At 48.1% G+C, this 144179-nt stretch overlaps 2 protein-coding genes across 4 annotated transcripts in view; both read right to left on the reverse strand.

Annotated features, from left to right (window-relative positions):
- Positions 1–6174: 6174 nt before the first annotated feature.
- On the reverse strand, positions 6175–65476 carry TMEM51 (transmembrane protein 51). The gene is made up of 4 exons (XM_019976753.2): positions 65260–65476; positions 15938–16001; positions 10442–10964; positions 6175–7323 (listed from the first exon to the last, which is right to left on the reverse strand). The coding sequence occupies exons 3-4, from the start codon at positions 10777–10779 to the stop codon at positions 6915–6917; spliced, it is 747 nt and encodes a 248-aa protein (XP_019832312.2). The 5' UTR covers positions 10780–10964; positions 15938–16001; positions 65260–65476; the 3' UTR covers positions 6175–6914.
- Positions 65477–108357: 42881 nt separating this feature from the next.
- Positions 108358–144179, reverse strand: part of KAZN (kazrin, periplakin interacting protein) — a 1348869-nt gene continuing 1313047 nt past the window's right edge. For all 3 annotated transcript variants that reach the window (XM_070768463.1, XM_070768464.1, XM_070768465.1), the window contains 7 exons: positions 136447–136652; positions 135953–136071; positions 125528–125759; positions 124010–124111; positions 123362–123528; positions 113690–113804; positions 108358–111864 (listed from right to left, as the gene is read on the reverse strand). In XM_070768463.1, coding sequence (XP_070624564.1) covers positions 111700–111864; positions 113690–113804; positions 123362–123528; positions 124010–124111; positions 125528–125759; positions 135953–136071; positions 136447–136652 — 1106 coding nt within the window. In that variant the 3' untranslated portion in view covers positions 108358–111699. The remainder of the gene's footprint in view (positions 111865–113689; positions 113805–123361; positions 123529–124009; positions 124112–125527; positions 125760–135952; positions 136072–136446; positions 136653–144179) is intronic.

Genomic DNA, 144179 nt, shown 5'->3' on the forward strand with positions numbered 1-144179 from the left:
CACAGCTCATCAAGGATGTTTTCCCCTTCTACCCATTATAATCCAGGGAAATATGGTTGGGAACTCAAACAGGAAGAGGGTGGCTAAAACCCTTAGAGCTGTGCTCACGTTCTTAGTACCAGCCACTCAGTTCTGAATACACTGACAACTCGCCATTAGAATGAAAACAAAGTGGACTGACTTGTTCACTCTGTGCAATAGGAGTTGCCATCATCTACCTTGAAGACCAAGTCTTGCAAGGCTGACCCCAGGACTTCCTCAACTGGCCTTACCTATGCATCCCTGCAGCTGTTTCCCTGGAGATGGCTTTCTGGGAGGATTCCTTACAAACTATTGGTGGCACCTGGTGAATTGTCCCCAGACCTGTTTTCAGAAATGATTATGAGGACTGCCTGCTAATGCAGGGGACAAGAGTTCAATCCCTGGTCTAGGAGGACTCCACATGCTGTGGGGCAACTAAGCCCATCCGCCACAACTACTGAGCCCATGGGCCACAACTACTAAAGCCTGAGAGCCCTAGAGCCCACGCTCTGCAATAAGAGAAGCCACTGCAACTAGAGAGTAGCCATGACTCACTACACTAGAGAAAGCCTGCCCGCAGTCACAGAGGCCCAGCGCAGCCTATTATTTATTTATTTAATTAAATAAATTAAAATCTAAAAAAAGAGAAATGATTGTGAGGCTCCTGCTTGGAGCAGTGCTTGGATCTTCAAGTTCTGCATCAGGGGACAGTGATCTAGTCACAGCCACCACGTGGCCCCCACTGTCTGTGCAGCTGCAGCTTCGGCACTTTACCTGTGTGTTTCTCCAGCACTCATCTCAAAATGAGTCACCTCCATTTTGCTGGTGTAGAGATCAAAGCTCAGAAGGATCCAATTATTTGCCCAAGATCATCCTTCTAGTGGTAAAGAACCCACTTGCCAGTGCAGGAGACTTAAGAGATGTGGGTTTGATCCTTAGGTTGGGAAGATCCCCTGGAGGAGGACATGGTAACCCACTCCAGTATTCTTGCCTGGATAATCCCTTGGAGTGAGGAGCCTGGTGGGCTTCAGTCCCTAGGGTTGCACAGAGTCCGACATGATTAAAGCAACTTAGCACGCACGCATCCTTCTAGGAAGCAGCAATGCTTGGATTAAAACAAAATCCTCCCTGATTGAAAGCCCATCTCTCACCCTCTGAGCTTGCAGACAGAACAGAGGCTGTCCTTTCATACATCTACACTTAAATACTCAGCTTGATTTGTCCTAGAAGCTAAATGGGCCTTGTCAGGGCCCTTAAGGCAACGAATGAGACCATTAATCCTCAGAAGGGCTCTTTGAGTACTGTCCTTTGTGGCTTGTGGTTTGATTGATCCATCCATTTCCAGGGATAAAGCTGTGTTGCATTTTCAATTTTGCTCTGCACTTGCAGGGTTATTTTGGCTTTGCCATCTCACATGTGTCCATCCAGAACCAAGGCTTTGTTGTTGTTGTTCAATCGCTAAGTCATGTCTGACTGTGACCCCATGAACTGTAGCCTTCTAGGCACCTCTGTCCATGGGATTTCCCAGGCAAGGATCCTGGAGTGGGTTTCCATTTCCTCCTCCAGGGAATTTTTCCCTACCTTGGGTTTGAACCTGTGTCTCCTGCATTGGCAGGCAGATTCTTTACCACTGAGCCACCTAGGAAGCCCAGGAACCAAGGTATCCCAGGACATTTGGCAGCAAGCAACAGAATCCCACTCCAACTCATTTCAGCAAAAATAGTACTTACTGAAATCAGCCTGGGGCATCCTATAGACCCAAAGGGCAGCGAATGAGGTCAGACAAAGGAGAACCCAGGACAGGGGAGGCCAGCCAGCTGATCTCTCTTTCTATGGACCATTTTCACATCTCTTCTTGCAGACCAGCTTTCTCTGTGCACCTGGCTGCCTGGTGGTTTTCAAGTTTATTATATCCAGAGCAAGTAGCCAGTCCAAAGTGACCATGATCATTGTCACCCAAGGCCAGGGGACCCACTTTGGGAAACACTGTCCAGGCGAGAACCTTTCCCATAGAGAGCAGGGCTTCATGCTGTATCCCTGGAGCCCAGAATGGTACCTGGCTCGTAAGGTATTTGTGGAGCTCGATATGTATTTGTGGGTGCACCCAGCTGACTTAGCTGTGCACACATACACACCAGGCAGTGTTCTGGGCTGCAGTTACAGTCATGTTCCAACATGATCTTCTGCATCTGTCATCTGCTTGTGGCTCCCCTTCATCAGCACTGTCACCAGTCTGAGAAAAGTGAAAATCAGAACCGAGACCAAGTGGAGTGTCCACTGTGAGACCAGCACTGCCTACGATGCAAAGGCAGTGCCCGCCTTCAAGGACTTGGGCTAAATTTAGGATTAGAGCTTAAAAGGGGGAATTTACTGGCATGACACAGCATCTTTTGTGGAACCCAGGAGCAGACGTACAGCAGGGCTAACCAAGGACCAGGACCAAGGACCAGAAAGTCATCCAGAAACAGTTTCTGAAGTCTCATCTTCACCTCTGCCTCTTTAAGCACTCAGCTTCCCTCTCTGCTGAGCAACTTGCCCTGCTTCACTCACTTATCAAGGCTATGGTTTTTCCAGTGGTCATGTATGGATGTGAGAGTTGGACTATAAAGAAAGCTGAGCACTGAAGAATTGATGCTTTTGAACTGTGGTGTTGGAAAAGAAGACTCTTGAGAGTCTCTTGGACTGCAAGGAGATCCATCCAGTCCATCCTAAAGGAGATCAGTCCTGGGTGTTCATTGGAAGGACTGATGCTGAAGCTGAAACTCCAGATCTTTGGCTACCTGATGCAAAGAGATGACTCATTTGAAAAGATCCTGATGCTGGGAAAGATTGAGGGCAGGAGGAGAAGGGGACGACAGAGGATGAGATGGTTGGATGGCATCAATGACTCAATGGACTTTGGGTTTGGGTGGGCTCCAGGAGTTGGTGATGGACAGGGAGGCCTGGCGTATTTTGGTTCATGGGGTCACAAAAAGTCGGACATGACTAAGCGACTGAACTGACTGAATCCCTGAGACCACTTGGCCCAGCCATCTCCATTCCGGGACTTGGGAGAGATGAGCCTAGCCTAGCCTAGCTTCTGATTGGTCCTAGGTCAGGTGAACACATACCTACCAGCTGTGACTTGAGAGGGTGGAGGTCACAGGACACTGACATGGCTGCTGAGATTCTTTCTTTTGGGTGGGGTGGGAGTGGTAATGGGGAATTTTCTTTGCTCTTTCATAGCCCTGGGACCAGTTAGGGTCCAAGAACAGGTGGGTGGCTTCTTGACTTTCCCCCCTGCCCTGCTTCTCTGCCTTTCTTCTTCTTTTATAAAAGATTATTTATTTGGCTGCACTGGCTCTTAGTTGCAATATGTGGGATTTTTTTTTTTCTTTTAAGTTGCAGCATATGGGATCTATTAATAGATTCCTGACCAGGAGTCAAATCTGAGTCCCCTGCATTGGGAGCGTGGTGTCTTAGTCATTGGACCACCAGGGAAGTCCCTGCCTTTCTTATGTTTTCCTTAAGAACAAAAACAACAATGGAGAGAACAGGGTCTTTCTTCTGGTCTTCACCTTTATAGCTCTCTTTTTAATAGTCAAAAGATAGAAAGCTCTGATAAGTCTGAACAAACAGGATGAGTGTGCCTTGGGGAATTCTGAGGTGAAAGTGACATCCTGCTTTGGTTTTAATTTAATATTGCAGATAACTCATTGCCACATTCCCAGCTAACATTCTCTCTGCCTTGCTTTTAGACAGAGGTGCATCCACGCTCTGTAGTTTACCTACTAAGTATCTACAATCTATTCTCTGAGCAACATAAAATAATTTTCTACTTGATCATTTCCAAACATACAAAAACAAAAATTTCTGTGTGTGTGTGTGTGTGCGCGCGCACCGCACACTCAGTCATCTCCGACTCTTTTTCAACCTCATGGACTGTAGCCCATCAGGTTCCTCTATCCATGAAATTTGACAGGCAAGAATACTGGAGCAGGTTGCCATCTCCTTCTCCAAGGGACTCTTCCCAACCCAGGGACCGAAGTCACATCTCTTGTTTCTCCTGCTTTGGCAGGCAGATTCTTTACCACTGTGTGCCACCTAGGAAGCCCCCAATTTCTACAGCACTCATGCCTTATAGGATGAGCCCAGAAGCAAAGCAAGGGCTGGTTTCTAATGAGTTGAAGATTGAGTCCCTTGTTGGTTTCCTAAAGTCACTATAATGAATTCCCATGAGCGTTGTGGTCTAAAACAACAAACTTACTCTCTTAACGGTTCTAGGGGCCGAAAGCCCCAAGTCAGCATCAGCTGGGCTGAAATCAAGGTGTTTCAGAAGGACTGAACTCCTGTGAGTGCTCTAGGGAAGAGTGATTTCATGTCTCTTCCAGCTCTGGTGGCTGTGGGTGTCCCTTGACTTGTAGGTGCATCACTCCAGTCTCTACCTCCGTGGTCAATGTTTCCTCCTCTTCTGTGTATATAATCTCCTCCTGTCTCTCCAGGCATACTTCTGGATGGACCCACTTGGATAATCCAGGATAAGCTCAAGTCAAAAATCCTTAATTTCATTGCATCTGCAAAACTTTACCTTGTAAGGTAATGTTCTTGGGTCCTAGGGATTAGAGCCTGAGATCTTTGGGGCCACAGAGCAACCTACTGCAAGCCCCAAATGTCTTTCTCTCCTGAGGAGGGTCTAGGCTGGGTAGACCCCCTGACAGATGTCTACCAGAGACCAGATCAAGAGCCCTTGTAGAAGGTCACTTACTTTTTTATTTTGCTTGTGCTAGATCTTCATCGTGGCATGTGGGTTTCTCTTATAGACCACAGGCTCTAGAATGCAGGCTGCATAGTGGTGATATGTGGGCTCAGTTGCCCGGTGGCATGTGGGATCTTAGTTCCCCAACTAGGCAATCGAACCTGTGTCCCCTCCATTGGGAGGCGGATTCTTAATCACTGGACCACCAGGGAAGTCCCTAGAAGGTAATTTCTCAGCTCATTTGGAACCTTGCTCCTCCCCTTTCTTTTTTCCTCCTGTTTGTCCTCCAATCAAGGAGAAGCATTAGGAGTAGATGAAGAGCAAGTCCAGCCCAGAGTTACATGGAGAGGCCCTGGGTGGCTCAGGGGTGGGCTGGGACCAGACCAGGCCTCCAGGTATCCCAGGTCACCAAGCAGACCCTTGTAGCTTCCTGTTTATAAATTTACATGAGGAAATGAAAGGTTGGGATTTCGGCACTGTGGCCAATTCTGTTATAAGAAGGTGCTTGACCTTCTAATGGCTGCTCCTTCCCTCCCACAGGAGCTTTTAGGAAAACATTCAGGGCCTGAGAATTTGCTCTCCCAGCCACACAGACCCCTAGCAGCCAGCTCCAGGCTCACCAACACCAGGAAGGGAACTTTGTGTTTTATTTTGGTTTTTATTTTTGGCCATGCCACATGGCATGTGGAACTTCCCCACCCAGGAACTGAACCCATGCCTCTGACATTGGAAGCATGGAGTCTTAACCATTGGACTTAACCACGTCCCAGAAAGGGAACTTTGGACTTGCTGTCTAAATATCCAGAATTTTCTGTTGGGCATGTCGGTTGACAGGGACACTCTCAGCACTTGGGACACACAAGTCCTCATTTAAAGTCTGAAAGAGCCCTTTCCACTGAGTGGCACAGTAGACTGTGGAAGAACTAAGGCCCTGGGGCCTAGGTTCAAATCCCAGCTCTGCCACTTATTAGTGGTGTGACATGGGGCCCCTTAATTAACCCGATTCTCCATGAACTAACCCACAGTAGGAATACCTGGCTTGTGTGGGTGTGTGCTCTGTTGTGTTCAGCCCCATGGATTGTAGCCTGCCAGACTCCTCTTTCCATGAAAGTTTCCAGTCAAGAATATTGGAATAGGTTGCCATTTCCTACTCCAGGGGATCTTCTCGACCCAGAGACTGAAGAATCTCTTGCGTCTCCTGCAGTGGCAGGCAGATTCTTTACCACCAGCACCACCTGGGAAGCCCAATACCTGGCCTGGGCACAGCTGAACAGGGATAAATATGTGAAGTGCTTAGCATAGCACCTGGCGGATACTAAGTGTTCAGGATATATTAGCTAGCATTGTTCTCATTGGTGAGATTTCTCCCTAAGCAAGTCAGTGTTGGAAGAGCTGTTAAGGTAATCTAGCACCAAATGTACGACATATAAAATATTTTATTACAAAAAGCTCATTTTAGAAGGAACAGAACATCTCAGATGGCTTTCTTTCTTTTTTTTTTTTTTTTTTTGCCAATACATAGGAGAGACTAGGAAAAGTCTACCAATGAGACTAGGATCTTATGCATCCTCAGGTCTTGAGGCCTCAAAACAACCGATGGCATCAGGGTTCTGAGAACCCCACCTGGGTCTCACCCCCATGTAATCATCCAGCCTCTTGTTCAGCTTAATTCATGATATGGGTGTGTCCTTTCTGTAGAGCCGGTCATCTTTCCTACGCACAGTGCAGGACTCCAGGGAGAAAGTGAAGACATAACTTATTTTCTTTGGGAAACAAAACAGTCCTAGTGGAAGCAAAACAAAGCCATGATCTAAGCCAGTTGCTACGTATCCTTTCCTTATCAGAAGGAGGAGTATTGTCCCCAGCAATTCAATGTCAAGGAAGGACAAAGGGGAAGATGCCGGCACTGCTTCCCTGGATGGGGTCACAGCTTCTTAAGATCCGGGGCAGCAGCTCTTTCCAATGTACCTGTGACCGGAGGTCCTGGGGACCCCAGAGTCACTCCCCAGTCCTAGAACACCCTCAGCTCCTGGCCCCATCCAAATAGCTAAGTACACACCTGGCCCCTCCGCTTCTCAACTGTGGCTGAAGTGGCTTCATTCGGGGTCTGTTGGTGCAGAGGACGAGAAACAGGAGGGAATCCGCCCAGAAGGGGCCATCAGTCGGGGGGCCGGGCATCAGGGGCCTTCTCCTGGACCTCATCGTACTGTGGGGGGGGTGTCAAAGGCTCGATGGAGGGAGGAGGCACGTTTTTGTCTGGCAGGTTGATCCTAAAGTCTTTGAGGTGAAGCTTTTCGGATTTTATCCTTCTCACTTTCAGCGGCTTCAGGCGTTTGGACAACTTGGAGTTCTGCCTGTCGGGGGGGTTCCCTGGGCTGGTCTCCACGTCGGCCCTGGTTGTGGTGGGGCTCGTCTCATCCAGCCCCGTCAAGGACTCATAGGAGGGGAGAGAGATGCTCATCCGGGGGTTCTGGTCCGCGTCCCTCCCTTCCGCGTAGTTTGTGTTCATCACTTCCTCGTAGCTGGGGACGTAGTACCGTGAGGAGGCCTCCTCCTCCTCCTCCTGGCTGCAAGATAGCAACACAGACATGGGATGGTTAGCATGTGCTCGAGTCACTTACGATCACAAAGAGACAGATCCCAGACCACATGTTGCCACTGGGACCCCGGATACCAGCCTTGTTAATAACAGGTGTATCCAAGGAGGAATAAGAGCTATCACTTCACCTATTGGCTACAAGCCAGACACTGTTCTAAGTACATATAAACTAATGTCATCTTCCTAAAGACACTATGAGTTAGGTTCTATTGGGTTGGCCAGAAAGTTTGTTTGGGCTTTTCCACTGGATAATATGGAAAACCCAAATGAACTTTTTGGCCAGCCCAATATTGGTATACCCATTTTATGGATGGGAAATTACAGAATAATTTGAGATACATGTAAATTTTATATTCCAGATATTCTTTCTCTACCCAGGAACAACCATTTTGCTTCAAATTGGCACCTGTTTCATGTATGTTTATGTTGTCTATGGTCAAAGGACGCCCATCTGGGCATCAGAATAGCCCACCTGGCATGCTGTTACATTTGGGCTAAAAAGCAGGGGAGGTTAACACTTTTCATTTTATGGATGGGAAAACAGATACATTGAGGTCAAGGGACTTGGTCATACCTTTAATGATGGGTGACTAGTTTTCCTTCTTTGCTCTTTTTTGTATTTCCCAAGTTTTCTAGAATATGCCTGATTATCTTTTACTTTCAGAAAATTTGTTTAATTTTTCCAAAATAAAAACATCTCCCATTCCACTAGAAAGATAAGACATTCTTACTGAAAATTCAAACACTACAGAAAAATTTAATAAAGAATATAAAAATACTTAGATTGCCAGGAGAAATATCAACAACCTCAGATATGCAGATGATACCTAAAGGCAGAAAGTGAAGAGGGACTAATGAGCCTCTTGATGAGAGTGAAAAAGGATAGTGAAAAAGCTGGCTTAAAACTCAACATTCAAAAAACGAAGATCATAGTATCTGGTCCTGTCACTTCATGGCAAATAGATGGAGAAAAAGTGGAAACAGTGACAGGTTTTATTTTCTTGGACTCCAAAATCACTGTGGATGATGATTGCAGCCACAAAATTAAGATACTTGCTCCTTGAAAGAAAAGCTATGACAAACCTAGACAGCATATTAAGAAGCAGAGACATCACTTTGCCAACAAAGGTCCATATAGTCAAAGCTATGATCTTTCCATTAGTCATGTATGGATGTGAGAGTTGGACCATAAAGAAGGCTGAGCACTGAAGAATTGATGCTTCTGAGTTGTGGTATTGAAGAAGACTCTTGAGAATCCCTTGGACTGCAAAGAAATCAAACCAGTCAATCCTATAGGAAATCAGTCCTGAATATTCATTGGAAGGACTGATGTTGAAGCTGAAGCTTCAATACTTTGGCCACCTGATGGGAAGAGCCAACTCATTGGAAAAGACCCTGATGCTGGGAAAGAATGAAGGCAGGAGAAGGGGGTAACAGAAGACGAGATGGTTGGTGGCATTACTGACTCAATGGACTTGAGTTTAAGCAAGTTCTGGGAGATAGTGAAGGACAGGGAAGCCTGGTGTGCTTCAGTTCACGGGATCGCAAAGAGTTGGATACGATTTAGCGGCTGAACAATAACAACATTCTGCTATACACCTTTCCAGATCCTTCTCTAGTCCCATAGCCACAATGTCTGATGTGATGAAGACCTTAACATGCTGTGTTATAAACCTCCTTTTCTCAGAGATACAGATTCACATTAACAAATATAGTTTGGCAGTGGCTGCAGAGAATTCTAGTGAATGGGCATGTTATAATTTAGCTCGACTGATGGATATTTAGTAGTCACATCTGTCTATGCTATTTTCAGCAATGCTCTGGTAAATCTATGAGTACAGACCCCTTTGCACTTGTGTGACTGTGTCCCAAAGATAAGCTCTTAGGAAGGTAACTGATAGGCGCACACATCTTTAAAACGCCGGTTACAGTGAATTCCCCTTCAGTAAGGCTATGTCAACCAGCCCCTCATTAGCAACCCACTTCCTGACAAATCTTTAACCCGGAGTACAGTCTATGTTGGCCAGCAGATAGGCAAAGAATTACAATGCCTTTTGTTGGTTGTTTGTATTTCCTGACTAATGAGACTGAACAACTATCATTTGAATGTCTGTGAAATGCTTGTTCGTGTTCTTGGTCCATTTTCCAACCGTGTGTTCTTTAACATTCATTTGTAAGGCATCTTAAAAAATTTTTTTTTTATTGTGATAAAAATCACATAATATAAAGCATACTATTTTAACCGTATTTTAACTGTGTATTTCAGTGGCACTAGTCCATTCACAGTGTTGTGCATGTCTCACCATCATCCATTTCCCAAATTTTTCACCTCTCTAAACTGAAACTCTCCCCATTAAACACTAAGTCTCCATTCCCCATCCCTACCCCTACCCGCTACCTCCCCAACCTCTGGGCCCTGGCATCTATCAATGTACTTTCTAACTCTATGAATGTGAGGTACTACTCTAGGTGCCTTGTATAAGTGGAATCAAACAGTATTTGCATCTGTTGTATATTGGAATGCATTTTTAAGGTTAACTTAATATCTGTCCTACAAACAGACTGTGCCTTCTTCCCCCCACCCCACCCCATGCTATACAGTAGGTTCTCATCAGTTATCTATTTTATACAAGTAGTGCTCTTTTTATACTTGGGGTATCAACTTTTATCTTATGCCCCCAATTCAGCACTTGCTTTTTAAATGTGTCTGTAGCATTTTTTTTTTGTCAAATAGAACCTTGCTTCCCAACCTTTCAACTCAAAGCATAAACATCCAGGACACTGGGGGTAAATGGACTAGCTTCCAGGGGACAGGCTCTGGCCACCCCAGCTGCCATGCAGATCCCCTGGAGGGTGTGTCAGAATCTTGACACAACTGTAATCATTCATTCAAACCATATTATTTGGGAAACTCTGGGATCAAAAGATAAAGTCATTTGTAAAACGATAAACTGTTTCACAGAAGCGGTCATGGGAGACAGCCCCTTAGATTAAAATGTTCTCACCATTGTTGAGTCCTGAGCCTGTGGGTATGCATGTGGGTGTGCGTGTCCATCCCCAGTCCGGGTCCGGTCGGCCATCCTCACCTGTCCTCCTCATGGGCGTGCGGTTCGACCCCTGGGTGCTGGATGTGTGCCAGCTCCTCGCCCTGCCGCTGCTTCCTCTTGTCCCGGATGCTCAGGCAGATTGAGAGCAGGAGTAGCATCACGCCGGCCCCAACCAGCACGTAGGCCACAGAGAAGGTCTTGCTCTTAAGGATGCCACTTCCTACCTCCGTCTTGTTCCCCTGAGCAGCCGGCTTTTCTGCGTTGCTGAACCCAGGGACCAGGTTCCACATGGCCATGATGATCCCAAGGACCAGCATCCCCAGGCCGATGGCAGTCAGCGCATAGTGCGAGCCGTTGGCTTTGGACTGGGCCATCATGCCAGCAGGAGCGGGGCAAGGTCCAGGTTCAAAGAGAGAAAATAAATAAATAAAAAGCAGCAGCTGCAACAAAACGTCCTGAACGAAAGCCCTAGGGCCACACTAAAAAAACGGCGGCTGGACTCTCGAGGGATGGTTGCAAGCCAACACAAGGCATCCTGTGTAGACGGCTGCGTCTGGGAGGTCTGCGAGGAAAGCAGAGAGGAGAGAGCAAAGTCATTTCTGATTCAAGGCGCTCTGCTGAATGCGGTGGCTGTGCTCCTGACTAGGGACGGGGTCGGGGCGGGGTTGAGGGGTAGGGGGAGGCAGGACTGAGTCATGGCCAGGGCTGGGCTTGCCTCTGATGCATTCCAGACGTCTTACGTGCCCTGCTCCTTCTGTGATCTGCCTCCCCAACCTGAAAAGGAGAAGCCAGACCTTTCCCTGCGGGAAGCCAGAAAGGTCAGAGCTGCTGGTCATCCAGATATTTTGTGGGATTTAGTGAAGTGCAGTACAATCTCAGCCTCTCACCAGCTACGGCGAGAGTGAACCATGGCTTCCTGAGCCATGTCAATATTGCCTGGCTGACCGGCATCAGTCATGATGTGACCCAGTGGAAGTAGCTTCCCATTGTCTGCAGCACAAAATCCAGGCTCCTTGGAATCCTGCTCATGGCGGGCTCAACCTGACCCTGCCTCTCCCACTCATCTTGCACTTCACTCTCCCTCGCAAACTCCCTCCAGGGTTTCTGCCCTTCTTTGATCAGCCCTGCTCAGCTGCCCTTCTGTGTCTCCCACAAGCCCCCAGGATCTTCTGTGGCAAATCTCTTTCTTTCTGTGACCACTTCTTTTCCACTTTGCTCCTGGAACATAGCAGCACCCTCCCTCCCCCAATGCCTGCTGAATCAAATGAATGAAATAGCCAGATGAAGCTGTCCTGCAAGGCATGCTTCTTTTCAGCCACATGGAGTTTTACCTTTTTTTTTTTCCCTTCTCTCTTAAAGGGTGCTTTTCCGTTTATTTTTGGCTGGCACGGCATGTGTGGCATGCGGGATCTTAGTTCCCCAACCAAGGAATGGAATCTGTGCCCCCTGTATGTGGAGCAGGGAGTCTTAACCACTGCACTGCCAGGGAAGTTCTGAGTTTTGCTTTTCTTAAAGGGGCAGAAACCTGCACATCCATCATCTTAGCTGTTGTGCCCAGCTGGATGAAAAACCCTGTCTTGTGAAGCAGCTCCGAGACCTTGTGCTCATGGGATCAATCAGCTGGGAGTCTGTAACAATTTGCTGGCAGGGAGAGGGAGCCTGATAAGCCAGTGACTTGAAGGTTTGAGATTGGAACACTTTCAGGGGGCTGGAGGACCAGCGAGTAAGGCTCCTGGCTAATTACTCCTCAATACATTATCCCTGCCACAGCAATCTTTGCAGAACAGTAAAACTTTACAGCTGTTTAGATGGGCAAGGCCCTATTTGCCATTCCACATTCTTTCCGCTCCTTGCAAAAAGATGGCTAACCAGGCCATGTGAAATCTGATGCTGCCGAGATATTTTCTCATCAAGTACTGGGCTCCATCTGAAACTGGCCACTTTGTTCAAAAATACTCTAAAAATAATTGGGATAACATCTTCTACTGGCTTGAAGTCCATTCCTTCTTTTTTTTTCTCCCACTCAACAAATATTTCACATGTACCTGCTAAGCAGTGTTCAGTACTAGAGAAATACTGATGAACAAATTAAGGATTAGCGGGGAGGTTTCAGGCCAGCAGGAGAACAGTCCACAGGGAATAACAATAAAGTAGGGAGAGAGAGAGAGAAAAAATAAGGCATAATCTGTTTTTAGGACATATATTAAGTTAAATATAACTTAATGCCTTCTTAAGAAGGCATTCCAATTACATTGGGTGCTAAGTTGTTTCAGTCATGTCCGAATCTTTGGGACCCCATGGACTATAGCCCACCAAGCTCCTCTGTCCATGGGATTCTCCAGGCAAGAATACTAGAGTGCGTTGCCATGCCCTCCTCCAGGGGATCAAACCCACATCTCTTACATCTCTGCGTTGGCAGGCAGATTCTTTACCACTAGCGCCACCTGACTCCACTTATATAAGGTACCTACAATAGTCAAATTTATAGAGTCAGAAAGTACATTGGTAGATGCCAGGGGCCAAGGGGTGGAGGTGGAGAAGGGGAATGGGGACTTAAGTGTTTAATGGGGACAGGGTTTCAGTTTTGGAAGATGAAAAATTTGGGAGATGGATGATGGTGCTGATGGTGAGAGTTGCACAACAATGTGAATGTACTTAGTGCCACTGAACTGCATAGTTAAATATGGTTACAATAGTATGCGTTATGTGATTTTTATCACAATAAAAATATTAAAAAGGGCTTCCCTGGTGGCTCAGTGGTCAAGAATCCGCCTGCCAATGCCAGAGACCTTGGTTCAAGCCCTGATCCAGGAAGATCCCACATGTCACGGAGCAACTAAACCCGTGGGCCACAAGTCCTGAGCCTGTGCTCTAGAGCCCAGGAGCCACAACTACTGAGCCCATGTGCCCTACAGCCTGGCTCTGCAACAAGAGAAGCTACTGCAGTGAGAAGCCTGCCACATTAACTAGAGTAGCCCCCTCTCACTGCAACTGAAGTCCCCGCGGCAACGAAGACCCACAAAATAAAACCAATGAAGACCCACAGCCAAAAATAAAGTAATAAAATTTTTAAAAATTAAAAAAATAATGAGAAGAAAGTACAGGAACTGTGGCACTAGGCAGCCGGGAGTCCTAACTCAGGCTGGAGGGCATATGGAGAATCTTGTGAGAGAGAAGCCCCACTTCACATATGAGGGTCTGCCTCCTGAATGTGCTATACTATATGGGTGGGTACAAGTGTGTACATACATGCACACACATGCCCGTGTGCTGGTGTATGACCATGCTCGTGTGTGCATGCAGAACACTGAACAAGAATCCTGTCGGAGACACTTGCAGTGAGGCCAGCTGCTAATCGCCTACTGTATACACAAGGCGGTGTGCTTCTCACATCACTCATGGCCAGCGAAGGGAAGGATGAGGGGTTTCGCAGCCCTAGCAATGCCTCGGTTCTGCCAAATGGATTGGAGACAAAGGTCAGAACTAGGGGGCTCAGTGGTAGAGAGATGCAGCCTGAGCCTTGTGCTGGAAGCAGGAGAGAAGAAGAAACTATTCACTGAGCACCTGCTCAGGGCTGGACAGCCAGGCCTCTTACCGGGGAGGCTGACAACCTGTTTATTAACTCAGTGATGTGGCCACATTACCCTAACTGGCTCCTCGCTCTCATTCATTCTCAATTCAAGTTTTGCTTTGTGCTGTCACATGAGTAAAACAGGCCCCTGATGAGGGACATGGGCAGAGATGAAAACGTCAGAACGAACACATTCTTGGCCTGTTGTCAATGACTGAAAACCGGCAGTAATACTCAGTGTGGGTGAGGGTGTTGGGATGGGCGATTTCATACAGTTTTTCTGGGTGGCAAGTTTTGGCATTTAGGGATCAAAAGTTTCAAAAATGTTTATACCCTCAAGCTCTGTCATTCCAACTTCTAAGAATTATGTACAGGGCAAGGATATTCATCCTAACTTGATAGCAGTGGGAAACTAGAAACTACTTCAACAGCCACTAGTCTGGATCTGGTTAAATAAAATACGCACTTACTGAATTATGGTCTCAAAGCAGCTGATGATAGATTTTAAAATCAAATAAGAGTATGTTCAGTGTGATCCTAATTTTTATAAAGCTCTGTACATGGGCATGTATTATTCATATGAATATATAGGGGAAAAGGCTGAATGATTTTACTTATGTTAAAATAAAGAGGCAATATATTTCATATATGTAAACATATATGTAAAATCCCAGATGAGAGACACATTCCAAACTTGTGCCAAAGATTGTTTCTGGGGATGAAGGGGGCTTAGGAAGTGTAACTTTTACTCTATTTCTGTATTTTTTAGAGACAAAAGACCTACATACTCTATTTCTGTAGTCTGAATTTTTTACAGTTAGAATGTATTGTCTTAAGGCAACACAGCTTGGTGGTTAAGTGTGAGCTGTGGAACCAGGCTGCCTGGGCTCTCTGCACCTTCCCAGCTGAGTGACCTTGGACAAATGACTTAACCTCCCTGTGCCTCAGTTTCTACAACTGTTAAGATGCAGATAAAAGCTCTCTAGGACTCAACCTCATAGGAAAGGTATGATAAGTCAACAAGTAAATGTACATAAAGTACCCAGAACAGTATGTGACCAGCACACAGTGAGATCCTACAGGAAGGTTTGTTATTTAGTATTATTTAAAGCCTGCATTCTCCATGGGGTGAGCTCACCCACAAGGGGGGAAAATTGGCTCTTGGGGATGGTGTAAAATAATCTTAATTGTTACAAAGTTTGTGGCCCTCCATGGTACATAGATACTCAGCCTATCTGGTATTAAAGTTTTATGGAGTGGCGGGGTGGGGGAGCACTAGAAAAAGAACATCTAAAAAGAAAGAAGGATAGTGGGGAATAAAGGCTTGGGAGAGACACCACTGAATGTGTTACATTAAATTTCAAAACACTCAAATGATACAAGCCACAACGTTTATAGTTATTTTCTCTGGGTGTTGGGATCAGAATGGTTTTTATTTTCGTTTTCTCCTTGGGAGGGTAATAACTAGAAAACACAGAAATGTGTTGTTTTTCAAATAAGAAAACAAAATGAAGGCATTTGTTTTTTGGGTTTGCGGCAGGGTTTTGTGTCCAACGGTAGCTTCAGACCCTTTGCTGGTTCCTCCCACCCTCTGGAAACCAAGACCTCGAAGGTTCACCGTGGGGCGTGGAGACCCAGCTCCCCAACGTGCAGCTGGTGGCTATTTATCTTGTTTCTGGCTTGTTGACCCACGTTATATTTAGCATGTTGTTCTTTCCCTTTCAAAAATAATGGAAAGAAGCTAATTTTGTGCTTAGAGGATTTGGGTCACATAGTTTCCAAGATGTCCTTAAAACAGAGCAGCCTTGGTGAGCAGCCTGAGGTCCCAGCTGGCCCAGACTCACCTTGGGACCCAGGAATTGGGTCCATCACAACTCAGGTTCGAGGCAGCCCTAAGAGATGAACGAATGATCCTGTATTTAGGTTTTCAAGAAAGCTGTGAACCAGTTAAGAGAGGCACCTACCTGTGGTTAGCTGGGGAGGCAGTTGACAACTCTTCATGCTAAAAATCTTGTGTTAAGGACCCACCTGTAAAAAACCAGAAAAGCAGCTTTCTAAGTACGCTGTGACCATGTCAAGTTGAGGTACTCATGCGGGAGGCACGTGTTTTCTTCGCTTTTGGGGGAGAAGGCACATGCAAGAAAAGTTATATCAAAAGAAGCCAAGACTCTAACAAGACTAGGGCTGCAAAAGGATGATGACATGGCAGTCACACTGATGAAATCTTTCCATGGGTTTCTCCAACCTATACAAGTGCTCTGGAGAGTAAAAGGAGAAACACTCCCCAGGTCACTTTATGGGGAATGTGCAATCTTGACCCCAAAAGCAACAAGGCAGGAAAGGAAAATGACAGGTGAAGCTGATCTGCCAGTGCAGAAACAAAAATCCTAAACAAAATATCAGCAAATGGAATCCAACCACATTTTTCAAAAACGTTTATCCCAATAATGCATAGTTGATTCAACATTAGAAAATCAAATAATGTCATGTCCCAGGAGAAAAGATAAACCCTGACAGTAGCTGACTATGCAGTTATGGTCCACTGGAGTATGATGCAGCAGAGAAAAGGAATAAACCGCAGCTCCATGCACCAGCACAGACCATTCTGACAACATGTGAGGCTGAACAGGAAAGCATATTGCAGAACACACATAGCATGATTCTATTTATATGTAGTTCAAAACCAGGCAATGTATTGCTTTATCTCTGTAATTATTAGGAAGAAAGGCAAAATTATGAATTAAAATTGAGGACAACAGGTATCTCCCTGGAGGAGTGAGAAATGGTGTCGAGGAGGAATAGTGAAGGGTACCTGGGTGTTCATTAAATTATTCATTAAACATATATATATATACCTATATATACTCTTTTGATTGGCTGGAATATTTTACAGTAGGAGATTCTGAGAGTTGATACCTTTCCATTGTTCTTAGCATAAAATTCGAACTCCTTTGCTGTGGCCTTCAAATCCCACCAGATTGGACTGGGCTCTTGCCTCTTATCTCTTGACTCACCAACCCTCAGGGGGCTTCCTGTCTGTTTCTAGTCGCATTAAGCACATCCTGCTGCAGGGCCTTTGCACTTACTGCTCCCAATGCCTGAAACTCTTCTGTCCTTTTTTTTTCTGGATTTGAGCATGATGTATTTATTTTTCTAGTCTTCCTTTTATAAACTTCCTCCCCCACCCTTTTTTAAAATCTCTTAAAAAATTTTTTTATTGCAAGATATTTGTTTTATAATATTGTGCTGCTTTCTGCCATACATCAACATGAATCAGCCACAGGTATACATATGTCTCCTCCCTCTTGAACCTCCCTCCCATCTACCTGTCTTTTTTGTTTATCCATTTCCTTACCGCTTCTGTCTTTTAGCTTAAATGCCACCTCCTCAGCGAGGATTTCTTTGATCACACTACACTATCCTCTCCCTTACCCAGCTACTCTCAAGCCCCATGTTTTGGTACTTATGACATTCCTTCCTATGGATGGATGATGTTACCTCAGTCTACAACAGCCTTGCTTTGCTTTCCTATTGTCTCCCCACTGGAGTGTAAACGCCTTGACAGAAAAGTCCCATTCGCCTTGTTCATTTCTGTATACCCAGCACTCAGCACCTTGTGTCAAGACTGTAGCACAGTCTTGCTATTAACAGACTTAGTTATTAACTCTTAGTTAACAGGTGCTTAATAACTATTGTAGAATGAATGAACGACTATCTAGCAAGTTAAAAAGTTTAACTGATATCCTGTATCCATTAGGGAAAATGCCTAGTCCAAGGTTGGCATCGAGGGGGACAGGATTAGATAGAGCTAATTTTCAGGATATCCAAGTCTTATGTCCTTATGCAAATGATTTCCCAACAACACGGGAAAGTCACCCAGGCTAAATGCGACTTCCATTCTGACCCAAGACATTGACTCTGTCAGTATTTCCTGGTGGGGTTTGAGGTTTCACCTGGCCCCTGGTCTTCCTAGCAGGTAGGTGAGCACCCTGAGCTTTGCTCCTCCAACCTGGGCATCTGCTGTCTTTATTCCCACACACATCCTTGGCTAACCAGCTACAGCCAGGTCAAGGGATTTCTCTGGAGAGTTGAGGGGAAGAGAGGGCTGAGCCCCACCACGGCTCTAACATCTGAGTGCTCACCTGGCTGAGACCCAAGTTGTGGAGGGGGGTGGATACTTATCACCAGTTCACACTTAGGATCTCTTTCTATACAGACGCGGGCTTCCCTGGTGGCTCAGCTGGTAAAGAATCTGCCTGCAATGTGGGAGACCTGAGTTTGATCCCTAGTTTGGGAAGATCCCCTGGAGAAGGAAAATGCTACCCACTCCAGTATTCTGGCCTGGAGAATTCCATGGACTGTATAGTTCATGGGGTCGCAAAAAGCCGGACAGGACTGAGCGACTTTCACTTTCACTTTTCAGTATATAGACAGAGACTGTATGTGGTGGTGCTGTAGCTGCTAAGTCGTGTCTGACTCTTGTGAACACGTGGACCTGCCAGACTCCTGCATCCATGGGATTTTCCCAGGCAAGAATACTGGAGTGGGTTGCCATTTTCCTTCTCCAGGGAATCTTCCTGACCTAGGGATTGAACCTGGGTCTCCTGATTGCAAGAGGTCTGCTGCATTCTTTACCAGCTGAGCCACCAGGGAAGCCCTAGAGACAGTATAGAGATAACAATTTAAATAAAATCGAACAACAGAAGACAGCACTGCTCTGGCTGAAACAGCACAGTGTCCCAAGTGTTGATGGGCAAGCCTTCCCTTGCCCCTCTCCCGCTGAATCCCAGCAATTCTCTGGAACACAGTTTAGAAACCTAGGCTGTGCTCTGGACCCTCATGTGGCCTCTGAGCTCTGTTCTCTGGCCCTGGAAGGCACAGTTCCAGAAGTGTCCAGCCCACCCGGGGGAGGAGATCTCAGCAGTCAGAGGTGTCTGGCAGCATAACCAGCCCCCATGACAAAGAGGCTCCTTGACCATTCTCCCTGCGCCCCAACCTCTCTCTGCCAAGCTGCATAATTGGGAAAGGGATCCCCGGCTCCATTCGCAGGGACCAGGCTGTGCTACATTTCCGTCACAAAGGAGGAATTCAGTGAGGCCCTTTCTGCCAAGTTTCAGCTCACAATCACTTTTGTCACCGAGCTCCAGTCCCCTGCCGTGGGGAGGGGGTGCGGGCTGGAAGAAAGGCTCTGAGCAACCTCTGCCGCAGCCCCGTCCCTCCTGGGAGTTTCAGGCCATCTCCCCTGAGGTCAGAGAGTGTCAGGTTCCTGTTCTTTTAGGACAGGTTCTTGTAGACTGTGCACTCGGGAAAAAATGAAGAGCACTGTGCAAATGAGTCATAAAGTCAGAGGAGCGGGGAGGGCTGCCTGAACCAGAGAGCTGATAGGATAATGAAAAAGAAAGGGTACTGAGTGAATTGAGAGACAGAGTAAGGATAATAATAGGAACAGTTCAAGAAGGAGACAAGTACCCTTTCTAAAGGTATCCAAGCCTCAGAGGTGCCCTTCAAAGAGGATTAGCCCCAGGACCTCTGAGTCTCAGAGAGGTTAAGCATTTTGCCCTGGGCCACACAGCTGAAAGCTGCAGAGTCAAGATGCACAATCAAATCTGACTCTGAAGGCCACTTCTTTCCCCTTATATAACATCAGTTCCCACAAGGCCTAGTCCCTGTGGGCCACTCCCAGCGAGGGGGGAGGGGGCGCACATAGGCCGGAAATGGGCGATGTACGGATGACCGCTGGAGATGCTTCATCACCAAAGCATCAGGGGTAACAAGTGTGCATTTCTTTTAAACTGGCTTTTTAAAGAATCTAGCCCCAACAACTCATGGGTCCCTACTGTGCGCCTGGGGCTTTGGAGGATGCACAGATGGGTGAGACTACTTTCACAGTCCAGCAGAAAGACGGGTTACTCTTCTTCTTAGAAGGGAAGTCAGCACCAGGTGAGAGATGTTGAATGTCATGTGTTGAATGCCGACTCTGTGCTAGGCCCTCTGTTGAGATCTTTCCGTGCCCAATCATTTAATAGTTATTAGTTCCATTTACGGAGAAGGCAATGGCACCCCACTCCAGTACTCTTGCCTGGAAAATCCCATGGACGGAGGAGCCTGGAAGGCTGCAGTCCATGGGGTCGCCGAGGGTCAGACATGACTGACTTCACTTTCACTTTTCACTTTCATGCATTGGAGAAGGAAATGGCAACTCACTCCAGTGTTCTTGCCTGGAGAATCCCAGGGACGGGGCATCCTGGTGGGCTGCTATCTATGGGGTCGCACAGAGTCGGACACTACTGAAGTGACTCAGCAGCAGCAGCAGTTCCATTTAGGACAGTGAAGTTCAGAGAGGGAACATAACTGGTCAGACGCCACACAGCTAGTACAAGGCAGGAGTAGGTTATGTCTGATTCTAAAGCCCATGCTTTTCATCACTACCCAGCACTGCTAAAACAGGGCGTATCCAAAGAGCCTATAGAAAGAGCAACCAATTCACTTTGAAGGGGGCTGGAAGGAGGAGGATAAAGCAGCAGCTCTGCAGGGCCTGGAGGCATCTGTAAACTTCACTGGGGCAAAGTCTGGGGACAGGAGGAGATAAAGTGTCCTGTGGGAAGGGCTGAGTCTGGAAAACTGCACAGAGATGGGGGAGGAGATGGGCTTTCCTGGTGGCTCAGATGGTAAAGAATCCACCTGCAATGCAGGAGACCGGAGTTCAATCCCTGGGTCAGGAAGATCCCCTAGGGAAGAGAATGGCTACTCACTCCCATATTCTTGCCTGGAGAATCCCATGGAGGAGGAGCTTGGCAGGCTACAGTTCATGGGGTCACAAAGAGTTGGTCATGAATGAGCAACAAAGCATACATATATATGGGAGCAGATATATATAAAGGGGAGCAGACACCTCCCAGGATGCACCACTTCTTGAAGAGAAAAGAGGCAGCTTCCCCTCCCCCACATAAGACATCAGTAATTTTTATAAGGTCTGATGTCCTCAGTCTCGTTGCTAATCCACCAAGTGTTGCTGAAATTAAGGAAGGAAATTAAGGAAGACTAACTTACTCTGAAGACTCCGGGAGCCATAAACAGAAGGAGCAAGTTAACAAACCGGGTATCTTTTCTTCAGGACCTTGACTCAGTGTCAAGAAACTAAGTTTTTGTCTAAGTTTCTCAAGAAACTTAGAGAAACTAAGCAGGCAGCTGGAATGTGACCCTACTTACAGGGCTGGCACCAGGACCTGATATCCAGGGCTCCCGCCACACTCAATATTTCTCGGGAAATGTGACATCTCTGTGTGTTTCCCTGCCAGGATGGAGTCTGAGAGCTCTTGTCACCATCAAAGTGAGCCTGACTCTTTCTCCAGGCTCTGGGAATGCGCCAACAATGGCCTCCTGCTCTGGCAAGCAGGGCTGAACACAGGCACTGACCACCCTACCTGGCCTCCCCGACTTCAGCCCCAGCCCACCATCAGCAACTATGAAATACCTGCTGCTGCTTCCTGGACACTGACTGCATGCCAGGCTCACACTAAGCGTTCTGCACAAGTGAGCTCATTTATCCTGCCCCACGACTAGACGAGGTGGTCCCCACCTTTGTCCACATCATCACTGAATACACTGAGGCACAGAGAGGTTGAGGAACTTGTCCCAGGCCTCACAGCTTAGAGGTGGTGGCCCTGAGCCCAGCTGTTTGTTCAGGTCTTCCTCATCTGTGGGGTGATGGAAAAGCAGCCTTTCAGCCAAGCCCGATGAGCTCCTCTCAAGGCAGGGCAGCAGCTATTATTAAGGGCTGGGTCTATGGTCCCACCACTGAGGCTATCCTCTGGGCATGAGGAGCAAATGAAGTGAGACATCACAGCTGACCTTCTGGGGACCAGAAGTGCAGGCATCTGACGTGCAGCTCCGAGTCTGGGAAGGCGGGAGGACTAGGGGGATAGACGAGAGCCTGGAGCACATCTCACCTCACTGTCCCCCACCCCCAGCTGCCAGACAGGCTCGTGTGAACCTGGGCACAGTCTGGACACACTGTTTGTCCTTGAGTAGCAGGCTGTTTTGGACACCGGCTTGAGTCCTTTGGTTCTTCCTTCTCAAGAGTCATTTTGCAGCACATAGTAGAGGAGGGCAGAGGTGACAACTTCTAAAATCAGGGACTATGGACGGCGACTGCAAGGGTCAACTCCACCCTCCACATGGTGGGATTCCCAGAGTGGGTTCCGGGCCAAAGATGCATTTGCATCTCAGCTCTGCTACTGAACCATTACCTAGAAAGGTGAATTCTCACCCCTCTCCTCCTGTTGCCTCATCTGTAAGAGGGGACGGGTGGCTCAGAAGTAAGGTATCCCCTTGTAATGCAGGAACCTGCAATGCAGTATATGCAGTTTCGATCCCTGGGTCAGGAAGATCCCCTGAAGAAAGAATGGCAGCCCACTGCAGTATTCTTGCCTGGAAAATCCTATGGACAGAGGAGCCTGACGGGCCACAGTCCATGGGGTTGCAAGAGTCGGACACGACTTAGCGACCGAACTACCAACACCACCACCCCGCTGGGATCTACCTCCCTGGGCTGTTACAGTGGGAAAGACAAGGACTGGGATTCTCCCCCGAGCCTCCAGAAGCAACTAGCCCCTCTGACTTTAGCCCATGAACCTGACTGCAAGAGAATAAATCTGCGTTGTTTTCCATCCCCAAGTTTGAGGTGGTAGTTCCTTATAGCAGCCACAGGAAATGAATACAAGCAGCATTCGTGTTCTGTGGCACCTGCCAACACTCAGGCTGTTTACTTACCTAACAGTTGGTTTAATCAGGTACAGTTCCTTACTCTTGACCAAACCAATCACTTGGTGAATTTTGCACCCATTCCTTCTGGGACTGGGCTGGAGGGAGGCTGGGCATCCTGGCACTCTTTGACCTGGTTTACAGGTTAACCCACGATTCTGCTCGTGAGCCAAGTCAGCACCTGTTCTAACTTTGCTTGGACAGAAAGTGTGATAAAAGGCAAACACTCTCAGGCTTGTATCAGCAGGCTCTCCTGGTGGCTCAAAGCTAAAGTTCCTAAACTGTGAGGCCAAAGCAAGGCAGATGTTTATTTTATGTAGTCTTTCTATGAGGGGGTTTTAACAACCAGAGGTGTGTGGAGGAGACAGACCTCTGAGGGCCGATGAATCCTGTAGATCCAAACCCTCCCTGTTCCCAGGCCTTTATCAGACTGGCTCTGATTCTGGAGATTAGGACACAGTTTGAGAAAGTTTATCCTGCCCATATCTGGACATTTTCTTTTTTAGCTACAGCAATGTTGCCTCCATAGAAGTGGTTCCCAAACCTTCTGCCAAGAGCCCTTTGGGAACACAGTTGAGCCGCCCAACCCCCTCCCTACTCCCTCCTCTCCACTTTCCACCAGTGATTCCCACTGGAAGCATTTTAGCCAGAGCTGCCATCTCCAGCTCCCTCTCTCTACCTGCTTCTGATTTTTTAGGAAATCACCTGACATATTCAATTCTTTCTCCAGCAGTTACATTTTGGAATTGTAGCAACACCCTTAAATATTTCCTAAGCACTTACCAAGTGCCCAGTAGCTCAGCTGGTAAGAATCTGCCTGCAATGAAGACGACCCTGGTTCAATTCCTGGGTCGGGAAGATCCCCTGGAGAAGGGATAGGCTGCTGCTGCTGCTGCTAAGTCACTTCAGTCGTGTCCGACTCTGTGCGACCCCATAGACGGCAGCCCACCAGGCTCCCCCATCCCTGGGATTCTCTAGGCAAGAACACTGGAGTGGGTTGCCATTTCCTTCTCCAATGCATGAAAATGAAAAGTGAAAGTGAAGTCGCTCAGTTGTGTCCGACTCTTTGCGACCCCACGGACTGCAGCCTATCAGGCTCCTCTGTCCATGGGATTTTCCAAGCAAGAGTACTGGAGTGGGCTACCACCCCACTATTCTTGGGCTTCCCTTGTGGCTCAGACAGTAAAGAATTCACTCGCAATGTGAGAGACCTGGGTTCAATCCCTGGGTTTGGAAGTTCCCCTGGAGGCGGGCACGGCAACCCAGTGCAGTACTGAAAGGTTGTTGCTGACCCAGGAAAAGATGCCGGGATTCTTGGCCTCCAGAAGAGAAGAATGTAATCCGGGGCCAGTGACGAGGCTTGATCGCTCAGAGGTTTTGTGCAATAAAGTTTTATTAAAATATAAAAGGGATAGAGAAAGCTTCTGACATAGACATCAGAAGGGGGCAGAAAGAGTACCCCCTTGCTAGTGTTAGCAATGGAGTTATATACCTTTTAATTAGTTATTACAGTGAATCAAAAGAATGTCTCAAGTTTGTGAAAATTTTACCAGACCTACTCCAGCAATTTAAATTTTAGGATAACAAGATTAGAATTTAACAATAGAAAGATCCTCCAGACCCACTCCCGTAATATACATTCTAAGATATCAGAATTAGAAGGTTTTCAGGAAGGAGAAACTGTCCTCCAGCCAGATACATTGTTGTTGTATCATCCCTAGTACAGAGTTTAAACTGAGTTGTGTAATTGACTAAGACTAAGGAATGCAGCACTGAGTCGATGGACGTGAGTCTCAGTGAACTCCGGGAGTTGGTGATGGACAGGGAGGCCTGGCATGCTTCGATTCATGGGGTCACAAAGAGTCGGACACGACTGAGCGACTGATCTGATCTGAAGGAATGCAGAGGAAAAAAATGTTTGTCCTTTTCTCCTCCTTAAGAATTTCAGACCCCCAATCTCCATTTCGAGAGCCCCAGACCCCTTTCTCCTCCTTGGGGACCCTGAACTTCTTATCAATCTGCCTAGGAATCGACTCCTCAGTATTCTTGCCTGGAAAATCCCATGGACAGAGGAGCCTGGCAGGCTACAGTTCATGGGGTCGCAGAGTCAGATAGGACTGAGCGACCAGCATGCACACACACACCAAGCGCCAGGCACTGTGCCGGCTGCTCTCCGTGCATTTATTACTACTATGATTAATTCCATGTTGGGCTTCCCTGGTGGCTCAGTGGTAAAGAATCAACCTGCAATGCAGGAGACGCAGTTTCGATCCCTGGGTTGGGAAGATCCCCTGGAGAAGGAAGTGGCAACCCACTCCAGCCTTCTTGCCTGAGAAATCCCATGGACAGAGGAGCCTGGCGGGCTATAGTCCATGGAGTCGCAAAAGAGTCAGACATGTCTTAGTGACTCAACAGCAACAACAAATTAATTTCGTGTAATATTTTACTTATAAAATTTAGAATATTTTACATTAATATTGATAATTTATCATTGCTATTTAATATAACTACATTTTAATTTATTATTTACTATCTTGCTTTTTCCCCCCAAACTCTAATGAGAAAGTATCTAGAATAATCTCCATTTCACAGATGAAGAAACTGAAGTTCAGAGAAGTTAAGGTACCTACTCTAAGACACACAGCGAATGGCACAGTAATGATTCAGACTGGTTATGTCTGACTCCAGAGCTAGCATGCCCCACTACCCATCGTCTCTCAGTCCCCACACTCCAACAGAGAGCCCCGTCCCTATACCCCATCCACCGGAAGCCCTGCCTAGGCCGACCTCAGCCTCTGCGGTCAGGAAGTAGAATTTCTTGTTTTCCTTCCTCTCATTTCCCCTCCATAAGAACTAACTTCCCCCATGTGAGTCACTCAGTCCCCTGGAACCCTGATACTCATCTGGACAGACTGTAAATAATTGACACCGATGTTTAATCATAAAACTGGAATAGAGGTTAAAACAGGGCAGCCTGCAGGAGAGGGGAAGGACAAAAACAGCCTGGGGAAGGGGGCTTGCTTTGAGGGCCTTGACACCTCTTCCACGATGGGAGACAAAACAAGAACTACCCCTGGCCTAGAGCTTAGTACCTTCACGACATAGCTCATTCATGCTTTCCAATGTCTTCTCCCTGTGAGGGCTGGGCTGCTTCCCTGACTCTGCAGAGAGGTCAAGGCATAATCAGTGCAAGGGTCGGAGTGAGAGCCGTCTCTTTCTAGAGGTGATCAGAACAGACAGAATTAACCTCACGGGGTTGAGGAGTGACTGTCTCATTCACGTTAAGTGTACTATGCTGGGTACACAGTAAGTGTCAAGACATGGTGCAGAGAGGGAGGGATGACATTTGGATTTCCCCAGCCTGCTACTAGCCCACACTCACCGCCACCCACTCCCCCAGGCTTTTTATTTCTTTCTGGCTGTGCTAGGCCTTCATGGCTGAGCAGGCTTTCTCTAGTTGCTGTGAGCGGGGGCTACTCTTTGTTGCCGTGTGCAGGCTTCTCACTGGAGTGGCTTCTCTCATTGTGGAGCATGGGCTCTAGGGTACACGGGCTTCAGTAGGTGTGGCGTGTGCGCTCAGTAGTTGAGGCTTCAGGGCTCTAGAGCACAGGCTTCATAGTTGTGGCACACGGGCTTCGTTGCTTGGCGGCATGTGGGATCCTCCTGGATCAGGGATCGAACCTGTGTCTCCTGCATTTGGCAGGTGGATTCTTTACCACTGAGCCACCAGGAAAGCCCCTGCCCCACCCCAGGTTTTAAAGTCTCCTAGGAACTGAAAAGATCATCCCAGGAACTGAAAAAGACTCATCTGCTTCTTCTGCAGTCAACAGGTGATCCTGCAGAGGCTCAGTCATCTACTGTAGAGGGCTCCTCATCTACAGAGAAGCCCCAGTGAAACTGCTGAGATGCAAAACGATTTCTTGGGGGCCTCAGAGTGTGCAGCTCAGCTGTCTTTCCTCTCTGCCCTCTGATCTGTAAGTGCCAATCAGGACCCAGCTCAGGGTGGGAAAAGGGGCCGGGCTTTTCAGGGATGCGCCAGACTCAGATGGCTGAGGTGAGATGTCACCCGTAGGGCATAGCTCACCTCTAAGCATAGGTCACCTCCTGAGAGCAGGTGACAACTCACCAGCCTGATACTCAGTAGGACGGTTTTGTTTTGCCTGCTCATGGCTCCCAATATCCACTCTTCCCTTCCTCCACTGTTAAGAAAACTCCCGATGGTCAGTTTCCCATGGTTTCCCAGAGTAAAGACAGCATTATCCGGCCTCTTGGCAGCTAGCTGTGCCATATGACCAAGGTCTGGCCAGTGGGTTATAACATCAGTGCCATGGCTCCTGCTGCTGGAATCGGAGCCCGTTTCTCTGTCCAGACAGGCAGCAGCATCTTGGAGATGAGGCCCCGAGCCAGTGTCAGCTGCTACTGAGGACCGGGGGAGGCATGCTCTGTGGGCACCTGTAATGGCTGTGACTGAGGAACCCCTGGGGCTTCCCCAGTGGCTCAGGTGGTAAAAGAATCTTTATGCAATGAGGCAGACCTGGGTTGGGAAGATTCCCCTGGAGAAGGGAATGGCTACCTACTCTAGTATCATTGCCTAGAGAATTCTATGGGCAGGGGAACCTGGCGGGCTACAGACCATGGGGTCTCAAAGAGTTGGGCATGACTGAGACACTAACACATTCTATGGGGCTTCTCAGAGGCCTTTCCAGAGATTAAATCAGTGATGAAAAATATACCTGCATTTCAGATATGCTCATGAGATCATGGACGCCCAAGGATGGGGTGAGGAGGCTGCAGTAACACCCAGCAGGGGGCTCCCAGAGCAAGGTGAGATGCTGGGGACCAGTGACTGTTCATCACCTGACTGTCAACATAGTCTGAAAAGCTGATAAACACCTATGTGCTAACCCACCACACCCCAACCCTGAGAAGGGCTATTCATCTCCTGTTGCTGCTATAATAAATTACCATAAATATAGTGGCTTAAAAGCAACACAAATTCATTCTCTTACAGTTCTGGAGGTCAGAAGTCTAAAATCAAGGTGTCAGCAGGGTTTTTATTGCTTCTGGAGGGTTCAGGAGAGAATCTGTCCCTTGCCTGCTCAGCTTCTAGAGGCCGCCAGCATTCCTTGGCTCCTGGTCCCTCCTCCCATCTTCCAACCGTTGTCACATCTCCTTCTCACTCTGGCCGTCCTGCTTCCCACTCACAAGGATTCTTGTGACTACATCATGACCATCTGGATAAGGTGAATTCGCAGAGGCCCTATAACCATATAAGGCAACACATTCACAGGCTCTGGAATTAGGAAGTGGACATCTTTAGGATCACTGTTCACTCATATTTTCATTATTCAGCATACCATAAGGGTACCTAGGCACTCTCCTATACAATTTCAGGGGTTCACTGGCCTTTCACCAATGCTCTGCCAGAAAAAGCATCCTCAGTCAGGTATCAGGAGCACCTGGATATAGACAAGGTGTGTCATTACAAATGGGGGGAGGTTTTACACGTTTTACAAGAAGGCCTTTTGATTCAGAAGCTTGCATCTTTCCATCATGATAAGAACAGCTAACATGCATTGAACGTTTACTCTGACCCTGGATTATCTCATTTAATCTTCCTAAACACGCTGCCATCAACCCTGCATTACAGATGCCCAGAGAGGTTACGTGATTTGCCCAAAGCCTCACGTTAATAAGTAGCAGAGCAAGGCTGTGAATCAGACAGTCTGAGTCCAGAGTCCCCCTAAAATCCTTCCTCTCACCTGCTCTCAAGCCATGCTCTAAAGAGTGAGTTTTTAAACGTCTACATGCTGCTTCCATGAATATAGCAGTCCTTTGTCCAACATCAGAATCAGAGATTTGCTGATGATGGACAGTTGGGACGGGCGTGTCCAGGACGACTCAGTGACAGACGCAAGTCAGTGTCTTAAGTAACCTGCCTAGAAGCTAAGGGTCCAGGCTGACTGCTGACCCTGCACCCCTCCCCACCTTGCTCAGCCCCTGGGACTCAGGGCTCATGGGCAGCTTAAAGCCATGTCTCACGTGCAAGGATTCTGTCCCTCTCTGACCTGCCACAGCACCGTGTTAGGGGTTGTGACCCAACATCCACGCTCAGTCTCTTTCCTGGGTCCGGGGAACTGAACTGGACACTGTCACATATCATCTTTGTAACCCAAATCACCAGCATGCTCCATGGCTGCTCTCTCATTCCTCACTGTAAGAGGAGGGAAGAGGGCCGAGCGTGGTGACCAGTCAGAGAGTCTGGCTCTGGGGTTTCAGGGATTGCCCTGGTGGTCCAGTGGTTAAGACTCTGAGTTCCCAATGCAGGGGGCCCAGGTTTGATCCCTGGTCAGGGAACTAGATCCCACATGCTGCAATTAAGACTGAAAATTAATCCCAGGTGCCTCAACTAAGAGGCACCAAATTAAAAACAAAACAAAACTGGGTTTCAGAGATTCTGGCTCTGACCAGATCCAAACCTGGATCATCCACCCAGCAGCCTCACAGTGGGTGTCACAGTCTCCAGCACATCTGTGGGTGTTCCAGTCATGTCCCCTTTCCCCTTAGGCCAGGGGCTATGACATGTTGTCTCTGCCTCACAAGGGGCCTGGACACCACAGGGGTTTATTAAGTATCTGCCAGGTCTAGCCCTTTGACCACCCTGTAGGGCGTTTAGATCTGAGGATCAGCTAAGGAATCGTGACGCCATGCATTCTGGCACAAAACGTTATCCCTGAAGCAAAGGTAGGCAGAGCAGGTGAGGGTGATCAAGACTGCTGTCTGAGATGCACGGGCACACACTGCTGTATTTAAAATGGATAACCGACAAGGACCTTCTTACAGCACAGGGAATGCTGTTCAGTGCTATGTGGCAGCCTGGATGGGAGGGGAGTTTGGAGGAGAACAGATACACATAGATGTATGGCTGAGTCCCTTTGTTGTTCATCTGAAACTATCACAACATTGTTCATTGGCTACATCCCAATAGAAAATAAAGTGTTTTTTTTTAAAACAAAACAAAATAAAAGATTGCTCCCCAAGTTGGGAGATACTTCTAGGCTGAACAAAAACAATGGCCATGCAGTCACAGAGACATTAATTTGCCGACAAAGGTCCGTCTAGTCAAAGTTAAGGTTTTTCCAGTAGTCATGCATGGATGTGAGAGTTGGACTATAAAGAAAGCTGAGCACTGAAGAATTGATGCTTTTGAACTGTGGTGCTGGAGAAGACTCTTGAGAGTCCCTTGAACTGCAAGCAGATCAAACCAGTCAATCCTAAAGGAAATCAGTATTGAATGTTCATTGGAAGGACTGGTGCTGAAGCCAAAGCTCCAATACTTTGGCCACCAGATGTGAAGAACTGGCACATGGAAAAGACCCTGATGCTGGGAAAGACTGAAGGAAGGAGGAGAACGGGACGGCAGAGGATGAGATGGTTGGATAGTATTACTGACTTGATGGACATGAGTTTGAGCAACTTCCGGGAGCTGGTGATGGACAGGGAAGCCTGGTGTGCTGTAGTCCATGGGGTCGCAAAGAGTCGGATATGACTGAGTGACTGAACTGATGCAGTCACAAGAGTAACCACCACCACCAATAATTATAATGATGATAAAATAGCTGAGTGGCTCTGAAAGCTGGGCAGGGATGGAGGGATGGTGCTGCCCGGTGAGGGTGGGCCCTGAGGGGCAGGAGCAAGGCCTGTGGTCCCCCTCCAGCCACTGATTCTGCAAACACTAACTGCACACCCACAGCCCACCCGGCAGTAGTCCAGGTGCGTGGGGACACGGCAACAGGCATACCAGAGAAACCAGCCAGTGACAGGCATCGCACAGGGATGCCCTGTCTTTATAAAACTCCAGTATCAATTAGGAAAATCCCAAACAGGTAACATGAGTGGTGCCTATTATTCCAGAAGTCTCTACAGGGACCCTTCGAATAGTGATCCAGAGCCTGTTGCATTGGTCACTCCCAAAGAGGGTCATTGGAGGTCCAGAGGAAGGACCACACTGGACTGGGGGAACCAGGCTGCCCAGTAACACCTGCTGCTGCTGCTGCTAAGTCACTTTAGTCGTATCCAACTCTGTGTGACCCGGTAGACAGCAGCCCACCAGGCTCCCCCATCCCTGGGATTCTCCAGGCAATAACACTGGAATGGGTTGCCATTTCCTAGAGGGGTGCACAATGCTGAGTGTCCAACCCCCTTCTCCTGGCTCTAAGAATAGGTGTGACCAGGTCTGGCCAATCAGATCTTCCTATTTGCCAATGGGTGGGGCCTCAACCCAGATAGAACCAATAAGACTCAGATCTCCGCTGTTCAGGAACTACTGGTTGGGGGAGTCCTGTCCTCTCCTGAGGGGCCCTCCCCTGTCGGGTATGCTGGAAGGACAAGGTGTAGCTTCCTTGTTGGTGGCCATCTGGTCCTCCTAGGGGAGAGGCTGCTCAAGGAGGGGCCCAGCATGGAGGAAAGGAGACCTGTGACGCAGAGTGAGCAAGACTTGAACCCATGAATCCCTTCCTTATCTAGGACCGAGTACCACCCACTCCTCTTCTTCCTCCTTTTCAGTTTCCACTGCCCTTCCAGGGTGAGCCCTCATACCTCCCTACCAATGTTTCTGCTACATGAACCAATGCATACCCTTTTCACCTGATAAAAAAAATTTTTTTTAAATAAATACTGACTAAAAAATAAAATTAGCGAGTGGCCCCCAACCTTTCCGTTTTCCCAGGCAAGCTGGTGCTGACAGAGCCACCCACCCCTTGGCATCCCCCACCCACATCCCCCCAGACAGCAGTGTCAGGCCACAAGTGCGAGTTCTGGAGCTTGCAGGGAGAGACAAGGCCTGATTCCAGGGTTACTGGGTCTGTTTCCTTGGCTGGAATGTTTTGATGATGCTTGTCAGAGTCAGTCTCTAAGAGAGGCCTGTGACTGTGGGTGTGACCAAGGAAGGACACCATCACAGGGGTGAAAAGTTGACAAATCTGTCCCTGGGACACAGCCGTAGAACATGCTACCGGGTAGATACTGTCATAAATCACTGGGCTGGGAATGCCTCTAGGTAGTCAGCAGGAAATAGAGGGCAGGAAAACCAAGCCTGCCTTGAAAATGTCACTGCCAAGGTTATAAGGTCCATCTTGCAAACAGATAAACACACGGGAGAAAAGGAAGGAGGAAGGGAATGCACTGCGAGGCCATGTGGGGACAGGGAACAGGCCGCCATGCCCGAGGGGACACCATTTGTGCCCTGTGTGCCAGGCACACAGCACTGTGCTGGGCACTGAGATAGCCATCAGCAGCAAGAGGAGGCAAAAGAGAAGAAAAACTAGGAGAGCTGACACCCTGGGGAGGGAGACAGGAAGGAACAAAGAGGCATTAATAATCCAAAGGGAGAGAAGTGAGCAAAAATGACTGTGCACACCGTGAAAGCACAGGAAGAGAGAGACGAGAGAGGAGAGGCAGCAGAAATGTAGATCGGGTCCCCAGTGAAACAAGTGGCGGGGAGACTGCTGGGGGCTGAGGCAGGATGGGGAGCTGGGAGGTGGGCCGGGGGGAAGTTCTTTGGAAGGAAAGTTAGATCTGGTGCTGGGCCCCATGTTCCCACGAGGCAGCTGCTGCCTCTCTGGTCAAACAGCCAGGCCTCTGCTGTCCTGGCAACTGTCGCAGGGGCCGGCCCAGGGCGTGGTTTGTGTGCACAGACACGGTGACTGAGAGCCCTAGAGTGGGGTCGCCGGGACCCATGCCTGCCACCCTCCATTCATCACGCTGGTTGCCTGTGCACAAAGGGGACAGAAAGCAAGCTGGGTCCTGGGGTGGGGGTGGCCATGTTCCAGGAGGGCCCATCACCTCCCGCTTGGCCCAGGCCGACCTCACACCTCACCTGACAACTGGCCACAGAGGCTTCCTGCACAGTCTCCCTGCCGCCCAGCCTGCCCTCTCTCCATTGCTCTCAGGGGCTGGTTCCCAAAGGCAAATATGATCATATCACTGGCTGTCAAGAGCCTTCCATGGACCCCCATGGCCCTGCTCACAGCTCCCTGGCACCTGTCTGCTGCTCCCCTGCGGCCTGGGTGGTTTCCAGGCACAGTTTCACTGCATACCCGTCTCCCCGCCCCCCGCCCGACTCCATGACCCGATCTCTGCAGATGATGTTACTGGGCTGGGAGAGGCTCTGTGACCTCTGCGGTCTCCCCCACTGGCAAACCCACCATCTTCCCCATCAGCGTTGGAAACCCTGTTCATCCAGGACTAGGGCTCTCCCTCATCCCGGCCTGAGTTCCACCCTCTCCTCTGCTTCCTCCTTTTCGGCTTCCACTGCTGCCACTCCAGAGGCAGCTCTCACACTGGCCTGTGCCCACCTGGCTTCCTGTCCCAACCCCGCTTCCAATCAAATTCCTGGAATTGGCTGCTGCCATTTTGAGCTCCAGGAAACAGCCTTTTTTATTCTGTTTCTCGCCTGCTCAGAAGCTTCAGGGGCTCCCCAGTGCCAAAGAGTCTAAGCCAAACCCCTTAGCTTGGAGTTCAGGCTCCTCTCCACCTGAGGGATCTGGGAAAACCGGTATGGAGGATGCCCAGGGAGTCTTCTTAATGCGGCCCCTCCTCACTAAGGTTCCCATCTCTCTCACTAGCCAGTTGCTGTTCAGTTGCTCAGTCATGTCCAACTCTGTGACCCCATGGACCGCAGCACACCAGACGCCTCTGTCCTCCACTATCTCCCGGAGTTTACTCTAATTCATGCCCACTGAGTCGGTGATGCCATCCAACCATCTCATCCTCTGCTGCCCCTTCTCCTTTTGCCTTCCATCTTTCCCAGCATCAGTCTTTTCCAATGAGTCAGCTCTTCCCATCAGGTGGCCAAAGTACTGGAGCATCAGCTTCAGCAACAGTCCTTCCAATGAATATTCAGGTTAATTTCATTTAGGATTGACTGCTTTGACCTCCTTACTGTCCAAAAGACTCTCAAGAGTCTTCTCTAGCACCACACTTTGAAAGCATCAATTCTTCAGTGCTCAGCCTTCTTTATGGTTGAACTCTCACATCCAGGCTTTCCTCACAACTCAGTTGGTAAAGAATCTGCCTGCAATGCGGGAGATCTGGGTTCCATCCCTGGGTTGGGAAGATCCTCTGGAGAATGGAAAGGCTACCCACTCCAGTATTCGGGCCTGGAGAATTTCATGGACTATATAGTTAATGGGGTTGCAAAGAGATGGACACGACTGAGCGACTTTCACTTCACTTCTCACAGCCACATATGACTACTGGAAAGACCGCAGCTTTGACTATATGGATCTGTGTCAGCAAAGTGATGTCTCTGCTTTTTAATACACTGTCTAGGCGTGTCATCACTTTTCTTGCAAGGAGTCAGCCAGGCAGGGGCTCACGTCCTTTGGGGAGGGGGGCGGGAGAGGGCTGGGTGATGGAGACCACAGTGGATTCCAGGCGCGGGTGCCCCCTCTGCTGCCAGAGCTGGCCTCCGAGGTCCTCGCTTGGAGCCCTGCATGGGCGGGGATCATGCTTTCCACTTAGGGGCTCCTTGCAGCCTCGTAAAGGACAGGAGCTTGGTTATGGGAGGATGACCCCTGGGGGGAACACGCCATACCTGAGACTGCATTAAAACCGACCTCCCCAAAGTTGTGAGGCTCCTCAGTGGGTGTTGGAAAATGACAGCAAGCCCTGCCCTCAATTCAGCCAGTAAAGGGATTAAACCAGTACTTCCTAGACCTTGGGAGTTCACAGACCAGTAAAATCCCTCCTGCTCTTTCAAGAAGACTGCCATTGGTTTGCAACCTTTCTTTTCCACCTTTTAAGGGCACCGAAACCAAACAAATCTGAACAGAAAAACTCCTCTCCTTTGCTATGGCCATCCTTTAAAAGCAGAGAGGGACTTTCCTGGTGATCCAGCAGTAAAGAATCCACGCTCCTGATACTGGAGGCATGGGTATGAACCCTGGCTGGGGAGCTAATACCTTGCATGCCACATGGCACAGTCAAAAAAAAAAAAGGTAGGAGATAATTTTGGAGTATAGGACACACTCAAAAATAAATCTGATTTCAGGGAAATTTAATACACTGTTGTTCAGTCACTAAGTTTGTGTCCAACTCTTTGTAACCCCATGGACTGTGGCATGCCAGGCTCCTCTATCCTTCACTGTCTCCCAGAACTTGCTCAAATTCATGTCCATTGAGTTGGTGATGCCATCCAACCATTTCATCCCCTGCTGCCCCCTTCTCTTTTTGTCTTCAGTCTTTCCCAGCATTAGGGTCTTTTCCAACGAGTTGGCTCTTTGAATCAGGAGGCCAAAGCCATTGAAGCTTCAGCTTCAGCATCAGTTCTTCCAATAAATATTCAGGGTTGATTTCCTTTAGGACTGCCTAGTTCGATCTCTTTGTCAGAACTTCTCACTGTGGCCCATCCATCTTGGGTGGCCCTGCACCGCATGGCTCATAGCTTCACTGAGTTATGCAAGCCCCTTTGCCATGACAAGGCTGTGATCCATGAAGGGGACACTGTCCTTAGCTTTCCAAGTTTGCTAAACTACATCCCCTTTGTCAGCCACTGTAACCAACCTCACATACGGACATTTCCAAGAAAAAACATCAGGAACATAAGCTATCACTGTACATTACAGTGGAAGCCTGAAATTAAAGTCCCAGTAAATGAAGCAGAGACTGATAAGAGGATTTTTCTATTTACAAAAAGTCCTGGGCCTCAGTTTTCCCATCTGTGAAATAAGAAGTTGGGTGGGACTAGATTATTTCAGCGTGTCATTCTGTGCTGAAATCCTGGACTTTATGAGTTAGTCCCAGTTAAAGAGGTTGCCTGCATTACAACGTGCAGTTTTCAGAGTGCTCTTTGGAGAAAAGAAAGAGTATCACAGTTTATAAAGGTATAGCCGCTAAGTCACTTCAGTCGTGTCCGACTCTGTGCGACCCCACAGACAGCAGCCCACCAGTCTCTGCTGTCCCTGGGATTCTCCAGGCAAGAACACTGGAGTGGGTTGCCATTTCCTTCTCCAATGCATGAAAGTGAAAAGTGAAAGTAAAGTTGCTCAGTCATGTCTGACTCTTAGCGACCCCATGGACTGAAGCCTACCAGGCTCCTCCTTCCATGGGATTTTCCAGGCAAGAGTACTGGAGTGGGTTGCCATTGCCTTCTCCTATAGAGGTATAAGGCTTTAGGAATTCCAGCTGAGCTATTTCAAATCCTAAAAGATGATGCTGTGAAAGTGCTGCACTCAATATGCCAGCAAATCTGGAAAACTCAGCAGTGGGCACAGGACTGGAAAAGGTCAGTTTTCATCCCAATCCCAAAGAAAGGCAATGCCAAAGAACGCTCAAACTACTGCACAATTGCACTCATCTCACACGCTAGCAAAGTAATGCTCAAAATTCTCCAAGCCAGGCTTCAACAATACGTGAACTGTGAACTTCCAGATGTCCAATCTGGTTTTAGAAAAGACAGAGGAACCAGAGATCAAATTGCCAACATCCGTTGGACCATAGAAAAGGCAAGAGAATTCCAGAAAAATATCTGTTTCTGCTTTATTGACTATGCCAAAGCCTTTGACTGTGTGGGTCACAACAAACTATGGAAAATTCTTCAAGAGATAGGAATCCCAGACCACATGACCTGCCTCCCGAGAAATCTGTATGGAGGTCAAGAAGCAACAGTTAGAATTGGACATGGGACAACAGACTGGTTCCAAATCAGGAAAGGAGTACATCAAGGCTGTATACTGTCACCCTGCTTATTTAACTTATATGCAGAGCACATCATGAGAAATGCTGGACTGGATGAAGCACAAGCTGGAATCAAGATTGCTGGGAGAAATATCAATAACCTCAGATATGCAAATGACACCACCCTTACGGCAGAAAGTAAAGAGGAACTAAAGAGCCTCTTGATGAAAGTGAAAGAGGAGAGTGAAAAAGTTGGCTTAAAACTCAACATTCAGAAAACTAAGATCATGGCATCTGGTCCCATCACTTCATGGCAAATAGATGGGGAAGCAGTGGAAACAGTGACAGACTTTATTTTGGAGGGCTCCAAAATCACTGCAGATGGTGACTGCAGCCATGAAATTAAAAGACGCTTGCTCCTTAGAGGAAAAGCCATGACCAACTTAGCAGATTAAAAAGCAGAGACATTACTTTGCCAACAAAGATCCGTGTAGTCAAAGCTATGGTTTTTCCAGTAGTCATGTATGGATGTGAGAGTTGGATTATAAAGAAAGCTGAGCACCAAAGAATTGATGCTTTTGAACTGTGGTGTTGGAGAAAACTGTTGAGAGTCCCTTGGGCAGCAAGGAGATCCAACCAGTCCATCCTAAAGGAAATCAGTCCTGAATATTCATTGGAAGGACTGATGCTGAAGCTGAAACTCCAATACTTTGGCCACCTGATTGAAGAACTGACTCACTGGAAAAAACCCTGATACTGGGAAAGATTGAAGGCGGGAGAAGGGAACGACAGAGGATGAGATGGTTGGATGGCATCACTGACTTAATGGACATGAGTTTGAGTAAACTGGGAGTTGGTGATGGACAGGGAGGCCTGGCGTGCTGCAGTCCACGGGGTTGCAGAGAGTTGGACACGATTGAGCGACTGAACTGACTGACTGACTAAGGCTTTCGTTCACTTCCCCACCCCTCCCCTGGCTGGTGTGACCTTCGGTGTGTGAGAACAGAATAGATTTAGCAAAACAAACAGACGCCATCCTCCGTGCCCATCTCAGCGCCCTTGGGTTCTAAGCATTTCCCCAGCATCCCTTCTGGGGTGAGACCATTTACAGGAACTCTGGGTACTGTGTATGCACAGAATACTGCCTGGGCAGTTGTGCAGCAAACTGGTACCAGTGGTTCTCTTTGGGGTGCGGGGCTGGGGTGAGAGAAGGGGGCTGTGCACGTCTGATTTTGTATGCCTTTACATTAGGGTTTCCCCCTCAGCACCATCGACATGTTGGATCCAATAATTCTTTGCCGGGGTGCTGTCCTGTGCATCGTAGGCTATTTAGCAGCATCTCTGGTCTCCACCCACTAGATAGCAGGAGCATCTTTTTAAAAAAATATTTATCTTTATTTATTTACTTGGCTGCACCAGGTCTTACTTGTGGCACGAGGGATCTTTAGTTGCAGCGTGCAGGCTTTTAAGTTGCGGCACGTGGTACGGGATCTAGTTCCTTGACCATGGATCGAACCCGACCCCCTGCTTTGGGAGCCTTAACTGCTGGACTGCCAAGGAAGTCCTGCAAAAAGCACCTGATCCCAGCTGGGACATTGCCAAATGTTCCTTGATTAGGGGTGGGGGGAGGGTGGCAGAACACCCTTGGCTGAGAACCACTGCTCTAGACTACTGATGTAAAATATTTAAAAATGAAGCACAGATGAATAATATTTATTAAGATTATTAAGGAAAAAAAGATTATTAAGGATATCTATACTCAACACTGAATATAGAATGAATATCTGTATTCATTCAAGTGTTGTCAGTCTACTTGTCCAAAGTACTCAAATAAACCTACTTCCTGCCTCTTCTGATGCAGCCTGAGTGACTGTATCACCTCCTGCCGGGTCTCCCTGCCACCCTGACTGCAGCAAGTCTTCTCCACACAGCAGCCAAAATGAGCTTCTGGAAGTGTCCTTCAGCCATGTCACTCTCCTGCCCGCCTTCCTACTGTCTTCGGGAATGAAATCCAAGCTCCCCACTGGCCTTCCGGGTGCTCTGCCACCTGGATCCTGGCTCCCTCTGTCTTGCGGTCCTGGCCACAGTGTGGTCCATGGACCGGCAGTCTTGGAGGCCCTGTAGTTGGTTAGCGAAGCTGAACCTCAGGTCCGTCTGGGCCCGCTGGAGCAGCACCTGCATGTCTACAGGTGGTGCAAGGTGCATCTCAAGTCTGTGAAGAGCTGCTCCAGGCTGCCCCTCGCCCCCACCCCATGTTCCAACCACCCTGCCCCTCAACCCTGGCTTCTTCTCATCTGTCACTTAAACATCGCTATCACCCCAAGGTGTTCAAAGTCGAATGTGTGCAAGTCGTCGCCCTACGTGATCCTGCCTCTTAGCTTCCTGCTGGTGTGGGAAATAGCTATGATGGCAACCTGAATTCACCTTGTTTGTTTAGGTTATGTTTTGCCTGACTTTTCCCTCCACCTGAACCATATCCCACACCCTAGAATAAGCTCCACGAGGCCAGACACAGGGCAGAGAGCACCAGGCACATAGAAGATGCTCTGTAAATATTTTTGGAATTAGTAATAGCCACAAGTATTGTGCCCCTACTATGTGGCATTAACTTTTCTTCACATGGGTTATCTGGTTTATTTCTCCTGAAACTGATGAGGTGAAATAGGTATTATTTATGATAATCCCCACCTTGCAGATGAGGAAGCAGACGTACATGACACATGGTCTCATGGGTGGTAACAGGCAGCGTAGGGGTTCCACCTGGGGAATCTGACCCTGTGACTATACCTGCTACCACTGCACAATCCTGCCCTCTTATTCATAAATCAAACCACGTTTTACATGCACGAGAGGCGCTTGACATGGAGAAGAGTTTCCTTGAGTGCTTCTATAGAGAATTCTGCTTTTGGGGAATCCTAATCCCTTCATGTGCTTTTTGGGTAAATGACATCTTTGTATTCAGAATCCATGTAAGCAAGTTCTGTCTATCCATATGTTCCCAAAGACTGCTGCTATAAAACATTTTACTTCTAGACATGAGTCCAGAAACAAGCCCAACACAGAAGACCCAGTGGCCACACAAGCTAAGGAGTGGTGGCTATTTCTGTGCCCGCTGTCGTCTGGCACTCCTTTGCCCCTCACCACCACCTGGTAAGTAACTGATGTTCATCCCTGGAGATTAGTGTTTTTCTCAGGCCCTTTGCGGTGGCCTCTCCCTCACTCTAAGAAGCACCAACCAAGTTCCTTCTCACTTGGGGCTGGACCAGGCACCCCAGCATCACTGGGGGATGCTTATGACTTTGTTCATAAGTCAAGGCCATGTACCCCCAGCTCGCATGGTAAGCACAATCACTTGAATATCCTAAGGACAGTGCCAGGCTGCCTCTAGGAGTTATCTTCCTTAATTTAGTCCTCAGGACAAGCTTTTACACAGGTATCATGGGGTCTCACTTTTGCTAAGAATCTGAAGTTCAGAGAGGTGAAGTAATTAGCCCAAGGTCACACAGCCAGTTGGTGAGATATCCAGAACTTGAACAGTTCAACCCAGAGTGGCGCTGGCAAATCGATAATCCCTTTGGCTCATGCTTGTTGAGTCTGTACGGTGTGCCAGGCACTGTGCTAAGACCTTGACAGCCTGATCTCACAGCAGCCCCAGGACGTGGGTGCCACAACTGTACCCATTTAATAGATGAGGAAACTGAGGCTCTGAGAGGCAGACTGGCTCCTCCTCAGGCCAGGAAGAGCACAGGGGTTAGAATTCAGAAGTGACACACCACGCTGTGTGGCCCCTCTGCTCTCAGCTTAGTGAGGTCACACATTTTTTAATATAAACCAGTCCTCTCGGAGTCTCGCGCAGGCATCAGGATGTTCCGGTTTGATGGTCTGCCTTTTATTTTGTTTTCAACCCAAAGGAAACAGAACAGCTTAAGAAACCCACACTGTGGTTCCCAGATGCAGGCAAAAAAAAAAAAAAATCCACAAAGTCAATGAACAAAAGGGTTGTCTGTTCACCTTGAGCTCAGTCCTGTCCAGCACCTGCTACCACCCAATCCTCCAATCTGAGAACCAGCGTCAGTGAGGCGAGAAGCCTGTCACCATCCATTTAGACGTGACGGTGACTGTCAGCCCTGAATCTCTTCCAGTGGAGTAAACATGATGGTTAGGACCCTGGGACAAGGCTGGGAACAAGGCTTTGAGTATTTAAAATGAGAGAATCCACAAGAGGGTTCAACCACAGAACCTCAGATTCCCTGCACGTGGCTCAAAAGGCTTTTGACTCCTCCTGTTGTCACAGGCCGCCCTGGAGAGATGTGCGTGCTCTCATAGGGGCGGTAAATAAAGCTGACAGGCTGACCATGTGCAGGGTGCCATTCTGGGTGACACACACAACTGACTCATTCCATCCTCACAGCAGCCTTTTAAGGCCAGGATTAGCACTCCCATTCTAGAGACGAGGAAACCGAGGCGGTTAAGCAGCCTGCCCAGCATTCCACAGCTGCTCGAGCCACGATGTGAACCCCCTTTCAGAACCAGTACACACAGCCTTCCTGAAGGAGGACACATCTCTTGTTTAACCAGTGATGGATTCTCATTCCAGGATGGGGGAGTGGGGATGCTTCTGCACTGATCCCCACAAGTCTGATGGCAGACTGACTTGAGCTCTCTAAGCCTCAGTTTTGGCTTTGTAAAATGGGCATATGAATAGCACCTATAACCACAGGTTATTATAAGCATTAAGTTAGGTAATAATAGTTGTAACAGTCAACATTTACTGTGCTGCCCTGCCCAAGGCACCATGAAGCACTGCCATCTTCTTCATTTCACAGATGAGGAGCAGAGAAGAGTTAAGTCACTTGCACAAAGACATAGGTAACTGTGGAGATGTGGGACCTAAGCCCACATCTGAGCTGAGGCACCTAAGAAACATCCTAAGAGCATCCTCTTACAAAATTCAACGAGTACACGAACAGTATAACACAACAGCTCCTCAACACACAGCCAAAGTCATGATTTTTCCCGCAGGCAGGGAGACAGAACCCAGAGAGGGCCTGTCTAGTTCTGCCTGCTGTCCAGCACCAGGCAGACGTCTGCAGCCCTGTGCAGGAGTCCTGCCCTCTTGCCCCCACATGGCAGACCCTGTGATGCCTGGCACACAGCCAGGATCAGTCCGGCGACTGAGGGTGCTTTGTGCATGGCTTAGAGCAGGTCTTGCCAACTATCAGGAGTCTGTCCCAGGACCAGACTTTGACCCAAGTTAGGTTTATGCTTACAAACAGACCAACAGTAAAATGCTCAACATCTTCTAAGACTCAACTGTCCTGGCCGGAAGAGACTTCAGCAATGAGAGTCCAGGGTGCCCACCCAGGGCTGAGGCTGTCTGTGGCAGGTACCCCAGACCCCACCCAAGACTGCTGACTCTGAGTTGCCAGAGCCGGGGTGGAGGCATCTGCTCATTTACTTGATTACTTAAAGTGTAACTTGCATCTCGTAGATGGCATAGGTCTTAGTGTACAGTTTGATAAGTTTTAACAACATCTGTCCATGTAACTACCACTGGGATCAAGACACAAGCCATTCCCAGAAAGTTCCCTGTGTGCGCTTTCCTCCAGTCAACCCCTGGCCCAGGTAATCACTGATTTGCATTCTGTCACTACAGGTTAGTTCTGCCTGCACGAGAAATGTACATAAATGAACCAAGAGAGTGTGTGCTCTGTCTGCTGCTTTTGTTCATCCACAGTGTTGTCCCTGTCTGTAGTTCATTTGGTTCCTTTGTTTGGCTCAGAAGTCCATCGTGCGGTTGCTGTTGTTTAGTTGCTAAGTCGTGTCCAGCTTTTTTACGACCCCATGGACTGTAGCCGGCCAGGCTCCTCTGTCCATAGGATTTCCCAGGCAAGAGTACTGGCAAGGGTTGCCATTTCCTTCTCCAGGGGATCTTTCTGACCCAGGGATTGAACCCGGGGCTCCTGCATTGCAGGCAGATTCTTTACTGTCTGAGCCACCAGGGAAGCTCAAAGTCATAAAAGGGGAATAATGAAAAGTGTGTCTGTCTACTGGAGCTGCCAGAGGAAGTCATGAGCTCAAGTGTATAGGGCTTTTACCACCATCAGTTGGTACTGATGCAGCACTAGGACTTCATCTTGCTTCTGTCTTAGGTTCAGGGATGCAGTGGGCGGCTGCTGACAGCTGAGAACTACTCCCCAGCGCACAGAACGTGGGCACAGAACACAAGGCTGTCTTGTGCACCTGGCTGTTCCTTCCAAGTATTTTCTCCCTCCACTGGATCTCAGCTTGAATCCACCTTGTCCACAATGCTCCTAATAATCCATGTGCTTAGCTCTCTAGAGCTAAACAGTGAGGTCTCCTGAGAGTCAGGGGTTCTGCAACCCAGGGAGGGAGGGGAGCAAGCTACTTAACTGAGTCTCAGTTTACTCATCTGTGAAGTGGGCATCATCATAGAACAAGCCTTAGTGTATTGTCGTGGGACTTAAGTATCCACTCAGTTCAGTTCAGTTGCTCAGTCGTGTCCAATTCTTTGTGAACCCATAGACTGCAGCACACCAGGCTTCCCTGCCCACAACAGGAACAACTCCCAGAGCTTCCTCAAGCTCATGTCCATCAAGGGGGTGATGCCATCCAACCATCTCATCCTCTGTTGTCCCCTTCTCCTCCTGCCTTCAATCCTTCCCGGCATCAGGGTCTTTTCCAATGAGTCAGTTCCTCATATCTGGTGGCCAAAGTATCAGAGCCTCAGCTTCAGCATCAGTCCTTTCAATGAATATTCAGGACTGATTTCCTTTAGGACTGACTGGTTTGATCTCCTTCGAGAGTCTTCTCCAACAAAAGTTGGAGAAGTTCAAAAGTATCCACTACCTTCTGCCATTTTCCAGGCAACTTCACAATTCCATCTTTCCAAAGCTTTCTTTTTGAACAAAGAACTGTTCCAGGTGCCTTTTACAGTCTTCCAAGGAATTAAAATTTTTTTCCAGTAAGAGAATTTTGTAAAGACCACAATAAATGGAAATCCGAAAGTGCAATGTCTGGTGAATTTCAGTGTGATGAATCAGAACTTCCCAGTCAAGCTGTAAGTGTTCGCCTGGTTATCAAAGAAACATGTGGTTTTGCGTTATCCTGGTGGAGGATTATATGTTTTCTGTTGACTAATTCCAGATGCTTTTCATTAAGTTCTGCTTTCAGTTGGTCTAATTGGAAGCAGTACTTGTTTGAATTAAACATTTGGTTTCCTGGAAGGAGCTCATAATAGAGGACTCCCAGTCCCACCTATATACAAGATCATCTCCTCTGGAAGAAGACCGACCTTTGGTGTGGATGGGGGTTCATATCACTTACCCCTCGATCTCTTCCTTTCCACATTATTGTACAGTATCCACTTTTCATTGCCTGTCAAAATTCGTCTGAAAATGGAACATCTTTGGTACATTATTAATAAGTAGAGAACTGCATGTGGAAATATGGTCAAAAAGGGTTTTTTCATTTAACTTACGTGGAACTCAAACATCAAATTGATTAATATAACTAAGCTTGGTGCAAATGATTTTCAAGGCTTGCTTTGGACATTTTGAGTATTTCAGCTATTTCCTATGTGGTGTAACATTGATTGTTCTCAGTTAATGTCTCAATTTGATTGCCATCAACTTCATCTGGTCTATCCAACCATGGAACATCATCTAGTGAGAAATCGCCAACATGAAACTTCACAAACCACTTTTGACGTGTTCAATCCGTCACAGCAACTTCTCCATACATTGCACAAAAACTTTCTTTGCTTTTCAGTTTTGTTTTGACCTTTTCTGAAATAATAAAGCAAAGTATGCCAAAAATGTTGCTACCCCTGCCCATTTTCAATATTAAAACAACTAAGCAAACAGTCACCAGTTTTGATAAGTTTTTTTTTAATGCACGCTGACATGAGAGTGGTCACAATGCAATGTAACAATCGTTTCGAATGAGGTCAAAGACAACTAAACGCTGCTAGAGCCATGTTCCAGAAAAAAAGCAAACGAACCTTCTGGCCAACTCAGTAAGTACTCAATAAATGTTACCACAAACGCTGTCGTCTGGTGATAGTCCTCAGTAGCCTGTGGCACCTTCCATCCTGCCAGAGGCTAGAAGCTGCATGAAGACAGGGCCCTTGTCACACAAAACTACCCAGAATTGGTGTCCACAGCCTCAGGATGTTCTCCGGCTGCCCTGAACCAGGAGGAGGCCACTCACTGCTCCTCAGGACCCCTCCCGGGGGGCTGAGTCCCCAGCAGTGAAGGGAGTTTCTTCTGGATGTTGAGGGTGTGCCATGGCTCTAGGTGGCAGCCCCAGTGGGGGAGGAGGGAATTCATGAGGCCCAGACGGGATGAAGGGAACCAGGAAGGACCCTGTGTGCACCCCATGCGAGCCCCTTATTCCAGGAGAGGATGCTGGGGTCCCGGGGAATGAGGGTTGCCAGAAAACAACTATTTTAGTACTCTATGTGGGACCTGGGGAGGGAGCTGGGGACACCTCCTCCCAACCCATCAAGGCCAGTACTATCATCCCCATGGGACGGAGATCCCCGAAAGGAGGGCCCCTGGAGAGACTCCCCCCAAGGTACTGGACAGCCAGGGGCTGAGCCAGGATTTGAACCTGTGTCTCAAAGGCTGTAACACAGCAAGCATTCTTAGGTTTACCTCGTTGTTGTTTAGTCGCTAAGTCGTGTCCAGCTCTTTTTGCAACCCCATGGACTGTAGCCCGCTAGGCTCCTCTGCCCGTGGGATTTCCCTGGCAAGAATACTGGATTGAGTTGCCATTTCCTTCTCCAGGGGATCTTCCCCACCCAGGGATCAAACTCACATTTTCTGTATTGGGAAGCGGATTCTTTACCACTGAGCCACCCAGGAAGCCTCCTTTGACTCCTGCTGCTGCTGCTAAGTCACTTCAGTCATGTCCGACTCTGTGCGACCCCATAGACGGCAGCCCACCAGGCTCCCCCGTCCCTGGGATTCTCCAGGCAAGAATGCTGGAGTGGGTTTCCATTTCCTTCTCCAATGCATGAAAATGAAAAGTGAAAGTGAAGTCGCTCAGTTGTGTCCGACCCTCAGTGACCCCATGGACTGAGGAGCCTGGAAGGCTGCAGTCCATGGGATTTTCCGGGCAAGAGTACTGAAGTGGGGTGCCATCGCCTTCTCCGCCTTTGACTCCTAACAGGGTGCAAATCATAAACAAACCTTCTTCCAAATCCAAAATAGAATGATCCCCTTATAGAAGGTCCCAGAGAGACCACTGTCATATCCATCACCAAATAACCACACTCACAGGCCCTCCCTCCAGTCTCTAACCAACAACCTGGGCAATCCAGCTATTTCCACAGAAAAACTCCTTTTGCCAACCTGAGTCCTCCTGTGTCATTTGACGTCCACAGCACTTCACCATCATCTTGAAAACGTTGGCCTCAGACTGGTATTTGAACCCATGTGGCCCGGACTTGAATCCAGCCAAAACCCATGATCTTTCAACTAAGATCACACACCTGGTTTCAGGATCCAATGAAGCTCAATTCTTGATGTCTCCTTGCAGAAAGTATTCAGTGAGAGACAAAATGATAGGCAAGAAGTGGATTTATTTGGAGAGAAACACACTTCACAGACAAGAGTGTAGGCCGGCCCAGAGAGTGAGTGCAGCCTTGAAATGTGGTGTGGTCAGCTTTTATGTGCTGGGTAATTTCACAGGCTAATGAGTGGAAGGATTATTCCAACTGTTTGGGGGAAGGAGTGAAGATTTCCAGGAATTGGGCCACCACCCACTTTTTAGTCTTTGATGGTCTTAGAACTGTAATGGTGCCTCTGGGTGTGTGATTTAGTTGCTGATGTGTTATTATTGTTGTTCAGTCACTAAGTCGTGTTCCACTCTTGGTGACACCATGACTGTAACATGCCAGGATTCCCGGTCCTTCACCATCTCCTGGAGTTTGCTCAAACTCGTGTCTATTGAGTCTATGATGTCATCCAATCATCTCATCCTCTGTCATTCCCTTCACCTCCTGCCTTCAATCTTTTCCAGCATCAGGGTCTTTTCCAATAAGTTGGTCCTTTGCATTAGATAGCCAAAGTATTGGAGCTTCAGCATCAGTCCTTCCAATGAATATCTAGGGTTGATTTCTTTAGGATTGACCAATTTGATCTCCCTGCAGTACAAAGGACTCTCAAGAGTCTTCTCCAGCAGCACAGTTCCAAAGTATCAATTCTGAGGCACTCAGCCTTCTTTATGGTCCAAATTTCATATCTATACATGACTACTGGAAAAACCATAGCTTTGACTATACGGACCTTTGTAGGCAAAGTGATGTCTCTGCTTTTTAATATGCTGTCTAGATTTATCATAGCTTTTCTTCCAAGGAGCAAATGTCTTCTAATTTCATGGCAGCAGTCACCATCAGCAGTAATTTTGGAGCTCAAGAAAATAAAGTCTGTCATTGTTTCCATTGTTTTCCCATCTATTTGCCATGAAGTGATGGGACCAGATGCCATGATCTTAGCTTTCTGAATGTTGAGCTTTAAACCAGCTTTCTCACTCTCCTCTTTCACCTTCATCAACAGGCTCTTTAGTTCCTCTTCGCTTTCTGCCATTAGAGTGGTATCATCTGCATATCTGAGATTATTGATATTTCTCCTGGCAATCTTGATTCCAGGTTGTGATTCACCCAGCATTTCTTATGATGTACTCTGCATATAAGTTAAATAAGCAGGGTGACAATACATAACCTTGACTTATTCCTTTCTCAATTTTTGAACCAGTCCATTTTTCCATGTCCAGTTCTAACAGTTGCTTCTTGACCTGCATACAATTTCTCAGGAGGCAGGTCAGATGGTCCGGTATTCCCACCTCTTTAAGAATTTTCCACAGTTTGTTGTGACCCGCACAAAGGCTTTAGCGTAGTCAAAGAAGCAGAAGTTTTTTCTGGAATTCTTTTGCTTTTCTTATGATCTAACAGATGTTGGCAGTTTGATCTCTGGTTCTTATGCCTTTCTAAATCCAGCTTGAACATCTGGAAGTTCTTAATTCACATACTGTTGAAGCCTAGCTTGGAGGATTTTGAGCATTACTTTGCTAGCATGTGAAAAGAGTGCAATTGCACAGTAGTTTGAACATTCTTTGTTTGGGATTGGTATAAGACTGGCCTTTTCCAGTCCTTCAGCAGTGGCTACTGCTGAGTTTTCCAAATTTGCTGGCATGCTAAGTGCAGCACTTTAACAGCACCATCTTTAGGATTTGAAATAGCTCAGCTGAAAATTCCATCACCTCCACCACCTTTGTTCACAGTAATGCGCCCTAAGGCCTACTTGACTTCACACTCCAGAATGTCTTGGTCTAGGTGAGTGACCACAATATCATGGTTATCTGGGTCATGAAGATTTTTTTGTACAGTTCTTCTGTGTATTCTTGCCACGTCTTCTTAATCTCTTCTGCTTCTGTTAGGTTCTTATTGTTTCTGCCCTTTATTGTGCCATCTTTGCATGAAATGTTCCCTCAGTATCTCTAATTTTCTTGAAGAGATGTCTAGTCTTTCCCATTCTGTTGTTTTCCTCTATTTCTCTGCATTGTTCACTTAAGAAGGCTTTCTTATTTCTCCCTGCTATTCTCTGGAACTCCGCATTTGGTTGGGTATAACCTTCCCTTTTTCCTTTGCTTTTTGCTTCTCTTCTTTCTCAGCTATTTGTAAGGCCTCCTCAGACAGCAGTGTTGCCTTTTCGCATTTCTTTTTCTTGGGGATGGTTTCGGTCACCATCTCCTGTGTAATGTTATGAACCTCTCATAGTTCTTCAAGCACTCCATCAGATCTAATCCCTTGAATCTATCTGTTGCTTCCACTGTATAATCTTAAGAGATTTGATTTAGGTCATACCTGAATGGCCAAGTGGTTTTCCCTGGGCTGTGCTTAGTCACTCAGTTGTGTCCGACTCTTTGCGACCCCATGGACTATAGTCTGCCAGGCTCCTCTGTCTATGGGGATTCTCTAGGCAAGAATACTGGAGTGGGTTGCCATGCCCCCTTCCAGGGATCTTCCTGACCCCGGGACTGAACCCAGGTTTCCCACACTGCAGGTGAATTCTTTACCATCTGAGCCACCAGGGAAGCCCAAGAATACTGGAGTGGGTGGCCTATCCCTTCTCCAGGGGATCTTCCTGACCCAGGAACTGAACTGGGCCTGCACTGCACGTGGATTCTTAACCAGCTGAGCTACCAGGGAAGCCCATTTTCTATACTTAAAGTCTGAATTTTGCAATAAGGTTTTCATGATCTGAGCTACAGTCAGCTCCTGGTCTTGCTTTTCCTGACTACATAGTGCTTCTCCATCTTTGGTTGCAGAGAATAGACTAAATCTGATTTTGATATTGACCATCTAGTGATGTCCACATGTAGACTTGTCTCTCGTGTTGTTGGAAGAGGGTGTTTGCTATGACCAGTGCATTCTCTGGCTGAACTCTGTTAGCCTTCACTTTGCTTCATTTTGGTCTCCAAGGTCAAATTTGCCTGTTACTCCAGGTATCTCTTGACTTCCTACTTTTGCATTCTAGTCCCCTGTGATGAAAAGGACATCTTTATTTGGTGTTAGTTCTAGAAGTCTTGTAGGTCTTCATGTTGCTGCTAAGTCACTTCAGTCGTGTCTGACTCTGTGCGACCTCATAGACGGCAGTCTACTAGGCTCCTCTGTCCCTGGGATTCTCCAGGCAAGAATACTGGAGCGGGTTGCATTTCCTTCTCCAGTGCATGAAAGTGAAAAGTGAAAGTGAAGTTGCTTAGTCATGTCCAACTCTTAGCGACCCCATGGACTGCAGCCAACCAGACTCCTCTGTCCATGGGATTTTCCAGGCAAGAGTACTGGAGTGGGGTGCCATTGCCTTCTCCGTGTAGGTCTTCATAGAACTGTTCGATTTCAGCTTCTTGTGGCACAGACTTGGATTACTATGATGTTGAATGGTTTGCCTTGGAAACAAATTGAGACTGCACCCAAGTATTGCATTTTTTACTCTTTTGTTGACTATGAAGGCTACTCCATTCCTTCTAAGAGATTCTTGCTCACAATAGTAGATATAATGGTCATCTGGATTAAATTTGCCCATTCCTGTCCATTTCAGTTCACTGATTCTTAAAACGTCAATGTTCACTTAGCCATCTCCTGTTTGACCACATCCAATTTACCTTGATTCAATTCTTTTTTTTTTTTTGCAACCCCCATGGACTGCAGCCTACCAGGCTCTTCCGTCCATGGGATTTTCCAGGCAAGACTACTGGGTGCCATTGCCTTCTCCTTGATTCCATTCTTTACAGCACTGGACTTTACTTTTACCACCAGACACATCCTCAACTGGGCATCGTTTCTGCTTTGGCTCAGCCTCTTCATTCCTTCTGGAATTTCTCAGCTCTTCCCCAGTAGCACATTGGACACCTACCAACCTGGGGGGCTCATCTTCCAGTGTCATATCTTTTCGCCTTTTCATGGAGAGAAACACACTTCACAGACAAGAGTGAGGGCTGTCCCAGAGAGTGAATGCAGCCGCAAAATGTGGTGAAGTTAGCTTCTATGGGCTGGGTAATTTCACAAGCTAATGAATGGGAGGATTATTCCAACTGTTTTGGGGAAGGGGGCAGAGATTTCCAGGAATTGGGCCACTGTTCACTTTTTGGTCTTTGATGGTTGGTCTTAGAACTGTCATGGCGCCTCTGGGTATGTCATTTAGCTTGCTGATGTGTTACGGTGAGCGTATCCTGAGGAGTTGACTTGTCTGCCATTATGGACCCATTCAATTCTAATCCGTTTATGCTGCATCCTCGGCCTATGTCATTCTTTCAAAGGTTGTACCCTGACTGCTTCCCTCCTGTTTCAGTCCTTCCCCACAGACTTCACCTCCAGACTTCCTAATTACAGTGTGAAAGGCCACCATTCTCCCAGTGACTTGGGCTGGAAATTTCAGTGTCCTTGAGCCTTCTCTCCCCTCCTCACCCCATTTCCAACCCACACACATACCCAGGTCTCAAACTGGCTACCTGGGGGGTTGGAAGGGGCTATACCTGCCCCACCGATATGTCTTATTTGGCCCGTGAAGTTTTATTTATTTTATATATTATAGAGTAGCTGTCAATATTGAGAACATGGTGATCTCATAAAACTTGAAAACCTGGCAACCCTGGGCCTGATTCGCACATGTAACAGGCAGCTGGTGCTGAGTTGCAACTGTCTCCTATGCAAGAGGCCTGCCTTGTGCTTTGCCACAATCCCCACCACTCCCTGCCGCCTTATCTCTGGCCTGACACTCTCAAGGCCCGCTGTTATATCCTTTCAGACAAGTGTATTTGTTGCCCACTTCCACATTCCGTTGGTCCCCAAACTTGTTTCTGTTTTCTTCTCAAAGCCTCTGTTTGCAGTGATTCTTCCTTCCCTACCCACCTCCCCCTCCTATTTCTCAGGGCTGGTTGATTACTAAAACCCTGCTTCTCTAAGGCTTTCTCAGCCTATAAGTGCAGCCACACAGCCCTCCAGCCATTGTGTAGGTCAAAACATCAAAGGAGTCCCTCATAGCCTACAGGACAAAGTCCAAACTCCTGGGAGGGTGTGGACTGCCCCATGCTTTCTCAACCTTACTCCCGGTGTTCCTGAATGAACGAGCCTTGGGTGCAGGGCTCTGTACCAGGCACCAGTGGTACCAGCATGGATTAAAAACCTGCTCTCTAGCAGGAGCAAGATCGGTGCAACGTCAGGGACACATCCAAGGGAGACAGTCCTGATGTCGGCCTTCAGGTCACATGGGTCTGTCTCCCAGCCTCTGCACGCTGAGACTCTGGGCCTTGGCTTCCTCCCCTCCCTCCAGCTAACCAGGAAGGCCATGCCTCTTTCCCACATCCAGCTGATTCCCCTCCCCTACAGCCAGCAGGAAGCAGCTCTCCTCTGAGCCATTGATGGCAGGCACTGGTCTCAGCCAAATGCAACTGGCCACTCACACATGTCTTGAGGAAGTCATTTTTACCCCTACTTTCTGTCTTTTTTTGTTCAGTTGAGTTCAGTTCAGTCACTCAGTAAAGGGGAAACATGGTGCTTCAGGCAAGGTGATGTAGGAAGATCTCTCAGAAACAGGGACATTTCAGCTGAGACTGTTATGGCGGCAACCCAGCACGATGGGGAGTCCTGGGGAGCCCTGAATGACTTGGTGGATCTTAAGTCGCCCACCCCACACATTAGGTCCTGACCTACTAAGTCTCTTAAGCTGGTGAGATGTGGGGTTGTTTGCACAGTAGCTGGCATACTCTGACCTCAGTTTCCCCATGTTGTAGAACTATTACGAGGATCAAGGAGTTAGGGGTTAGTACATGCAAAATGCTTACAAGAGTGTCTGGCGCAATTGCTACAAACATTTAAACTAATATTAGAAATACCTTGTAAGGTCAGACCTTCTGGCCAGTCAGCCTGCCAACCCAAAATGGGGGTGATGTAAAACTTGGTTACCCTCCCTACCATCCCCCACCCCACAACTCCATCAAGGATATTGACCCCATGAAGGATATTTCCCCAAACATTTGGGACTTTCATGACCCGCTGGATATGGCTCTGCCTCCCAGGAATTGCCCTAAACTCATTTTGAATTATTTTTCAGCCTGAAACTCTGTTAGGAAGCAAGTAGTCTTGCTCCTGTCCGTGAGAATTTCCCAGTGGACAACTTTATTCCAGTTCTGAGTAACTGGGCAAGAGCATACCAGTGTTCTAAAGCCTCAGACATTAACTTCCCCACATGCGATGAGTTAGCAGTAACACCCAGGGCTGAAGAACTCCACTAATTTCATCCCCGGTGGCTCAGCCAGGCACACTTCCCTGTTCAACCTATGGCTCCATCAGCTTCCAATCACAAAGTTAATCACCAATGATCCATAAATTCAGAACTTGTATCCCCCATTATCTTCTGTTTATCTGTAAAAGGTTGTTTCTCTTATACCACTGGCCATGCTTCTCCCCACTCCCCTATTTTGGTACATAGACCCCTTTAAAAAATCTTATGGAAGCTACTGACCTTCCGCAAAAAATGCAGAGATGGAAGATCTGACAGGAAATCTCAGGTGGTTAGTGGGTCCTTAACCCTCTTCTGAGGATCATGATATGAGTTATTAAAAGTCTAACATTATCCAACAATTTCAAAATGATCCAGACAACTATAATGTTTTATTGTTTGATTTCCAGGAGAATATCCAAAAACTGCCTTTATAAGCATCATTATATGCATAGAAAATTTCTGGAACCATATACAAGAAATTATGAACCATGGTTCTTTTTGGGAAAAGGGATCAGGGGTCTGGGATGAGAGGGAGATTTACATTTTTTCATTGGCTATGGTTCTATACTGTTCAATTTTTTTTATCATGTATAAAAATATTTTCTAATTAATTGCTAATTAAAAAGTTAGTAAAAAGTTATTTAAGTTAGGAACTATATACATAAGCCATCGTTACTTCCTCTTTTGTGACACAGGGAAGGGGGAAGTGGTCAGCAGGGAAAAGTCAACTTACTTCCTGGCAGAGCTGAATCCATATCAGTTGGGGGAAAATGCAAAATATCAGTCAAGGAGAAATGGCAAATTGTTTCTACTGGGTATTCAACCAGGTCCTTGATGTTCCACGTTGCAGAGGAGGGTACTATTAATATTTCATTAGGTGTCAGCAGATTTGATGTCTGCTGAGGCCCCACTTCCTGGCTTGTGGATGGCAGCCTTCTCACTGTGTCCTCATATGGCCTTTCCAGGAGATCTCTCTCTTTCTCTTCATGTAAGGGCACTAATCCCAGGAAGACAGTCTCACTCATGGCCTAATCAAAACCTAATCATCTCCCATAAGCCCTGTTTTCTAATACCATCACATTGGGGGTTAAGGCTTCAACATGTGAATTTTGGGGGAACACAGACATTCAGCCTTGAATAGACAGCCTTCATACTGACAGATGAGTGAGCTGCTGTGGTTCCCGCCTAACTCCTATCTCAGCTTCCTAAGCCTCCCGCACAATTGCACTCATCTCACACACTAGCAAAGTAATGCTCAAAATTCTCCAACCCAGGCTTAAACAGTATGTGAACTATGAACTTCCAGATGTTCAAGCTGGTTTTAGAAAAGGCAGAGGAACCAGAGATCAAATTGCCAACATCTGCTGGATCATCGAAAAAGCGAGAAAGTTCCAGAAAAACATCTATTTCTGCTTTATTGACTACACCAAAGCCTTTGACTGTGTGGATCACAACAAACCGTGGAAAATTCTGAAAGAGATGGGAATACCAGACCACCTTACCTGCCTCTTGAGAAATCTGTATGCAGGTCAAGAAGCAACAAGTAGAACTGGACATGGAACAACAGACTGGTTCCAAATTGGGAAAGGAGTACGTTAAGGCTGTATATTGTCACCCTGCTTATTTAACTTATATGCAGAGTACATCATGCAAAATGCCAGGCTGGATGAAGCACAAGCTGGAATCAAGATTCCGGGAGAAATATTAATAACCTCAGATATGCAGATGATACCACACTTATGGCAGAAAGCGAAGAAGAACTAAAGAGGCTATTGATAAAAGTGAAAGAGGAGAGTGAAAAAGCTGGCTTAAAACTCAACATTAAAAAAACTAAGATCATAGCATCTGGTCCTATCACTTCATGGCAAGTAGATGGGGAAAGAATGGAAACAGTGAGAGACTTTAGTCATGTATGGATGTGAGAATTGGATTATAAAGAAAGCTGAGTGCCAAAGAATTGATGCTTTGAACTGTGGTGTTGGAGAAGACTCTTGAGAGTCCCTTGGATCGCAAGGAAATCAAACCAGTAAATCCTAAAGGAAATCAGTCCTGAATATTCACTGGAAGGATTAATGCTGAAGCTGAAACTTCAATACTTTGGCCACCTGATGTGGAGAACTGACTCACTGAAAAAGACCCTGATGCTGGGAAAGATTGAAGGCAGGAGGAGATGGTTGGATGGCATTACCAACTTGATGGACATGAGTTTGAGCAAGCTCTGGGAGTTAGTGACGGACAGGGAAGCCTGGCATGCTGCAGTCCATGGGGTCACAAAGAGTTGGACACAACTGAGTGGCTGAACCGAACTGAACTGAAGCCTAGGAAAGGAGACCCAGACGTTCAAAGTTAAAAACAGGAAAAGAATCACCTGGAATAATGGCTAATATTTGCAAATCCTCCTTGTGGCTCAGCTGGTAAAGAACCTGCCTACAATGTGGGAGACCTAGGTTGGATCCCTGGGTTGGGAAGATCCCCTGGAGAAGGGAAAGGCTACCCACTCCAGTATTCTGGCCTGGAGAATTCCACGGACTGTATAGTCCATTGGGTCACAAAGAGTCAGACATGACTGAGCGACTTTCACTTTCACTTTCTATGGCTCACAAAGTACTTTACCTAGGAGTGACCCTCAGGGGATCTGCAAAAACCCTATAAGACCTGTAAAAGTAAAATATTTTCTCTTGTCATAAAACACTGCTTGTTTATTAAACAAAAATGAATAAATCTAGATTAGCACAAAGAAAATTAAAATCATCCATTGAGTAATGGATGTTATTCTGTTAATTACTGATACTATCTATGATGGTGCTGGACTTTGAGTTATTTGCAAATAGACTTATTTCTTTTACAAAAATGAGATCTTAATGCAATATGCTTTTGTGACCTTGAAAATTTTTTTGATATATAATGAACAATTTTTGCACATCCTCAGTATTCATCTAAACTGTAATTTTTTGTGGCTGAGGACTATTCCAGGACATGGCAGACCCCTAATTTATTTAACCAATTCTCTACTGCCAGACATACAGTTGGTTTCTAATTTTATTGTTATTATTAAAAAAAAAAATAACTGTTGAAACTAACTTCTTATACAATCATGTTTCCTCTAGATAAATTCCTGGTATTGAAACTGCTATGTATCTTCAAGCTTTGATATGTGTTTTCAGAATGTCCTCCAATTTATATTCCCTCATCAGCTCCTGAAAGCACCGCCTCCCCATATTAGCATTCCCTTTTTAGTTTAAAATTTTTTAATTTTAAAAACATGTAAAAATTTCACATGTGAAAGATGGCATTGTGTTAGTTAGCAATTTTCTTTCTTTTTCAAAAAAAATTTTGGCTGTGCTGGGTTTTCGCTGCAGTGAGTGGGCGTCTCTAGTTGTGGCGCACAGGCTTAGTTGCCCTGTGGCATATGAGATTTTAGTTCCCCAACCAGGGATGGAACCTGCATACCCTGTATTGGAAGGTAGATTCTTAATCACTGGGCCACCAGGGAAGTCCCAGCCTTTTCTTAATATGATGAGGTTGAATGTGTTTTTTTCTTTTTCCTCCTATGTGCTTATGGGCAATGGCAATTCTTCTTTATTCCGTTTCTTGACTAGGGCATTTAGCCTTTCCTTATGTTGGATGTGCTCAGCTACTCAGTCGTGTCCAACTCTTTGAGGCCTATTGGCTGGTGGCCCATCAGGCTCCTATGTCCATGGAATTTTCCAGGCAAGACTACTAGAGTGGGTTGCCATTTGCTACTCCTGGGGATCTTTCTGACCCAGGGATCGAACCTGCATCTCCTGCATTTCAGGTGGATGCTTTACCACTGAGCCACCGGGGAAGCCCTGAGTCTCTTCTTTCTGAGTAGAAAAGATCCTGTCTGTGTCCAGAAAACAGCCTCTTGTCTGGTTGTGTTGCAAATATTGCTGTAGTTTAATATTTACTGTATCAAAGTTTTTTAATTTTAGGAGCCAAATCTATAAATCACTTTCTAGAATTCCTTTTATAATTTGAACTTTCACTACAATGCTTTAAAAGCCTTTTCCTAAAAGGGGCCTGAGTAACTTTATAGTGGAGAAATCTTGTATGCATCACTTTGACCAAATGATCATGGTTAACATTTCCCAGAAGTCATGCTGATACCATGGAAATCCTGACATGATGTCATGAGAACACTTCACCTCTGCAGGAATCTTTCTGCAAACCTCAAACCCCAGTCTAATCACAAAAAAATATCAGACAAATCCAAAGTGAGAGACATCCTACAAAGCACTGATCAGCACTCCTCAAAGCTTTTAAGGTCATGAAATTTAAGGAAAGACTGAGAAATGGTCACAGATCAGTACAGATGAAGGGGATGTGAGAACTGAGTACAAGGTGGTATCATGGATAAGATCCCGATGCAGAAATATGACAGTGGGGACACTGGTGAGATCCAAATAAAGTCTGTCATTTAGTCAGTAGCAACGTGAATTTCTTAGTCTTGAAATGTGCACTTGGGTTATGTACAATGCCCCCCACCTGCTAGATTTTCTTTTAGCTTTGACTGGGACAGAGAGCAGTCCAGGCAAAAAAGCCACCGAAGTCTGGTCTATGGGCGGCTGTGGAGGAGAAAAGCGAGTTAGGCAGTGGTTCCTGGTTCCTTCTGACCAAAGCACTGAGGCTGTGGAATCTTCAGAGCTTGGACAGTGAAGGGGCCTAGCCCAGACTTGATCTTGCAGACAGTAAAGTGAAAGTGAAAGTGTTAGTCGCTCAGTCTCTTCTCACTCTCTATGACCCTATGGACAGTAGCCCACCAGGCTCCTCTGTCCATGGAATTCTCCAGGCAAAAATACTGGAGTGGGTAGCCATTTCCTCCTCCAGAGGATTTTCCCAACCCAGGGATCGAAACCAGGTCTCCTGCATTGCAGATGGATTCTTTACCATCTGAGCCAACAGGGAAGACCAGACAGTAGCAAAGTGGCAAAGATTTTAGTTCCCTGCCTGGTGTGATTATTGGTTTATTTCATTTGTCTGTTTCCTAACTTACTGACCCCTCTCCCCTACCCCTCCAATAAAGTGTAAGCTCCAGGAGAGCAGGGAGTGAGTCTCACTTATGGAACACTTCACCCCAAAACCCTGAACACGTGGCTGGTAGAGAAAACTCAGTGAATACTGGTTGAATGAAAGAAATCAAGTAAATGGTTTTCCCCACCCCTCCCCATTCACTAGATGTGAATTTAGTGCCAGCACATGTGAATTATGCCATAACTGTTTTATGCCACGAGCCTTTGCACAGGCTGTGCCTCCACCAGGCACAGTCACTGACCTTCTGTTCCCCCTCTAGGCTTCGGCTTAGACTTGGTCTTTTCTGAAAATCGTTCCTTGACTCTCCCAGTGGGTTAAACTGCCTCCTTTAAGCTCTTGGGTTTCCTCATCACTGGATAGCTGTATTGTCATGGTGACTCCTGGAAGACTGGCCTACCTATGGGGGCAGAGCTGGCCTCTTTGGTTTTCCACCAGCTCTGTGATCAAGACACAGCACTCAGTTCAGTTCAGTTCAGTCGCTCAGTCGTGTCCGACTCTTTGCGACCCCATGGACTGCAGCATGCCAGGCCTCCCTGTCCATCACCAACTCCTGGAATTTACTCAAACTCACGTCCATTGAGTTAATGATGTCATCCAACCATCTCATCCTCTGTCGTCTCCTTCTCCTCCCACTTTTAACCTTTCCCTGCATCAGGGTCTTTTCAAATGAGTCAGTTCTTCACGTCAGGTAGCCAAAGTATTGGGGTTTCAGTTTCAGCATCAGTCCTTCCAATGAATATTCAGGACTGATTTCCTGTCGGATGGACTGGTTGGATCTCCTTGCAGTCCCAGGCACTCTCAAGAGTCTTCTCCAACACCACAGTTCTAAAGCATCAATTCTTCGGTGCTCAGGCTTTCTTTATAGTCCAACTCTCACATCCATACATGACTACTGGAAAAACCATAGCTTTGAGAAGACACAGTACTAACAGTACATTTATTTACATGACAGGCTGTGGCAGCCAAAGACAACTTCCTCCCCACCCTCCACAGTATAATTTGCATCTGTCAGTGTTTGAAAACAATCACCCAAGGACAACTCCCACACATATCTCTACCCAGCACACTGCAGCTAATGAAGCTGAATATTTGGAGTTGAGGTGTGTTTTGTTTTTTTATCATATTCCCCCCATTCCCAAGTTTCAAGAAACCATGCCCACACCCTAACCAACACAAGCCCGGCTGTGCGGGGGGAAAACGTGGACCAAGAGTAAGGTAAGTAAACTCTGTCTCTTCCAGACCAGCTGTGAAAAAGAAAAAGTGGCAAAGACACAAAATCCACCAAGCATTAGAGCCACGTGGTTCTAGGTCTTGAATAGAAGAAAGAGTAGAACCTTCTGGAGACATCCAGAACAATACATCACATAAGTTGTTTAGTTGCTAAGTTGTATCCTCTTTTGTGACCCCATGGACAATAGCCCACCAGGTACCTCTGTTCATGGGATTTCCCAGGCAAGAATACTGGAGTGGGGTAATGGTGAACTCCTCCAAAAGGACTTATGCCAGCATGCCATGCCTCCCAGGACTGCCACAGTCAGTGTCCCTGACCCCAGGGCACCCCACGACCACCCCTGTTGACCCACGCCTTTAAAAAGAATCTGCTGCTAAGTCGCTTCAGTCGTGTCCGACTCTGTGCGACCCCATAGACGGCAGCCCACCAGGCTCCCCCATCCCTGGGATTCTCTAGGCAAGAATACTGGAGTGGGTTGCCATTTCCTTCTCCAATGCATGAAAGTGAAAAGTGAAAGTGAAGTCGCTCAGTCGTGTCGGACTCTGTGCGACCCCATGGACTGCAGCCTACCAGGCTCCTCCATCCATGCGACTTTCCAGGCAAGAGTACTGGAGTGGGGTGCCAAAGGACCTCACTCACTCAGTGAATTCTCATCCTGGTTCTGCCAAGATTTGCTGGGTGACCTTGGGCCCACTGCCTATAGGATGTTCCCATTAGGGAAGCTCTGGGGACATCAAAAAAAGAAATGCCAAAAGGCTTAATGAATCCTTGTTGTTTAGTCACTAAGTTGTGTCTGACTCTGCAATCCCACAGACTGCAGCACGCCAAGCTTCCCTGTCTTCACTATCTCCCAGAGGTTACCCAAATTCATGTCTGGTAATGCTATCTAACCAACCCTGTGATGTGTTTTAAATGCTGGCATTGAACAGGTGCCTGTTTTGTGCACTGTGACAATTTAAGCTAGACCGTTGGCCTGACAGTTACAGGCTTTATGATAAACATGAGTTCCTAGTGAACATACCAGTGTGGCTCAGAGGAGACTCAGGCTGCAGGGCCAACCTGTGTCTTCAGCCAGGAGCTCTGACTTCACTGACTTTCGCACCTCATCTGGAGACCCTTGTCAAGTGAGCCTGAGAGCCCACCTGCCCCGCAAAGGCCACTCTGTTTTCTGGCCTCAGTTTCTTCTTCTAAGAATCGAGGCAGCTTGAACAGCAGCAATTTTCTTTATTTAAAGTTGCAGAATCTCTTTAAAGAGATTTTTGCACCGTGACATGTGGAATATTTGTAAGCACGGTTTCTTTCCAGCTGGCCCTCCATAAACCCCTGAGTTGCTTCTGGGACCCGTCTAAGGAATCCCAAGTTTTCCAGGATCACAGAATAAAAACTGGTGAGCCAGAGCAGTGCTGCCCAAGGCTCTTACCCCGCTGCCTAGCTGCCTACGAATAACTGAGATGAAAGTTTCACTGAAGAATACTTCTCAGGGCAGGAGATGCATTGCTTACTAGTTTACTTTCTTCTATTTCACTTCAAAAGAGACAGTGGAAAACCGTTTCACTGATTTTCAAACCCACGGATAAGTCGCTGCCCATAGTCTGTAAGCATAGCCTAAGGAACTTCTGAGATAGTATTGATGATCTCCAGTATTGAGGTCCAGAGAAGGCGATGGCACCCCACTCCAGTACTCTTGCCTGGAAAATCCCATGGACGGAGGAGCCTGATGGGCTACAGTCCATGGGGTGGCGAAGAGTCGGACACGACTGGGCGACTTCACTTTCACTTTTCACTTTCATGCATTGGAGAAGGAAATGGCAACCCACTCCAGTGTTCTTGCCTGGAGAATCCCAGGGACGGGGGAGCCTGGTGGGCTGCCGTCTATGGGGTCGCACAGAGTCGGACACGACTGAAGCGACTTAGCAGCAGCAGTATTGAGATCACTTCTAGTATTGGCATTAGTAAAGCTCTTAGACTTCCCTGGTGGCTAAGTGGTAAAGTGTCAGTGCAGGAGATGTGGGTTCGATCCCTGGATTGGTAAAATTCTGAGGAGTAGGAAATGGCAACCCATTCCAGTATTCTTGCCTGGAAAATTCCATGAACAGAGGACCTTGGTGGGCTACAGTCTGTGGGGTCACAAAGAATCAGATATGACTGAACAACTGAGCATGTACGCAGGCGCAGTAAAGCTGTACTCCTATTAGAGGATGAGAGATGCCAGGAAATCCTGTCCGCAGGGTGGAGTGCCGGACCTTATCACCTGAGTTGGTGGTAACGCATTTTCTGCACATCTTTGCCACTGAAATACCTACTCTCCAAGACGCAGGGCCTGGAGACAAGCAAACCAAATACTGACTTTTCTAGGGACCCGCACTTGCCACCCTGGTGCCTAGTCCTGGGAAAATCTGGGGAAGGGGTGATGACAACAGGGTGGGAGCTAGGTTGAAACCAACACAGCAAAGGATTGGAAGAAACAAAGCTCTCTCCCTCCCTCCTATAATCTGTGGATCACATCCACCCTACTCCACCCTGATAACTGATGTCCTCCATTTTTAAGAGGCTTGCTGACAATCAATGTTTGCTTTAGATCTGGTAAACATGACCCTTTCCCCAACACCCACGGTGATGCAGAGAAATGGCCCCTGGAAGTCCTACAGTGGTGAGTAATTTGCATGGGGTTACAAAATTTGGGCTCAGTGGTAAAGAATATGCCTGCAATGCAGGCAATGCAGGAGACATGGGTTCGATCCCTGGGTTGGGAAGATCCCCTAGAGGAAGGCATAGCAACCTACTCCGGTATTCTTGCCTAGAGAATCCCATGGACAGAAGACTCTGGCAGGCTACAGTCCTTAGTGTAGCAAAGAGTTGGCCACAACTCAGCAACTGAGCATGCATGTGTGCATAGGATTCAGGGTACTGGAGTGTTCTGTCAGAGCCAACTCAAAATTCTGGCCTCCTAAGTACCTTCCAGCCATCAGATAGTAGGACCACATGAGACTGGCAGGTTAGAACCAGTGTGAAAAAGTTGTCACAAGGAAAGTACACATTAGAATTATGAGTTGAAAAACTAGAGTATGAAATAGCAGAGCAAGCAAGCTAAAAAAAAGTCTGAATAAGACACCACGGTATGGACAGTGGGTGTCAGCACCTCGTGATATATTCCTTCCAAGTTTTCTACAATAAGCATGTACTTCCTTTGTAATCTGGGGGCAAAAATAACTTTAAGAGCCTGTCTCTCCAGGGGCACATGATAAAGTATGGTTCAGGGAGCAGCAAGTTTAATCACTAGCTTAGTCCCTGGTGTGAATGTCAGTTTGAAGAGATAGGTCCTGAAAATGTCAAGATACATGTATTCCTTGTTTTGGGGGGGCCTTAGCATTTACTCCTTCTGGACACGTGACTGTGGTCTCCCCCTAAATTCCTGGCAGTGTGGAATATACAGAGAGAGGGGTTCTTGGAGGGGGTGTGTGCTCTGATTTCTTTTTTTTTCCTTCAAGAACCATCCTTAAAATCATTCAAGACAAAATCAGGAAACTTGAGTTCTTGCCCTAGCTCTGATCTCAGGCCTGTCTCTTCCTTTCCTTGGGCCTCAATTTCCCCATTTGTAAGTTCCCTTTTGGCTCTAATATTCTAAGAGCTAAAGGAAGCAGCACTCAGATTTAAGGGTTGCTAAGCCTGATGAATCTAGGGCAAGAGAGAATAAGGGAACTTTCGGCTGCTCAGCCTGAGTAAACAACTGACACAGGGCTTGGGGCCGAGAGGAGGGAGGAGTTGAGAATCAGCCCAAGGCTCTCAGCAAACCCCCCACCCCCAGAGCATGGCCTCTGGTCAGTGTCTTAGGGCTGTCTCCAAAGGGTAGGGCAGTCTGGCCTGGAGCAGGCAAAGCCAAACAAGTGACCCGTTTATTTGTGGAGCCGGAGCTCCCAGCAAGGGCGGCCGGCGCACCAAAGGCTCAATCCAGAAGGGAGGAAAAAGCATCGCAAGGCTAAACAGGGCCACCTGTCCAAACTGGGGAGGAGCGAGACAGATGTTGAGACATCCTCCTCCCTGGACTAACCCAGGGCCTGGAACAAGCCTTTGACCTGACTGTGGCCAATCTCCTGGGTGACAGGTTCCACTGCTGACTCCCTGTGTGCCCTTGGGTGAGTTCCTTCCCCTCTCCTCAAATGAGAGGACACACCCAGGTCCTCCTGTGGCGGGTGAAAGACCGTGCATGGTCCACTTCCGAGTAAAGGAGACTTAGTATCAGAAGAAGGATACTCTTATAGCTGTCAACTAGAAAAATAACTCTAAGATTCAGAGCAGACAACAAAAGTGAAAGCAAAAGCCAGCGGCCAGAAGCGGACCCTTCACCTCGTCCCCAGTCAGAAGGCATCTGAAGTTCCGGAACTTCCCCAGCACTTAGGGAGAAGTCTTCTCAGTGCCTCAAATGAAAAGCCCAGAGTCAAAGGTCCTGGAGCTCCAATCTTCTCCAGCCCCAGGGCTCGGAGGGCTTTACTACCAGCCCCACAGAAGGAGGGAAGAACGTTTACCAGAACCATGACTCAGGAGTCCCCCAAAGGGGCAGGCTGTCCAGTGTAAATGCCAACAGCAGATGGCCTGCTGGCTCGGCTTTCAGCATTGCCATTCCTTGCACAGACACAGAAACTCCTGGGCCCCATGACTTCTAGAGATGGAGAGCTGGAAAGCCACAACTGGACCAGCCTGGACCCTGCCAAGATCCCACCACCTCACTCTGGCAGGAGACAGGCTGGTAGTCTGAGCCTCACCCTACATCCACAAATCTCACCCTTGAGCAGTGATCACATGTTAAGAGCACATGTTAATCTCTGCCTCCTGTATGGGGCTCCAGGTCATTCCCTCTGCCCCCCACCAACCTGCAGGCCAGCCTCCTTCCTCTCTCCTATCAACCTTCTCCAAACTCCCACCTAACTCCTACGCAACTAGGTTTATCTTCCGAACGCATCAACAGGACCGAATCGCTCTTCTGCTTAAAGAACTTGAACGGAATTTGCATCTTTCTTTGTCTTTCTTGTCCAGTGATGTATGCTGAGTACCCAGGACACTGCTTGGCACACACAGGCATGCAGTCGACATCTGTGGTTCCAAGATGTCTACTGAATAAAGTCCCACCTGTGATGACCTGGCCCTGCCTCTCCAGTCCAGTTCATCCCAGATCCTCCACTCCCTTTGCTTCCCCCCATCTTCCCATAAACCTGCCATGACCTGAGCACCTCCTAGTATATCCCGTGCATCTTCATACCTTCATGCCTTTGCCGGTGCTGTTCCATCTGCCCAGACACCCTTCCTATCCCGTCCCTCCAGGAGACTCCACTTCACTATTTAATATCCCAACATTCTTTTCTTAGCAGCATCTCCTGGCATGCCTCGCCACAGTACTTGCCATGTGCTAGGCATGAATGTCCCACACCCTAGGTTTTCATTCCCATTATACAGGTAAAGAAACTGAGGCTCACAGAGGCTGTGACAGCCCACTGTGGGTCACACAGCCAGGAAATGGTGGGGTCTGACTATATTGCCACCTCTTTAATGCACTTGCCATTTACTATTCACTAGACTGGGAGCTCTCTGAGGCCCCTTGGCCTTGTACCCTCGGGGCAGGCCTGGGCCTTTGTCATGCTCAAGAGGCCCTAACCATTGAAACACTCAGTTCAGGACACCTAAGGAACAGATCACAGTCAGCCCCCTCCCCTTCTTCTGTCTTCCGTGTTTTCTCCCGGTCTGGGCGGTACTTCTGGCAAGTTGGGAAGAGACACATTTGGAGGGAAAGGGGCTCCCTGCCAATTGCATTTGGCCCCATCGATCTAGGTCAAGATCCCCGTGTGACGTCTGCAAAGTGCGAAGGCCTTTCACAGTCCCAGAGCCGACTAGGAAAGCCATTCTCAAGTGATCCCTTCAAAACGAAAGCCAGAAGCCAGCAATCTCAGACGCCAATCCCTCTCCTGCGGCCCAACAGGCTGGCTCCGATCCCGCCCACCGCGCTCTGGCCACGCCTCGGGTCCGCGCTTCTGGACCACCGGCAAAGACAGGAGGGACCCGACCCGGGACCACACAGGCTTCTCTGGGCGCAGCACAGGTGCCCGGGGCCGCTACCCACCTGGAAAGTCCCGGGCGGGACCGGGGAAACCGCAGGGACGTGCAGGTTTCCTGCACCCTCGTCCTTCGGCTAGGAAAGCTTTCTATATGAAAGTGACTATCCTTGTTAATCAGACCCGGCGTTCGGGTCTTCATTTGTAGATGAAGAAACCTGGTTACACCTACTCTGCTCACACCCCATTCGTCACCCTTTGCCTCTAGTACCTAAAACACACACTCACGAACCTAAATCCTTTAAAAGTCTCCATTTCCAAAAAGGATTAAGGGATGGGGGAAAGGGCCTCGTTCGGGCAGCGCCAGAGTAGTTTCCTGGGACCTAGTAAGAACTTCCGCCCTAAGAACCGGGGGAAGATGCCTCTTTGGCTACGGGTTCGGAACTGACAGGCGGATGGCACCTGTCCCCCCCACCCCCAACAGGGAGCCCGGAGGCCGGCTCTCTCCTCTCAGCCGAAGCCAGCTGGCCCCAGCGCGATGCTCGGGAGCTGGGTGTTCCAGAGAATGAGAGTACGGAGTTCCTCTGCCGCAGACCCTGGGCAGGAAGCTCTAAGACGATCCTACAGACAGACCCGGACAGCCGTCGACTGCCTCCGGGGCCCCGTGGGGAACAGTCCCTCCGCCGGGCGCGGCGGGGCGGAAGGCGCAGACTCACCGGGGAGGCGGCGGTTCCAGCTTGGTCTCCGTCGGGCGGCCGGGGGCTGGGGGCTCCAGGACCCCGGCCCCCTCCCCTAGGCTGCCTCCTTAGGGTGCCGCGATCCCGGGGCTGGGGGATCAGGGGAGGCTCGGTCGAAGGAGCACGGTGGCGGAGAGCGAGCCGCCAGCTCGGACTGGGATGGGGACGCAGGAAGCGCGGCCCCTTGAGCGCCGGCGTGCGGGAGGGAGGGACCGAGAGAGGCGGAGGGCGGTGCCCGCCCCGAGTGGCCTCCGGCTCCGGGAGGCACCGCCCACCAGTCGACCCTCCCCCTCGGCCCTCGGGGCCACCTGGAGCCCCAGGGCACCGAGCCCCAGCTGCGAAGAGAAGACACCCACTCCCCGGAACTGCTGGCGGAGTGCGGGCCGGGGGCGTTGGATCGCAAGAAGTTGGCTAACCCGGGATGGGGGGGAGAGAGCAGCCTGCCCCTGCCCCCCGGGGCAGCTTTCGGGTGGCGCCGGGTGGGAAGGGCGTGTCGGCCGGGAGTCCGGGTTTTAAGTGTTAAGGAGACCAGAGAGTCCCTACCAGACCCAGTGAGAGTGCAGAGGTTCAGCTCCGCCGGGCCGCCCGCCGCGCCTTTCCAGGTGGGGCGCTCACCCGGCGAGCCGGTGCGCCGGCCTCCCCGCCTCCTCTCCTCCTCCGCCCCGTCCTGGGGAGGCTGCCCTTCCCTCTTCACCCTCAGGCAGGGTCTGGGCGCTGGGCCCCTCCCGCACCTCCCAGGGCTGGTCCCTGCAAGGTGACTGATGGGCGGAGGTAGTAAAGGAGGAAGCGAGTTTTTGAAAAGCGAGTCATCTCGGGCCCTCGACCTGCTCCCATCCCCTACCCCGGGTCCCCTGAGCGCCCTCCGGGTCGCACTCTTGAGCCTTGGTCGGGGTGGAGCCCATTCCAGGAGCCTGCGCCCGTGCCCGGGATGGGGACGCCCTGGCTCGTGCCTTCCCAGCTGGCGTCTTGTCTCCAGCTTTGCTGAGAACTTGCGCATGGAAGCTCTGGTTGGTGTCCTGCCGACCAGGTGGCAGGCGGGTGGACCTCCTCTGCTTAGATCTTCAGAGCTGCTGCCCGAGGCCTGGTTCTGGGCAGGGTGAACCACAGCTCGGAGGGCACCTCTGCCCCCTACCTGGAGGTGCGCCCTAGACCTGCGCTTCTGGGACCCAGCCCGATTCTAAACACGCAGGTAGCCATCCTCCTCCTCCTTCAATCTTAGACTGTTTTGCTTTGAAGTTCAAATCCTGAGAAAAGCTGATAGGCCAGGTGTCAGAGAATCTAGCTGAGGACAGAAGGCGCCTCCTACTGGGAATCTGCCCTGTCCAGGATGGAAAACAGATACCCTGGTGGAAATTGCAATCAGGTTCACTTTCAAACTGCCAGCTTCATAGGTACACATGATTCTCATGTGTGTATACCTACAGAGTGGTTACACGTGGGTATTTTTTTCCCATTGCTGCTTCTTCACATGCATGTGTGTGTGTGTTAGTCCTTTAGTCGTGTCCGACTCTTTGCAACCCCAGGGACCGTAGCCCACCAGGCTCCTCTGTCCATGGAATTCTCCAGGCAAGAATGCTGGAGTGGGTTGCAGTTCCCTTCTCCAGGTCTTAACATGGATGATAATAGTTCGATAGGACCTTAGTGTCTACGAAGAGGTCAGTCTGGGGCTGTCTTGTGATTTTAAGGAGGGAAAGGCATTTAGGGAAACAGTAATTAGTCTCCCTAAGTATATCAATAACTGGTATTCTTCATTTCCTTACTGTGGACCAAGAACCCAGTTACCACCCACTTCCCTTGCACCATCTTATTTAATCCTTAAAACAACCCTGCAGATGCTTACTTTATAGAACAGAAAGCTGAAGCTTAAGGGGATGAGGTCATCTGCCCAAAGTCACACTTTAGGCAAATGAGGAGTATCGGGAGCTTGACCCAAATTCGTCCCCTCCAGAACCTCTTCTCTCCCTACTATAGAAAAATCCCCCATCATGCTCTGGGCCCTAAGACAAGTTCCCCTGCGTCTCCAATCTGTCACTCAGGAAGAAGACACCATTGTCACACTCTGCATAGTGATGTAATTCTTTACAAGTCAGTCTCCTCTTCCGAGGACAGGGACTGCTGTGCTCCCAACAGTCTTTGCTTGACTCCCTGCAGGTGCTTAATAAATATTTACTGGATGAGTGAAAACTCCAAATAATATTATTTTAGCAAATGGGGAGAACATATGTGGAGAAGGGACCTGTACAACAGGCTCCCAGTTGAAAGCTGTGTGTATCCATTGCAGAGTTTAGACAATGAATTTGGGAACCTTCCAGGCTCCAAAGAAGTGATGGGAAACAGTCACATAGTCCTCAGATAAGACCAGGGATCTGGTTTTCATTTCACTCTGCAAGGCTAACTTTGGAGAGGCCTGGGCTCAGGGTGATCATTTCAGACAGCTGCTTTAGCTCCTACCCAGAGGCAAATGGCCTCAGTACTTTTCCATGCCAGGATCAGACTCTGGGTCCACCCTGCTCTACTGCACACCCAACTGGGCAGGTCTTATTTATCTGAGAATATCATCTTCAGAGTGTTCCTTTTAGTCAGGCTCAGCCTGGTTAATCTAGGGAGAGGCTGGAGAAACTCTCAAAGCTGAACCACAGGCAAAAGCCAGAAGCTGGCAAAGGAAGCGTATTTCTCCTTGCCACCCTCCCCTCCAGGCATTTTCCCTCTAGGTGGTGAGTGTCTCTGAATCTTCCCAGGTTCTCTGTATCCCACTGAGGAGCCTGACAATGGAACCACCACCGTATCCCCCTGTCAGCTGACAAGGGCCTGAGAAATGTCTTTGGGGAAAGAGCCAGAAAAATAAATCTCAAAAGGTGGAGTTTCTGTTACTGTTACCATAATAGGCAGAGGGGACGATGACAGCAGTTACACCATCTACTGAGCCCTATGTTTTAAGTGCTCTACAAGCACTGTGTTATTCAATCGCTACAACAGCCTTAGAAGGAGAATTCTATTACTCCTGTTTTTTCAGGTGAGGCTAAGACTCAGAGAAGTTATGTACCTGGATCCATTAGCAAGTAGTTGAGCCAAGAATTGAACCAAGGTATGTATTTGCTCTTAACCACTATGCTAAGAACCCTGTGTGGCAGGCAGAGTAATGACTGCCCAAAGATGTTATAGCCTGATCTCCAGAACTGTGAATATGTTACCTTACATGGCAAAAGAGACCTCGCATATGTGATTGAGTTAAGGATCCTGAGATGGGGAGACTGTCCTGAATTATCCTGGTGGACCTCATGCAATCACAAGGGTTATTTGTTTATTTATGGCTGCACTGGGTCATCACTGTAGCTCTTGGGCTTTCTCTAGTTGCAGTGAGCGGGGGCTTCTCCTTGCGGGGGCTTCTCTTGTTATAGAGCAAGGGCTCTAGGGCACATGGGCTTTAGTAGTTGTGGCACACTGGCTTAGTTGACCTGCAGCATGTGGAAGCTTCCCCAGTCAGGGACTGAACCATGTCCCCTACATTGGTGGGTGGATTCTTAACCACTGGACCACCAGGGAAGTCCACAAGGGTTCTTATAAGGGAGGCAAGAGGGTCAGAGAAGATGTGATGCTGAAAGCATACTACTACTACTACTAAGTTGCTTCAGTCATGTCCGACTCTGTGCGACCCCATAGATGGCAGCCCACCAGGCTCCCCCATCCCTGGGATTTTCCAGGGAAGAATACTGGAGTGGGTTGCCATTTCCTTCTCTAATGCATGAAAGTGAAAAGTGAAAGTGAAGTCGCTCAGTTGTGTCAGACTCTTAGCGACCCCATGGACTGCAGCCTACCAGGCTCCTCCATCCATGGGATTTTCCAGGCAAGAGTACTGGAGTGGGGTGCCATTGCCTTCTCTGGCTGAAAGCATAAGTCAGAGTAATGCAATGCTCCCCTCATGCTGGAGGGGACCATGAGCTAAGGCATGTGGGAAGTCTCTAGAAGCTGAGAAGGGTCAGGAATGGATTCTCCCCTAGACCTCCAAGCAGAAGCACAGCTCTGCTGACACCTAAATTTTAGCCTAGTGAGACCAATTTTGGACTTCTGACCTCTAGAACTGCCAGATAATAACCTCATGTTCAGAGATCAAATCGCCAACATCTGTTGGATCATAGAAAAAGCAAGAAATTTCCAGAAAAACATCTGCTTCATTGACTATGCTAAAGCCTTTGACTGTGTGGATCACAACAAACTATGGAAAATTCTTAAAGAGATGGGAATACCAGACCACCTTACCTGCCTCCTGAGAAATCTGTATGCAGGTCAAGAAGCAACAGTGAGAAACGGACATGGAACAATGGACTGGTTCCAGATTGGGAAAGAAGTACATCAGGGCTGTATATTGTCACCTGGCTTATTTAACTTATATGCAGAGTACATCATGCGAAATGCTGGGCTGGATGAAGCACAAGCTGGAATCAAGATTGCCGGGAGAAATATCAATCACCTCATATATGCAGATGACACCACCCTTATGGTAGAAAGCAAAGAGAAGCTGAAGAGCCTCTTGATGAAAGTGAAAGAGGAGAGTGAAAAAGCTGGCTTAAAACTCAACATTCAAAAAACGAAGATCATGGCATCTGGTCCCATCACTTCATGGCAAGTAAATGGGGAAACAATGGAAACAGTGACAGACTTTATTTTCTTGGGCTCCAAAATCACTGCAGTTGGTGACTGCAGCCATGAAATTAAAAGACACTTGCTCCTTGGAAGAAAAGCTATGACCAACCTAGACAGCATATTAAAAAGCAGAGACATTACTTTGCCAACAAAGGTCTGCCTAGTCAAAGGTGTGGTTTTTCCAGTAATCATGTATGGATGTAAGAATGGGACCATAAAGAAAGCTGAGTGCCGAAGCATTGATGCTTTTGAACTGTGGTATTGGAGAAGACTCTTGAGAGTCTCTTGGACTGCAAGAAGATCAAACCAGTCAATCATAAAGGAAATCAGTCCTGAATATTCATTGGAAGGACTGATGCTGAAGCTGAAATTCCAATACTTTGGCCACCTGATGTGAAGAGCTGACTCATTGGAAAAGACCCTGATGCTGGGAAAGATTTAGGACAGGAGGAGAAGGGGACAACAGAGGATGAGATGGTTAGATGACATCACCGACTCAATGGACATGAGTTTGAGCACTGGGAGTTGGTGATAGACAGGGAAGCCTGGCATGCTGCAGTCCACGGGGTCACAAAGAATTGGACATGACTAAGTGACTGAACTGAACTGAACCTCATGTTGTCCTATGCCATAACATTTATGGTAATCTATTACAGTAGCAGTAGGAATCTAATAATCCTAATAATCTAATAATAAACTCATCCAGGTAGGTAGATGCTTATTTCAAACATCTCTTCAACTAACTATTCACTGTAAAGCTCTTCTCATACGAGGCACTGTGATACAACCTGTATCATGAATTTAGAAAGAAGGCAGGATTACATCAAACCTCTCTGGTTTCTGAATCCTCTATCACTTATGACCTTGGGCAAATGTCTCATTCTCTCTGAGCCTCAGTTTCTTCATCTATAAACAGAGTGATGCCAATAATACCTACTTTTCAAAACCAATATGAGGATCAGGTGAACCAAAATGTGGAAAAATGCCTTATGAATGGTCCAGTGGTGTCTGAACATGAGTCATTTGGAGCATTAGCCTGTCCAGCTCTGAAAGTCTGGATTCTAGGAGGGTTGCATACTGTTCTGAGCATTCCTGGCATTCGTTTTGACTTGCCCTGCCTGAATGAACAAGTAACTAATTTAAAGTATTAGACTATCTCTAATTGGTGACTAGATCTCAGTCTATTATAAAGTAAGCTGAAAAATCCACCTAGAGGAAGCAATCATCTTGTGGAAAACTCACACATGTGCTTATGAAGGTGTGTTCAAAGATTTTCATTCATGGTTATTTATAATGATGAAAAATTGTTATCAACCTAAATGCCACCAAAAGGAGATATGCTAAATTAGTTACAGCCCAGGCTCATACTGGAATACTATGCAGTCATGAAGAGAGAAGGAGCTAGAGTTACCTCACGGAGATGAATATCTAAGATGTATCATTAACTGAGAAAAGCAAGAGACCAAGCATTTTGATGCCACACAAATGGCTTTTGAAAGAGATGGAGAGGGCTTCCCTGGTGGTCCAGTGGTTAAGAATCTGCCTTGCAATGCAAGGGACACCGGTTCAATCGCTGGTCCAGGAAGATTCCATATGCCACGGGGCAATTAAGCCCATGCACCACAATTACTGAGCCCTTGCTCTAGAGCCCAAAGTGTGCAGCTACTGAGCCTATGTACTGCAGGTGCTGAAGCTCTTATGCCTAGAGCCTGTGCTCTGCAACAAGAGAAGCCACTGCAATAAGAAGCCCACACACTGCAATGAAGAGGAGCCCCTGCTTGCTCCCACTTGCTGCAACTAGAGAAAGCCCACATGTAGCAACAAAGGCCCATCACAGTAAAAAATAAGATAAGATAGATAAATAAATAAACCTTTTTTAAAAATAAGAGAGATGGAGACACATATATTTGATTGAGCGTAAAAAGTGTTCAGGAGGGATCAACCCAAAGCAAAACATAATCATCCTTAGAAATTTAGGAGAGGGGTGTGTGTGTGTGTGTGTGCTGGGGAGGTAATTATTATTTTTTCAGTAACAACATATTTAATAATAAAACTTAGAAAAATAGAGGGTCCAGGAACCACCTGTATGGTTCACCAAGAACACACCCTCCTTAGCCTGCCCCTGTGTCTTCTCTTTCTTGCCATGGTCTTTCCCCACCTGCCATTCTTCCCTTGCCCAGCTCTAAGCATGTGACCCCCTCTCCTCACCTTTACTCATTTATAAACTCTGAGAATCTGAGCAATGTGTTCACCTTGGGACTCTTACCAAGGTCAGCAGTAAATCACATAGCGGTGCTTGTAATCTGGCCTTCACCTGGAGTGGCTCACACCCACCAGGAAAGGATGTGTCTTGTGTGCATATATCATCCATGATATACCAGCCCAACCTCTCTGAAGGCTGAATCAGGTCTGTGTAGTGAGGAACTGTGCTCATATAGTACAAAGTGAAATTGGATCCTTGGACCATTTGTTAAAATAAAACCGTTTCATCACATTTCCTGAAATTTTTTCATTCAAGAAATACACATGTCCCTGAGTTACCAGTTTAATGGGGTCTGTGTAGACAGGTCAGATGGCCCAGAATGGAGCTGTTGAAGATATGGCTTGGAGTGCAGGTTCTTGGGACCCCTGAGTGCAGAGAACCAGCAATTCTTTCTCCTCTTCAACCCATATTCTTCTGTGCCCCAACCCTGCAGAAAAGCTTTCTCCAGATCTTATAACCAGTCAGTTCATCCAGCTACTTCCTAACTGGGGTCCTGTTCCCAAGCTCTCCCCTTGGATCCTTTCTCCCTGTTGAAGGGTCAGCAGTGCGAAACACAGATAGGGGCAGTGGTTCCCCTCTGCAGTTGGCATTAAGTCCAGGCTCCTCGACAAGGACTCACAGGGACTTCATAATCGTGCGGGCCCTTCTGATGTGCTCAGGCTTGTTACTCACGCTGCCTCAGGCTCCCTGCTCCGTCACTGTCTCTTCCGGTGGGTCCCTTTCCCATCAATGATGAAACCTTTCCCAGAAGCTCCCAGCAAACTTCCTTGATCACTCCCTTCCTGGAGCTGGGTCACATGCATGCGTGCACGTGTGGTAAGTCACTTCAGTTGTGTCCAACTCTTTGTGGCCCTATGGACTGTAGCCCACCGGGCTCTTCTGTTCATGGGATTCTCCAGGCAAGTATACTGGAGTGAGTTGCTATGCCCTCCTCCAGGGGATCTTGCCAACCCGGGGATCAAACCCTTGTCTCTTAAGTCTCCTGCCTTGGTAGGCAGGTTCTTTACCACTAGTACCACCTGGGAAGCCCAGATGAGTCACATGTCTGCTCCTAAATCCATCACAGTGAGGACCCTCCAGACTGGAGTAGATGTTCAGAATGTACCTGGAGTCAGTTGGGGCTGGTGGAGACACCTGAACCAAATGAAGGCTCTGCCAACAGGAGGGAGTCAGTGGTGGTTGGTAGCCCTCAGCAGGCACTATAGCGGCCACCGTCGGTACAGGAAGACCTCTGTGTTGGGCTGGTACTTGCCAAAGCAGAAAAACCCTCTGCAGAGAGAGTGGGGGAGAGAGTCCGGAATTCCTGCCAGCCTTCTAGTTCTTAAGGCTGAGCAGTATTCCTGTTTTACCAAGCTTCCTTTTTGCTTAAATTAGTCTGATGAGTTTCCGTTTCACAACAAAAGGAGCCTAAGAGAATCCTTTTGAAGCTTTTGCAAGCAGCCTGAAAGAGGGCTAGAGACCAAGCACAAATGTCCTAATCCTATTCCTGTTAACTAACTGCTTTGAAACCATGAGCAGCAAACACAAGGGCCCTGTGGGACTTGGATTTCAAGGAAAAACATTCACTTCTAGGATAAGTAAGTAACAATAGCAGCCACAGAGCACTGACTATATGCCAGGCACTATTCTACCCAATTTACAAGTACTGTCTCATTTCAGTTCAGTTCAGTTCAGTTGTTCAGTCGTGTCTGACTCTTTGCAACCCCATGGACTGCAGCATGCCAGGCTTCCCTGTCCATCACCAACTCCCAGAGCTTGCTCAAACTCATGTCCATCAAGTCAGTGATGCCATCCAACCATCTCATCCTCTGTTGTACCCTTCTCCTCCCGCCTTCAATCTTTCCCAGCATCAGGGTCTTTTCCAATGAGTCAGCTCTTTGCATCAGGTGCCAAAGTATTGGAATTTCAGCTTCAACATCAGTTATTCCAATGAATATTCAGGACTGATTTCCTTTACGATTGACTCTCAAGAGTCTTTTCCAACACCATAGTTCAAAAGCATTAATTCTTCGGCACTCAGCTTTCTTTATGATCCAATTCTCACATCCATACATGACTACTGGAAAAACCATAGCTTTGACTAGACGGACCTTTGTTGGCAAAGTAATGTTTCTGCTTTTTAATATGCTGTCTAGGTTGGTCATAGCTTTTCTTCCAAGGAACAAGTGTCTTTTAACTTCATGGCTGCAGTCACCAACTGCAGTGATTTTGGAGCCCAAGAAAATAAAGTCTGTCATTGTTTCCATTGTTTCCCCATCTATTTGCCATGAAGTGATGGGACCAGATGCCATGATCTTCGTTTTATGAATGTTGAGTTTTAAGCCAGCTTTTTCACTCTCCTCTTTCACTTTCATCAAGGGGCTCTTCAGTTTCTCTTTGCTTTCTGCCGTAAGGGTGGTGTCATCTGCATATATGAGGTGATTGACATTTCTCCTGGCAATCTTGATTCCAGCTTGTGCTTCATCCAGCCCAGCATTTCGCATGAGGTACTCTGCATATAAGTTAATAGGGTGACAATATACAGCCTTGAAGTATTCCTTTCCCAGTTTGGAACTGCCTCGTTTAATCATGCTCATAACTACATAAGGAAGATACTATAGTTCCCCTATTTCACAGATGAGGAAACTGAGATGCAGAGAAGTTAAATGACCTGATCAAGCTCACTCAGCTGGTAAGTGGTGGGGTCTGCCTATGACCCCAACATAACTGGAGCCCATGCTCTCACCTACTTCTCTACCCTGGCTCTCATGTAAGTGGTGTTTATGATACCCTGAGGGACTCCTTGATTCAGGTTTAGAAGATGAAAGATGAACCTGGGGACAGAGATGCAGCTTCCCTAGAGGAGAGGGGCCCCCAGGAGGAGCACAGCCAAGTCTCCCACACCTGCCAGGGTTCTGGTGGCCCATTCATCTCACCCAGGCTGCTGCAGTGGGCTAATACTTAGTGACATTGGTTTCTCTCCCTTTTGCTCGTTCCAGATCTTGGTGCCTTTTACTTTGGTAAAAGCTTAGTTCAGCAGAAACACTTGTGAATTTCGAGAATCAGGAGTTTGAGTTGCAAGAATGTGGACTTTGAGTTTCTAAAACGGAAGTCCTGGAGGCCCCTGGGAATAATATTTATGTTTTTAACAAAAGGTTTGGATACTGAGACCCCAGAGCCATTTCCCCCAACCCAGATAAGATCAAGGGTCTGTGGGCTGGGGGCTCAGGTAGCGGGACAGAGCTCTATCTGGGTCTCCAGAGAAGTGAGCAGTGGCTGAAACAGTGACCCTGTGCTGTCTGGATGAGAGAGTGTGGGTTGGGGGCGAGCCTGGGAGAATGTCTCCGCTTACCCTATATGGCAAAGGAGCAGTGGGATGGTCACATGGAGTGATTGGCAGAGGGGCCAAGACAGCCTTGCAGGGGGTTGCCAGGCCCTGCCAATGCCTCTAGTGTGCCCAAGAGGGCAGAAGAAGCAGAGAGAAGAGAGAGAAGCTGGGCCCAGACAGGGCTTCCTGGAGGCCTAGGAGGGGACAACTGTCTTCTGTGAGACAGAAACAAGGCCAGTTCAGCAGGTGCCAGAGAAGATGAGATCGCCGCTGCCCGCTGCCCAGGCCTGGTCCTTCATGAGAGCTGCTGTTCCTCAAAGGGCTGTATGGTTGAGCTCTGCCCTCTTGTATATTTCTATGTGAAGGAGGGTAACAAGGGTCTTCAGGAGACATAGAGGAGGCAGAGCATGGAGCAGAGAAATAATACTCCTGCCCTTTCTGTATTCTCTTTTTTATTTATTTATTTTTGACTGCGCTGGGTATTCGTTGTTACTCACAGGCTTTCTCTAGTTCAGTGAGCACAGGGTACTCTCTAGCTGCAGTTCGAAGGCTTCTCATTGTGGTGGTTTCTCTTACTGAAGAGCATGTGCTCTGGTGCTCAGGTTTCATTGTGGCACCAGGCTTAGTTGCCCCACAGCACGTGGGATGTCCCCAGACCAGGGATAGAACACGTGTCCCTGCATTGGAGGGCAGATTCTTAACCACTGGACCACCAGGGAAGCCCATCTTTTTAAAAAATGTATGTATTTAATTAATTTATTTATTTGGCTGTGCTGGGTCTTAGTTGCAGCACACGGAATCTTTAATTGTGGCATGTGAACTCTTAGTTGTGGCATGCGAGGTCTAGTTCTCTGACCAGGGACTGAACCCAGGCCCCTGCATTAGGACTGTGGAGTCTTAGCCACTGGACCACCAGGGACGTCCTTCTGCATCCTCTTTTAGGCAGCCCACCTAGCAGTCTCTGTCTTTCACCATTTCAGCTCTCACTGCACCCTCGTTTCCTGCAGAAAAGCGTCCTAGTACTGAGATAGTGGAGGTGATGGTTCTTGTAGCTACTTCGTAAGGCATCCCCCCATCACCCTCCAACCTGCTCTAACCATGCTTGTCAAGTACATAATTGTGTCTGCTTGGGTGGAAATTCAATATGACACTGTTGCCTGGGTGACCGTTATCTTTGTCCATGACTCTTATGGCTCTTTAGACCAGAGTTTTGCGCTGTCCTGGGCATTGTAGGATGTTTAGCTGCCTCCCTGAGACTCTATCCACTATATGCCAGTAGCTACCCTCTCTCAAGCTGTGACAACCAAAAATGACTCCAGTGTCAAATGTCCCTGCAGGTAGATCAACCCCAGTTAAGAACCGCTGTTTAGAACATTACATACAAGATTTCCAGCATGTGCTTTTTGCCCTGAAATTGATGTCTGATAACAGAGAAATATAATCAGAAAAGCAGTGGCCCAGAAATCAGAAGACCTGGGTTCAAGTCCAGTTCTGACATTTCTTACCTGTGTGACCGTGAACAGATCACAGTTTTCATCTATGTGTAGTGGGAATAATATATAAGGAGAGGGGTTTTAACTGGTTTCATTCACTACTGTAACTCCAATATCTAGAATGATGCATGGTACATAGTAAGTGTTCAAGAAAACTGTGTCTATTGAGTGAATCTCTGCCCTGCCTTCCTCCTAGGGCTTCCAATGAAAGTCTGTGCAAAATTCTATGACTAAGGGGCCAGAGAAAACATTGTACCCTGTCCAAACTCAGAACACAGTTGCCCTGGCTGACATTTCCTAAACTAGCTTTAAATTCATTAAGGATCCATAGTAACCCCAAACTGGAGACAATCTAAATGTTTTTCAATAGGGTAATGGTTAAACTGTAGTATATCTATACCATGGAGTACCATGCAGCAATCAAAATGAACAAATTGTCAATATATGCAACAATTTGGACAGAACTGAAGGAATCATGTTGAGTAGAAACAGCCAGTCTCAAAAGGTTACATACTATACAATTTCATTGATATAATATTCTTAAAATAACTAAATTACAGATGAAAATCATTGGCAGGGGATAGGAGAGAGGAGAAGGGGGAGAAGGGGACAACAGAGGATGAGACGGTTGGATGGCATCACCAACTCGATTGACATGAATTTGAGCAAGCTCTAGGAGTTGGTGATGGACAGGGAAGACTGGCGTGCTACAGTCCATGAGGTCACAAAGAGTCAGACACGACTGAGAGACTGAACTAAACTGAGGGGAGAGGATGAGGGAATGGTTGTGTAAAGGAGCTTCTGGTGATGAAAGACTTCTAGATCTTGATTGATCCCATGAGATCATATTTATTTACACGTGTGATAAAACTGTATAGAATCACACACACACAAATACATGTAAAACATGAAATCTGAGTAAGCTCTATGAATTGTACCAATGTCACCTTCCTGATTATGCTGCTGCTGCAGCTGCTGCTAAGTCTCTTCAGTTGTGTCCGACTCTGTGCAACGCCATAGACGGCAGCCCACTAGGCTCCGTCCTCCCTGGGATTCTCCAGGCAAGAACACTGGAGTGGGTTGTCATTTCCTTCTCTAATGCATGAAAGTAAAAAGTGAAAATGAAGTCACTCAGCATGTCCGACTCCTAGAGACCCCATGGACTGCAGCCTACCAGGCTCCTCTGTCCATGGGATTTTCCAGGCAAGAGTACTGGAGTGGGGTGCCATTGCCTTCTCCCCTTCCTATGCTATTATACCATAATTATGCAAAAGGTTACCATTGGGGAAAGCTGGGTGAAGAACACACAAGATCTTCCTGTACATAAAAAAAACACACACACAAACTTTCTGAGACTTCCCTGGCGGCCCAGTGGCTAAGACTCCATGCTCCTAACGCAAGGGGCCCAGGATCAATCCCTGGTCCGGGAACTAGATCCCACATGTTGTAACTAAAAATCCCACATGCCACAACTAAGACCCAGAGCAGCCAAATAAATAAATAATTAAATACAAATATTTTTTTAAAATTTCCTGTGAATCTAGTTATTTTGAAATAAAGATTTTAGCCCAAATAATATATAAGTAAAATTAATATATATAGACATAAGGAAGAAAAGAATTCTCAAAAAAAACCCCACAAACAGTATAGTATTCATATTAGTTGGTCAGTAGTGTCTGACTTTACGCAACCCCATGGACTGTAGCCCACCAGGCTCCTCTGTCCATGGGATTCTCTAGGCAAAAATACTGGAGGGGGTTGCCATTTCCTCCTCCAGGGGACCTTCCCAAATGTACATAAAGGAAACTTCATTAATGTGCATTAGAGCATGCCCCAGGTTAACCTGTTATAGAAAACTGTGTCTTGAGTCTTTAAATTCTATACCAATCTATACCTCTGGTTGGCCAATCCAAATCACCAGAGGGGATGAGACTCAGACCGCAAACTGGAGCTGGCAGGAAATGTAACTATTTTTCCATGACTCAGTCTAATTTATTTTACAAGCCCCTGTTCTGCCAGGTGCAGACATGTTCACCTCCCCTCTTTGCTGGGGTTGCTTCTAAGTTCTGAGAGCCTTGTGTAGCGCTGCCCCGCTTGCCCCACTCTAGGAGCATATTGGGGGCCAATGCCTCCCACCTAGACTGGCTGCTGGATGTTGGTCCCTGCAAACCCCCACTGAGCCATTCCTCATCCCAACTCCCACCCCATGCTGGGCCCAGGAAAAACCTGGCAGGGAGACCAGCCCCTACCTGGCATCTTCTGATTCATATGTAGTCCACAGATAGGTTTGATTTGGCCTATATAGTATTTTTTAAAAAATTTATTTCCTTGTGTCTATGTGAGATGATGGATGTTCCTTAAACTTACTGTGGGCATCATTTCATGATTATGTAAGTTAAATCATTATGCTCTACACCTTAAACTTATCCATTGCTGTATGTCAATTGTATCTTTTTAAAAAATTTTTCTTCAAGTTTTTTGTTTTTTTGATATGGATCATTTAAAAAATCTTTATTGAATTTGTTACAATATTGCTTCTGCTTTCTTTTGGTGTTTTGGCCCCAAGTCATGTGGGATCTTAGCTCCCACGCTCCTTATATTAGAAGGCAAAGTCTTAGCCCCTGGACAGCCAGGGAAGTCCCTGTCAATTGTATCTCAATACAAGTAAAAGGGAAAAAAAAGAAAGAAAGAAATAGCACATTTTCAAAAATGTTTTTACAAAAAAATTAGTTGCCAGTCTTTGAAAATTTAGGAGTTTTCACATAAGGATCTAGCTATCTGGAGCTGAGGCTTCTGAGCACTGGTCCCAATACAGCAACAATCTTGGAACTGTGTCACGGCTGCCCCTTTAGACCGGGCGTGTGATTCACTGCAGATTTCCTATTATGCATCCAGTCTGGATTCACTCATTTATAAAAACTGCTGGTCCGTGTAAACACTTGAGATGGCAACCCGCACTCTTCCATAGTTCTGCCAATTTTGGGTCCCCCGGGACGACTTTTCTCCTGCCCTTTCTGGTACAGAGAAACATTATGGAACTCAGATATACCTGCCAGATAAAACCTACTATTCTAAGGTTCTACTGCCCTCCCTGGCTCCACAGGGTCTTTCCCTGTGGGACACCATGGGACACAGCCCCAGGGCCCTTATTCTCGGTTTGTCTTGCTTGCTTTCAGACTCGCCTTCCTCCTGCTCTGGGAAGCTTTATTTTTGTCTTAAGAGGCAGGAAGCCTTGCTAGTCCAGCCTTTGAGTTGTCCCCCCTGCCCCTCCCCTCAAGCTATTCTGCTGTCTGCACACTCTTGTCCATTCTGTTTCCCTGACTTCCTAGGCTTTCAAAATTCAAAAGCAAGGACTGTTTTAGCTCTCTTTTTTCACTGTGTCATCGCTTCCTGCAGACCTATGATAACAGCTGCCTGAATATTATGGGTGGAGAGGATCTTGAAACAATAAGAAAAACTGGGACTGAAGAATACCATCCGTTAAAACGTAACCCTTCATCATCTTTGTATAGGCCAGGTGCTGTGCTAAACACTTTACATGCATTATCTCATTTCAACCTCAAATTGGAAATGGAGCGTTTGTCCAAAGTCAACAGCTAGTGGGGGGCAGAGCTGGAACTTAAACCCAGAGCCTATCCTCTTAGCCACTCAGTTATCACAAAGGTATGCCTTTATTTCACCAACACCTTTTCTGCTTACTGCACCCCGTGTCCCTGCCCTTCTGCACAGGGTCATGGCCAGTCACAAGCTCACCTGGGCCAAAGTGAAAGGCCATTGGTCGAACTTTTCCAAGGCCCGCCTATCCCCTAGACAATTGGCAGAATGTCTGTGACTGACAGGAGGCCGTTATTGACATAGAGAAGTATATTGACCCTCCTCGCGCCGCTTTAACTGCAGTGAGAGTCCAGACAACAGAGGCAGCTCAACTCCCAGGAGAAGAGCAGGGATAAAAATGGAAGGCTGAAACAAGAGACCGAGTCTGAGAGTTGGCAGATCCAGTTACAGGGAAGAGTAAATGGTGGCTGAGGTCAGTTTGTAAATCAGCAGCTTGAAAAGTTGGACAAAGCCATTTCTTGGAAAATCCAATTATAATGCAGAGCCTAGAAGGTGCCCTGGGTTTCTGCTCAGCTCTCTGCAGAGCTTCACCCCATGTCCCTTGGCTGTCACCTGTCAAAGGGCCCTGAGCAATCCAAGAGCTTGCTAGTTACTGGGGCTCAGAGGGCAGCTGTTTTCTCTAAGCGCTTGGGCAGGAAGGCATTCATTCCTTCCTCATCTCTGATGCACAGGAGCACCTGATAAACCATCTGTACCTCCAGCCCTCCACTCAGCCAGGGGCTCTGCTCTGAGGTTTTCTGCAGCCAGTGGGCTGGGGACAATGAGTCCATGCAACCCTGGGAAAAGACAGACCTACCCCATAGCTTTGGATTTTCCCAGAGGTTGCATTCTGCTAGATTGGCATGTGGATGCCAATTGGCATGTGGCATGTGCTGGTTTGGACAGCACCATCAGGCTAACTGGTCCTCTGGCCAGAAAGGGAGAGAGTGGTTTTCTCTACACAATTCAATGTAATTCAGAGTTTCAAATTTTCTTTTAATTGGGATCATGATCTTTTCCTGTTAGAAATGTACCCATTTCTTTCACCTTATATTGTTGTTTAGTCACTAAATCATGTCTGACTCTTTTGAGATGCTATGGACTATAGCCCGCCAGACTCCTCTGTCCATGAATTTCCCAGCACTTATATTTAGACTCATGCCTGTGTGAGGTAGTCTAGCTTGGTGCTGGGCACATGGCCCTGTAGATGAGCTGCCTGAGTTCAAGTCCTGGCTCTACAGTTACTGACTGCAGTTCCTTGGGTGAGTCATCTATCCTTTCGGAGTCTCAACTTCCTCATCTGTAAAATGGGGTCAGTAACAATCCTGACAAGATGACATCTGTGAAATGAAGCAGCAAGCAATGAAAAGTTGCTCTGTACAAAGAGGCTCTTATTGTTATTGGAGAGAAATTCCCAACGTGAATGAAACCATTCTGGGTCAGAAAGGGGGTGAGTTGATGGGGTCTCTGCCCTGAGGCAGGAGTCACTGGTCCCAGCAGACCTCTGATTTGAGTACCAAAGACCTCGTCCTGGTAGTTGAATTCAACTCTCCAGTCTTATTTTTTCATTTAATTGGCTGTGTTGGGTCTTAGTGGTAGACCAGATCTTTGGGACGTTATGCAGGAACTTTTGTTGTGGCACACAAACTCTAATTATAGTGGTGGACTCCAGAATATGTGGGCTTCAGTAGTTTGGGTACATGGGCTTAGCTGCCCGCTGGCATTGCAAGGGGGATTCTTAACTACTGGACCAGCAGGGAAGTCCCTCTCAAGTGTCTTGGTTGGTACTGGAGAACCAACTGTAGATGCTCTGGAGAATTCACCCAGAGACCCACAAAGTCCGGGAGGAGAGTGCCAGGCTGGGTTTCTCTCTCCATCTCATCCAGGATTATGGAATACTGTGAGGGGTGGTGGAGAGGAGGGAAACCAGCAAAAGATGGAAGAAGGGGCCTCTCTAAGGCTTAGGCCCTCAAGAAGGAGGGTGGGGGATGGGAAAGAGTAGGAGTGTAGTGGGTGAGTGACGCAGCCTAGACCCAGAAGCAGCTGTCTCCTATGCCCTCTTGGCTTCTGGGGACCAGGCTTCTCAGAAGGGGGAAGCAGTGACCAGATATGCTGAGTTCTGAGTCAGTGACCCTATGAACTGACAAGGGTGGTGGAAATTGCCACCCAATCTGCGGAAATCCCCTACAGACGGGTGGCCAAGAATCTCTTTGTTCTGGAACCCTCCTTTGTTCCAGGCTTTTTACTTATATTTATTTCTTCTTGGGCTTCCCTGATAGCTCAGTTGGTAAAGAATCTGCCTGCAATGCAGGAGACTCCAGTTCAATTCCTGGGTTGGGAAGATCTGCTGGAGAAGGGGTAGGCTACCCACTCCAGTGTTCTTGGGCTTTGCTTGTGGCTCAGCTGGTAAAGAATCCACCTGCAATGCAAGAGACCTGGGTTTGATCCCTGATATGGGTTGCTTATATTTATTTCTTCTTTTTTTACTGAAGCATAATTTATATTAAGTGGGGGTGTAAAACTCTTAAATTTTTAAGTAAAACTCAGAGATTTTACTTAAGTTCATGTCCATTGACCAACAACCCAGATCAAAATCGAGAGCAGTTCCAGAACCCAAGAAGGCTACCTTTTTACCCTGTCCCAGTTCAAACAGCCCCAAACAACTTTAATTCTAACCTTCATCACTGTAAATAAATTTTGCCTGTTTTTGAACTTCAAATAAACAGAATTACACAGTATGTCCTCTTTGTTGCCTGACTTCTTTTATTCAATATTGTGTCTGGGAGATCCAGGTAAGGTTTTTGTAGGGGTGTACTTTATTTCTTTTTCATTGCTATATAGTGTTCCATGGTCTGATTATACTATAATTGATATTTCATTCTTCTGTTGATAGACTTTAGGTTTTTTCTAACTTGGGGCAATTAAGAATAAAACAGCTATGATCCATTTTGTACCTATTTTTTGGTGCATAGAAGCTCTCATTTCTGTCAGGCATATACTCTGGAGTGATTCCAGGCCTTATAGACATTCTGTTTGAAAATGCTTCAAAATAAGGGAAAGGGCACTACTGTGCTTCCCTCCCACTCCCTGCCCTGACATAGGTACTCTGGGGTTGCAGGTGTGAGGGTCTGAGAAGCAGAAAGGAGAGAGAGAGGGCACCCCACCACAGCAATCCCATTAAGAAGATTTGAAAAGATGTTGGTTACTTGCCAACAGCATTTCCCCTTTCAAAATCTCATCTGGTCTTTCCTGGCAATGTGCATGAGAGATTCTCTGAATCTTGGAAGAAAGTATCCCCCTTCCCCTCCTGATGGTGCCTGTTGAAGTGTTGACTGTCCAGTAGTCTTCAGAGATGATCAAATCCCTCCTTCCTATTTTATAGGTAGGGAAACTGATGCCCAGGGCAGTGACCTGATGAAAACCTCATAACTGGTAAATTAAAGGCCCAGAACATGACTTCTGGCCTCTAGGGGCCTCATCTATAAATTGAGAGAAAGGGATTATATTCAGGACTGCAAGGAGATCAAACCAGTCAATTCTAAAGGAAATCAACCCTGAATATTCATTGGAAAGACTGATGCTGAAGCTACAATACTTTGGCCACCAGATGCAAAGAGCTGACTCATTGGAAAAGACTCTGATGCTGGGAAAGATTGAGGGCAGGAGAAGAAGGGGATGACAGAGGATAAGATGGTCACCGACTCAATGAACATGAGTTTGAGCAAACTCCAGGAGACAGTGAAGGACAGAGGAGCCTGGTGTGCTGCAGTCCATGAGGTTGCAAACATCTATATTCTTCTGCGTGGAGAATACGGATGAAAACAAGGACAGAAGCAGGGAGACACCATTTAGGAGGCTATGAGGATAGTTCAGTGACAGATGATGGGGCTTGGCCAGGCAGGGACAGTGGAGGGAGACGGGTCCTGGTAATGTTTTGATGTCACACCAACAGGACTTCCAGCAGGTGAGCGTTGGTCCTCGCAAGAGACCTTTGCACCTTAAATGCAAAGCATATGCACTTTGCGCAGAAGGCTACTACTGAGTTTCAGGTACAAGGTCTTTCTCATTCTTCTAGATCCTTTTTTCAGTTTCCCTTTCCTATAGTCAGCAAGGAAAGTCTTACTGTGTCTCCTTCCAACATGGGATGGAGCCTTTCAGCCAAGTAAATGTCAGTGTGTGTGTGTGTGTGTGTGTGTGTGGTGGAGAACTCACTTGAACAACAAGTCAAGTGACTTGTTGACTATCAATTCCTCAAGTACCAAGCTCAGGATCTAGAGGGCAGATTAGCAGGAAAATGTAGCAGAGCCTCTGGGACAGCCTGAGTGACCCCTCTTCCTGGTATCCACCGCCCTTGGGCCATTTCCTGGACACAAGAGAGGGCTGACCCTGTGTGACCGACAGTGGGGGCATGGTGGAGGTAACAGCATGTGCCTTCCCTGCCAAATACATGTATATGTATATTTAAAGCAGGGGTCCCCAACCCCTGGACTATGTTCCCAGTCTACGGCCTGTAATGAACTGGGCATGGCAGGAGATGAGCGGCTGGCAAAATTGAAACCATCCCCTTCTTCCACCCTGGTCTGTGTGTATGTACATACATGCATACACACATTATGTAACATATATGTTACATATTGTATATATAATCTCTCACTGGTTCAGCTTCTCTGAATCCTGACTGGTACATAGGCCATCAAGGATATGGGTCTTAATGCCAAACTATCTGGGTTCAAAGCCCAGGTCTACCAGTTACCTACTCTGGGACTGTGGATACTTTTTTAGATTTTTTTGCTTTGGTTGCCTCATTATAAAATGGGAATCACACCTACCCCCGTTTTGTTGTGTGTATTAAATGAATTAATTTAAAAGGCAGCTAGAAGAGTGCCTGGCACATGGAAACACTTTGTGAGTGTTAGCTGCAGCTTTTGGAACTTAGCATATAATAGGTGCTCAATAAACATTCTTCAAACTCATGGCTATCTGATGAATGAGAGGGGCCACCAGTCCTTGGAGCTTCTGAAGTGGACCTAGTGGTTAAAGAACCCACCTGCCAGTGCAGGATAATAAGAGACCTGGGATCGATCCCTGGATTGGGAAGATCCCCTGGAGGAGGAAATGGCAACCCACTCCAGTATTCTTGCCTGGAGAATCCCATGGACAGAAGAGCCTGGAGGGTTACAGTTCATAGGGCCACAAAGAATTGAACATGACTGAAGTGACTTAGCATGCACGCACCAGTCCTTATATGCCACGCTCCTTCCCAGGGTTGCTTCAGAGTTCCAAGCCTTTATGTGTAGGTAGGCTTAAAGGCTATTTCTTCCCCCTTCTTTCCTTCCTCCCTCCCTCCTCTCCTTCCTTCCTCTCTGTCTCTTTCATACATACACTAAAAAAAATTATTCATTGTTTATCTGAAATTAAAATTTAACTGGGTCCTAAGTTTTCCTCTGTTTTATCTGGCAACCCTAAACATGCCACACCTTCTCAGAGGCTTAGTGAAGTCACTTGTGTGTGTCAACCTGGCCAGGTTCTACCCCCAGTTATTCAATCAAATGCTAATATAGGTGCTGCTGCAGGCATGTTTATAGATGTTATCAAAGTTCACAATGATTGACTTTAAATAAAAGTGTGTTAGTCGCTCAGTCATGTCTAACCGCTTGTGACCTCAGGCTCCTCTGTCCATGGGATTTCCCAGGCAAGAATACTAGAGTGGGTTGCCATTTCCTTCTCCAGGGGATCTTCCTGACCCAGGGATTGAACCTATGTCTCCTGCATTACAGGCAGATTCTTTACTGTATGAGCCACCAGCAAGGCCCCTGAAGTAAAAGAGATTATCCTAAATAGTTTGGGTGGGTCTGATTCAATCAGTTGAAGAGAATATAAGCAGAGCTGAGGCTTCTCTGATGGAGCAAAATTCTATCCATGGAACCTGCGGACAGCAGCTTCTGCAATTGATTTCCTACTTTATTGTTGTCTTTTCCATTAGACTGTAAGCTCCAGGGACTTTTAGATTCAGTGAAATATCCCCAGTGTCTAACACAGTGCCTAGCATGGAGCAAGTGCTCAGTTAAATGTTTGCTGAATGAGTATACAATAGTCAGGCCTGAAGGGGAGGCTGACTCCAGGATAATGGCTGACAGATTCAATCTTCATGAGGTAAGTCTCGGGGTTTCCTCTCCTGTAAAATCAGGACAATACCAATACCTACCTCCTGAAGTTACTGTGAGGATTAAATAAGTCAATATCATGCAAGTATTTAGCATAAGACCTGGCATATAGGAAGCACCGTAAAATTATTGCTAACTGGGAAAACAGATAATCAATTTTTGTTTTGAGCAGGAGTTATCAGCTACCGTCATTATTTAAGGTTCACAGCATACCAGATACTGTACTAAAACCTTCAAAAAATTTTTTATTATTGGAGTATAGTTGATTTACAATGCTGTGTTTGTTAGTTTCAAACAATTTTCAAACACTTTGCTGTTAGTATACAGCAAAGTGAACCATTGTACATATACATATATCCACTCATTTTTAGATTTTTGTCCCATACAGGCCATTACGGATTATTGAATAGAGTTCCCTGTGCTGTATAGTAGGTCCTTATTAGTTATCTACTTGAGATATAGTATTGTGTGTTTGTCAAACCCAGTCTTCCAATTTATCTCTCCCCCGCTTACTCCTCAGTAACAAGTTGCTTTCTATATCTTTAACTCTATGTGATATCTCTTATATGTGAGGTATCTTAAAAGGATACAAATGAACTTATCTACAAAACAGAAATAGAGTTACAGATGTGCTAAAATATCTATATACATGATCTTGTTATTTTTAACACCTTACATTTCCCAACCAAAAATAGATTGCGTTGTGAGGAAGTGAGTTTCCCCTCAGTGGGAAGGATGAATTTGTGTGCTATTTGTATCAGGCTTGCTGTCTTAGAGGTGGCTGTGTCAGGGTTTGGTGGGTGTTGGGGGTGCAGGCTGGCAGGATGAAAGGTCTGGTAGAATTTTTCTTCCCCCTGTGGGGGCAGCCCCAGCTGTGTTGGCAGCTGTTAGAGCTCAACACCCAGTGGCCCCAGCAGTTTCTGTCCAATACAAATTAGGTGGCCAACCCTCCTTGATTTGTCTGGGACTTCCCCAGTTTTAGCACTTCAAGTCCTGTATCCTGGGACCCTTCCTTAGTGCTGGGCAGATTGGAACAATTGATCATCATAATTCAAGATGACCCAGAGGTGTCCTGACATGTGAGCTGAGCACAGCAATGGAGAAAAAGTGTAGCTTGGCAGGTAGTTAGCATCTGAGATGCTGGTAATCATGTAGAAATGCTTTATTCACCAGTAGGAGGCTCAGGGGCAGAAGCTCCCTTCCAGGCTGATACCAGTCTGGGAATGGTCCAGTAAGTGAGCTGGGATGTTAGGTAATGCAATAGGATATCTATGTCATTTCAAGTCTTAGAAAACCAATCACAAATTGACTTAAACAGAAAATGAAATGTAAAGTCTGTGACTATAACCTGCTTCCGGTATGGCTGGATCCAGGGCATAAATGACATCATCTAGATAAGGTCTCCGTCTCTTAGCTCTCTTGCTTTCTGTGTTGCCTTTCTCTCTCTTTCATCATGGTGTCCCTGGTTGCTCTAGGGCTGACATCTTCCCAGGTACAAGGGGGAGAAAGAGAGATTCTCTTGGCCAACAGTATCAATATAAATCTTTTTCGCTCTGATTGGGCCAGATGCTCATTGCTGAACCAGTCACTGGGAGTGGATGGGGGGAGTGCAGGTAGGAGAATGGAACAATACTCTGATTGGCTTAGCCTAGCTCCCATGTTCCATCCAAACCACAGGGTCATGGCACCTGGGATATGGGGCCAGGTGGGTTGAACTTGCAGCTATGACCAAACAATGATGATAACAACAGCAGCCAACATTTAGAGTACTTAGTCTGGTCTCAGTGGCAAGAAAGAGGCAGGATGTCTGGGAACTTGGCTACATATACCTGTGAAGGCGTCTTAGGAAACTCTTACATTGAGAGGGAGTTTGGATTGAAAAATCAATGGTGTCCAACTCTGACTGGATGTTTTGATCATCTTTTAAAGAGTAACTATGGGCCCCACTGCAGACCAATTGAGAATCTGTGAGTTTGGGACCCTAATATTAGGGTTAAAATAAAAACCTCTCCAGGTGTTTCTCCTGCACCTAGCCTCCAGGACTAAGAACCACTCGGTTACTTCAGTGTGTCTCAAGTTAGGCATCTGCAGGTCTCACAACCAGCCAGGAGTTTCCTATGTTTATTTTGGCTTGAGGGTCCCCTGCTTTCCATCATAGCTTGGCACCCTGGGGTCGACAGAGAAGGCTGCTTGCTGCTGGGCAGAGGCGAGCAGCTGGGTACACCTGCTGGCCACCTGAAGGCTGTGTGGATGAATATCCCAGACACTCTTTTACCATTCTGCAGTGCGAACCAGATCCAAGCTCTCTTTTTTGCATCTGTGAATCTTTAAAATTGCCGTACCCTCTGTAGAAGGACCCCGGTTTAATTATTTGATAGTCTTACGTTCCTATGAAACTAACAGCGTCTTCCCTGGAAGGTTTTAAATTAGACTTTGCCTCTGCGTTGACTTGACAATTATTTCTCCTCTCCCAGATGTGGACCTTCTTTAACAGAATGGCTACCTGGGGGAGGAAAAGTTATTCTGTCCTTATTCACCCAATGATACTAGTCACAACTGTACACTGAATTCTCTTGATTGTAATATCCAAGAAAGTTTTATGGGAGCTAGTTCTATTCCAAAGACTCCTTGATAGGTGGGTGACTGGGAATCACATTTATTTTCTTACAGCGACCGTATTATTAAAACCAAGGTGATTTTCTAAGCTAGCTCACAAAGATCTATTCAAGTCCTATGAATAACTGTAGAAAGTGCTGAAATGGAATAATAGGAATCACTTACCACTTACATAACTCATCTAACATTTTAGGTAGGAAAAAAAAATACTGATTCAGAGTTAATAGAATCTGTGTCATTAGAAAAATATCTACATCTCTTTTCTAATCCATAAGTTTGGGGCATATAATGCGTTTATCTTTTTTGCTTTTCCATGTTCTGTCTTCCGCGTCCATTTTATTTCCCAAACTAGGATAATATTAGAACAGCAAATGAGTTGTGTGTGACAAGCATATTTATCAGGTGGCAGGGAGGGGTACCATCCTGATAATGACCGTCCCTCGTGGCTGACATGCATAATGGGGCCCACAGTCTGCAGCCCAACTGTTCACCCTCAGCTGAGCCCAAGGTGGCAATCACATGCAGGTCATTTCTGCCCACTCCTGACTGTGCTAAGTAACCTGGCAGCCCCACGTGCTGTGTGTCATAAACATTAATTACAGGGCCACTGCTTCTCAAGAAGAGCTACAAGGCGATGTTGGGGATGAGCTTGTGCAGGGTGGAGGACACCTCTGGGACAAAGGCAGAGAGCTGAGGGAGGGGCTGCCCCTTACCCCCACCACCACTGTCTCCCTAAGGAATGCAGTCCAGCTGAGCCATCGAGTCCAGGGCCTGTTTGGCCAAGCGTCCTAATTGTAACATCACCACCTTTTCTTGAATCCCCATAGTTGGCGCTGGAAGGGCTGCATTGTCCAGATGCTCTCATTTCTGGGTGAGAAGCTGAGGCCAGCAAAGGCTGCAGCTCCTGTGCTCAGGGTCACCCAGAAGATCAGAGGCGGTGCTGGAATTGAACTTACCTGCTCTGACCACTAGTACATGGCCCTTTCTACTCGGCCCTGACACCCCTCTCCTCTTGCCTGTATGTTTCTCAAATTCTGGTTAAAGAAAACAGCTGTTCTGTCGCCCCAGACATGCATATGAGGCACACTGGCGAGCCCCAGAAAGCCAGGGCATCTCTTTTTTTGTCCTTTTCTGAGCCTTGGGACCCTAGGAGAGTGCCCATTACTCTCCAGGGAATTGATTTGCCCACAGGTCTTTTTCTGGTAGAACATAAACTCCTTGAGCAGGGAGGGACTGCATCCCATGGGTTTCCTTATTGCCCATGACAAGCTTGAGATCCCACCCAGAGAAGGACATCTGATAAGCATTTGATGAATGGATGTGTGTGTCATAGTATGTGTGTGTGTGTGCATGCTCAGTCATGTCTGACTCTTTGTGACCCCATGGACTGTAGCTTCTCTGTCTGTGGGATTTCCCAAGCAAGAATACTGGAGTGGGTTGTCATTTCCTCCTCCAGGGGATATTCCTAACCCAGGGATCAAACCCACGTATCCTGCATTGGCAGGTGGATTCTGTACCACGGAGCCACCCGGGAAGCCCTCATCACAGCGTGATCTACTTTCATTCCAAATAGAATTCCAAACTATTTCTCTGCCTCCATCTGCTCCCTTCCCAGCTAGAACCACTCCCCACTCTGAACTCTAGTGCATGGGTGGGTACATGGTGAACTCAGCTGTGATTATTTTATGCTGGGATTTAAAGGCTTTGCTGCTCATAATTCTCCTTTAGGTGAGCTCATCCCCCCGCAACCCAGGGAGAGAAAGATACGACTGTTCTTAAGTGCCTTCCAGATGAGGCAACTGAGCTTGGGTTCTCCTCTACGTCAAGGCCATGCAGGAGGTAAGGGGTGAAGGCAGGTCCCTGGGTGCTGAATCCCATCTCTTTTCAGCTGTCACTGAGCCTCCACGGACTGTCTAAAAGTACCTCCTGGTCGGGTGAGTTGTGGATCGCGTGTTCCTAGCTGTGCTTGTGGGTTTCCTCAGAGCCCTCTGGGGTTCTGTGGAGCACAGTGTGACCGCCACTGCTTTAGGGATTTCTTCCTTAGGCGATGATTGTAGAGCTGTTCTCTCTGTCAGGACTAAGAAGAGTAAGGACCAAAATTTTAATCCTAGTCCTGGCATTTTTTTTTTTTTTTTTTAATACCTGGCTTTGATTCTTGCAAGCTGTGTGACCTTGGCCAAGCCATGTCTCCTCTGTGGACCTCAATCCCCTCACCTGTGATGTCAGCTCGTCAGACCACATGCCCCACTGTACATGAGAAAGGCAGGGGCCCCACTAGCCAGCTCCCACGTCCCGGGGCTGGCCCAGACAAGAGACAAAGAGCTGGTCCCAGGACCCTCTGCTGCTTCGGCTGGTGAGGGGTCTTCCTGTGTTGGATGATTCTGGGAGATTCCTGAAGAGCATTGGTTCTATGCCTGCAGTGGTTCCCTGACAAGGCCACTTCGGCTGAGGGGCTCTGAGGCTCAGGGCGCAGCTGGAGAGGAGCCAGGAGCACAGATGTGCTGAAGACAGGGCAGGAGGCCTAGGCGAGGAGTGTTGGCAGGGCCACCCCAGGGCCGCCTCCCAGGCCCTGCTCCTCCCAGTCGACCTGCATCCCACCTTCTCTCATCACAGTCCTTCCTGAGGAGCTCAGAGAATAGCATCTTGTTTTCACCTTGCTCCAGCTCTTTGGCCTCAGCCTGGAGATGACCCCCACAGCCCCAGAGGCAGGAATCTCCCAGCTGGTTACAAGGGCTCACTCGGACAACAGTACAAGGGTGAGAAGAAAAATTACAAGATCTGTAACTGATAGACCCTAACAACCACCTGGGGGAGACCATGTCCCAGGGCCTATGGCTCCCTTACCATTTCATCCTCATGACAACCCAGGAAGGAAGGGTTATTGCCACCCCATTTTACAGATGAGCAGACTGAGGCCCAGAGAGGTAACATACATGTCCAGGGTCTCGAAGTTCATAAGAGGCTGCACGGATATTTGAAGGCAGGCAGGCAGGCTCATGGGCAGGGTCTTAGTTGCCACCAATCCTCTAAAGAGAGGCTCATTTCCCTCAGAATCAGACCTACAACCAGAAGTTGCAATTCAGAGGATGCGCTCCAGCGGCTGCATATGCCCGGCTGGGGCAGGGAACTGTGCCTGCATAGCCTTGGGACCCGTCATTGCTAACTGCGTTCCCGACCATCATTTGCAAGTGGTTCATGGGGCAAGAGTTCGGGGCAGAAATCAAGAAAAGAATGAAAAATATTTTTTCCTTTTTGAAAGGTGGAGTTCAAACCTGCTGGGTTGTGCCTTGGTGACATTTATCCCAAATGTCATTTGGATGAATTGGGAGATTAGGAGTGACTTAGACACATGACTATATAGAAAACATAACTATAAAATAGATAACTAACAAGGACCTACTGTAGAGCACAGGGAACTCTACCCAACACTCTGTAATGAGCTACATGGGCAGAGATTCTAAAAAGGAGTGCATATGTGTGTGTGTACAGCTGAGTCACTGTACACCTGAAGCTAATACAACATTGTAAACTAACTATACTCCAATAAAAAATTTTTTTAATAAATTTGAAAACTTGAGGAAAATTAAAACCTTTGGTACCTGTTCCCTCCATTGTCAGCTCCATGAGGGCAGCAGCCAGGTCACTCTTATTCTCTTGATGAAAGGCCATTGCCCATCACAGTGCCTGGCATGACGGAGGTGACTGACAGATGTTGGCCAGTGTTTCCGGAGGGAGGAGAATGCCTCTTTAACATTAAACACAGGGCATATAGCATGGTGTGCGGGTTTTCTTGGGTCGGGTGCTGAGATGTTAGCCTGGAGCTCTGCGACCTGCCCCAGGCTCCCTCGAATGTCCCTGTGTTTCAAGCCTGGGGTGTTTGTGTCCCCAGCCTTGTGCTGTGAGGGTTGGTGGCCTCTGTCCTGGGCAACATTTTCCCACAGGGACACCAGCTCACTTGTGGCCGGAAACCCCAGGCTCCGTGTGATGCCATGTCTCAGACTCTGCCCTGTCAGGAACAAGGCGGGGCCCAGAGAAGGATGGGTGCCCCCAGGACAAGGGGCAGAGCTGGAGCCACAGCCTGGCAGGCACAGACTTGCTGTGCAATACTGTGGTTTATCTTAAACAGATTCATGCAACTTTTACAGTCTTCTCAATTAGACACTCACATTTGAGTGTATAAAATATCGAGACTTCTTGATGGTCTTGTGGCTAAGACTCTGCGCTCCCAGTGCAGGGGGCCTAAGTTTGAGCACTGGTCAGGGGAATTAGACTCCCATAGGCCGCAACTAAGACCCAGCACAGCCAAATAAATGAATTAATTTAAAAAAATCAGATGTATTGATGGATTGGTACAAGCATAAGAGATAGATATGTGATAGAGAAAGTATAGAAAAAAGGTAAGTAGTACAATCCAGATGACAAGTATACCTATGCTTGTTATCGAATTCTTTCACAATGTCTGTTTTAACATTTTCACAATAATGATCTGAATGGCAATGCACTCACATTTGCTTTAATATATACAGTACAACCTAACTTTTCCATGCCTCAGTTTCTTCATCTGTAAAGTGTGATACTAAGAATACTTGCTTGTGGTTATGAGGACTGAGTGAATTTTGTTCTATTTAAAGAACTTAGAAAAGTGCCTGGCACCTAGTAAGCACTGTGTAAGATGAGCTATTATTGGTTTAATTCCTGTTAAATGATACAAATGGACTTACTTACAAAACAGAAAGACTCACAGACTTGGAAAACAAACTCACGGCTGCCTGGGAAAAGCGAGAGTTGAGGACTTTGGGAAGGTCATGTACACACTGCTCTATTTACGATGGATAACCAACAAAAACCTACTGTACAGCACACGGAACTCTGCTCAATGTTATGTGCCAGTCTGGATGGGCGGGGTGGTTGGGGGAGAATGGAGACATGCATATGTATGGCAGAGTCCCTTCACTGATCACCTGAAATGCTCACAACATTGTTAATTGGCTACACTTCAATACAAAATGTTTTTGGTGTTAAATAATAATAATACATTTCTGCTAGCTACCAGTTGGAGTAGGAAATGGCAACCTGCTCCAGTATTCTTGCCTGGAAAATTCCAAGGAGAGTGGAGCCTGGCAAGCTACAGTCCACGGGGCTGCAAAGAGTCAGACACGACTGAGTGACTGAGCACCTACACACACACACACACACCAATTAGATGTCATTTATCAGTTTTATCAAACTTTTAAGTACATTTTGGAAAGGAAGTGCTGTGTTCCTGTAAATCATTATTCCCTTGGTGTATTAGTTATCTACTGCTGTGCAACAAAGTTTCTCCAAACTTGGTGGTTCTGGGAAAAACAGCAGTCACTATCTCACAGTTTCTAAGGGTCAGGATCCAGGTGTGGCTTAGCTGGGGGACACCGGCTCAAGGTCACTGACAGGCTGCAATGAAGGTGCCAGCTGAGGCTGCTCCAGCTCAGGTCTCCATGAGGCAAGAGCCGTCTCCAGGCTCATTCACTGGTAGGATTCAGGTCCCTGCTGGCTGTTGGTCTGAGACTGACCTCAGTTCCTTGCCATATGAGCCTGTCCGTAGCTCAGCTTACAACTTGGCAGGTGGCATCGTCGATGAGAGCAAAGAAGGGACAGAGAATGAGAAGAGAGGTGGAGAGTGAGTGAGTTCAGTCTTTTATAACCTAGCCTCAGGAGTGACATCCCATCCTTTTTGCTGGATAAAATGGTTAGATAGCATCACCAACTCAATGGATGTGAATTTGAGCAAACTCTGGGAGTTAGTGAAGGACAGAGGAGCCTGGTGTGCTACAGTCCATGGGGTCGCAAAGAGTTGGACATGACTGAGTGACTGAACAACAACAATATTCTTAGAAGCAAGGCACACTCCTGGGAAGGGGATTTGATCAGAGCATGAACACCAGGAAGTGGGGCCATTGGAGCCATTATAGGAGCTGCCTGCTGCACCTGGGCATCGATTTGAGATCGGGTGCATTAGAAAGAACACAGGCTTGGAGTGAGGCAGAAACAGTTTGATGCCAGCTTTTCCTCTTTATCTGTGATGTAAAACTAGCACATTTCTCAAGCTCACTGAGCCTCATCTGTAAAATGGAGGCCGTTTCACCTGCCTCACTGGGCTGAAATGTGAATCAACTGTGATCCACTGTGGTATGCTGCCTTGCTCAGTGTACTAGATACCTAGGGCTGGTGTATCAGTTCCCAAATTTAGCGGTTTAAACAACTAAAATGCATTATTTTAGAGTTCTTCTCTGGTGGCTCAGTCAATAAAGAATCTGCCTGCAATGTGGGACACGCAGGTTCAATCCCTGAGTTGGGAAGATCCCTGGAAAAGGGAATGGCAACCCACTCCAGTATTCTTGCCTGGAGAACTTCATGGACAGAGGAGCCTGGTGGGCTCCAGTCCACGGGGTCACAAAGAGTTGGACACAACTGAGTGACTAACACACTCAGAGTTCTGCAGGGCAGCAGTCTGACATGGGTCTTTGTTGTTGTTCAGTCGCTAAGTTGTGTCTGACTCTTCGCAACCCCAAGAACTGTAGCACACCAGGCTTCCCTGTCTTTCACTATCTCCCGGAGTTTGCTCAAATCCATGTCCATTGAGTCAGTGATGCCATCAACCATCTCATCCTCTGTTGCCCCTTCTCTAGCCCTCAGTCTTTCCCAGTATCAGGGTCTTTTCCAATGCGTCAGCTTTCCTTTTCTGTCTCGCTCATCATCTTTCTCATCATCTTTTAAGGCCCCATAGGATTACAGTGGGTCCACCCAGACAATCCTAAAATAGGATAATCTCCCTATTTTAAGGTTTCCTGATTAGCAATCAGTTCCTTGATTCCTTATTTGTCACATAAGGTAACATAGTCACATGTTCTAGGGATTAGGAGGTTTGGGGGCCATAAATTCTCTTATAGTCCTTCCACATTCCTGTCTTCATTTGTCCCGAGGTGTCTCCCTCCCCACACCCCACACCCTGTACACAGCTGCCTGATTGTCCCTGTGGCATCCTGGCACCCAAGAGGGAGAGGTCCTCCTTGGCACGCCCAGAGACCAGAAGGAAGGCCTATTCATTCTGCAGGAACATGAGGAGGAGGCAGGTGCTGGACAAGGTGAAGTTTATGGACATTCCTCAGGCGCCACAGCTGTGTGTCTGATTCCCTCCGGGCTGCTCACACAGTCGCCAGAGGCTGTTTTTATCCCTTTCACCCTGGGAACAATGGATGGCTGCTCCCCACCTGTTCACCACAGTGTCCTGCTCCTGGAGGCCACCCACCTGGGACTTTCTCGGAGAAGGGAAACAGCTGGTGCCTCCTGTTGAAGTTGCGTCACAGAGGCAGGCCTCCTCGTTGGCATTGGCCCCTTACTGCAGCTGGACTTCTGCTAGGGAGGGTAGGGGGGAGGGTGGTGGTGGTCTCCTGGGTGGGAGGGAATCTGGGTGGGTCAACAGGTGGCAAATTGTTCCTGAGGCCAGCTTCCAAATTTTGCTTGTCCCACTGAAGATGTGTTCCTTGTCTTCTGTGTGGAAAGAAGAGCCGCCCTTTTCGGGCTGCAGGAGAGGGCAAGGATCCCCCTGCAGCTGGCTTGTTGGGCCTGGATTGCTGGGCAGTCTGTGCTGGTTTGCTCTTTCCTGGGTTGGGCGGGGCTGTGGTGAGGAGTGTATCATCGTGCCATCTAGTGGCGAGTTATGGGACTGCAGGTCGTAATGGCCCAAACACGATCTCTGGCTCAGTCGACTCTTTACGGCACCACGGACTGTATGTAGCCTGCCAGGCTCCTTTTGCATGGGATTCTCCAGGCAATACTGGAATGGATTGCCATTTCCTCCTCCAGGGGATCTTTCTGACCCAGAAATCGAGCCTGTGTCTCCTGCATTGGCAGGTAAATTCTTTACCAATGTACCACCAGGGAGGCCTGGCGTGCTGCGGTTCATGGGGTCGCAAAGAGTAGGACACGACTGAGCGACTGAACCGAACAGAACCGAACCGAACCAGGGAAGCCCAGCATCTACCCTGGCTTTTAACCCAGGGCAGTGGTCCCAACCTCTGGTGGTGCCACAGAATCACACAAAGAGGTTTTGAAAAATACATCTGCACGAGCCCCACTCCACACCTCCATCAGAAAACTTGCCATTTGGCTTTAGAGTATAGATCCCCAAGCCCTACCTCTAAATTCTAAATTACTAGGTTTGGAATAAGTCCTTGGAATCTGAATTCTTAACCAGACTTCTCCAATAACTCCAAGGGCAATTTGACTTGAACACCACTGATTCAGCAGCTCATAAGATAAGTGAGCCAACTGTGGGATGTGGACTTTAAAAAAAGAAAAAAAAAAAAAAAAACAACCAATGTTCTATTCAGTCATATTGTTAGAAACATACCATCTAGATTAAACAAGGATATAATATAGTAGTTAAAAGCATCTAGGTTCGTGTCCTACTTTTGCTGTTGCTGCTTTTGTGACCTTAGGCCAATGTCTTGTCTGTTGGGTTTGTTGGAAGACTTGATGCAATAAATAATGTACAGAGCCCTTAGCACAGGGCCTGTGTATGTGCTAAGTCACTTCAGTGGTGTCTGATTCTATGCGACCCTATGGACTAGAGACCTACAGGCTCTCTGCATGGGATTCTCCAGGCAAGAACACTGGAGTGGGTTGCCATGCCCTGCTCCAGGGGATCTTTCCAACTCAGGCATCCAACTTGTGTCTCTTAAGTCTCCTGCATTGGCAGGCAGTTTCTTTACCATTGGTGCCACCTGGCCCTTAGGAAATGGGCCCTGTGTTAACAGTCTACTGGACAGATGGCTTAGATCTGTTGGGAGTTTCATTTCAGTGACATATTTATGAAAGGGATGTCCAGAAGAGGAGGAGATGGAAGTAAGAGGAGAGGAGACCGTGAGGAAGAACCAAGGGGAAGGCTTGGGGGTCTGTATCTGGGAGGCAGAGGTCTTGGGGAGCAAGGTGGGGGTGTGCATAATAATCACTAGGTTGCTGTCACGGAAATCTTCAGTCGCTGAGTGAGAACTCTTGTGCAGTAGAACATGAGTGGTTCCCAGTGCCCCATCTGTACCCCTCATGGAGTGTGATCTGACCACGGGGGACACACAGACAAACATTTGTTGTGACAGCCATTTACATAGTTATGGCAGCTTGTTACATATAGGAACGTATACGTTGTATGTACATGTGTACATGTATGTATGTTGATGTATTAGAAAAAATAAAGTCAGCATCCCAGGGCAGGACTTCCCTGCTGGTTCAGTGGTTAAGACTTTGTCTTCCAATGCAGGGAGTGTGGGTTCAATCCCAGGTCATGGAGATAAGATCCCAAATACATCAAGGCCAAAAAACCAAAACATAAAACAGAAGCAATATTGTAACAAATCCAATAAAGTCTTTATAAATGATCTAAATGAAAAAAATCTTAAAAAAAAAAAATCCCAGGGCTGTGGTTTCACAGAGATAAGTAGCGATGTGGGGCCTGAGCCATATTTAAAATACATATATATATATGTTACAGACTGAATGTTTGCACCCCCAGCCTAATTCCAGTGTCTTGGTATTTGGCAGTGGGGCCTTTGGGAGATGATTAGGTCATGGGGGTGGAGCCTTCATGAATGGGATTAGTGCCTCCCTTCTGCCTGACAAGGACTCAATGAGAAGACACCTGTCTTCCACGGAAGAGGGCTCACACCAGAGCCTGGCTGCATCACCACCCTGATCTTACATTTCCAGCCTTCAGAACTCTGAGAAACATATTTCTGTTGTTTTGAAGCCCTCCTCACCCCTGTCTGGGGCACTTGGTTATCACAGTCCAAATGGACTAAGATGTGACATCACTAATGTAGAGCTGGTCTGAGGGTGTGGCAGGCACAGTCCAAGTGGTGTTGGGTAACCTGGCCTCAGAGGAGCTGTCCACTCGGGTTTGGAGGTGGACCTCGGTGATGCTCCTGGCTGCTTTCCCATGAATGTACACTGCACCCCGTGATTCCACATACCCAAGGGGCTGCATCTGTGAAAGGGGGACCATCTTTAGCAAGTCAGCCTGGTGCTGCCGACCACCTCAATGCTGGAGTTCGTTCAGTTAAGTGCCTGCAAAACCACGACCCTGGACAGTTCCAGAGAACGAAGGTGCCAATGAACCTGCCTGCTTGGCCCCCTGCCCACCTAGCGGGCATCTCGTGCAGGTTTCTCCCCCTCCTGGATTGTTTGTTTTCCTCACAGACTCTGCTTTCATGTTGTTTCTTTTATGTCCACGTTTTTAAACATTATTTTTTAAGAATATTTACTTATTTGGCTGTCCCAGGTCTTAGCTGTGGCATGTGGGATCTTCAGTCTTCCTTGCAGCATGCGGGATCTTTTTTAGCTTTGGCATGTGGATCCTTAGTTGTGATGTGTGGGCTCTAATTCCCTGGCCAGGGATGGAACCTGTGTCCCCTGCATTGGTAGCTCTGAGTTTTAGCCACTGGACCACCTGGGAAGTTCCTTTTTGTCCATTTTTTGAGGTCAGAGACCTTATTGGGTCCACCATCTACTTCAGACGATGCCATCTGCCTGGAGCGCGAGGCTCCAGGGGATCTCAGGCTCAGTGTTGCCAGGGTGACGCTAGCTCTGCCCTCTTGGCTCCAGACTGACCTCTGTGCTGATCCAGAGCTGAGTGGTTCTGGAGAAGACCCTGCTGAACAGAGCAGCATTGAGACCCATCAAGAAGTGGAAAGTGGGGTGACATCCCTTGGCGTGTCCAGACAGTGGGTGGCAACAAGGAGACACAGAACAACAAAGGCATATCCTCCACAAATGCAGTTCGGCCTCTGACTTTGCAACATCACAAGCTCAAGGGAGGGCATCTCTAGCTAGGAAGAGTGGGTCAGTTAAAAAAAAAAAAAAGAATTTAAAGATTATTTCATCTTTCCATTATTCTGTGTAATGCAGACAGAATGCTTGAAATGCAGGGGGAGGTTGTGTGTCTGCATGCATGTGAGCATATGTGTGTAGGTGTCTGGAAAGTAGCGGGTGGGAAAAAGGACAGGGATTGCTTTGGGGTGAAGCCCGGTGGGTGGAGGGGTATCTTTTAGGGTCTAGAGATTGAAACCCAATTCCAGTCGATTTAAGCAGGTGGTAATGGGCCTGTATGGGAGTGTCATAGACTAAATTGTGTGCCCCCCAAATTCATATGTTGAAATCCTAAACCCCGTACCTCAGGATGTGACTGTATTTGGAAATGGGAGTCTTTTTTTTTTCTTTTTTTTTAATTGAAGGATAATTGCTTTACAGAATTTTGTTGTTTTCTGTCAAACCTCAACATTAATCAGCCATGCTGCTGCTGCTGCTAAGTCGCTTCAGTCGTGTCCGACTCTGTTCGACCCCATAGACGGCAGCCCAGGAGGCTCCCCCGTCCCTGGGATTCTCCAGGCAAGAACACTGAAGTGGGTTGCCATTTCCTTCTCCAATGCATGAAAGTGAAAAGTGAAAGTGAAGTCGCTCAGTAAGTGTCTGACTTTTAGCGACCCCATGGACTGCAGCCTACCAGGCTCCTCTGTCCATGGGATTTTCCAGCCAAGAAGGTATACATATATCCCCTCCCTTTTGAACCTCCCTCCCATCTCGAGATGGGAGTCTTTTAAAGGGTGATTAAGTTTACATGAGATCATTAAGTTTACATGAGATCAGGGTGGACCCTGATCCATGTGACTGGTGTCCTTATAAGAAGAGATTAGGACACCCACATGCAGAGGGGCTACACAGGGAGAAGATGACTGTCTACAAACGAAAGAGAGCCTCAGAGAAAACCCACCCTGCCAACACCTCGGTCTTGGATTTCTAGACTTGGATTTCTAGAACTGTGCGACATTAAATTTCTGGGTTTCCAAAAGCCCTGATGTTAGGATGACCCTAGCCAACTAATATCGGGAAGGCGTGAGGGAGGGGGGAGGGTCATTTAACCAACCCCCCAGGAAGCAGGGGTGGACTTGGCTTCAGGGACAGTGGGATCCAGGGAATATGACAGTCCAGCCTGCTCCCTCCTCCATCTTACATGGGGCTGTGGTTTGGCCTCCTTCTCTTGGGTATCTCCTTGTGGGAGGGACATGGCAGCCCGCACTCTGGGGCAATTTCATAGCTCAAGATCCAAAAGGAAAGCAAGAGCTAACCTTCCACTCATGATCTGAAACCATCCAGGAAGGGATTCTGACGTTCCCTTCTCAGGTCTCAGGGCCCACTCCTGGGGCCATCGCAATGGCTGGGGGGAGAGGGGTGCAGGGCTGGGTTAGGGTTCCAGCCTGGATCATTTGCTCTCCCCGAAGGCGGGGTGCGGGGCTGGTGGTGGAGGCCGCAGGGCAAGAGGGCACGTGATCAGCAATCCACAAGGCCAACAGAAGAGGGGAACGTGAGATCCTGAGGCCCAACAGGGAAAGGAAGTGGCCCAGGTCACACGGCCTGTGTCTGTGGCCGAGCTAGCAGGGAGGAAAGCGGGGGGAGTGGAGGGAGGCAGGGGGCATTAGTCCCTGCCAGGTCTACAGCTCCCAGTGTGGTTGAAAGAGAAGGCAAACTGGCACATCAGCTGCTGTCAGACTCCATCACTGATTTTCTTGTTTCCTGTTTTGTTTGTTTTTTTAATAAAACGGGGAGGAGGATGAGCCATTATAAGTACTCACTCAACCAGACCATTCTGATCCCTAAATTGTTACCTTGTTTGAAGTCAGGAGCTCAGGAGCTGACTTTGCCCTTTAAACCCGTAATTTACAGAGCAATTTTCTGCTAGGCAGAGGGAGTGGATCTCGCCTTCCGGTAATGCCCCCACTTAGTCTTGGGAAGTCTCTTCAGCCCTGCAAACATCTGGCTTGAGGAATTTCTTAACTGTAAACAGCTGGGTGTGGCCGGCCAGCCTCAGGGCAGTGGGTACCAGTGCAGAGTCTGCAGAGAGCCTGTCTGCAGTGCTAAGATTTCAGCTCCCACGGGCCAGTTCGGGACTCTGGGAATCTATGTAATGTCTCTGTACCTCAGTTTCCCTATTTGTCAGATGAGAAAAGTCAGTGTTAGTCACTCAGTTGTGTCCGACTCTGCGACCCTGTGGACTGTAGCCCGCCAGGCTCCTCTGTCCATGGGATTTCCCAGGCAAGAATACTGGAGTAGGTTGCCATTTCCTTCTCCAGTGGATCTTCTTGACCCAGGGATTGAACCCTAGTCTCCTGCATTGCAGGCAGATTCTATACCATCTGAGCCACCAGGGAAGCCCAGATGAGAAAAACAATGTTTATCAGAAAGGGGTTCTGGGAGGAGTAAATGGGCAAAACCACATACAGATGTGACTCTCAATTGCAAATGATTTTGCCTCCATGGCGGGTATCTGGCAATGTCTGGAGAAACTTGGGGCTGTCATGTCTAGAGGGGGTTACGCTCTTGTCTTCTAGTGAGTGGGGGCAAGGGGTGCTGCTAAACATCCCTCAATGCACAGGACAGCACTCCAACCCCCGAAGTGCCTCCAGGGTGTCAGCAGGGCAGAGGTCGAAAAACCCTGCCGTGAAGGACAAGTGTCTGGTCAGTGTTGGCTATTAGACTCGATCTCTGAATTCTCACTTCTGTTTCTGGTGCTGTCAGGCACCTGGACTCAAGGTTCTTTTTCCTCTCTGAATATCAGGGGCTCCTCTTCCCTGGTGAGCCCTGCCCCACTGCAAGGAAGAGGAAGCATCTTGCAGGAAAGATGAATCTCCCACCTCTGTCCCCTCAGGCCACATGAAAGGATCCCACACCACAAAGTCCCCTGAAAGTCCCAGGGCACTGGGTTCTTCAGTCAGTGCATGTGGGGTCCCCTCAGGACGTGACACTCTGGGCTGATCCCACCCCTGGTGGGCTTGTGACCCTAACCTACTCAGCCCATGGGCTTCCACCCTGAGACTTTACTAGAACTACTGGGTGAGAGCCTCTCTTATGTATGGGTAGCTAAGCTGGGAGTCTGTGTGTCTTGTGGCAGTTTTGCCTGGAAATGAAGCTGTCTGGAAATGAATCTGACATAGAAAGGCAAAGCCAAGGGATGAGGAAAGATGAAGATCCTGAAAATATCACTCGACACTCTGGATCCAGAGCTAGTTGTCTTTCACTATTCTTTGTTTTTTAAACTCATTTATTCATGGCTGCGCTGGGTCTTCGTTGCCGTCCATGGGCTTTCTCTGGTTGCTGTGGGCGGGGCTGCTTCCTCGTTGTGGTGCGCGGGCCTCTTGCAGTGACTTCTCCTGTGATGGAGCATGGGGCATCAGTAGCTGTGGCACGCAGGCTCTAGAGCGTGCGGGCTTCAGTAGTAGCTCACAGGCTTTGTTGCCCCAGCAATCTTAGTTCCTGGACTAGGGATCGAACCCATGTATCCTGCACTGGCAGGCAGATTCTTAACCACTGGACTGCCCGGGAAGTTGCATCCGGCACTATTCTTTAGAGATGCTGATCAATCCTTTCTGTTCTTAAGCTAGTTTTTGAATTAGGTCACTGGCTAACGCAGAAATACCACTTGTCCTAGAATTTTTCTTCCCCCAGTTAAGTTTTTCTAGAGCCTTGCCTACCCTCTCCCCACCCGTTCATTAAATCATAAGCTTCTTGAAGGCAGGGCTTGTATAGAAAACTAAATTCTCTCTGGGTTCTATGTGGCAATAGCACTTTCTGCCACGATGAGAATGTTCCCTATGTCACAGGCAGCTATGAGGTGCTTGAAATGTGCTGGTGCTACTGAGAAATGGAATTTTAAATTTTACTTAATTTTAATTGATTGGTAATTTAAGTTTAAAGTGGCTTGGCTGCCAGATCAAACAGTATAGCAGGGTAGCATCTTGCCGTGGTGGTGGTGGTGGTGGTGGTGGTGCTCAGTCGATTTTTATTGATTGATGGATTGATCTGTTCATTTGCTTAATGAACAGGGAGAGGATGACGATGCTGTATTGGTGGATATAGTACGTGGGCAGTCACGGCCCCACAGGTCCCACGCAGATAAATGTAATGCAAAGTTGAGAATGCAGAATGTTTCAGAGGAGGCCCGGATGAGATTCTTTGGAAGTTCAGGGAGATCCATTGTGGTCCAGAGGGAGGCTGGGGGTTGGATCAAACAATGTTCTCAAGGGGATCAATCAAATATGGGATCGATGAATCTGTGTGTTGCTGAGGGGTTGTTCTGGGAGGCAGGCCTACATCTGCAGTGCACGTGGAGGGGTGGGGCCAGGCAGGATGGTGCACGTGGATGGGGTCTGGTTCTCAGCTCTGAAGCCTGGGAGAAGCCCCTTCACTCGCCATGCCTGTTTTCTCATCAGTAAAACGGAGCGAGTAACAGTATGCCTGCCTCCTCTGTCCGTGGGATTTTTCCAGGCAAGAACACTAGAGTGGGTTGCCATTTCCTTCTCCAGGGGATCTTCCTGGCCCAGGATCGAACCTGCATCTCCCATGTCTCAGGAGAATCGCAGGCAGATTCTTTGCCACTGGGAAAGCCCCTCATGGACAGAACAAACACAGGAAGTCTTAGCTACTACTGAATATGCAAACTGGGTCCCCACCTCTGGGGGGCGTGGTGAAACTTAGGACCCTCCCAGACACCCAGCCCCTCACCTCAGCCCTGCAGTGGGCTCCACCCCTCCATCCAGCAGTGCATGCATGCTAAGTTGCTTCTGTCATGTCTGACTCTTTGTGACCCCATGGTCTGTAGCCCACCAGGCTCCTCTTCCATGGGATTTTCCAGGCAAGAATACTGGAGAGGGTTGCCATTTCCTTCTCCAGGGGATCTTCCCAACCCAGGGATCAAACCCACATCTCTTATGTCTCCTGCATTGGCAGGCAGGTTCTTTACCACTAGTACCACCTGGGAAGCCATCCATCAGTACACCCCCTAAATGCTAGGGTTGCCTGGGCTATGGGAAGTCAACCCCAGGAAGACACTCTTCTGGGTACAGATGAATAGAGAGGAGCTGGGCATTTCATTCAGGTTCGATCAAGTTTCATTCGAGGTTCCTTCCTTACTCTTGGAAACCAGCAGCACATCTGGCAACCACTATGGCCTAAAATAGACATCTTGGGTTTCCACTTGGGCTGATAGAAGAGGTACTTGGCATCTCTGTTGCCTCCAAGTCATCTGTGCCCTGGGAACCCTAGTGCCCATGGGGCGATTGTATCATTCTGCAACCAGGGAACCTAATTTAGCCAAGAACCACAGCAAAGGGAAAGAAGGACCCATTTTGCAGAAGGTTGGGGCTTGTGTCTGATTGTGCCACTAGGGAACATTCCTAATTGCATCAAGGATGACACAGATGGGCAGGAGCCAGCTCAAGTGCCCTGGGAGTGGACAGAGACCCAGCAGAGGCTCTGCTGCTGCCTGATGCCCCTTGAGCCCCTCAGGAGATGAGCCTCTCACTCCCTCACTCCCTTCACTCCAGCCATGTGGGCCTTTAAAAAAAAAAACAAAACTATTTATAACATTTGGCAGGCCAGGTCTTAGTTGTAACATGTGTGATCTAGTTCCCTGACCAGGGAACGAACCTGGGGCCCCTGCATTAGGAGTGGGAGGTCTTAGCCATTGGACCATCAGGGAAGTCCACACATGGGCCTTTTTTTCAGCCCTATTTACTGTGCTCCTCCCACAGGACCTTTGCACATGCTGACCTGCTGTCTGGAATCCTCTACCCTTTCCTCGTCACCTGCTGAACTCCCTTCAGCCCAGGCCTCACTTCCTCTCGACTATGTCAAATCCTCATAAGATAAGCTCTCTGACTACCAGCTACCTTGGCTCTCTTGGTCAAGGTTACAATTTCACACTGCCCCGGAGTATTTGATTTATGCCTCTCTTCCTTCAGTTCAGTCACTTAGTCATGTCTGTCTCTTTGCGACTCCATGGACTGCAGCACCCCAGGCTTCCCTGTCCATCATCAACTCCCGGAGCATGCTCAAACTCATGTCCATCGAGTTGGTGATGTCATCCAACAATCTCATCCTCTGTCATACCCTTTTGCCTTCGATCTTTCCCAGCATCAGGGTCTTTTCAAATGAGTCAGTTCTTCACATTAGGTGGCCAAAGTATTGGAGCTTCAGCTTCAGCATCAGAACGTCCAATGAATATTCAGGACTGATTTCCTTTAGGATGGACTGGTTGTATCTCCCTGCAGTCCAAGGGACTCTCAAGAGTCTTCTCTAATACCACAGTTCTAAAACATCATTCTTTGGTGCTCAGCTTTCTTTATGGTCCAACTCTCACATCCATACATGACTACTGAAAAAACTACTCTCTTACCTGCTGGACAGTAATTTCTATGTGGAGAGAGGCTGGGCAGAAGTTCATTCACATTGTCTCCATCCAGAAGGGGGTGACAGAGGGTGAGATGGTTGGATGACATCACTCAACTCAAAGGACGTGACTTTGAGCAAACTCCGGGACACAGTGAAGGACAGGGAAGCCTGGTGTGCTGCAGTCCACGGGGTCGCAAAGAGTCGACACGACTGAGGGACTGAACAACTGCCTGCCTGGATGTTCTTCCCCCAGATCTTTGCAGGGCTGGCTCCTGCTCAAAACTTATATCTCAGCTCAAAAGTCCTCTGGGACCTCCACCCCTCCATCACACCTATCACTTTTCACATCCGACATCAGTCACCCCGGTCATGGATGAGGTCCTTGTCTTCCTTCACTATATTATATGAGTTCTACTCGTGTATCCCTAGCACCAAGAACAGGCCATGGCACCCAAGAGGATTCAGTAAATACTGTGCACGTGGTCGGCCTGCTGAAGCTGGCTGTGCCCAGGCCCATCTCACAGTGTCTTCTAACTCTTCCAAACCCTCCCTGTTCAATGCACATTTCCTGAGTGTCCACCCTCTGCCTAAACTTAGCAATGAGCTGGGGAGTCAGGCTGGACTCCTGTCCTGGGACAAGCGAACAGTTGGGTTCACTAGGTTGGAGCTCCATCAGGGTCAGTTGGACCCCTGGGTGGAACCCTCAGACCAGCCCCCACCTCCTGTGATCTGGGCTTTGCCAGAAGGGCCTAGCTGTCAGCCAGGATCTTAATACTCAGAGTGTGTCTCTGAACCAAAAGTACAACCTGGAAGTATATTAGAAATGTGAACCCCAGGCCCCACTGCAGACCTCCCGAGTCAGCATCTGCATTCCAGAAACACCTGTCCCTCCCAGGTGTACACTGAAGCCTGTGTGTTCCACCACTGCTCCAGACTGAATGTCTGCATCCTCCCAGAATTTATATATTGATAAGCCCTGGAATTAAGAGGTGGGCCTTCCTGGAGGTGATCAGGTCATGAAGGTGGGGTCCTCATGTTGGGATTAGTGAGTGCCCTTGTAAGATGAGACATCCGGGAGTTTGCATCCTCTCTCTCCGCTCTGGTCCGTGAGGGCACAATGAGAAGGCCACCATCTGCCAAGCAGGAAGAGAGTGCTCACCACAGGCTGAATTGGCTGGCACCTGGATCTTGAACTTCCCAGCCTCTAGAACCCTGAGGGATGAATGTTGGTTGTTTAAGACCTCTAGGCACTGGTATTATGTTGTAGCAGCCTGAGCCACTGAAACGACCACAAAAAAAGTCTATTCTGATCATCTGGAAATATGAATTCCCTGGAGGAGGGACACAGCAAAGCAAATAATACCAAGGGTGTGGTGCCTTGTTTCCCCCTGACAGTGGGGTCCCAGGATATAAGGCAGCACTCTGACAGGCGGCACCAGACTTTCCCAGTAGGACAGAATGCATCAGAATGCATCCATTTTTAATCCTACCGCCTGGTAAGGTAAGTCCTATGCTGGAAGGTGGGGGTAGGGGTACTCAGTGGGGAGGAACAAGTCCAGGATTTGGAGGCGGGTGACTGAGTTTGAGTCCTACTCTGTAATGTCTTAGCTTTTTGGAGCTGGACAAGCTTCTCAACCTTAGCCTCAGTTTCTCCATCTATGAAATGGGTTAATAACCCCCCATCAAAGAGACTGTTGAGAAAACTGATGAGAACACACAGAGGAAAAGGCCAGCTCATCAGTGAAGTGCTGTGAAGTAGTATTTATTGTTACAGTGTTAAAATTCACTCTTGGGAAGACATTCGGGGCCATGACCAGCAATTAAATGTCAGGAACATCATCCTAGTTCATGGACAGCTTGTTTCCTTTGCAGCTAAAAACTCCTGGGGGTGTTAGGGCTCAGGAAATTCTTCTCATCAGCCAACTGCTGGGAAGGATGTTAGTGTCAGAAGATGCTGTTTTGCACAGGGCTTCTTTTTCTTGCCACTCAACTGCCAGGAGCCCACTGGAACCCTGAAGGGCAGAGCAGAAGCGATGGTGTCCAGAACATAAGGGCTGTGATGGGAAGGGGGAGAGCAAGGCTTGGAACATCTTGCCAAATCATCCCATTCTGCTGGACCCAGACCTGTTCAGTGACCTCAAGATTTGGGGTCACTGCTCTGAGGCCCCTCCATGCCTCCATGGAGGTCCCTCCATGCTGGCTGGGCTGTGGGGAGAGCCCTTCCCCTCAACTTCATCTGGTCCAGGTACTCTTGTGGTGTCTCCCTGCCTCCTTCACCCTGGGGTCCAGTGATGAGACAGATGGATTTCTGGGAGAAAGGCCTTGCTCCGCCAAGGACAAGGGAGCCTTTCAGGGGTGCACAGGGTTGGAAAGCTGAGCCTTCTTATGGCTGCAGCCCCCAGCTACTAGGAGGAATATGGGGTGTCTCTGCCTACCCTGATTCTCCCCAACCTCTGGCAGCAACTGTCTCTTTGGAAAGGGCCAGCACCCGTGGATACAGGTGACATCACTTCTCAGAGAAGAACATGCATACGGTTCCCAGGTCCAGGTGTCATGTCACCACCCTTTAAGGACCAAGACCATGACCCAGGCTGTTTGGACAGGATGTGGCCAGTCAATGTTCCACGGGTGGCCACACTGCCAGCCTTTGCTAACCAGCTACCAGAACCTCTCTGCCGAGTCCACATGCCCTGCTCTTCTTGCCTGCACTTGTAGCAGAGTTGACATTTAGGATTTTTCCAACAGACAGAGCTTTTCTTGGTTTAACTTTGTGTGGAGCTTGTTCATTTATCGGCCAACCCATCCTCATGTTGAAAAGTCAGTTCCAAATGCTCACCTGACTTCCAGGGACACAGAGAATTGGGCAAGTGAGAATGAACTTAGAGCATCATTTGGACAAAAAGGCGCATCCGAGGTTGCCCCTGTTGCCCCAGCCTGTGAGCTGAATGCTGAGAATGTTTCGGGCAATGCCATTCCTTCCAGTGACCCCCCAATTGTCCACTTGCCCATCTTGTCCCCAGTGGGACTGAGTTGGGGAACAATGCATTGGTTTCATATAATCAGACCCACATTCAGGCACCTCCCTGTCTGCCATTCCTGCTCACCTTGTGAGAAACACTGCCTTTCAGGTTTGCTGCTTCCTGAGAGGCAGATCCTGGCGCCCTCAGTCACCCAGCCTGGATGTTGGCCTGGGAGTGACCTGCGGCATCAGGTTAGAGGGAGGTTTTACTCCCTTCTCTGGGCTGTGAGCACTGCAGCCTCAAACCCCATGTATGTGGCTGAATGTCATAAAGATAGTGGGTTTGGAGCCTCAGCAAAGCCAAGTCAGGTTCCAGAGCCTCACTCCTCGGGCCCAGGAATCAGACATGTGTCCCTAAGAGGTCAAACATTCAGACCAGAGGGGGCATCGCCTGTCTAAAAAGCTGTGCTTAAGTTTAGACTATAATGGTCTTCGGCCTCAGGGAGGAGGAATTTTTAAGCTCACTGGGCCTAGGTTTGTGCTTTTCCCTTGAGGGGAAATCATTCATTGGGTTGAAGACCAGGTGCTTTGATGGTTCTTGGAGGCCGACCCCTGCTTCCAGTCCTGGAAATTCAAACCTTTTATAGACTGGCGGTGCCAAAGGCCTCATTGGAAGTCGAGCACTGTGGTTCCAAATGAATCATGTGCTTTGATAACCGAAGTGTAAGTGGAACCCCAATACTGTCTGTCCATCCCTAATCATTTCTCAGTAATGAGGTCAATGAATTCAAGTCTGAACACAGGAATCAAACTGGTTTTCAAGGGCTGTGGGATTTTCCTCTTTTGGGGGTCCAGTCCCGTGGGGGCCCTAGAGAGCTTGCACATTAAACATGCCTTGCCCTCCTTGTGCACATTGCTCCAACCAAAACAGTTGGAGAGAACAAGTACAGTATCAATTCTGTGTTGTAAATGGGAAATGAGACACCCATCCCAGATCCCATAACTTCCCACCTGTCTCCTGAGAGGGTATAGAAAGTAACAGACGTTAGCAAGTGTTAATCCTCACAACATCCCCAGGAGGGAACCAGAAGTATTGTAGATGAAGATGCTGAGGCACAGAGAGGTGAGGCCACTGGGAATAAGCCACACAGCACAGCAGCAGCAGAGTCAAGAGGAAGGCTGGGGGTCCCCTCCATCATCTTAGCGCCTGGTGAGACTCAGCTCCGTTAGGGCACTGGGGAGCACGCCTGCGTGCCAGGTGACGACAAGGTCTGTCGCGTAAACAACGAGAGGCATTTCCCTGCTACCGTCACACTTGGGACAAGTTGTCCTGACTCAGTCATTCCCGGTCTTGTTGACACGATGTCCTTCATCCAGATGGGGTATCCACACTTTCTAGGAAGGCTGCTGCTCAGCCCCACCTCTACAGGGATCATCGCCCTCCTTCACGCAGTGGAGCCCCTCCCCAGGGGAGGGGCCAGGTAGCCCTTCAATACATCCACGCTGACATGACACAAGGCTTTTAAGATTTGAATGACCTTCCTGTTTTGCATTCTCCCAAGGGAGATTCAATGACCCCCCCCAAGTCAGAAGCTAAGTTCTCGGTCATGGAGGGCATGTATGTGGGAGCTGAGACCACCACCAGGCTGGCTGGAAGGGTCCACATGAGGATGGTGAGCCCCCAGCTTTGCAAGCTCCTGGCATTGCCACCACTGGGCTCTGTGTATCTTGCTAGAGTCCTACCTGCTCCTCTTGGGATGGTATCTTGGGGAACTCTGTGCTTCATTACACCCAGGAGGCTTAGTTCAAGGCTCCCAGGATCACTTGGACTGCTCAGTGGCTGAGTCACTCAGTGGCAGAGCCTTGATAATGGAGGTGCTGGGCACCCTGATTTGTCCTTTGGGCTAGTCTTCCTCCAGGAAGCAGGGAAGTCCTCAGTCCACTCCAGGAAGGCAGTCTGGTGCCCCCTCATTCCGTGGGGATCCCATTCAAAGTCACGGCAGTCTGCGAGATTTCTGGGGACCAGAGGAGCATCCTCAGGCCGAACTGACTATGTACAGTGGTGACGGTCCCGGGATGGCCTTCCTCCCCGGGCCTCTCCGCGTTGGGTCTGGTGGAACATCTGTTCCTTACACATTGGTGACCTCCAGGCCATTATAGCCCTCCAGACGGCACTGCTCCGGCCTGCCCTGGGAGTCCTCGTCTCCGCAATCTTCATTTTGAAGAGAGCCATAGTCATCGTGGAAATCGGGATCTTTGTTGCTGAAGCCCCTTCCTATCTTTCCCAAGGGCAGCTGAGAAGAGAGGAAGGAGAACAAAGGACAGGAAGAAGAGAAAAAAAGAATTGAGTGTTCTTGGATCTGGGAAATGTGGTACCTCCAACAGCTGTGTGTCCTTGAGTAACTTACCTAACCACTCTGTGGTTCTATGAGTAATAATACTCCCTTGCTCAGGGAGACTGAGAGGAGGATTTTTGTGAGTTAACCTTATGTTGTGTCCCCAACCTGAAGGAAGCAGTTGGTTGCCGAGAGTGAGGACAAGTATAGTCTTTCTGATTATCCATCAAAGTTTCTCTCTTCCTCCTCAGCAGGAAGAGAGGTGAGAATGTGCGGGTGTGAGGTCTGACTGCATTCCCAGGTCAAGAAGAAATATTCTAGATGTGGCAGAAAAAGTGTGGGTTTTGGTGACTCAGAAACTGGGGTTTGGATCCCTGCTCTGCCACTTCCCAGCTGTGTGACCTTAGACAAGTCACCTGCCTTCTCTAAGCTTCGGTTTTCTCAGCTACAAAATAGAACTAGTAATTCCTTTCTCTCAGAGTTTTTGCAAAAAGTAGAAATCCCATCTTGGAAGCACACAGCAAGGTGCTGGCCATGCCATGTACGCAAGCTCAGTCATGTCCAACTCTTTGTAACCCTATGAACTGCAGCCCGCCAGGATCCTCTGTCCATGGGATTCTCCAGGCACGAAGACTGGAGTGGGTTGCCATTTCCTCTCCCAGGGGATCTTCCTGACCCAGGGATCCAGCCTGTGTCTCCTGCATTGACAGGCGGATTCTTTACCACTGAGCCACATGGGAAGCCTCACGGCACTGGCAGAGAGTAGCTATTGTTATCAGACATGCTGGACCCGCAATAAATATTTCTCTCTTATTTTGAACAGATGTCTATTGGAGTAGTTGTGACAGCACTGTGTAATTATTTATTTATTGGACTGCCTTTCTTTCCAGACCAGTGTTTCTTAACCTTTTTTTCCATTGTCGTCCCCCTTAAAAAGATGACCTTTTACTTATTTTTTCCCTAATCACACCCCCACCATGAAATTTTCATACCACAGGGACTCTGTGCATGTGTTTATGGGCCATGTGTATATCTGTGCTTTACACATAAAAAGAGTAAGACTTTCTGTATCCTCCACACTGAGAACCAATTCTGACCACCTTGGGGGTGATAGGACCCCCAAGCGGGAATGTACATTCTAGACTGAAAGCATCTTAATGGTGAGGATGGTCATTTATCCATGCTTATCACCCATGCTCAGGACATGTCTGGGATGTACTTAGTACCCAAAACTGTCATCTGAACGAATGGAAGAATTTTGAATTACCTACTTCTGCTGTCTATGTCTATACACCTCCGTTTAAGAGTCTGTGTTGTCTCTGAGGCCCAAAAGCTTATGGTCTCATGCACCACAGGCTCATCCGCTGCTCTTGGTCAGGCCACTGGAGTTCCAAATCTAAGGCAGTGGCCCTTAGAGTTTGGGTTGCATTGGAACCCTCTGGGCAGGCTGGCAGCATGCAGGTCCCCTTCATCCCAGAGGCTCTAGCGTCGGGAGGCCCAGGTGGGTCCTGGAGTCTGCACGTTAAGCAGCCGCCTAGGTGAGTCTTATGCAGGCAGGTGAGACCTGCACTTTGAGATACAGTGTCAAAAGCCCCACAAGCCTGAGTGTGTCTTAATAACCATCATGAGGGTCCCTGAAGGTGGCGTCCAGGGCCCTCCTCCCAGCTGTGCGTGTGACCTGGTCCATCAACACCGCTCCACCAGGGGAGCTGGGAAAGGGTAACATGGGCCCAGACAACACAAAGGCTGGGGGACCCCCAGGGAAGCACATGGAGTGACCTACCCGGCCAGCCTTGTACTTGATCCCACCGCTGTTCTCCTCCTTCCCTGCCCGGGTGACGCTGGAGGCCCTCCCGGGGGGCGTTCCAAATCGCTCTGCTTCCCGGATGCCTGTGCAGCTGGGGAGACACCCATTGCAAGTCAGTGTGGGCAAGGTGGGGGGCTGTCAGCTACTGCCACCCAGAGACACAGTCACTCAGTCACTCACACTGGTCACAATGACCACAGCTGTGGTTCACTTAGTACCTCCTATGTGCCACCAATGTGCTAAGCTAAGCACTTTACAAACATAATCCTCACAGCACACCTAGAGGTCCAGCTTCCATCTCTGCTGGAGAAAAGGGGGCACAGAGAGGTTAAGCAATCTGCCCAGGATCACACAGCTTGGAGTGTGTGAGCCAATCTTGCAGAGCCAAGATTTGAACTTTGGGGTCTCAGAGACTTTGGGGTCTAAAACCCCAAAGTCTCTCTTTAGCCCCCAGGACCCTGCAAAGCCTATCAGGAGAGGCAAGACATGATAGGAGAAGCCCCACATTCCAGCTCATTAGGTGTAGCTTGAGAAGCATCAGGAAAGTTTCCCCCACTTTGCATTTGAAATCTGTGTCCCCCACTGACTTGTTGTCTGAAGTTACCCCCATCACCCCCTTCCCTGTATAAAAGCATCAAAGGCTTGTTAGACTAGGACTTGGTGAACTACAGCCAGTGGCCGAATGCGGCCAGTGGACTGATTTTGTAAATAAAGTTTTACTGAAACCTAGTCCATTTGTTTGCACGTTGACTACAGTTGCTTTTTGCTATCAAATCTGTTTTGACCCAGACCATATGGCTCCCGAGTGCTAACATCTTCACCGCCTGGCCTTTCATGGGAGAAGTTTGCTGCTGCTGCTAAGTCGCTTCAGTCGTGTCCGACTGTGAATCTCAGGGCTAGTGTGTATGGGGTACGGAGTTGGGGCAAAAAATTGGTTCAGAGCCAGGAGTTTGGAACTTAGTCTCCCATTTGCCTTCCTTCTCTTTTAGATTCTGGGTGAACATCAGTGTCCCTGGGGCTCCTGTCCTTTCTTTGCCTGCAGGGTTCTCTCCAGCTAGGGCATAGCCTTCCACACCTCTCCTGCCAACCTCGCCAATCCCAAGACACTAATGTCCAGTTATCTTCCTTGAAGTTTTAGCTGCACTGAAATCCTGGCTTTCCTCTTTACTGGCTGTGTGGCCTTGAGCTCATCACTTTGTCTCTCAAAAGCTGGGTTTCTCCAGTTTTGACTCTTCCAGCTGCCAGGTACAGAAGGTATTAGAGCCGACTTCATCAAGTGATTGGAAGGTTAGTTAAAAAGTACTTTGGAGCTGAGCTGAACATCTAGTGAATGGCTACAATGATAATAATTCAAATTAACAGTTATCACTTTAATGTCAGAGGAATTGGCTCTGGCTGACGGGCAGTCAGGAATTGGCTTCACGGGAGCAGCAAGGCTTGGCTCGGGCCACCATGGAAGTAGACACACGAAGAGAAATGAACCTTCTAACACCTGCCTCAGAGATGTTCTGCTTCTTGTGGTGTAACTTCTGCTGAGAAAGTTCAAGGGAGGGGAGGGTGCTGGGCAGGGACCCACACTGGCTGCTGGATGGCAGATGAAGTTGAGTTCTCAGGTCCCCAGGCACCAAGGCATCCCCAGCACAGGGAGGTTCTGGCTCTGTGGTGGGTCAGGGACCAACATGTTCACTGACACCCATCCTCTCTCCTCCTCCTGGGGATGGAATGCCCTGGGTCTAGCAGGAAGCTGTTCAAACTGCAGAAGCCATGACAATCTAAACTCGTGCAGCCAAATCTGTTTGCTGGCTGGTGGGAAGGACATTAACCCCCCATTCCCAGTTTATGGAATATTAGTCATTCCATGAGCTTGGGAGGACTCCAGAGCCCCTTCTTTGGGTTTCACTGAAAAAGAGATGGGAGTTCAGAGGGGATGTATGTCTCATCCAAGGATACATAAGACACACAGTGGCAGGGATGGAACTTGAACTTCTAGGAACAAGATCTAGACCTTTTTTTCTTCCCACCTTGGGGGATCAATGTGAGACTGTGGACTCTACATCAGGGGCCTGGCCCCACCCCCTTAGCAGTCATGTCCCCTGAGCTGAGTACTCTGTGAAGTGGGGTTAATAACAACATTTCTCTTATAAGGTCACTGGAGGATTAAATGAGAGGACACACATAAAATGCTGAGAAGGGCTGCATATCACGAGTAATTGCTGTGACCAACACAGGCATTGAGGGGTACAGACCTAGCTTGAATCCCCACTCAAGGCATTGCACATCCCCTAGCTGTGGCCTTGTGTGAGTTGATTCCCTGGCTGGGTCTCAATTTCCTCATCTGTACAATGGAGCCCAGTACTCAGTTCTGGTCTTAACAGACCATACCCTGTGCAGAAAGTGGCGTCTTTGTGGTGTAGACAGAGGAACACAGGGCAGCTGCTGCCCCCACTATGCTAAAACACCTTTCTTCTTGCTTTTCCACAGTGGGTAAAATCCTACCCTGTTCCTCCTGCGGATTAAAACACAGATGCTGCAGGGACTAGGTCAAGTGCAAGGCTATGGCCCTTGGAGGCTTGAAATGGCTTACTGAGTATTCCTAGTCAATCCATCAAACCTTGAGGGAGTAGAATGCTGGAGGGATACACTTTAATGAAGGAAGTTTCTGGAAGACAGAGCATCTCCATGCAATTTCTTGAGTCAACACAGAGGGCGTCTGGGGCGCTGGAAAGGCATCCTGTGTAGGTAGGAGGTGGCGGGTGAGAGTCAGACTCTGCCAGCTGGGCGGCCTGAGAGCTGAGTCTCACCCAGTTAAACGAGGGTTTACGAGGCCCACGAGGTGCAAGATGCTTCGGTGGAGATGAGTAAAGTGGGGGAGAACAGAGTCTTAATTGGTCGCCTACTGTGTGCTGGGCATAACGCCAGGTCCTTCCCACGTGATAGCTCCTTGAACTCTCCCCAGGGTTCAGGAGAAGTGACTGTTCCCCTTTCAAGATGAGAGAACTGGAAAACCTCAGATGATGGAGGAGGAGCCAGAATTCAGGCCCCAAAGGTCCTGCCAGGCCCTCTCCTTACAGAGGGCCATGATTGCAGGCACTGACCACCCCAGGGCCTGGGCTCACAGTTCAGTGATCATTTGGGTTGGGGTGGGGCAGAATATTATAAACACCACCTTCCGTGGGTGCCCCCAAATCTCAGTGTGCCCCCTCCCACTCCAGCTCTGGCGATCTGCCAGGTGGCCCAGGACTATTCCCCTTTGCCTGCTGCTGGGATCTCTCAGACCTGGGCCATGTGCCAGCCCCAGAGGCAGAGCTGTGACAAGGCCTCTTACTCTCTGTGCTTGGGAGTTGCGTCTGTCTGAGTTCATAATGAAATCACTCTCCGCGGAAACGCTAATGAGAAAACTGGAGCAAAGTGACAGAAAGCGGAGCCCCATGTATCTAACTGCAGAGGAAACTGCTTCACTGAGACACTCTAGCGCTCCTGGGAGGTCAGGGCATGTGAACTGCCAGTTATCGTGAGGCATCTCTGCTTCAGGCACTGCGTTCACATTGCCTCACCAGTCACACTCAGGGATGGAGGCTCAATACAGCAGATCCACTTCATTATACACAACACAGTAAAGCGACTATCTCTTCAGTTGCTCAGTCGTGTCTGGCTCTTTGCGACCCCATGGACTGCAGCACGCCAGGCCTCCCTGTCCATCACCATCTCCATGAGCTTGCTCAAACTCATGTCCATTGAGTCAGTGATGCCACTCAACTATCTCATCCTCTGTCATCCCCTTCTCTTCCCGCCTTCAATCTTTCCCAGTATCAGGATCTCTTCTACTGAGTCAGCTCTTTGCATCAGGTGGCTGAAGTACTGGAGCTTCAGCTTCAGCATCAGTCCTTCCAATGAATATTCAGGACTGATTTCCTCTAGGATTGACTGGTTTGATTTCCTTGCAGTCCAAGGGACGCTCAAGAGTCTTCTCCAACACCATAGTTCAAATGCATCAGTTCTTCGGTGATCAGCCTTCTTTATGGTCCAATTCTCACATCCATATATGACTACTGGAAAAGCCATAGCATTGACTAGAGGGACCTTTGTTGGCAAAGTAATGTCTCTGCTTTTTAATGTGCTGTCTAGGTTGTTCATAGCTTTTCTTTCAAGGAGCAAGCATCTTTTAATTTCATGGCTGCAGTTACCATCTGCAGTAGTTTTGGAACCCAAGAAAATAAAGCCCCAGTTTAAAAAAAAATGGGGGAAAAAAAGGAAATACCCAATAATCAGAAAGAGACTTATTAACCCAGAATTTCTGGATCTAGCTACTCCACCTTGAATGTACCCAATTCCTGAGCCACTAGTAAACTTTTGTTTCAAATGAAGACTGATCTAAAAAAAAAGTTCCCTGGGAGGGCCCAGGGGCAATGAAACCACTGCCGGACAGGTCCTCTGTTGTTCTGACCACCCTTCCTACTCTTTAGGGAAGCAGCAAAGTGTGGTGCTTTGAATCCCAGCTCCTCAGCTTTTACCAGGCACGATGTGTAACCTTGCTACAGTGTCTCAGTTTCCTCATCTGTGAAATGGGCTCATGCACCCACCTCCAAAGGTGGTGACATTGTGCTAGGTTCTGAGCGTGGCCCATGGCAGAGCCCAGCCAACGGTTATGGTAGTTGGATAACCTCACCTTATAACTGCATCTGGAGGGGGAAGGAGGAGAGAAGGGAGGGAGATGTTGGCTGACTCTTGCATCCTTGGACATATAAAGGCACACTTTTTGGGGCCGTGGGTCATAAGACCACAGGATGGGAAGGGGTATTTACAAGAGAGATGCAAAGCTTGTCTGAGGCCTAAAGGCCACTCTTCTCAGGCCTAATATTCAGAGTCTGAATGAACTACAGGCTGAATCCCCCTTGGCTCTGACCTTGTGTTACTGACAGAATATACCATCCTTCAGGCAAGTGCTGGAGATGGTCATGCATCTTCATCAAGGCTTTTCTTCTGGCTCCTGTGATGCTCCAGTGAATGCCTTTGGAATAGCATGGCTACCTCCTGTATCTTTTTGGTCCACTGGTTTATTTCTCTCTCTTTTAAAAAAAATTTCTCTGTTTCTTTAACTTAAGCACAGAACTATGACAGAGTTGGTAGTGAACCAGTGTTCACCAAGAGAAATAAGAAGTCAGTGCATGTAAAGCAGATATCACGAGATGATGTGAGAACCTGCTCTGCCTTGATCCCTTTGGTTATATGGTGTCATAGCAATGAGAGGAGGCTGGAGAAGATGATGTCATATGGGAACCTATAAACTCTAGGTAAATGTAACTTTCTAGGAGGAGGATTGGGTGCTAATATTTCCTATCTCCCTGGTCATGGGACATTAACACACGGTGACTATACTCTCCCTAGATGCTTTGAGCTGACTACCCTCCTGTGACTACAGGCATCACATTGACTGGGTGATGTGGGGTCACAGATGTGATCAGGGGTCACATCTCCTGGGGAGCAGAATCAGGCAATCATTAGCCCCCCTCCAGGCTTCCTAGTGTGGTGGAGGGTCAAAGGTTGATAGATTACAGCATTGCGACGGACTCCTGTCTAGTCACGAGCAGGTCACAGCACCTCTCTGAAGCCTATTTCCCTATTCATCAAAAGAGGCTATGATTCCTTCTCACTCAGCTTCCTTCGTGAGGAGTAGGAGCGAGTGAAACAAGGGATGTGACAGCAATTTGTTGAAGATGACATATGATATTAATGTGAAGGGTTGTCGTGATGACCATCATCCTGGTCCACCCAGCCTGGGATTCAGTTGGGATTGTGTCCTGGGTTGGTCTGTAATCCTATTGCAATGGTTCAGGATGTTTTCTCAAACGGGAATCTTTCCACCCAATCTGATCATTCTGGGAAGACTCACCCCAAAAGACCAGCACCACCTGCCCTGCCCTTTCTCTGGAAAGCTGCCCTGCCCTTCTCTCAGCAACAGAGAAGGAAAAGGAGCAAGAAAGCAGAAGACAGGATGAGATGCTGAGACCATGAAAGACATGTCCTAGACAAAGCCCATAAGATCTTGGTTAATATAAACCCCTCAGACCTTCCCAAGTGTCTCACCACCTGCCTGGGGATCACTATTTCCCTGCTGTTTGGTTTAGCTGGGGACTCTTGTACCAACAGAATTGGGCTCTAAACTTCCTTAGAAATTCATGGAGTTTGTCTCCCCCCAGCCAACTGCAAGTCTGCTCCCCTGACCCACGGCAAGGTCTCAGCAAAGGGCCGCGAGGTTCCAAAATCCCACATGAAGACTTTGAGTCATCAGCCATGATGTCGACTCATGGAGAGAAGCAGCATCAAGGAAAGAGGTCCTAACAGGGAGACCAGCTTGAGGTCTGGTTCTTCTAGTTCCCTGCCTGAGCAGCCTCAGAGTCCTTAGAGGTAAAATGAGGAGCCTAAACCGAGTCAGTTTCCCTCTTCATCCTGATACCTGCCTTCATCTAGTTCTTGAAGGAGTCTCTGACCTCCCGACAAGGTAAGAACCCGCCCTATCTGTGCCCCCCTCCAGAATCCCCACTAGTGTTCATCCACTGATCTTAGATACCTCATGGGAGGGGGGTCAAGGGTTTAAGTAGAAATTCTGGGTTAATAAGTCTCTTTCTGATTATTGGGTATTTCCTTTTTTCCCCCCATTTTTTTAAACTGGGACTTTATTTTCTTGGGTTCCAAAACTACTGCAGATGGTGACTGCAGCTATGAAATTAGTCACATGGCTAATGTTTAGCTAGACCTACCCCTCCAGGGCTCAGAATATCTTAAGCTTGTTACAGATTACATGGCTCCAGAAGAAAGGTAGAGGAAAGTGGAAAATTCTGAGGAGAAAAACCTTTTTCCTCACCTATTGATTCATAGTTCATGGAATAGGGTGAAAGTGAAAGTTGCTCAGTTGTGTCCAACTCTTTGCAACCCCATGGACAATACAGTCCATGGAATTCTCCAGGCCAGAATCCTGGAGTGGGTAGCCTTTCCCTTCTCCAGGGGGTCTTCCACAGGGATTGAACTCAGGTCTCCCGCATTGCAGGCAGATTCTTTACTAGCTGAGGAGAGGGTGCTTGTCATAAAAAACCACCTAAGCGTGCTTAAAATGCTGAAAATGTAGATTCCTGCCAGCAGATCCTGGTCCTGCGGGTCTGAGTCAGGGATGCGGACATCTGCAGTTCACAAAAGCATGGATGATTCTGCTTGAAGGTCTATGAGAACCGCTTGGGTATGCGCCTGCTGTTGGGGGAGGGCGGCTCAGGGCACCTGGACCCTGTGACAGACGCATAATTTTGTTCTACTTGCATAACATGGGGTGTGACTCGGCTGCTCTCTGAGGCCCCATGTAGTTTGGGGATTAAGTGTTCAGGCCTGACACATAGAGCCTCAGTTTGAATCTGGTGTGCTAAGTTGCTTCAGTCATGTCCAACCCTTTGTGACCCTATGGACAGTAGTCTGCCAGGCTCCTCTGTCCATGGGATTCAGGCAAGAATGCTGAAATGGGCTGCCATTTCCTTCCCCAGGGGATCTTCCTGCTCCAGGGATTGACCCTGTGTCTCCTGCACTGGCAGGCGGGTTCTTTACCACTAGCACCAGCTGGAAAGCCCTCAAATCTGGCATCTGTTAACAAAACAAACTAACCTTAGCTAGACTGACCAAGAGTTAAGAGTGATGACTCAAATTACTAGAACTAGGAATGAGAGAGGGGATGCATGCATGCTAAGTCGCTTCAGTCATGTTTGACTCTGTGCAACCCTATGGACTGTAGCCTGCCAGGCTCCTCTGTCCATAGCATTCTCCAGGAAAGAATACTAGAGTGGGTTGCCATGACTTCATCCAGGGGATCTTCCCGACCCAGGGATGGAACCCATGGCTCTTACGTCTCCTGCATTGGTTCTTTACCACTAGTGCCACCTGAGAAGCCTGAAAGAGGAGATAACTTAACGTAAATAAGAGGGATTACAAGAAAATGATCATATGATCAACTGTATATGCTAACAAATTAGCTAACCTAAATGAAACAAATTCAGACAGATATAAACTATACATACTACTATACAAAATAGATAACTAACAAGGACCTACTTTATAGCACAGGGAACTATACTCAATATTTTATAATAATCTATAAGGGAAAAGAATCTAAAAAGGAATATACTTATATATATGAATCACTATGGTGTACACCTGAAACTAATATACAATATTGTAAGTCAACTGTATTTCAACTAAAAAAGATTTTAGGATCCTAAAAAATATATATATAAACTACCAAAACTGACTTCAGAAGAAACAGAAAATATAAACAGGTCTACAATGAATGAAGAGATTGGATTAGTAATAATTAAAAAAAAAAAACTTACCACAAAGAAAAGCCTAGGATCAGATGGCTTTATTAATGAGTTTTACCAAATGTTTAAAGAACAATGAACACCAATACTTTATAAACTCTTCCAAAACACAGAGGAGGAGGGAAAGCTTTCCAACTCATTCTATGAGGCCAGTATTACTCTGATATCAAAACTGGACAAAAATATCACAAGGAAATTACCGATCAATATCCCTTGTAAATATGAATACAAAATTCTTCCTCAAAATACTAGCAAACCTAATCCAGCAACATATAAAAAGATTATACACCATGACCACCACGACCAATTGGGATTTATCCTTGGAATGTAAGGTTGATTCAACGTCTGAACATCAATCAACATGATATACCATATTAATAGAATAAAGGACAAATCTGGGCTCTGCCATGTACTAGTTGTTTGACCTTAGGAAAGTACCTTGGGCCCTTTAAACAAGTTTCTCCATCTATAAAAGAGAGACTGTGAAACTGCTTAGTATTGTTATGAGGATGTAACTGAGCACACAGCATGTGCTCAATGAATGGTCATCTAACCCTGAGCGCGTCATCATAAGGAGAGAGACCACTGGGAGGGGCCTAGTTTATCTGCTCAGGTGTTTATTCCCTGATCGCTTTTCAGATGAAGAGACTGGGGTAGAAGGGCTGACATGGTCTGCTCACCTGGATGGTAAACACCATTAACACTCCTACCCCTGTCTCCAAACCTTTGTCCCCATGTCAGTCCTAACTGGAATGACCATGTAAACCTCTTAGGCCAGTGCAAATCCTCCTCAGCTCAAACCCACATGGTCTTCCTCATACATGCGACCTTTCTCCCTTCTCTAAATGGCCAGTTTGTGTGCGTGTGTGTGTACGTGTGAGCAATCAGTTGTGTCTGACTCTTTGCGACCCCATGGACTGTAGCCCACCAGGTTTCTCTGTCCATGAAATTTTCCAGGCGAGAATTTTCCACTGGAGTGTCTTGCCATTTCCTACCCTGGGATCCATCCCTGGGTCTCTTGCCTCTCCTGCACTGGCAGGCAGATTCTTCACCCCTAGAGCCACCTGGGAAGCACCACACTTTATTCAAAAGCTGATTGGCTCCTCCTTTACCTCCTTCCAGTCTATGACATTGAGGCTAAAGCACTTCACTTCTCTGAGCGTGGATCCGTAAAAGGAGAATGCTGTGTCGCAAAGGAACAAGTGGGACCCAGGAAGGGCGCGGCCAGGACCAACCGGAAGTCAGAGCCATCTGCTTCCAAAGCCGGAAGCCGCTGCCGGCAGCTCACACTCACTTGGCCGGGTGGAAGATGGCGCTCATCTCCTCCGCCAGGTGCCTCCGGAGGATGTGCTTCCCACTGGGGATGCCCAGGGCGGTGGCCATGGCCTCAGCGTTGAACGTGGGTTCCAGCACCAGCACGGCGCCGTGGACGCCACTGTTGGTCAGGTTGTCTGCGTACTCCTGAGGGCAAGGCACGGGGCTGGTGAGCCTGGGGGGCCGCCCTGCTGGCCTGAGGGCGGGGATACCCCAGGGGGAACATGTCCTTAAGAGCAAGGGCTTGACCCCACCCCCCGGGGACTAGTGTATTTAATCCTCAGGGGGAACCCCACCCTCACTCTTTTTAGGGCCTTTAGAATAGCGACTGGGCTATTTTGTCACCCATAAATGCTTGTTGAGGGAGAAGATGGCTGTGGATTCAACACCCCCACTGAATTCAGAGAGCGAGGATGGCTCAGCATCCGCACCCTCACTATGGGATGGGAAGGGTGGGCAGGGGAAGTAGTTCTGGCCTCTTGAGTGACAGGGGGGCAGGCTGTTCTTGCCAGCCTGGGAAATGATGCCCAGCCCACACAAAGATGGATACTGAATTTGCACACAGACTGGCATGGGATTTGCATATGCCCAAGAGTCACCACCCCCCACGCCCGCCATCACCCCTCACCTTCAAGTCAATGTCTCGCACCCACTTGAGCACCCGCTGGTTGGTCCAGACCACGGGGTCTATGTTCTGTGTCTCACAGCGGGCCCGGCGCTCCTGGAGAGCCTGTGGGGAGCGAGAGTGGGTCAGCTGGGGGTTCAAGGGGACATGCCGAGATCACACAGAGAGTCAGGGTCCGTGGTGCTGGCAGGGACCTCCGCATGCTGATGTGAGGGGTCCTGGCCAGATCATTCACGGCTGCTCTAGCCATGTCAGTCCTTTCCTTCTGGGAAATGGGGAGAAGCCCACTTCCAGGGATGGAGGAGCCTAGAGGCAGAGCCACCTGCATGCAGAGTGTGGGGCCAGGTGGGACCCACTGCAGCTGCCTAGTTTGTATAACCCAGCCCCCACCTGCCTAGTTTGTATAGCCCACCCCTGCTCACCTGAGTAGGGGCTCAGTGCATGTCTCTTGAGGGATGCCCCAAATGAGGCTGCCTATTTCCACACTTCACCGTCATGTTCTTCCCACACATCACCTCCTGTACCTGACTGGGGCTCACAGGGGGCCAGGGCCTGTGTCCTTGTCACTTCCTGTGCCCACGGCTCTGGCTTGGGTGTTTGAGAAGGCCAAAAAGCTCCCTCTTCTGTCCCTCTCCCCCTGACCCTGAACTATTTGTGCTCTGACAGTGCTCTAAGAAGAGTAAACCCTTTGCACTCAGCCCTGGCAGCCCAGGCTCCTCCCGAGGGGGAGTAGCTGGGGAGATGTACTAGGTTTGGGGGGAGCTGAAGCAGACACCCTGTGCTCTCTGGCTTGGCAGCGATCAGAACAAGGGGCACTCAGAGTCTAAACTCTACAGTGTGCCCCACAGCCCCCTGGTTACCTGTCAGCATCTCTATTCACTCCTCCACCTCAAACCCAGCACAGAAACACACAGGACTCTCAGTTCTGCTGCCACAGATCTGTCTTCTGGGTCTTAGTCTATGCTATTCCCTTGCTAGATTGCTTTTCCCCTCATACCTTCTATTGACTGATACTCGGAATTCCTCCCTTCAGGTTTCAGTTTAGCCGTCACTATCGCTGGAAAGGCTTCTCTTGTCCCTCTAAAAGCTTTTCCTCTGGATTTTCATAAAACCCTGGGCTTCCCTCATTGGGACAACCTTCCATGATGTTGTAGCCACAAGCTTCTTTGTGGTTGCCCCTGATACACAGTGAGTTCCTGGAGAATGAGTGTTTCCCTTTTCCCCTGAATTGAGCACAGGGTCTGGTCCATCCCTAATAAGCAGTTGTTGAAAGGAGGGAAGGGGAAAGAAAGGGATGGATGTGTGGATTGATGGAAAGGTGGATGGATGGATGGATGGATGGATGGAGAGATGCATGGATGGAGCGATACATGGATGGGCAGAGAGTGGATGCATGGAATGATGGACAGGTGGATGGATGGATGGAGAGATGCGTGGATGGGCAGATGGTTGGATGGACAGATAGCGGATTCCAGAAGGGAAAGCAGGGCTGCAGAAGGTGCCCTGCACCCTGGTTCTCACCTCCCTGCTGAAGTTCACTTGGTACAGCAGCTCGATCCCCAGCAGGATGCTGACCTGGTGGAACTTCTTGGACACATTCAGGTGCTTCTCCAGGTCCCGCTTCATCAGGGAGTTCAGCATCCGCCCGTCAACCAGGTGGTTTTGGAAGGCCTGGGAGTACTGGGACAGGCCGATGTCGTTGAGCCAGGCCTTGGCCACCCAGTGATGGTCCAGGTCAGCGGCTTTGGACAGGCTGGTGAGGAGAGACACAGCCGGAGAGAGGGATGGGTGGGGAAAGGTGGCAGAAACAGAGAAACAGGGAGAAATGGGGCAGAGATGACCAGAGAGAGAAGCAAAATAACAGGGTGAGGGGGACCAAGAAAGTCACAGAGATAGATAGGAACAGTGATGGAGTGGAGAGACAGAAAGACAGGGCAGCAAGGGGGCGAGGCAGACGCAGGGGAGAGAGAGGAGGAGACAGGGAGAGACATGGGGAGAGAGGGACAGACGCATAGGAGACAGACAGAGACACAGAGGGGAGAGAAAGACAAGGGAGGCAGAGGCAGAGGGAGAGAAAGACGCAGGGCGTGAGCCCCAAAGAATGACAAAGAATCAACAGACAGAGGGTACAGGAAGAGGAAAGACCACATTCAGACACACTGATAATGGGAAGGGACAGTGACAGAGCCGCAGGAATGAATGCAGCAGTAAGCAGCACCTCTGGGCACCGGGTACCTCCCAAGCCCCGCCCCGCCCCACCCCCATCCCAGAGGCCACTGCAGAGTCCCCGAGGCCCATAGAACCTTGTCTGGGGGCAGTCTCTCCTTGGACTTCACCCAGAGTCACAGTGGCACGTCTTGGAATCAGATTTAAGCCCCAAGTTTTGCTTATTCCAACTCCTCTGCTCACTACCATATCTTAGATTTTCTGCATCCCACACTGAACTTTGCCCAGTGCCGAATGTGTGCGTGTGTAGTAGGCGTACAAGGAATACTTCCCAAGTGGACAGGAGGATGGTCTCCTCAGCTGTTATTCCCCTGTTCACCACAGGGTGGCAGCCTCGAAGAAGGAATGAGGACAGTGCCTCCCACCCGCCGAAGGACTTTAAAAAATGACCTCAGGTAATGCCAGGCTTCAACAGTACCTGAACCGTGAGCTTCCAGATGTTCAAGCTGGATTTATAAAAGGCAGAGGAACCAGAGATCAAATTGCCAACATCCGTTCGATTATCAAAAAAGCAAGAGAGTTCCAGAAAAACATCTATTTCCGCTTTACTGACTGTGCCAAAACCTTTGACTGTGTGGATCACAAAAACTATGGAAAATTCTTAAAGAGACGGGAATACCAGACCACCTGACCTGCCTCCTGAGAAATCTCTGTATGCAGGTCAAGAAGCAACGGTTAGACCTGGACATGGAACAACAGACTGTTTCCAAATAGGAAAAGGAGTACGTCAAGGCTGTATATTGTCACCCTGCTTATTTAACTTCTACACAGAGTACATCATGCGAAATGCTGGGCTGGAGAAGCACAAGCTGGAATCAAGATTGCCCTCTCACTGGTCTCCATGCCTCTGGAGCCCCTCTAGTCCCTTCCCCAGGGTGCAGCTGGCGGATCGTGCCGCTGCTCCTGATGGTGTCCTCCACAGCTCCTTGCTTCCTTCCTTCCAAGGATGTGTATTGAGCTCTGTATCTGGGTAGATGCTGCCTTATAATGGGCACATCTTCCCTCCTCACCCCTTCCTTTCTCCACCCCCACACTCTCCAGTCTCTGGCTGGCATCCATTTCTAGGGCTCCAGATCACATCTGTTAACAGACACTCCCAATTCATAACTCTCCTCCCTCTTCTGAGCCCGAGATCCTAATGGGCTGCCCTCTTGACATCTCCTGGCTGTCACAGGCATCTCAAACTTAACAAGCTCCAGATGAAATGCCCGTCCTGTCTCCCAGTTCCAGGCTCTCACTTGCCCTGCCTCTCCCCTCCCCCACCCTGTCCATCTATCAACCACTCTGGTCAGTGTGTCTGTCCCCTTGCCTCCTTTTCTGGGGTCAAGCCATGGCCACCTCTGGCATAGATTTCTGCAACTGCCTCCTGACTGCCCCCACCCCCTTGCTCCTTCTAATCCATTTCCCCTGTGGGTGCCAGATGGCCTTTTAAATGTATCCATCAGGTCATGTCACCCCTCTACTTAAAACCCTCTCTCAGAGGAACCTTCAATGTGTACTACTAAGTGAAATAAGCCAACCTGAAAAGGCTACATACTGTATGATTCCAACAGTATGACATTCTGGAAGAGGCGAAACTATGGAGACAGCAAAAAGATCAGTGGTTTCAGGGTTTGAGGGAGAGGGAGGGATGAATAGGTGGAGCGCAGAGGATTTCTAGGGAGGTGAAACTATTCAGTGTTGTGTGGTAATGATGGATGCACTCTACTACCTGTTTGTCCAAATCCATAGAGTACACAGCACCGAGAGTGAACCCTAATGTAAACTACGGGCTTTGGGTAACAATGGCGTGTCAGTGTCAGTTCAGCTGAAGCAAATGTTCCATCTGGTGGGGGATGATGATAATGGGGGAGGCCATGCATGTGTGAGGGCAAGAGATTTACGCGAAATCTCTAACTTTCCCTCCGTTTTGCTGTGAAATGAAAACTGCTCTAAAAAACAAAGTCTTTAGAAATGAGGGAAGAAACAAAGACTTTTTTAAACAAGCAAAATTCAAAGAATTCATCATCAGAGGAATGAACTCCAAGAAATGTAAAAGGCATTTCTTCAGGAGGAAAGAAAATATTAATAATAACCACATGGAAATTTGGACTACACAAAAGAATAAAGAGAACTCCTAAACCTCAACAATACTCCAATACTTTGGCCACCTGATGTGAAGGGCTGATTCATTGGAAAAGACCCTGATGCTGGGAAAGCTTGAAAGCAGGAGGAGAAGGATAGAGTATGAGATGGCTGGATGGCACCACTGACTCAATGGACATGCTGCTGCTCCTGCTAAGTCGCATCAGTCGTGTCCGACTCTATGTGACCCCACAGATGACAGCCCACTAGGGTCCCCTGTCCCTGGGATTCTTCAGGCTAGAACACTGGAGTGGGTTGCCATTTCCTTCTCCAGTGCATGACAGTGAAAAGTGAAAGTTGCTCAGTCGTGTCCGACTCTTAGCGACCCCATGGATTGCAGCCTACCAGGCTCCTCCATCCATGGGGTTTTCCAGGCAAGAGTGCTGGAGTGGGGTGCCATCCACTTCTCCGGACATGAGTTTGGCTAACTCCAGGAGATGGGAAGGACAGGGAAGTCTGGAGTGCTGTAGCCCATGGATTCACAAAGAGATGGACACGACTGAGTGACTGAGCAATAGAACTCAACAAAAAACCCAAACAATCTGATTCAGAAATGGGTAAAGGACTTGAAGAGACATTTCTGCAAAGAAGATATAAAGATGGCCAGTAGGCTCATGGGAAATGCTCAGTATCACTGATCACTGTGTGTGTGTGTGTGTGTGTGTGTGTGTGTGTGTGTGTGTGCTTGCATGCTCAGTCATGTCCAACTCTGTGACCCCTTGGACTGTAGCCTGCCAGGCTCCCCATCCATGGAATTTTCCAGGTAAGAATATTTGAGAGGGTTGTCATTTCCTACTCCGGGGATAATCCTGACCCAGGGACCGAACCCGAGTTACCTCAGGTGTATTCTTTACCACTACGCCACCTAGGAAGCCCTTCACTAATCATTAGGGAAATGCAAACCAAAACTATGATAAAATACCACTTCATACTCATTAGGATGGCCACTATTGAAGAAAACAAGTGTTGGCAAGGATGTGGAGAAATTGGAACCCTTGTGCACTGTTTGTGAGGACGTACAGTGGTACAGTTTCGAGGGAAAACAGTATGATGATTCTGCAGAAAATTAAAAATAGAATTACCATGCTGCTGCTACTGCTGCTAAGTTGCTTCAGTCGTGTCCAACTCTGTGCGACCCCATAGACGGCAGCCCATTAGGCTCCCCCGTCCCTGGGATTCTCCAGGCAAGAACACTGGAGTGGGTTGCCATTACCATATGTTTCGGCAATTCCGCTTTTGAGTGTATGTCCAAAAGGATTGAAATTTGGGCCTTGAAGAGATATATCAGCACACCCTGTGTTCATAGCAGCACTATTTACAAGAGCTAAAAGGTAGAAGCAACTCAAGTATCCATAGATGGATGAACAGATAAGCAAAATGGGCTTGTATTCAGCCCCAGTGGAGCAGTATTCAACCTTAAAAAGGCTGACACTACACACAGATGAATCTTGAGCACATTATGATAATGAAATAAGCCAGTCACAAAAAGACAAGTACTGTGTGACTCCACTTATGTGAGGAACTTGAGAGTAGTCAGATTCAGAAGTAGAGTGACGGCTGTTGGCTTACTTGGGGAAGAGGAGAATGGAGAGTTAGTGTTTAATGGGGAAAGAGTTTCAGTTTTATAAGATGAAAAGAGTTACTGGAATGGATGCTGGTGATGGCTGCACAACAATATGAGTGTACTTAACACCACTGAGTGAGTGAGTGAAAGCCCCTCAGTTGTGTCCGACTCTTTGCGACCCCATGGACTTAGTCCATGGAATTCCCCAGGCCACAGTACTAGAGTGGGTAGCCTTTCCCTTCTCCAGGGGATCTTCCCAACCCAGGGATTGAACCCAGGCCTCCCACATTGCAGGAGGATTCTTTACCAGCCAAGCCACAGGGAAGCCCAAGAATACTGGAGTCAGTAGCCTATCCTTTCTCCAGCGGATCTTCCTGACCCAGGAATCAAATCAGAGTCTCCTGCATTGCAGGTGGATTCTTTACCAGCTGAGCTACCAGGGAAGCTGGTAAAGTCACACTGCTGAATTGTACTCTAAAAAAAGATTAAGGTGGTACATTTTATGGGTATTTTCCCACAATAAAACTTTTTTTTGAAGAAGATTAGAAATGGTAAATTATCTTGGTAAATATTTTCCTTATTTGCTAATCTTCAAAGATAATGGCCAGTTCAAAAAATAATAATAACAATGTATTATGGCACATATGTGCATGTGAATGATAGCACAATGGCAGAAGGAAAAAAGCATGTTACACTACACACAACGTTGGATACTATTATTTGAAGATAGTGTTAAGTGAAGTGTGTGTATTGTAAACTATAGAGCAATAATGAAAAGAAGTATAGTTCAACACTCAATTAATGAAAAGTCAGTAGCAGAATTCCCTGGTGGTCCAGTAGTGAGGACTCTGTGCTTCCACCGCAGCATGTGCTCAACCCCTGGTCAGTGAACTAAGATCCCTATCCCACTCACACACACACACACACAAAGATGGTCAAAAAATAAAAAGTCCATAAAAGAGCAAAAAAGAACAATAGATTTAAATAAAACAAAGAAACTCTCCCATGGCGCCCCGTTGCAGAGATAAAATCAGAAGTTCTCGGGGTGACCTCACAGGATGCAGGCTCCCCTCCCACTGGGCTGGAGCTGGGAGCACTTCCGGGATGCACTGAGTTTGTCCTCAGATGGTGGGGGTCTCTGCCTCCCAGGCACCCATTTTCTTCCAGTCCCGCCTGGGCCCTCTCCTCCCCTCCTAGGCGTCAGCTCCCATATTGCAGAGGCTGGCTGTGTGCTGTCTGAGCTTGCTGCCTGACCTGTTTGCTCTGCCTCTTAGGAATTCCCTTCAGAGTTCCATCATACATGGAACTTTACAAATGAATTATCTGAGCACAGGGACTGTGTTCTCCAGGCTGAGTCAGACTGATGCTGCATGCATAGCAGTAGACACTTCATCGGAAGATGGACTGAGAGCAAGAAGGTGGGCTCCTGGCTTTGCTCCCCTCCTCTTGCCCCTCAGCCTCCCAGAACCTCTGAATCTGCCCCCAAAGAGCCAGGACCTCCCCACCTCCAGGCCTCCCATCCCACCCTCCTCCCATGCTTAACTCCTGCGAGACTCTGCTGAGATGCGGTTCTCCCTAAAGCCTCAGGACCCCTGTGCTCAGTCAGGACCCTTCCTGGTGCCCAGAGTCTCTGTGGAGCCCTTGCACTGTCATGCTGGGTAATTGCTGCTCAGCAGGCCAGTGGCCCATTGGACCATCAGTTTCGGGAGGGCAGGACTGGGGGTGGTGCATGTGGCTCTCCACCTGGCTAATGCCCCAGAGCTTCTGACTGAGAGTCCAGTGGGCTTCCCAGGTGGCACTAGTGATAAAGAAGCCACCTGCCAACACAGGTCAGACATAAGAGATGCAGGTTCGATCCCTGGGTCAGGAAGATCCCCTGGAGGAGGGCACGGCAATCCACTCCAGTATTCTTGCCTGGAAAATCCCATGGACAGAGGAGCCTGGTGGGCTAGAGTCCACAGGGTCACACAGAGTCAGATATGACTGACGCGGGGCACGCACGTAAGCGTGCACGCAAGGAAGATAGCAGGGCCAGGCGAGGAGTGGGGGGCGGGGACAGCTCCAGTCTTCCAAGGGGCTCCCCGAAACCTAGCTCCCAAGCTGGAATCTTCTGGCCAAAACAAGCTCCCTTTGAAGATGGGAAGGTACTTGAGTGACCCGCCGCAGCCTCATCCCGTTAGAGGGACCCTTGCCAGGCCCAGCTGTTGTTGGTTTCTTGCCCAGGGAAGGGGCTGAAGTGCGTGGCCTCTGAATCATGTGCTGTTGGGGCTTTGATAGGGACTAGAAGACCTCTTTTCCCTCTGAAGGAAGGGTCTGCTCAGCAAATCAGTGGTGCATCGGGATGTGGTGCGCAGGGTTGGAGGAGGCACCTTGCTTAACCTATTTGAGAGGTCCATTTATAATCAGCAATATCCAGCTGCATGCTGATAATTAATGCACGCCTGCCCTTCCAAACAGTTCTCTTTTCATTAAAGTTGTCCCCATGGGGCCTCGGCTTGGCAACACTTGCCCAGCTGTTGGTATGAGCTACTGTAAGTGCCGAAGGTGAATAAAACAGGATGACTTTAAAAGTAATTCAAATATTTTATAAAATTTGACACTCATGCTCCCCAAACAGGAAACAGGTCAGATCTTGAAATGTGAGTCTGGGCACAGATTTTCGAAGTCATCTGAGTCATTATTCAGCATAAAAAATATGAGGCCTTTCTGGCTCCATCACCCTTAGATCTGAGACATTGCACCCCAATTTCCTCCTCTATGAAATGGGGCTACTCTTGCTTGCCTCCAGGACTAAAAGAGGTAAGAGAGGGTAAAGACCTTAGCACAGGGTCTAGGATGAATTCAGCGTTCCAGAAAGAATAGTGGCTGCTGCTGCTGCTGCTGCTGCTAAGTCGCTTCAATCGTGTCCTACTCTATGTGACCCCACAGACGGCGGCTCACCAGGCTCCTCTGTCCCTGGGATTCTCCCAGCAAGAATACTGGAGTGGGTTGCCATTTCCTTCTCCAATGCATGCATGCTAATAAGTCGCTTCAGTCGTGTCCGACTCCATGTGACCCTATGGACAGCAGCCCACCAGGCTCCTCTGTCCATGAGATTCTCTAGGCAAGAATACTGGAGTGGGTTGCCATTTCCTTCTCCAAAGAATAGTGGCAAGAGCTATTAATTCATCATTGATGTTTTTAACACAAAGGTGCCTTGGGAGAATGGAAAGGAAATTTACTTTGAAGTTGAATCTTCTGTAGTATGACTTTGTGCCCATTATTTCTCTGGCCTCATTTTCTCCATCTTTAAAAGGGGGCTAAGCATATCTATCCTGTCTTGATGTCGTGGTGATCAAATAAAATAATGTCCATAAAGCGATGAGTAATAGGTTGGCAGGGGTTGGTGGATTTTTTGTCATTAGTATTTTAGAGATAGGGTCTTCCCTGGTGGCTCAGTGGTAAAGAATCCGCCTTCCAATGCAGGAGACGTAGGTTCGATCCCTGGGTTGGAAGATTCCCCTCAAGAAGGAAATGGCAACCCACTCCAGTATTCGTACCAGGGAAATCTCATGGACAGAGGAGCCTGGCAGGCTACAGTCCATGCGGGCGCAAAGAGTCGGTCACAACTTAGCAACTAAACAACAACAATAAATTTTAGAGATAAGGGGAACCAGGCCCGGAGAGGGTAATGTCATGCCTAGAGTCACACAGGATGTGTTCTCAAAGATGACCTCACTGGAGTCCTTACCCTAGAGTTCACAGGCACCTTAAAGTTCCATGGATGGGTTAGAGAGTCCCAGAATGCAAAGCTGTGAAGTTTTTGTATTTCTTCTGGAGCAAGTTTCAGAAGTTTTCAGTAGATTCTCAAATAGGCCATGATTGCCCAAGGTTAAAGAGCCACTGTCCTCATTTAACCCCCTTCACTTCACAGGTGGAGAAACCAAGTTCCACAGAGCACAAGGTTACAGGGCAAGTTAGAGACAGGCCAGGATTCTGCAGAGAACAGAGCCATTAAATGAAGGCTCCTCCCTGCTCCAGAGGCCCTGGGTGTCCAGTGCCTAAGCCCTGGTTTTGGGAAACAGTCTTGCTTAGGGCTCTTGCTGCCGCGGCTGCTGCTAAGTCGCTTCAGTTGTGTCCGACTCTGTGCGACCCCATAGATGGCAGCCCACCAGGCTCTGCCATCCTTGGGATTCTCCAGGCAAGAACACTGGAGTGGGTTGCCATTTCCTTCTCCAACGCATGAAAGTGAAAAGTGAAGGTGAAGTCGCTCAGTCGTGTCCGACTCTTCTCGACCCCATGGACTGCAGCCTACCAGGCTCCTCTGTCCATGGGATTTTTCCAGGCAAGAGTACTGGAGTGGGGTGCCATTGCCTTCTCCGCTTAGGGCTCTTAGAAATGTTTAAAATCTATTCACATCTGGCTGATGAGTTGACTCCAACCCTTTTCTGGCTCTGGGAGGCTCTCAGGGGTCAACTGGATTTGGGGGGAACTTGGGCAGCGATCCTGAATTTTGAGGGGTGAGGCAGGCAGCACCACCCTGCTCAAGTAACAGTGACTGTGTTGGGAATGGAAGGGGGTGGGGTGGGGGTGGGGTTTCCAGCTTGGGTGACCCAGAGTGGTAAGCTTTTGGGGAGTGGGGGCAGACACTGGGTAAGGGTCTGTGGTGGATGTGAGGTGCTTGTGGGACACTCAGGAGGGGAAGCTCAGCGGAACCGCAAGCTCTGCCCTGCTCTTCCCTCCTCCCCGCCCCCCAATCTCCCCACTCCTCCACCACTCCCCACCATGTCCTTTAGGAAGGTCCAGACCTTCTGATAAGGGCCATGACCTTCTTACTTGGCTTTCCTGGGAATTACTGCCTGAGTTTCAGATCCCGTCTCATCTCTTTTTTCCTGCCACCTCGGAATCATTCTCCAGGACACCCAGCAATTTGCTTTTCTGGCTTTTAAACCAGCCTGCCTTCCTACCCCTAGCCCCTTCTTATTTTTAATCCACAAAGCTGCTTCTGCAAATAATAGCACACACCACCAGGTTTGATTAATTAACTGCACAAAAATGATGGGGAAACCAGTGAAGGAGATAATTATGCAAAACAGAAAGTGTCAGATTTACCAGCTAGTTTTCTTCCCCTTCTGCACGCTGAGGACTCGGTAGGGGGCTCCTTTCCTTTTCCCTGGAGCTGCTTGGTGAATGAGGGGCTCCCCAATAAGTCCTGCTCACAAAGGTCAGGAGAGAGGCCGGCAGGAGCTGGGGGCGGGAGGGCGGCGGGACACACTTGATGGGCGGATGGTCAGCCCCTCCCAGGTGTGCTTACTGATGGACGCCCCTTCCCTCCGGGCCCTCAAACACTCCCTCGCACCTGGCCCCAAATCAGGTCCATTTCTTTTCGTCCTCGGAGAAGGCAATGGCACCCCACTGTGGTACTCTTCCCTGGAAAATCCCGTGGGCGGAGGAGCCTGGAAGGCTGCAGTCCATGGGGTCGATGGGAGTCGGACACGACTGAGCGACTTCACTTTTACTTTTCACTTTCATGCATTGGAGAAGGAAATGGCAACCCACTCCAGTGTTCTTGCCTGGAGAATCCCAGGGACGGGGGCGCCTGGTGGGCTGCCGTCTATGGGGTCGCAGAGTCGGACACGACTGAAGCGACTTAGCAGCAGCAGCCTGTAGGCTGTCTCTTAGTTGGAATGTTAAGAGCTGGGGTTTGAGGTGGGAGTAGGCAGAACAAACATCTTGGCCAAATTTCCCAGGTCCACCAGGACTGGCCTACCTTCGGAGTCTAGAGGAGTTCTGGGTTGCGCCTGAAGACTCCCGACTCCCGCACTGGAACGATCCTAGGGCTCTTGGAGCTGCACTGAGTTTGTTCTCCATCTTGCTACAGGGAGGGGCTCTACAGGGAAGGGCCCACCCAGAGCGCCGCCCAGTGGCGTCCCAGGACCTGGCACTCCTCACCTGGCCCCACCCACAGCGCCCGCCCCATCACCCTTGTGACCCTGAGGCGAGGTCTCTGGCGGCTCATCTCTCAATTTCCCGGGACCAGGGCACCGGCTCACCTCCTGCCTGCCTCGGCGTCGCGGTAGTCCTCGATGGCCAGCCGGAGCTTGCGCCGGTGTAGCGAGCTACACACGCCTAGGCCAAGCTCCAGGTCTTCGTCGCTCAGGCTCAGCAGCACCTGCGCCCGGGAGGTGGGGATTGAGCGCCGAAGGGAGGCGTGGGAGCGGGGACCCAAGGAATCCCTCCCGGCGTTCCGGGCAGAGCAATGGGAAGAGCTCTGCAGGCGCCTCGCCAGAGGGCTGCTGCTACGGGAGGCGGTGGAATCCCCGAACGGACTGAAAAGGTGCTCAAGTCCAGCCCTGCCTCCCTCCAGCCAGGTAAGGGAAAATTAGTCCCATTTTAAAGATGAGGAGCTGAGGATCAGAAGAGCTATGAACCTTGTTGGAGAGACAGTGATTTACTGGAGTCACTGGAGCATGAATCCGGTTCAGCCAGCTCCTGTAACTCTGGTGTGTGGGGTGGGATGAGGGGAGAATCCCCACGGAGGTCCTACCTTCCCACTCTTGACGTTCTCCGCGCAGGCCTTGACGTACATGGGCATGGCCATGACTACCTCCAGCCAGGCCTGGACGGTACCCGCCTTCCAGTGGGACATGGGCGTGGTCCTGACCAGCTCCACCTGCTGCAGCCGGTCCATTTGCTCCTCGCCCTCCGACAGGCTGAGGCTCTGCCTCGTGGGGCTGCACTGGCTGTCGGAGTCTGCAACACACAAGCACACAGGGCCGTGCTGGGGAGTAGGGTGAGGGGCACGCAGGGGGCAGGCTGCCCCCCCTGAGTACCCCCGCCCCATGTCTTCCCCACCCTATACGGTTCTTCTTTTCAGAATCAAAATGGCTTTTGTTTTGTTGTGCTGCCCCTCCCCCAATACACTAGTAACCTATGCCCTCTAAAAGGAAAAAAATTTGAAGAATTAAAAATCCAAGAAAGAATAAAAATAAAACAGAGAATCACCCCCAAACCCACGCTACCCGGAGATAGCAGCTGCTGGTATTTAGTTAAATATTCTTTGAGATACACAGATGCCTACACTTCCTCCAATTAAAAAGTAAATAAATAAATAAAAAGTCTACAGGGCTTTTGCTTTGCTTTGAAAAGAACAAACTGGTATTATTAACCTGTGCTTAATCTGACTACATATCCTCATAAAAAATAAACAGCATTATAGCCACTGGGGGGAAAAAAAAAAGCAACACAAAAAATGCCCACTCTTACAAACACACACAGATGCCCATATTTACATGGTCCATCCCCTTTTGTAATATGCTGTTCTCATTTACACCATGGAGGACATGCCTCCTTCTCAGCAGTGACCTGTAATATCTTTTGACCACACAGGATTCGTGGAATGATGCTCCACAATCTATTTCACCTGCCTCCTGTCGGTGGGCCTGGTCATCCCTCATTTTTCTCTATTGTACACAACACAGAGACAGTCATTTTTGGGCGACTGGGTGATTCATATTTTTAGGATAAATGGAGCACCAGCTCTATTCCTGTACACACTGAAATGTGTTTCCGGAGTGGCCCTCACAGGCAAAAATGTCTTTCTACCAGCATTTTCCAGCCCCATTCCTCAGTCCACAGTCAGCTGCATCAACACTTGATAAATATACCAAGTTCAGGTGGTGAGGAGTCAACAGAGAAGGGAAAAGAATCTTTTTTCAAAGCATGGTTAAATGAAAACCCAAATGGATAAACTCAATACTGTGAGAAATGACAAATATTAAAAAATAAGCCTGATTTGAAAGGACCCTATATTGTATATTATACACCATTATAACAAGGTAAAAATTACATAGCCATCAAATCAGACAAATAGTAAAACAATCTGTGTGAAAAGCACAAAAGTGTTACAGTTACTGAGTTTGTATGACGTTATCTCCCTCCTGCCGTACCTCTAAGTATCATTAAAGTTCCATAATAAACATATATAAATTTATAATGAAAAAAATAGAAACATTTAAAAACTAGGAAGCAGTATAAATGGTTATGGATGAAAGTTTAATCTGAATGAATGATACTTCATTTGTATGTCGGCATATAGGCAGTTCATTGAAAAACCTGTCATGGGAATATATTTTATATGAGAAAATGTGCACAATCTATTGCAAAATGAAAAAGCACAGTACAAGATAGCAGGTACAACATAATCCCAACCACGCTAAAATATGTATGATAATATATATAATGTGCATATAATACATGTGTTAGTCACTGAGTCGTGTCTGACTTTTTGCAGCCCCATGGATTGTAGCCTGCCAGGCTTCTCTGTCCATGGAATTCTCCAGGCAAGAATACTGGAGTGGGTTGCCATTCCCATCTCCAGGGGATCTTCTGTACACAGGGATTGAACCCAGGTTTCCTGCATGGCAGGCAGATTCTTTACCGTCTGAACCACCAGGGAATCCTAATAATTGTATCTATATAATATATACATATATGTCATATATTACATTGTATTAGATGGTTAAATGCTAAAAGTCTTTATCTCTGGAAAGGGATGATATTTGTGTGTGAACATGTGTGTGTGTGTCATGAACTTGTGAGTGTGCCAGAATGTGTGTGCATATTTTTCTGTTTTCCAAGTTTTCTGCATTGGCTATATTATTTTTGAAATTGAAAAAAAAAAAAAAAAACCCACAGACTAAAGACCTTACTTCTTCAAGTCACTGAGTTTGTATGAAGCCCTTTCCCCCAGTCACTTGCCTCCCTCCATTGAAACGCCTTGGACGACTCTTGGGGAACTGCAGCTTGGTGACCATACCCACCTCCCTCGTCTCAGCTCCACCGAAACCTTTCTCCCCAACACCTAACTACCCAGCTAAGAGCCCTTCGGGGCCCACAGCCACCTGGCCTGAAAGATGCCGGGCTGGTCCAGCAGGGCGCCAGGCAGAACGACCTAACGCGGGGTGGGCAGAGATGGTGCCTCGTGCCTCAGTGTCCATCTCTGCATGTTGTCGTGATACTGCTCTCTGCTGCCTGCCTCCACCCCTGGGCTGCTCTGCGGACTCAGTGACAGCGGGGCTGATGGGGCCTTTCTACACTGCATAGACAAGGGTGAGAGGTCATTGCCACATTACTATATTTCCTTTCTCAGGCAGACAGAAGGTGACCCTGCAACCCCCAGCCCCGAAAACAGCAGATGGTACAGACTCTGCGGGTCACCAATTTGAGCACTCTTGTTGCCATGGCGCCAGGGAATGCAGAAACAGCGGCTGCCTCTGCAGCCCTGCCTGGGAGGCTCCAAGTCCTTGCCTGGCTAGGGGCCTCAGCCTAGGTGTTCCCCTCCCTCCACTGCTAGAGCTGGGCCCCCAAGGACAGGCTTGACTGGCAGGGAAGCCTTTCTGGTTGGGTGTACAGCTGCTGACCACTGGCATCTGAACAGTGTGTCCGCCTATTGGCTAGACTTGAGAACCTCTGCCTTATTCCTGTATTGGAGTCATGTCTCTGTTACATGTTTCTGGGGAGATGAGAGACCATATGTGGCTGAATCTGGTAATCCCAGATCCCAAGACACAACCCATGTTGTCTGTTTGGACCAGCCCTGTGGGAAGAGACTGGGGCTTCCCCAGTGGCTCAGGGTAAAGAATCCACCTGCAATGCAGGAGACACAGGAGACGTGGGTTCAATCCCTGGGTCAAGAAGGTCCCCTGGAGGAGGGCATGACAACCCACTCCAGTATTCTTGCCTAGGAAATCCCATGGACTGAGGAGCCTGGAGGGTTGCAATCCACAGGGTCGCAATAAGTCAGACAAGACTGAAGTGACTGAGCATGTGGGAAGAGACTAGGCTTTGGAGTTGAACAGACTTTGGTTTTAAGCAAATTCCTTTACTTCTTGAAGCCTCAGTTTTCCCACCTATAAAATGAGAATAATAAGAATATCTACCTCTTAGGTTAACATGACTATTATATATTCTGAATATGAAGCCATAGTAGACACTCAGTCAAGGTGGCTATTATTGGTAATAAAGGGCCTCTACCCTGGGGCTTGGGCAATATTTTTGGCTATACCTAGAATTTGGCAGAGTTGCCTCCGTCCCCTTGTATTCCTGGGATGAAATGTGGTTTGAGTTCAGCTCAGGTGCTTAGGGAGGGAACCTAATTGAACTTCTTGCACCTGGGCAGAAGTTCATTGTCCTGGTTAGAGTCAAGCCTGGTCCAGGTGGGAGGGGCAGGGGTGTCTGTGATGGGAGGGGAGGATTTGTGGATTCTCTGCTGAGGTGGGCAGCTGGGGGTGTGTTTGTGTAGCTTGGCTACGTGTCCCCAAGTAGGGGAGATCAAAGGGCATGGGAAGGGGAAAGACAGGAGAGAGAACGGAAGAGAGACTCAAAGAGCAGAACTTCAGGGAAGAAATAGTGCCACGGAACACAAAGACAGCAAGATAAACAGGAAGAAGGAGAGACTGATAAGTGGACCAAAAAAATAAAAAAGCAAATTTCCGGTGTGTGTGTATGTGTGTGTGTGTGTGTATACACACTTGTGAGTGTGTGTTTTCCTGAGCTTGATGTGTTTTTGTGCGTGTGTGTGGGTGAGTCTGTAGCTAACAGGCCTCAGGCCTGTGCAGGGAGCTGGCTTTTCAATTCACATTATTTATGGAGTCCAGGCTCGAGGAATGCCAGAGGCCAAGCTGGGTTCATATAAGCAAAACCACACATTTTGGTTTCTGAAAAACCAGCTATTCACTAGCCCTCCTCTTTCACCCCCTCCCTGTTCCCATCCCCAGGACTGATCACCAGGGAGAAGATGCTACAGAAGGATGAAGGGTGGGGGGAGGGAACCTTTGTGGCCATAAACCATTAATTAAAGGCAATTTCCAAAATGTAGGCATTATGGTGCCAGATTTTATGTCTGGGATTCCATCAATCCTGGCCTTTATTTCCCCTCTGTCTCAGCCCTTAGAGTGGGAATAACTCATGTTTATAGCCAGGAGCTCAGCAGAGGCTACAGAGTTAGAGGGGCTGGCCAAGCCCCTGGCAGAGTCTGAGGAGGTCCCACCAAAACATAGCCATTCTGGATCCTTCTGAACATTGGGAGGGCCATGGTGGTTCTGGAAAGAGAGGGTCTCATCCTTCCAAACACTCCTGATACATGCACACACCACAGAACATCAGCAATTAGTCGTTGAGGTCTCCCTGAACCTGGGCCTCCAGAGGCCCAGTTGTGTTAGCCTAGCACAGGGGTTGCAGACTACAGCCCAAAGGCCAGACCCTGCCCTCTACCTGCTTCCCTACATGAAATGCTATTGGGACAGAGCCACGCTCATTTGTTTACACATTGTCTAAGGCTGTCCTATTGGGGCTTCCCAGGTGGCTCAATGGTAAAGAATCCACCTGCCGACGCAAGAGACACAGGTTCAATCCCTGGGTTGGGAAGATCCCCTGGAGGAGGAAATGGCAACTCATTCTACTATTCTTGCCTGGATAATCCTATGAACAGAGGAGCCTGGGTGGGCTACAGTCCACCGGGTTGCAAAGAGTTGGACATGATTGAGCACACATGCATGCTGTCTTGTTACCAGAGCAGAGCTGAATGGTTGTGACAGATTGGTCCCAAAAGGCTAAGATATTTACTATCTGGCCTGGGTGTTCATTGGAAGGACTGATGTTGAGGCTGAAACTCCAATACTTTGGCCACCTGATGCGAAGAGCGGACTCATTGGAAAAGACCCTGATGCTGGGAAAGATTGAGGGCAGAAGGAGAAGGAGACAACAGAGGATGAGATGGTTGGATGGCATCATTGACTCAATGGACATGGGTTTGGGTGGACTCTGGGAGTTGGTGATGGACAGGGAGGCCTGGCATGCTGCGGTTCATGGGGTCACAAAGAGTTGGACACGACTGAGCAACTGAACTGAACTGAACTGAACTGTTACATAAAATCCTTTATAGAAACCCTGAGGTTCTGACGTTGGCAATCGACTATGAGAGACCTGGCTTTGAAGCCCAGCTCTGCTACTTGCCAGCCACATGATCCTGGGGAAATGTTTTAAGTTTTCTCAGCCTTGCTATTCCCGTCTGGGGTGATACTAACGCTAATCTCACAGGCCTATGTGGGGACGAAAGGAGATGATGTTTGATGTGGACAAAGTGCTCACCCTGTAGTCCGGCATATCGTGGGCACTCAGTGACTGTGTGGCCTCTGTCCTCTGCAGGCTCTCGTCCCTTACAGTCTAGACCCGCTCTGTCCAGGGCTGTAGCCACAAACCATGTGTGGCCGTTGGGTACCTGCAGGGTGGTCAGTCCACATTGAGAAGTGCTGATAGTGTAAAATACACCCTGAATTTTGAAGACTTTGTACCAAAAAAATAAATAAATAAAGTGTCTCATTAATACTTTTAAAAATTGATCACATATTGAAATGATAATATTTGGGGTATATTGAGTTAAATAAAATACATTACTAAGACTCATTTCACCAGTTTCTTTCTACTTTTTTAACGTATCTACCTTATGGCAGAAAGTGAAGAGGAACTAAAAAGCCTCTTGATGAAAGTGAAAGAGGAGAGTGAAAAAGTTGGCTTAAAGCTCAACATTCAGAAAACTAAGATCATGGCATCTGGTCCCATCAGTTCATGGGAAATAGATGGAGAAACAGTGGAAACAGTGTCAGACTTTATTTTTTTGGGCTCCAAAATCACTGCAGATGGTGACTGCAGCCATGAAATTAAAAGATGCTTACTCCTTGGAAGGAAAGTTATGACCAACCTAGATAGCATATTGAAAAGCAGAGCCATTACTTTGCCAACAAAGGTTGGTCTAGTCAAGGCTGTGGTTTTTTCAGTGGTCATGTATGGATGTGAGAGTTGGACTGTGAAGAAAGCTGAGTGCTGAAGAATTGATGCTTTTGAACTGTGGTGTTGGAGAAGACTCTTGAGAGTCCCTTGGACTGCAAGGAGATCCAACCAGTCCATCCTAAAGGAGATCAGCCCTGGGTGTTCTTTGGAAGGACTGATGCTAAAGCTGAAACTCCAATACTTTGGCCACCTCATGCGAAGAGTTAACTCATTGGAAAAGACTCTGCTGCTGGGAGGGATTGGGGGCAGAAGGAGAAGGGGACGACAGAGGATGAGATGGCTGGATGGCATCACCAACTCAATGGACGTGAGTCTGAGTGAACTCCGGGAGTTGGTGATGGACAGGGAGGCCAGGCGTGCTGCGATTCATGGGGTCGCAAAGAGTCGGACACGACTGAGTGACTGAACTGAACTGAACCAGAAAAATCTAAAACCACATAATGTTAATGTGGTTGACATTATATTTTTTACTGGGCAAAGCTGGTCTGGATGGAAAAGTTTTGTTTTCTCATTTCATTTTACACCCCTATGTTGGTTTGGAAGTTAAGCACCCTATTTCCAAAACTACTGTTTTGGGTTCAGTCGTTCTTGAAGTGTGGTGCCTGGGCCAGTAGTGGCCGCAACACCTGGGAATTTGTTAGAAACGAAAATTCTAGAAACCCACCCCAGATCTCCTGGAACAGAAATTCTGAGGGTGGGAGCCAGTGATCCGTGTTTTAACAGGCCTCCAGGAGATTCTGATGTATATGGATGTTCTAGAACCTTCTAAAATACTGTGTATATTTAACTTAATAAAGCCTAGGATTGATCAATATCTTAATGCCTTCTCCTAAATAGTAAGAGTTATTAAAAATATATTAATTCTGATCATTCTTCCTGACTTACACTACCATGCCCAATATTTTAATTCCATTCTTAAAAACAAACAAACAACAACAACTCTAATTTAGACATTATGGGTTTCCCAGGTGGCACTAGTGGTAAAGAATCTGCCTGCCAGTGCAGGAGACCAAGAGGCTTGGGTTCAATCCCTGGGTCAGGAAGATCCCTTGGAGAAGGGAGTGGCACCCCACTCCAGAATTCTTGCCTGGAAAATCCCATGGACAGAGGTGCCTGGCAGGCTACAGTCCATGGGCTCTCAAAGAATCGGACATGACCGAGCACACACACACACACACTTTAGACGCTGTCATCATAATTAATTTGTATTGGTAATACTTGCTTAAAATAATTTACCTACATGCTTACCAGTTTCTTTGTTCATCATTCCTTCTTATGTCTCAGACCTCACTTCTAGGAAGAGGTATATTCATATTTATGAAGAGCATGTTTTAAAAGTTCCTCCATAAAGAGTTTTTTGTTGGTAAGCTCTTACGACTTTTGTTTATATGAAAAAAGTCTATATGTCACCCTTGTTACTAAAGAGTTCTG

The sequence above is a fragment of the Bos indicus genome, chromosome 16, assembly GCF_029378745.1.
Source record: "Bos indicus isolate NIAB-ARS_2022 breed Sahiwal x Tharparkar chromosome 16, NIAB-ARS_B.indTharparkar_mat_pri_1.0, whole genome shotgun sequence".
NCBI lineage: Eukaryota > Metazoa > Chordata > Mammalia > Artiodactyla > Bovidae > Bos > Bos indicus.

Excerpts from the sequence above, each read along its gene's own strand:
- TMEM51 (XM_019976753.2), bottom strand. The coding sequence starts at position 10,779 with ATGATGGCCCAGTCCAAAGCCAACGGCTCGCACTATGCGCTGACTGCC. Across the intron at positions 7,324-10,441 it reads CACGCCCATGAGGAGGACAG|CCAGGAGGAGGAGGAGGAGG; the intron begins GTGAGGATGGCC and ends GCTATCTTGCAG.